This window comes from Ascidiella aspersa, chromosome 9 (assembly GCF_963924565.1).
Source record: "Ascidiella aspersa chromosome 9, kaAscAspe10.2, whole genome shotgun sequence".
NCBI lineage: Eukaryota > Metazoa > Chordata > Ascidiacea > Phlebobranchia > Ascidiidae > Ascidiella > Ascidiella aspersa.
Window position 1 is genome coordinate 22,932,577 of NC_139455.1, and position 119,155 is coordinate 23,051,731.

A 119,155-nucleotide genomic window follows, 5' to 3' on the forward strand; every position below is an offset into this window, starting at 1 on the left:
TTTCAAGTGTTCTGATTTGCAGTTAGGGATGGATAGCTAATAGTGCCTTATTGCATAGCATCGTTGTCGCATTGCGTTGCAAATAAACTTGATGTAGAAGGCTATGGAATACGGTACTTAGTTAAGAGAAATACTACAGCTCAAGATTTATTTTTTATTTATAGGTTAAAGGTTTTCATAAGGTATTTTTGACTTTGATAGTTGTGCGTGGTTTGCCGTTTTGCGATATCTTTGTATGTTTTATTATATGCGATGGCTAAGCAATAAACAGAATGAAAAAAACTTGGCAAAGCACTTGGTTAAGTGTTATCCTTTGATTTGCAAGAATTTTATATTTAAATGAAATCCAAAATATGTTAAATCTTTGGGATTTCGCTGTAATACGCCGTGGAGTGAAATTCGCATAAGTTAAGTTGTCTTCTTTGGAAAATAGTTTAGTAAAAGAGTTATTCAACTTATGTGATTAGGACAAATGTCAAAACAATCAATCGAAAAGGCAGTAGGGTTTCTATTAAGTTGTGTGAAATCTCGATTTAATCCAGACAAATCGGCGTTTAAGTATCTAACGGGTTCATTGAAAGGTTGGAAAGACTTGGGGGCGTTGCGCTGGTCCTGGATCGATAAGTTGACTTCAACTGTAGCATCAGTGTTTGGCACTTCTTGATTGAGTCTGTTCTCCTCTATTGCTTTGTTATCTCGAAAAAAAAAAGTTTATCTCGACGCACAAATTTGCCATTTTTAGCATCTGTACGTTGTATTGCGTTTGAACTAGAATGTGCCTTACATTTAGATACCGATCATGTTCGGCGTGTTTTTCTCTATAATTTTACTTATGTTGAGCGTACGTGACACACTTGTCTTAAAAAAGAAAAACATTACAATAGTTGTTGTGGTTTGGTTATTCTTATGCTGTTCATTTCATTTAACAAAAATACTAAAAAAAATAAAATAAAATTTAAGCTAATTTTTTAACACTTAAATAGAAATTTTGATATTTTTCCTGAGAAATAATAATTTTTTGCAACATTTCAGATAAAGTTTATAAGGTCAATTTTTCAATTTAAATAAATTTTTATAAAACGACGCAATATAGGATTTCAATAGCACACCGAAGAACTTGTATTTAACATTGGTTAATGTGATTTAATTAGTATTAGTTGTCCTCATTTTATTTATAGACGAAACTCGCATAAAAAAATTGTGTATCATCGTTAAAAAAACCTTAACAGTTTGTTTTGTCAAGAGTAAGCCCAAAAAATATGACTAACACTAGATTTAGACCACCAATATGGTTTGCTTAAATTAAATTAAATTAATTTTATTTTGAACGTGTTAACCAAGTCATTTAATTGCACAAGTTTCCTCTTATCAATTACACGCCAAACTATGCTTCTTTACACTTAATTTTTTCGACTAAATATAACCGTTAAACGAGATATCTCAAACTAAAGTATTCGAATTGCATTCAAATCTTGATTTGCCCAATTTCTTGAAACGCAATATATCGCTCCACCTTTGGTCAGCCCCAGGTTTAGGGGTTAGGGGGCACCGGCGAAAGGGGTTTAAAACTTCAAAGTCCTTTGCCGAGGTTTGCGCGTTCAACAGCGTGACGCTAATGCTCGGGATTGGTAAACAAAGCGCCTTATAAAGTTAAAGGCCCGTGCGAAGCTATTTGGTCCTATAAGATTGACAGACAGCTACTGGTTTAGAATTCTCTGACATTCGGCAAATGTTTGAAAGTTTCTTCTATCAAATTAGGTTTTCACGATTTGTAATTACACCTAAAGGGAAGGCGAGTTAAGTTGTCAACTATGTTGTTGATGTTAAACAATGAAACGTTTAGGAAAAACAAGCGCGAAAAAGCAATGCTGTGTGTGCAATTTAAATAATTTTCATGATCACGTTTATCGAGTAATTGACTTTTGTCTTCTGCATTTTCTAAATACAGAGATTCCTAACTTTTTTTTGTCCTGTATGTGACAAAATAATCGGAAAAGATCCTCTATAGGCTAGTATTTCTAGACTTTTTAGTCTGTGAGCATTTCCAGTTGAACAAAGCCTTTCGCGACGCAGATTGGATATAACAAGCAGAACATTTTTTTTTCTTTTTTTTTTTTCGATTGACGGTCAAAGATCACAGAGTATTTGCAGTCAAATATCACAAAAGTGGTTAACTCGACTGCCAAATCTTCTTCAGGATAAACTGCAATGTTGTAAACAAGTCATTTTGAAATGAAGTCATTTGTAAAATAACTTTCCCAGTCAAGTCATTATTTTAAGTCAATTCCAACCAGTTCTTTAGTCATAAAAATTAAACGTTTAACTACTAAAATTGGTAAACTTTTCGATCATGAGCAATAAAAATGACAGAAACGCAACATATAGTGAGCAAATTGTTTTATGTAGAAAAAGTAAGATACATAACCAAATTTTATAAAAAAATCTTACAAAAAATACTTTGTTTTAACCCAAAACATTCAAGTGAAGTCATTTGCATAAAATATTTAATTTAAGTCAAGTCATTTGTCCAAAAGATTTAAGTTAAGTCAAGTTTTACAAAACAGTGATTTAAGTGCACTTAAGTCAAGTCATTGACTCAGACAATACAACGCTGCTAAACAGCAGGTGTCCTCCTGTTTATATAGTCACAAGCTGCTACTTCGCACGAATTTAGGGGTCCTCAATCACGAATAAAGACCCTTTTGTCGCCGCCCCCTAATCCGGTGCCAAGTTAAATAGGATTATGACATCACAAGGGTTGGCGCGTTCACGCGTGCTCGGAGATTTGGCGGAAGAGTTGGCGGGAAAGCGAAGAAAATCGATTCGCGCCGCTTTAAATAGATCGCGACGCAAAGAAAATCGACTGTGACGCAATATACGTAATTGCGTAACTTCTTGAATCGAAGGCTGCCGATAAACAGAATCTACCAAGTTTAAATTTAAGGTGTACAGAGTTTAGATTAGAGTATAAACGGAAAACATATTTTTACAAAAACTATACCCTGTTTATTTTATAAACAAGGCCTAAAAAGTAGACTATGTTTTTTTCTTCTTTTTTTTGAGATTGTAATTTACTATGTTTACGAATTATCCAACAAAGGTAAACTTGATAATGAATTTTAAAGCCAAAAAGGTCGAGCTACACGTACTGTTGCAAAATGTGCTGGTATATTCGACTTTTACCTATACTATAACGATCTACAAGCCTGTGTTAAAAGTGACGTGTTGAAATAATCTTAGTCGCAGTATAGCAAAATTAGCGATAAAAAACTGTTGTTGACCACTGCTTTCACGGACAAAACATAGGAATAGTCGATTACTATAATTGAAACCATATTACCACGCTAAATAACAACAGCGTCTCACGCATAATCGCAACCCATACCAGTCCCTGAAGCATTGCGCCAAATCGGTGAATAAGAGAGAGTCGTATAGTGCTGAACAAAAAGATCGAAGTAAGGCATATGGCCGATCGAGACGTTGCATCGAATGCAGTAAAACGCTCGCGACCGAGAGATACAATTCAATGGGCGACGGGCATTCATCGGTGAACTGCATACAATGCTTGATTAAGACGCTATCCCAAAAATTGATTCCCAACCTCTCTCGTTTACTACTTTCGCCCCCCAGGGAGTAAGGGAAGGCACCTAATAATGGGATAGCCTTGATTGTAGTTGAGATGTAAGCCTGCTGTTGTTGCACTATCTTACCGAAGGCTTCGGTATTTCGGATTCGATGTCAGTTTGTTACGACGATCTAAGTGTTTATGCCGCAGTGATTCTTAAACTGTGTAGACCAGATTTGAGACATGTCAAGTGTGCCGTTTAACTTTTTCGTAATTTTGTAACATAACCTATTTCGTTATTCCAAATATCCATGTCGGAAGCATAAGAGATTTAAATGCACACTTTATGCATTAGATAAGTGGTTATAATTTGGTCTCCACCTATTTTTAGCTGCGTATAGTACAGAGGATTGTTGATGTTGATTTATATTGGATTGTAGAAATGTTACGCATTTTATTTTTTTTTTATTTTCACTGTTCCGCAGTTTGAAAAAGTTTGCGGACCACTGAAGTCAGTGTAATGCCAGTTTAAGCTTTCGCAGTTGCGTTTAATCTTGTATATTTTTCCGACAGATATTTAATATTTAGACGAATAGCTCATACCCACCGCAAGCAGATTTTGCGTTCGCAATTTGAAGTCTTGGTTCTGGTTTTAAATTGGAAAAGACTAGAGTCAAAGCAGTAGTTTAGCTTATATGTGTTCAAAGAATGCTTCGGTAAACTAAATATACCCAAGATAATTATTTAGGGTTTTTTTTTTAAATCATTATTTTTATGTTAAAACCTAAAAAAATGTGAACGGATATTGTTTCACTGTTTCAATCCTCTTTTGCATTGGCTTAGAAAAATCGTTGTCCTTAGAAAATCGTTGTACCGATCGGGTTAACTTTTATGTTCGAAACAAACGGTTCGGCGAAAACCCGTTCTCTCCCTTTGCAAGCGAAAAACAGCCAATACGGCCGCCATATTTGAGCATTCGCCGGTGCTTTTTTTGCCCACTAAGCTGCAGTCGTTGTTTAAAGTCGTCGGTGCCAGTGACACGAACTGTTTACGCCAGTTAAACGGATTACAATTCGTAAGCTGTCTAATCGGAAAGTCGAGTTGTGCGCCTTTTTAACTGCGCGGTTCAGAAGTGTAAGTGTGCTGTGGTGAAACCTGGAGCTACGTTTTCCGCCTTATTCGGCGTTTTGACTTGGGCGAGGAATATATCAGGTTTTAGAAAGTTTCTAAAGTTGCGTTTGTCTAGTTTTTTTATTAAAGTTTGTTTTGGGGCGTTTAGACTAATTCTGATTGCAATTCAATTTTTGTTTTTGTCGTAGCTTGTGTTTTCTTGTGAGTTTGTTAATATTTTTAGATTATTGAAACTACTTTTCTGCCTTGGCCTACTAGTTAATTTAAATGTATTTTAGAAAAATACTATTGCAATATTTCTTTCCAGTTTAGCATATGTACACCATGTGATTTGTACAACGAATTCTAACAGCCAGGTACAAAGAAGCATACAGTTATCTTTAGATTCTTTTTTTTGCAAACTGTCGGTTTATACTTTCCGACTATAAACTTATTTTCTGTAATTACAATAATATTTAGATTTGAAAATTTGTTGATCTCTCGTTAACGTAGCTTTGTCGCACCAAGACCTCCACAGTGTGTAACTTGGTGAAAAGATTGAAATGCTCTGTAAATAATTTTTATAGCCTGGTCTGTATTGCATTTTTTCAGTTGCAACAAATTTAAAACCAATAAATCTGTTGAAAATTTTAAAGTCAAGCTGTGAAGTTGACACATTTATTCTCAATTCGCAATGCCAAACAATCACAAATTTAAAAAAGTTACAAAAAAGTATTTTTCCTTTATGATGTTTTACATGTTTATGCCTCAGTAGATCGCCTATTTCTTTGCTAATCGATCAGATCACTAGGACTAAGTGAGTTCGAGTCTTACCGCAAAATACTTTACTGGCATTACCGAGTATACTTAAAGTTGCAAAGGCAGACTAAATTAGGTTTTGGTGTTTCTATTATCCGATAAACGAAGACTTCTCTAAACTAAATCTAAATACGGCGGTCGCGGGATAAGCTGCAACTGTATAACGTTTTCTGCAGAAATAACCGCCACATTGGTTACGCCCAAGAAGTAGAGGTTTAGATGGCACGACATTTGAGGTTAGGCAAATCGACGGGATAGTCGTTGTTATTAATGTGTCTGACATGCCTAATCATAGGCGAGGAAAACGTGAGAATTACACCTAATTGGAAATAACCTTTGCTGGTAAACCCATTCTGATACCTTTCCCATGAAAAAATGTGAATGAGTGCTGTTCAGGAACTGTAACAGAAAAACATAGGATAAAGAAGTACAAAGTTAAAAGGAAAATATATGTGACAGATAATCACCTGTATTAGTTCCAAAACGTGTAGCTATTTACTAAATGGTGAGATTTCGTGTCCAAATATGATTTACTAAGTTGTAATGAATTGTTGTAAAACGCATCGATTTAACATCAATCCGTTATTTTAAACTTATTTTTAAATTTTTTTAGACTTCTTTTCCTTAACTTTTCTTTATGTGTATGTGTGTGCTTTTGGCATGAGTTAGGTATTGCAGAAACGTTTGTAAACAGATAAGTGTCAATTTTATTAAGTATTGTGGCTTTAGTATTTGTTATGAAACTCCCATGCAATATTTCTACAAAAAACACTAGTTCATTATGAAACGAAACATATATTGACACCTATCATAAATCATAAAGTCATAAAACAACCTTTTAACCGGAAGAAACTTTAGTTATGCAACGAATTAAGGAGATTTTCTATTTAATATCTGGGCGCGTTCTCACGTTTTTACCTTTCTCTGGCAAACGTGTTAAATCAAGACAAGAGGTGCAGCAACAATTTTCATAACTTTTTATTTATTTTTATTTACAATTTGTAACATCTATCAATAATTGTTAAAAACTATAAAAAAGAATGATAGTGTTTTTTTTAATGTGAATAGGGGTGATTTACTCGGCTAGCTTTAAAAATATTCTTTTGCAAAGTTTCTCAATCACCAATTATATTGTTTGTTTTTTAATTTTTACATTGCGATTTGAGGCTGCTGTAAACGTAATCGCAGTAAATTTCAAATAAAAAGCGACCAGATTTACTCTAGTGAACAATGGGCGATAAAAATAGCAATTTAATCGGTTTTAATCATTTTATACACCCGCGGCAGCATAAGAAAAGGTCGCGCAAAAACGCCATAAGACAATGGTGCTCTTTACGACACCAAGCGGCCAATTGACTTGTCTATCGCTACCCGGTCCCGGGGGAATCACCTAAATATCGGTGACGTTTTGCCGATTGCAATCCACATTTAATCGCCGGTACAGGGCGAAAAGGGCCGTTGGGATGCGATGCGACCGATATTTCACTTGGGATATATCCCAAGCAATATCTCACATGTTTTCCGGGTGACAGCATGAGTTATTAGGCCATCACTTCCCTTGTTCATGCCTTGTGACTCAATATGCAGGTATTGGCATCTGTGAGATTACTTTGAGTTGTTGGACAGCATAGAAATGTTAATCCGAAATTGTGATTTCTACTTGAACGTTTGGTTCAATATTTAACTCAATCACCTTTTAGAAACACCTTTAAGTTAGTTTGATTCTCATTATACCACAAACTGATAGTCAATTTTCGAAATTTTAAAAGATATTAAACGAAAAAAGGAAAAAATTCATTTACTTTTATTTATTTACAAAGCAGTTTTTTTGTTCTTCATATATTTCTGTTTGGCTAACACTGCTAGGCTATCTTCAAACAATGGCGCAACCCACCTAAAAGTGCCCGGGTAGTTTAACTAAACAAAACCTCTGTAACACAAATGCTTCCAGTCTAGTGTCTAACAATATATATTTTTATCGCAATCTTTCGTTTAGGGAACTAAGTATGATTAACGTGATTTAATCCAGTGGAGTTAAACAAAACGAAATTTGGGTCTTACGCAATAGTTAAAGGTTGTAGAAAAATGTTTTTTTCACGTAGAAGAGAGTTTAGCGTCAAAAATGCTCTTAAATTGTAAAGTTTAAAATTATTGATAACTACATAACTGCGAAAAAGCTAAAATTTTTGAAATTAAGTGGATAGGTAACGTAGGTGGTATAAATTTCACGACAAAAAATTATCGTTTTTAATTTTCGTTACCGATCTCTTGGCCTCTTTGAAAAGCCAGTAGTCCTTCAATTATTTCTCTAACGCTTTAAATTCTTTATTCTTATCACCCGCCATTAATTCTTTATCACCCGCCATTTATCAAAAGTAGCCCTGGAACCCGGCACGGGGTAACGGGACTTTCCCACAGGGCTTGGGCTTTTAACTGCCCGGTGAATTTGACCCCTCTCGTGTCCATTGTTTGCATAGGGTCACCTCTAAATACCCCCTTACCCCCTAAAACCGCCGGGTAATGCGCCCCCTGCAGCGCTAATGGATTATTTCGGGACGCCTGTCATTGTACGTCACATGTTTAGACAGGCGTGACGAGATGCGAGAGGCGAAGCGTGACCAACTCTAGGTCACGTGTGCCTCGGTTGAAACACATACTGAAAGCGACCAATGCACTAATTGTTCTATGTAAAAATAAATATACAAATACAATTAAAAATCATTGCGATGCAGCTGGTTTATTTAGATTTTATGACTGTTTGACCTTTTAAGACTAAGTAGTAAAACTTATAACGCATGTCTAATTTATTTATAATTAAAAAAAAGAAAAAAAGTAAGAAATTTGAAATGAATTTGCTGAGATGTAATAAAACGTAAAAATCCGCATAAACTTTAATGAGGTAAACGTTATATTTACCGAACCTGAGTAAGTTTGTTTCATAAAAAAGATATTTTCTACAAATAAAACCCTTGAAACGCAATTGGCTTCTTGACACTTGTACAATTTTTTTTGTCACTCTAATCACGGACGAAGCAGCACTTTGCTTTTAATGTCCGATACGGTAGTAACTATATTTAGCAAACACTTGTCACTCAGAGCGACAATCACCCATCGAAATAATCTGTTTTTAATCGAAACTCGAGCAAGTGGATCTTGGTTTACAAAGCACCAACCGCTTCACGCACGATGATTTTAAACAATCCGGCCAGTTGTAATGAGTGCATTGCTTACGGTTGACGCATGTGAACATGCATTGGCCGCGTGCAATGATCTGCCTAATCTTGAGCGGTGACTTGACCAGTCTTGCAAAGAAGTCATTGGCCACCGTCTTAAGTCCCAGTCAAGTCTTTTGTAAAATTACTCAAGTCTTAGTCAGGTCATTTGTAGAATAACTTGAATCCGAGTAAAGTTTTTTTTGAAAAAATAAACAAGTCGTAATCTATAGTTACCCAAGTCAAGTCACTATTGAATCAAGTCAACTCCAATTCAAGTCATTGATGAAAAGATAAAACGTTAAACTGCTAAAATGGGAAGCAGTCGGATTACGAGCAATAACTCACCTAAAAATAACAAAAACCTGACATATAGCAAGCAATTGTTTTTCTTGCAAAAAGAAAGATAAATAACCAAATTTAAATATAAATTATAAATGACTACACTCAATTTCACCCCAATTCATTTGATTTAACGACAAGTCCAAGTCAACACATTTGTCCAAAAGACTTATGTTCAAAATTTGTTATTTATGTTCAGTTGTATTTCATCATCTGTAAGGTGAATAAATGAGTTGCAAGGCAATCATAAAACACAAAATGCTTCTAAAATCAAAAACGCGTTTAAAACAAAGTGTATCTGTTTGCCAAAATTGGTGCCCTTGCCGGAGACTTACTTATTACGAAAAATGTATTTCGTCATTGCTTGTCTTGCGTCACAACCGTTTGGTACAAAAAAGTGTGAGAATGTTATTTCCCACGGAAGGAACTGTCACATCAATCATGTTTTTTTTAATTCCTTTGGGCAAAATTGTTGTCACGACCTTTACTTATACACTTGTGTCGCAGTATACTCAGTTGAAACCAAGGACCTTGTGGCGGTTTTGACTTGAGGTGCGAACTCCAAGAAGCGTAAAGATTTTTAAGTTTTTTGTAAGATTGGCCTGGCCGAAGCATATGAACCACGTTTGACTCTCAAAGCACCAATTTTGTTTTATAGCAATTAATCACAAACCGCTGATATTGGTTTATTATTTATTTTACTGTAGCGTGAAAATGAATTGCAAAGCCAAAAAGGTCAAGTAGATCGACATCATCTTATAATATTTCGATACGAGCTTGTATCACATGAACTGAAAATGATACAAGTTCGTATCAAAACGTCCTAATCATGATGATGTCGATCTACTTTTAGTTGGTTCAAACGTTCTTTCCGTTTGATCTAGTGTTGTTTCCCATAATCCTGTTACTTTTACCAGTGGAATTCATCTTTTAATAGTGTCACGTATATAGTTAGCAGGTGTTTTAAATAACGGCGAAAACGACTATACTACCGAAGATTATTTGCTCAGCATTGAGTTAAAAAACAGTTAAAGACCTAATAAAAAATAATAAAAACGTTAACGTTCAAAATGATACCTACTTCTGTATGGGCTGTGATATTTTCATTACGTCTTACTTCAACCTCCAACCATTATGCTCCAAAGTTAAAGACCTACTTAGCGAACTGCGTGTTTACCGCAATTCTGCTGCACTTTTAGCTTATATCGGCATTGTGCAAACTGACAGGGCCGCATAGCAAGGGTCTTGCGTTGGAGCATTAGGTTTTAGAGTGTTGTGGCATCACGATCTCTTCTGCGCCGAGTGTAGGGTTACACTTGTGCAGCCGAACACATTCGAAAGCCCGCACTGACATTTGGTCACCTTTCGCCACCTACTTGTTGTATACTAGCAAGTGGAGGACCTGACAGCAGTTGAAAAAATCCGCAAAATTTAATAACGTCTCTGTGGTGTCAAATATATGTGCGCATTTTTTCAGTAAAACGCACTTTATTTACATGCATATATTTTAGCGTAAATTGAATAGAAGCAAAAATTCTTTTTTTAATTTTTTCTTTTTTAACCCTTTTAATTTTTGTTAAATCGTATTTTACGCTTATCATTTTAAAGAAGCTAGTTAAGTGGATAAAATCAAAACATATTCGAACTTTTTTAAATTCTTGTTATGGGGTTTTTTTTAGTTATGCCTACTTATCATAAAAATTCTTCTTCAGCGAATTACTTTTTTAGCGACTTTTAACCTAAATTTACTGTTAAAGCACCAATCAATTTTCTTTTTCACAAAACCGTTCCATTCACCCTGAACGCTTTTCAAACATGTTATTGAAAACAATTATAAAAAATAACTCGCTAAAGTTTTCACCATCCATTTTTACTTTTCAACATTTCTGTTTTAATCGCTCTCAACGCTTTTATCGCCCCAAACGCTCAGAAAACCGTCTTCCAAACAGGAAACGGCCACTTTTTCGTCGTGACTTCTGTTTGCGCTTTTTTCTGAGCTGTTGGTTCAGGTTTGTGGCGAGCAAGTGAGCGCATTCCTGTCAGAAGCGTGCTGCTTTGATTTTTTCTACCGACCGAGCTTCGAACGTCGTCTGTCTGGCCTATGCCGCTGTGTTTTCAAAGCTTTTATGGATCAACGTGTGGGCCGCAGTGCGCCTAGGTGTGATTGCAGCATGAGTAGTTTGGAGTTTAGAAAAGTTTTGAGCAATTGTAAAAATATTGAAAAATATGAAAATTTTAGGTTCAATATAATATATTTTGTGTTACAAAGTATTACAATTTCTGACGAATGATTTTATTTTATTATTATCGCGAACATATTTAAGTTTTATCTTTTAGCATATAACTTTTTTATGTTTGACGTTATTAAGGATTTTTAGGTGTTTTTCACGTTTACAATATCGCTTTTTCGCTACCCCGCAATACAAATTGATTTACGCTTGTTATGACAGATTAGCGTAGTGTTTCTTGAACTATAGGTCGCGGCCTAAAATTGCGTCGCCTTTTGATTTGGTTGGGTGGCCGACTGGAGTGGTTGACATGGTCAGGTACATTGAAACTGGTTTTAAGCAAGATTTCTCGACAATTTGACAAAAATTGTGGAAGCAATACAAATACATGGATTCTGTTAATTTAATTCGAACTTATTAATGGCAATGTCCTTTTTTTGTTTGCCTATACAAAACGTTTAGTGAAGAGATTTAAGTGGAAAACGCGTTGCTGTTATATTTACACTGATAAATTGGGTCGCCGCGTAAAAGTTTAAAAACACTGCATTAACATAAGGAGAAATCAGAGCACAATTAATGAAATGAAGCCTGTTGGTCAAGTTATTTGAGAGGATAAGCGGGCTGGGCAAGTCTGTTTCCAGAAGACTTTAGATACTGTACACAGTTTGATTAAATTAAGATGAGATTTAGTAGACACAACAACTTTAGATTTTGAGGATTTGGTCTTTTTTGCCACAATCATGGATAGGTGCTTTGTGTTACAATATTTGACGCCGACTTTTGTTTTTCACAAGGGTGTTCAAAATCTTCCGCTAAATATAACGTCACTAAATGCCCGCCGAAAATATGAATTGATATGTGGAGCAGTATATTTTACTTTTGGTATTAAATACTTTCTTAATGGACTAATCGATTTCGTTTTAACGAATAACGTTCCTTATCATATAACTATAAACCTTCCTATTAATAACATAACAAACTTTGTTTTTATTTGCTAAGGTATTTTGCTGAACTACTATGAACTAAGAGTCCCAAATTTGACGCATCAAACGAAATATACAGTTTATTTTAAGGGAACATTTATAGTTATTTAGGGGGACTGGGCACCCGAAGTTGTTGCTAGGGGTGATCGGATCACCTTTAGTGATCGGAAACTCGACGTCCATGGTTACAATTGTAATGTTGGAATAAACCCCAAACCCAACGCAAATGTCGGCCGCCATGATTCAAGTCCACAGTTACAATGACACAGCGCTACCCGTCACGCACAAACGCGTCACAATGCAGCGATTATGACTCAGCGCAAGTTTCCGCAACCCAATATTGTCGCACTTGTGCCGCGACGATCGAACAAGTGTGAAAATAAGGCCACTCACTTGTTTGTTGTACTGTCACAACGATTCAACACGTTTCCCCCGCCCTTGGCGCAACAATGGGACCCCTAAGGGGGCTCGGAAGCCTGTGAGGGGGTGAGGGGCCCCATGGGGTGTCGGGTGGTTGTACCCGTGAGACACACATAGCTTCTTGGCCCCAGTTCAAGACCCCGTTTTTAACCCCATATTGGGTGAAGGCTAGACCTAAATATAACCCGTGCTGGGGAAATATTGCGTGTATAGGGATAAGAAGGGCTTGAAATGAAAATACTAACTATTCGGGTACGTTTTTCTCTTTGTTTCCTTAGAAATAAATTCCCAAGTGTTATTTTCGGTTTTAAACACGTTTCTAGGTAGGTCCGAATACCTGCAAATTAATGGCCTTTGTTCCTGTTTGATTTTTTTCCGAAATAATTGTTTTTTTATATTAATAGACTTGATATCACTATATTTATCCGCCCAAAGATGCGTTAACGTTTGCAAATGCTTAATACTAGTTTCTGTTTATGTTTTTATCGAAAAAATTAATCCCCAAACGAACATGTTTAACTTCTGTTTCTACAAAGTTAAAATAATGTTTGGCAACCATTTAGATTCTTTCATTAAACGTTAGTCTTAAGAACTGTGCCGTTGATTGCATTTAAAAATTTCACCTGTGAACCCCGACTTCATTCCTTAAAGCAAAGAATGGACTTAACCGAGTACTTTTTAAACACCAATATGCCTCGAGAAATTATCTCTCGAATCTTTTGTGTAATTTTGGAAACTAATTTATTTTGGCATTCAGGTAATAATATAGTAGCATACGTGACTGAACACACACTATACATCCATACTATAGCAGATGTTATCATGGGGTTTATCTATTCTCCATACGTCTGTATTAAGGTCAATTGACAGGTTATGATATTAACGATTTGTGGGAACTGTGTCGCAAATATTTTTTGACTTTTCCTTTTCCTAGCAAACGAATAAAGTTTAAGAACCACTGACGTAACCGAACCAATGACCCACTCACGAATCGCACATACAAGCAATTCGCTCCGAACCATTGCTATTGGGCAATTTGTTGTTATTACAAACCCCTCATTAACACGATACCCGATCAACGTCCCACACACGCAGAACAACAGGGGTCAGCACGATGACGTGTTCAAGGTCAAATCGGCATGCAAGGTCTAGGACGCTCCCAAGGTCAATGACGTGCGCATCTTTCTGGGTCATTTTTGTGCAGATTGACCTCGAAATGTTTGGGGTCCACCGGGGGTCGTTACGCTAAGGATATGGCTTGGGTACGCACAACACGACATTTATAGAATATAAGTTCTGATAAATAGTAATTTACGATCTTTTTCTGCGTTTAATTATCGTATTTTGTTTATCTCATATAAAATTTGATGTATCTAAAGACCTAACAACTGGTTTAAAAGCTCCCCCCCTAAAAATGCGTTTTTAGTGGTTGAGTCTAAAATTATTTATTAAATTAACATGTTGACCCAATTTTGAAACGGAACTTTTTGGTCGCGTTGTACTTTTAACTTATAAACAGTCTGATTTACCTCAACTGAAATATCTTATTGCTATCTACATTTGCAGAATGTTAGAATAGCTAACATTCATTTTGCGACTATTGTTGGTTGTTGTTTTTTTATTCTCTTATCAATTTTTCAGTGCTTACAATCATTTCAAATTCATTATTTGGGCTTAACTGTTTTATACCAGTGTAAGCAATAGAAATTGTCAAACATTTTAAACCGTAAAATTTCTCCAACATTTTTTTTACAAATTACAGCGGCGTTGAATCAAGAATGGCGAATGTCCGACTGTTTAGGTTTAATTTATCTCGACAGAGATTAACGCAAAAGCGACAAGTTTGTAAGGCGACACTTTCTGCATGGAAAGGCCCACGATTGCGGAAATGTCCTGCCAAGGTTCTTCGTCGTAAATTGGCGATCAATCAATCGGTAACGACTAAAAACTGGACAAACTGTAATGGAGTGTGAAAACGTTATTTTTTGCGATTAGTCGGGAAATGGCTCGAATGGTGTCCCGACGGATTGGGTAGCAAGACAAATATTAAACCCATTTTTTTGACGTTTGTATCACGCTGCCACCCTTGAAGAGTCTAAAGTGGGGTTTATCTCCGAAAAATTAACAGCATTTTACCAAAATCGAGTAAGAAAAGTCGCGATAGAGAAATGTTCAATGAAATGGCAAATTTTGATCATTACTTTGTTTAATAATATCAGAGTCTTACTTTGGTTGAAGGTTTATAGTGCAGAAAAAAGCATTCTGACTGTAAAACGGAACATTTACCAGTGAGAGGAGGTCAAACTCTAGTGCCGGTCGATATGTCTTATGTGTCTCTTTTATAGTTAACTATAGTAATAGTAATGTTCATCGAACTTGTATTGAGACTACTCATTTTGCGTCATGGCTTGTGTTTGTGGTTTTTCTAGCAATCAGACATTTACAAAAATTAAAATAATAACATTCATATTTATGATATTTATGAATAATATTATTCAGTCATATTCGGCCTTAAAATTCAGGCTTGCCAAAGTGACTATAACATACGACGATACCTACGTGTTTCTGCTCTAGGTTATCGCCACTTATCGTTAACTATAGTTAAAAGGGCGCAAAAAAGAAAAAAATCTACGAATTTCGCCTTTCTCGCCGGTAGGCATGCAATCAGGCCCGCGCAAAAGACTTCAGTTATACAGCTCGCGTGCAAATGCTAGCATGTGAATAGAGCAGTGGTAACCGGGCACTGAGGCCACTTCAACTTTCTCCAGTCCGTGTCCAACCAAACCACGCTCTTCGATCGCTGCTCAACGCATAACCACCGAGAAAGGAATTTTATCAGGGGGGCAAATTTTTTTACCCCTATTTTGGATTTTTATCTTATCTAAAAAATCAGGTCCTTTTCTATTTTTTTTTTTGAAAAATCCACTAAAATTCAAACCGGTGGATATTTTCCATAGAATGGCATACTTGGTTAATTTTTTTTAATGTTTTATTCTAAACATACCTTACTGATGTAGACTAGCCCCGAACCATAACCTCACATCACCCGTTTGAAGTATATTTTATAAGTTTACCAAAGGTCAAATTGAAAATAGTTGATCAAACTTAATAAAATAAACTGGTTAAAAAGGTTAAATATTTTATCCTAACTAAAATTTGTGCGAGTACAGTTTCGGATGCTGTAAAAATGCACTCAAGCACTATCGAAACATTAACAAAACCACGTCACTGCAATTGCTATCGATTCGTTCCTAACTTAGTCTCCTAATCGTCGTTTATTTGCGCCTTATTCGATTTAGCGTTAAGGTCTTTGGGCCTATTTGGCAGCAGAGGTAGGATTTAAGTGGGGACAATTGTCGCTTATTAGATTACAAGTGGGCTCCATTGTTCGTCACAATCTAAGCCATTGTTTGTCTTTGTCTACCGGGGTGGCCCGCCATGCAACGGCCAAGTTCCAACAGCGACCGGGTTTAAATGTCCCGGGGAAGTGTTAACCTGTTGTGACATCACAAACGACGCTTCCGTGTTTTTGCATTGTTTAAATGTTGTCGGCTTTTCTTGCTCTTACAATCGAGTATATCTTGAATTCAAGGGGAATTTTTGGGTGAAATAGCTTCCAAATAGAATAACTTTAATTCTAAAAAAGTGACAACCTTTTTCAAACGAATGGTGGCGATAATTTAAAAGTGGAAAAGTAACGATTTATATTTGGGATACCAATTGTGCCATTTTTTTAAATGTTGTCATTCTCTGTTTGTTTTATTCAATTTTTTTATTCATTATTTTTGCCTTTATAGTTTTCAAATTACCTCCAAACCTTGAAAAATTATCGAATGAAGCTAAAAGTGGTTATACCACTGCCAAAAAGTGTACACTTGCTGTATTTCTTGCAATTTAAAATTATGCACCAGATTTCATGTGAAATCATGTTTGCGTGACGACCATTATGCCTCTGCTTTCTTTTCGCTTCCAAGGTAATCCGATGCTCCTTTCGTTCCGCTCGTTTCATTCCAACTTCTTCAAGGTCGTATAAGTTGGCGTCAAGGTCACACTTCGTGTTCTGCCTTAGCTACCTTGTATGAGTAAGACAAGTTAAAGAAGTAACGGCTTAGGCGAACCGTAACTCAGCAAACTGCATGACGGCAAACTCGCAAACGGTTTGCCGCGTTATAGCTGTTGTGGTACACTTCTGAACGTGTTGCGGCTCCCACTGAGCTGGTTTTTTAGTGTAGATTGATTTTACTTTAGAACTCTGGTGTTTTTCTGACATTTTACGTTTGACAATTGTAGAGATCAGACTAGGTGCCAGCCAAAAAAGGGATTTTATTGCCTTATTAGCTCTGTTATAGTTTGTTTTGGCTGTTGTATTTTAGTGAAGACAGTTAAAATTAAGGTCGTTGTCATTTGTTGTGTCATTATATTTAACAAGAAACCAGAAATTTCGTTTAACGATAGTATTTAGGAGAGTAATTAAAATAATGTGTTGCTTTGTACATTTCTTGAGATAGTGAAACTCCATACCCGAATGCTTCCAGGGAAGTTTGCAGATAGCAGTGTTGTAGTGACTCTAGTCAATGCCTTGACTTGAATAACTTGTCTTTAGTGCACTTAAGTCACTGTTTTCAAATGACTTGACTTGACTTAATTGTTTTAGGCAAAATGAGTTTTTTAATTGAAAACTGGGTTATTTTTCTCAATTTGCGTTTTCGTTTTTTTTTTTCAGTTAAGGTATTGCTCATAATCGGACAAGTTTACCAATTGTTAGTTTTACGTTAAATTTCCATGACAAGGACTTGACTTGGAATTAACTTGTCCTTATCATGACTTGACTTTGCTTAAGTTGTTTTACAAAACACTTGACTTCGACTTTTTTTACAAAAACACTTTGACTTTAGTTTTTTCAGAATGACTTGTTTGCATCACTGGTAGGTGATAATCACAGCTTTTTAGGTTGTCTTAAGGACCGTGGTCTTCAAAAATAAAGCCCATCTCAATAACCACAGCAAAGAATTAGCATCTATAGTCATTGTAAGCGTTTCGTCGCGCTTTTAAATCTCAGAATTCGAAGTCGAATCTTGAACTAGGCAAAAAATCGTCTCGATGTCAAAAGTAATACAAAGGCCATGAGAAAGGTACAGCGGTGTCACCAAGGTTAGGTGCTCGCTGGATGTCCATGGCACCTTGGGTCAAATAACTTTGCCCGGAAATGTTGTTAAGCGAGGCACTGCAGCTTGGGGCTTAAACACCCGCGTCCCCCTTCCTGTCTAGTCTCTACACACTCGCTGCGTGGGATACGCTCCAGTAGTAAGTGGAGAAATGCAAGGTAAATTAAAACGGGGAAATATCGCCCCGACAACGGTATGGATGGCATTTTAGGTGGTTTAATTTAATTATTTTTTTTTGTAAAATAGTGACCAAAATTTTGCGACTTTTGTATAATTTTTTAACATTTTTTCTAAATGAATTTCGGCTAAAACGGTAAAGTATCTTCCAAAAAACGGTATGGATACCATTTTAGGTGGTTTAATTTAATTATTTTTTTTTGTAAAAATAATGACCAAAATTTTGCGACTTATATTCCTTCTAAAGATTTTTTGAAAATGCTATTTAAATCGGGAAAATATCGCCCTGAAAACGGCAGGTATAGCATTTTAGGTATTTAACATTTTTTTTGGTAAAAATTGTGACCAAAAATGTACGTCCTTCGTATTCTTTTTCAACATTGTTTTACTTGTTTTTCGAACAATTAGCTGCTCAACACAAACAATATAATTTCCACTTCTAGTTGCGCGACTGTTACCTTTTCTTTAAGTTATAAAACAGATAGCAGTCGTTGCATTTGATAAATCGCTTCTGTGTGGTCTTGTGTCGTTATAAACACGCTCTTTGCTCCCCACACACGTACCCGGGGTTTCCAGTGTACCCAGGGGGTGCAAAGGTCCCGCGATGTACCCCCGAAAACAGTTGCAGGCTTTCTACCGCTTTTGTGCGGCACTGCAAGTTGATTTGTTTATCTGTGTGCATATGTGGAAAGTAAAAGCCACCCACGCGTGTAGGAATGCGTCTGTGAGGTCACAGTGGCCCTCTGTCCGGTCACACTGGGTTGCGAAACCCGGCCCTAAGCTTAACGGTCTGTGTTTAAGTTGCCAGTCCGTTTCCCAGGCGATATTTTATCCGAGCAACGGACAAGGGCAGTTGCAGTTCTACTGCTCCGGAAATGCTACATACTTTTCTCCCGTTTTTTGCCTTTTCCGTTTTCCTCTCAGACAGTGAAGTCCGTTAATTTTCTTGTAATTTGATACTAAGGATGCACTGTTTACGATATTATTACCCTTTTTCGTCGTTGGTTGCATTTTTGAGAATTTCTGTCAAGTGTGTTGTTAATTTTTAGTTACTCTTCTATTTTATACTTCCTCAGAAACTGATTTTAAAATGAAACTATTACTATAAATTAAACTGTGAATATATAATCATGGGACCTATTACTACAAGCTGTCTCCTATTGCTCGCAATTACACATGTATCGCCAACGTTGATAACGTTATCAGAAGAACAGAATGCTGGTATGTAATTTTATTTTACATATTTTGCTTATTATTTCCACATCATAAAATTAAAAAAAATAAACGACAATATTATGATGACGTTTGCTAAACGCTGTGATGTTCACATTTGTCCAACCTTCTCTAAAACATTTGAACCACAACTTTAAAACAATGCCTTGTCAGCGAATTATGACGTAAAAATCCTCTACTGTTGAAAGGCACTACAATAGTTTAAGTTGTTCTTGCAACCTCCTGAAATCTAACGTTTGAACCACAACTTTAAAACAATGCGTTTGTCAACAAATTATGACGTAACAATCTACTGTTTAAAGGTACTACAATAGTCGACCTTCCCGAAATCCTGGAATCGCCCATGTCTAAGAACTCGGGGGCGAAATTCAAGATCCTCATGCAAGAACTGAAGACCCCATCTAGGCGGCCCCCGCCCCCGGGGACCAAGTTTATAGGGGTTTCCCCCATGGGTGTGGTCAAGCAGCTTTACAAGTGGGACAGAGAGGCGTTGTGCGGGAAATCCCCTGATTGCCTTATCGAAAGCAAAGTAAGCCTATTATTTTCCAATCGGGTTATCGAATACTTTTTTTTTTCTAAAACTGATACCCGCTTTTTTGCGAAACTTTTCGGGTATAAGTATCAGGAAAACTGCTTAAAAATGCATGTGTAATGACTATACTACTTCGGTCAAACTGGTAAATTGATTAAATTTGTCAATGGTAATGATTTTCATGGCATAAGCCAAAATTTGCTGTCGCCTTTGGAAGACTATTTATTTGCGATTTTAAATGTAATATTTTTTCCAGCAATTTCCCTTTCGTCGTACAAAACTTAAAATAATTACATTTTTGAGGGGAATTTATATTTTTTAAATGATGTTGTTTGTCGAATAAAATAGCTTTTTATTTGTCTGTCTCATATTAAAAAAGATGATACAAGCCCCAAAGATGATACAAGCATGATGTCGATCTACTTGACCTTTTTTAGCTTAGAAATTCATTATCAAGCTACATTACAGAATACAAATCCGTGCATAGTATATCCAAAACATTTTTTTATCGATTTCACTTAGATCGTTATGATTCCCGAAAAATCTGTTCTCCGCTGGGTGACGCTGCGCATCCGCATTAATGACGTCAACGACCATGACCCACAATTCCCTTCGCCGGTCGTTGACCTTGAGATTTCCGAGACCGACAAGGTCGGTCACGTGACTAACCTGGACCGCTTCCAAGCAACCGACAAAGATCTGGGTGAGTGACGTCATAATCACATTTGTGACGCAATGGCCCTGATTTTTTTTGAATGTATTTTATGATAATATATGCGGGGTTGAAGTTTTGCTGTCGCCAATGCGGCGGCGCTGTTTTGCATTAGGTCACCTTATATACAGGTCAAAAGTTAGCTTACAGTTATTCCACAGCTTTGGCTTGGAAGAAGAGGTAGCATTCAATGGCCACCACGCTCACCTGACCTGACACCAATGTATTTTTTTATTTTTTGGGGGGTGTAATGAACAATATATTTATGTATCAGTACAAATGTACAAATATTTTCTGTATCAGATCAAAATCGATTAGGCTTTTTCTTTTGTTTAACGTTGTTTTCTACACTCACAGGAAACAACTCGCTTCTGACATACAGCCTTGAACCTCCGAGTAAATTTTTCAAACTTGTTCACACGGTATTGAGTTCGGGGCTCTCCCATCTGGAACTGGAACTAATCAAACAACTAGGTATAGTTACTTCCTCTACTACTGCCTTATCGACAATGAATTCAAGCATTCGTTGAGTTTATAAACTGGAATTTAATGTATATGATTTCGGTATGTTAGGAAATTTTGTATAAACCTTACTTTCAAAATTATAAAATTACATATGGACCTATAAACAAATTTGTATATGAACTTTACCAACAAAATTACATATGAACCTATAAACAAATTTGTATATGAATTTACCAACAAAATTACATATGAACTTTACCAACAAAATTTAATATAAACCTTTTGTATATAAACTTTACAGAATTATTCAATCGATACCGGGTTATGCATCGTAGGAGAAACAAAACCAATACCTAAAACCGATCGAAAACACATTAAAGGATAACAGAGCAAACAAAATCGGATTAAACAATACCTAAAACTAAAATTAAAGACAGTGTTGGGCTAAACATACCTATGCCTTAAAACATCACTAGAACACTACAAATATTTGCAATACGTGTGTGCTCTGCAAACCGACCAAGTGTTTACCTTCTGTTCACCGAACAACCTGTTATTTTGGGCTGCTATATAAATACTCGTTAACAAATATCCCCTGGACAATTATTCAGATTACGAGTCGATCCGAGTCCATCGCATCAACCTGGTCGCCAGTGACAATGGCGCCCCTGTGCGGTCGTCTAGTATCCAACTTCTTGTCCACGTGGTGGACGCGAACGACAATGAGCCGGTCTTCGAAAAGGAGGTAAAGTATTCTGCGCGAATCGATAATACTAATTACAGCTAAGGCTAATTCAACTTGAGCCAAATCGAAAAAGAAATAAAAATAATAAAATAATAATTAAGATAAATTAACAACGCAAAATTTGTTGGTCAAAAATGTAAGTTTAAAACTTCTATAAAACTCTAAAATAACTGAAAAAATAAACTAAAAAATACACAGCACAATATTCTAGGAAAGCTAGCAATTCAAGTCCGACACTAACAATAGATCTTAAAGGTATTAATATATTTTGCCAGCAAAGGCATTGTCAGAATATCTTAATTCGATTCATGAATTTTTTTTAATAGTGTCTGACCTAAATTGCTAGCTTTGCTAGAATTTTCTGCAGGTACTTATCAGGAATTAAGGTCGACATTCATTTCGGCCAGGTTCAAGGTGATTTCCAATATCACTTATTCATTGTAATAAAAAAATGAAAATATTCATATAGATCTTGACGCTTTTCGTCTTTACTTCATATTTTGGCGGTTTGCGAGCTTACACCGACCCTTGTGACGTCACAAATATTTTCACCGCATGACGTCACGATCCAGGTTTATGACGTCACGCTGAAGGAGGACACGGAGCCGGGAAGCGTTATCGAGCGAGTGGTGGCCACCGACCTGGAGAGCGAGTTCATTCGCTACTCGGTGAAAAGCAGCAGCGGTGACGTCATCAACGGTGACGTCAGCAACAAAAAACGCTGGCCGATCGCGGTCGACGAGAAAAGCGGTTTCGTGACGCTCCGTGAGAAGCTGGATCGTGAGCGGCACGACGGGTGAGTGAATCATTTCATTAGATGTGATCAAGTAAGCGGTTCATGATTCAGTTTGTGAAACGTTGCTTGGTTTCGTGAAGAATGCATCATGAATGACAGAATGGGTAGGTGTCATGTGATTCGGTGTAAGCTTGTGAGCGGTTCATGATCCAGTTTGAAATAGTTCTTGGTTTTGTGAAATGCATGTAATTAGCGGTTTCGTGACGTTCCGTGAGAAGCTGGATCGTGGGCGGCACGACGGGTGAATGCACCAAGTGATTCGATGTGAGCTAGTGAGCGTGTCATGATTCAGTTTGTGAAACTGTTTTCGGTTTAGTGTAAAAATGCATCATGAGTGACAGAATGGGTAGGTACATCATGTGATTCGATGTGAGAGGGCTATAGTGAGCAGTCAATGAGTTTATGAAGCTTTTTATTACTTTTAGTTGTTTTTAGTGTTATGGTGGTTCTTAAAAAGCGTACATTTTGAATCAGGGGTGGGCAAATATTTTTGATGGAGGGTCACATGCTGGATTAGTGGTAAAGTTCTCTGATAAGGAGCAATAACTCGACTAAAAAATAACACGAAACGCAACATATAACAAACTTATTGTTTTACATTCGCAAATTGAGATAAAAGACCCAATTTTACAAAAATAATTCTTAAAGAAAACTCTTCATTCAAATCAAGTCATTTGTCCAAAAGACTTTCTCCAAGTTAAGTCAGTTGTTTAAAAGACTTAAGTCATTTGAAAACAGTAACTTAAGTGCACTTTAGTCGAGTCGTTTAATAAAGTTGTTACAACACTGGCGCAACCCACGACTAAAGGCCCAAATCGGATGTTATCGAGAACGTGTTCGTTGCCATCCATTCTTACGTCACAATGTTTCTCATCCAGACTTCGCGTTCTCATCGAAGCGGAAGACGGCGATCCTGAGAAGCCCCGGAGTTCCAAGTGCGTCCTCATCCTCCACGTGGAAGACGTGAACGACAACGCTCCTGAAATCAACATCAACTTCATCACAGAGAGCCGGAACGACACTGGTGAGCGTTGGTGCTCGTCATAATGGAGCATTGATGACGCAACAGAGCGATGCGTGGTTTAAATTTTTCCGTCTTAATTAAGAGAAGGCTGTAATAGCTAGAGCAGAGTGTAGTAATTAGTTAGCACGGAGATTACAAAACAGGGTTGATAAAGTTTTTTTTTATCTCAAATGTCTTTGAAAAACCCTTTGTTTGGATAAAAGCCTTTTAATGGTCTTTGAATTTGGTTTGTGGCAACTTAAGTTGTGTTTAGAAAGTGCAGCAGTAGAACATTTTTTAAGGATTTATTATTGTGTGGAGTTGACCGTAACAGTGTTTCGTTTATGAACTACTATCTTAATTTTTCGGAGAATTACAGAGTGATGCGTGGTTTGAATTTTTTCACAATGTCCCAATACTCAAATATACCAGCTATGTAGTAGAAGGTATAGTAATTTGGTATAGTAATTTATTATCAAGGAGATAGTACGAACAGGGTTGCCACTAATTCTTCATATCGTAAATGTCTTTAAAAAAATAATTATTTTTTCCACTCAAATGCATAAATGTTGTGACGAGCTATAGAGCAGAGTGTGGTAATTTATTAGCAAGGAAATTACGAACCGGGTTGCCACTAAGTCTTTGAATCTTAAGTGTTTCTGAAAAATAGTTTTTAAATTTAGTTTATGACAACGTGTTTAGATTTTAGAAAAGTGCCGTTGTAAAACATTTTTTCAAGGATTTGTTGTTGTGTTGGCCATGACAGTGTTTCGTTTTTGAAATATTATTGAAAAACGCCAGGCAATCAAATTCCAACCTGCAAGTATAAATCACTAAGAAATCCCTACTAGCGACCTTTAATATTTTAAGAAACTCTTTGTGCTGTTCGGTTAAATCTGTAAACGGTGGCCGTGTAATACATATTATTCTAAAACAGGTTTTGAATAAGACAAATACGGCTATCAACCAAGATTGATTCTGTGCCTTTGATTCTCTTTTCGTTCAGTTATTTTTTTACATTCGTCAATAACCTCATTTATTGATCCAATCCAGCTTACGTCAGTGAAGATGCCCCAGTGTCCACCTACCTGGCCCACGTGAGCGCACTGGACCGTGACGAGGGAAAGTACGGTGACGTCACAATGACTGTGGAAACCATTGTGCCGGCGACTAAAGGGGGGCAGAACATGACGGGTTAGAACTATTATCATGCATACCATATTGTATATTTGTATAGTTTTTTACTTTTTAGTATATGTACGGACTCCAGCTATAAGACCGAAATTAGAACAACATCGGCGTTGGAATAAACACAGTTCGGAATAACACCAAAATAAGACTAATGCCCAAAGAATTAACCGCCAATAAACCGGTTTCAAAACAGCTTTAACGACGTCGTACAAAGTCAAACTATGGCGCTTAATCGTCGTAACTAAAACAGCTGATGCACAACAGGTGTCCCCCAATCGTCTCATATCCTCTCCCTACACTTTTCGGCGTTATTTTTTAACGTTTTTTTTTCTGGTGCAGAAATCGGTTACTTCTCCATTAACGACGCCAATCTTCTTTCCACTGATGTACCCTTCGATCGGGAAAAAAGGGACCTCTATGACGTCATTATCACTGCTTGTGACGGAGGCATACCCGCAAAGTACGTCATTATGTCCAAATATATATTTAATATTTATGCTGTAGCGACCGTTCCTATATAACTCCTAGATAGTACAGTACAAAATTTACCTTACTCAATTGATTTAATTTGTTGAAAAATGCAGTCGGTTGTTAAGGCAGTATACGTTGTTCGATTAGCTTTTTTAAAGATTTTGCCTAAATTTTTTTTTAAAGATAGAACATCACCGTTATATGATCAATATCGGTGCCGAAACGATTAGCTATAGAAAGTTGAGATGAATTTTGATTGTGTGTCAGGTAGCATTGTTCAGCTTGTCTGTATAATTAAAACTACATGTTCAAAGAAATAAAAATGTCTGTTTTATTTCAAATGCGTCAGGTTTATATTATGTCATCTTAAAAAAACGCAAACTAACCTAAAAATGAGGCCAAATATGACGTTAAATAAGTTAAAGTAGTGTTATGCGTCAATTGTATTTGAGCGGTGTCTACTAATTAGATAACTAAGTCAACTGGCAGAATTTTTCGTTCGCAGTTTGCTGTGTTATCACTTGTTACGTCATTTTACTGACTGCATCGTCATTTATTTGGTTTTGAGATCTTAAAACAGTTGGTTTGAGTTTATCTTAGCGTACATCTTGATTTATATTGTGTTATGTTTTTAGATACTGATGCTTTTAGTAGCGAAATATATTTAATAAATAGCATTAAAACGGATTTTTTTAAACCATAAAGGTTAAAGGTTGTGGTAAGACGTAGTAAGAATATCAAAGTCCATACAGAAGAAGGCAGCATTAAGAACATTATTCATTTTCAATATAGTGAGAAGGTACTGACAGAGGTATTGGAAAGGTTCAAAATGTTACCTACTTCTGTATGGACTTTGATATTCCTAAGCTAATTTTCGGTTTACTAAGTTCTGTGCTTAGTTTGAACTAAGTCAACTGCAAATGTAATTTTTCAATTAAACCCCTTATTTCCCCTCGGCAACATTTTTTTTATAATTAACCAATCGCGCACAGTAAACAAAAATGTTCTTTATTTATCCGCCAGATGTGCTTAATTGTACCCCAAAACGGCTAAAAATGATGTCAAATAAGTTAAACTATTAGTAAAATGAGTAAATATGGCTATGCATTTAAGGAAACTGTACTAACCACTTACCTAAGTCGACTGAATAGGTAATGTTTTAATTAAACCTCTTATTTTTCCTTAACGAAATTTATAATTATTAATCAATCGCCCAGCAAACAAACTGTTCTTATTCATCCGCCAGGTGTTCATCCGCGCATATCGCGGTCGTGATCCTGGACGTGAACGAATATCCTCCAATCTTCCAGCATCCGGACGTTTCACTCCGACTCAGCGAAGAGACGGAGGTGGGATCTGTAATCGCTGTAGCGAAAGCGACCGACAGGGATTCGACCAACTTGCCCGCTTGGCGCCAAAACGGGGTACGTGGCGCGCTGTGATTGGCTGAAATAAGTACTTTGTTTTATTGGCGGGAACAACCGATGAGAAAAGGTTGAGAAGGGCTTAGGAACTAAAAATGCTGTATAAAATAACATGTGGGTAAAGTGAGCGGATTGTAAACTGCAATTGGGTTCTCGGTTCACGTAACACTAAGTTTTTGCACGTTTTTAAAACTATTCGGCGAAAAAATAGAAAATCCGGTTTTCTATTTTTACCTGATAAAGCACGCTTGTGCGAAAGCTTGTCAAGAAACCAAAACGACTTGTATTTATATATCTCCACTGATTGCCTACATACACTACCAGTACTTCATATTTACCAAATTATATGCTCGTCAGAAATCAGTTGATTGCTCGTCAGAAGAAAATCATCAAATCTATAAAGATAATTTTTTTTTCTATTTTGACCTGACGAAGCACGATTGTGAGAAAGCTTGTCGTAAATCCAATACAATTTGTCCTTATATATAGTGCCACCTAAATACCCCATAGAACTAGACAAATACAGCCATTTACAAAAATTAAGATCACTCAATAATTCCAGGATAAAGTGATTGAGGAATCGTTGAACGGAGAGGTCTACTACAGCTTGAGTCTCTCCACCATCCAGGATCCGTCCAACCTGCAACCTCCGATCATGGTGGACCCGACATCCGGAAAGATTACGCTCATTCGACATCTCGACTATGAGGAGCGAAGCAAATGGGAGGTGAGACCGCGACTCTTGAAAAACATAATTTTTTTTCATAACTGCAAAACTTTTATACAAGGTTTAAGAATGTATGTTTTATATTGCTTGTTTGGTTAATTTTAAGTGATTGAAATTCAGTTTTTATCCGACATTTTTTGATAAAAAAAGTTAAAAGATACCTTTTGACTTTTTAATTTTTTTAATTTAACTTTTTAATTTTTTTTTAAATTTAAAATAATTCCAGTATTTCACCAAAAGTGGTTACCACAAGTTTTAAGAAATTATGTTTTGTATTGTTTTTTGGATAATTTTAGGTGATTCAAATTTATGATTTACCGGAAATCTTTTGTTTGTCTTTTTTACTTTGTGAACTTAAAACAACTGCAATCGGTTGTTTGCGCGACATTTTTCAAGTTAAACATTCAAAAAGACACCTTTTTGCTTTTTTTGGTTGATTTAAAAAAAATATATTTTAAACCAACATTTTATTTTGAGCATTTTAGAAGAGTTTGGTAATTTTTGAATCACCTGACGATTGTTAACTGTTTTGTTAGAGGTTAAATCAGTATGTATACCATTTTACAAGGGTTTACTTAAAAAAAAGTATAATTGCTTCCAATGTTAATCTTTTCTGAAGTGCCTAACATAAGAATTAAACGTTTTAAATAAAACTTTTTAAAAGATTAATATTAAGAAAATAAAGGGGTTTATTACAATTTTACCCTAAATGTATCGTTGAGCGTACTAAGTGGGCCTGGATTGTTTTTAATCTCGCTATTTTTTTTATTAAAAAAAAAAAAATTGTTTTCAGTTCACGATTTTTGCTCGCGACGGTGGCCACCCAACGTCGCTAGAGAGCCGTCGCAAGCTGACGATTGTTGTAAGTGACGTCAACGACAACCCCCCGATTTTCTCGAGCCCCCCTCACGACAACACCACCATTTACGCGAGCATGATCAAACTGGCGGAAGACGGCTTATTCTATCAACTCAAGGTGAGGTCAAATGAAACGAAGTTCATTCTTTTTTACTATTTTTTACCAGTTTTTGTAATTGTACAATCCCAAATCTGCGGTGAATATCCTCGAAACCACGGTTTAATGTAAGACTTACTTTTTGGGAATGATTTTATGGCCACTTCTTTTTGTAATATTTTAATAAAATTGGCTTAACAAGTTAGTGGGTTTTATCCAATACTTACCTTAACTTGGTCAAAAGATTCGTAGGCATATAATTAGACGAAGTGAATTTCCTAACTATTTTAAAAATAAAATATGGTACATCCATCTTTAATATTTCGCGGCACATTTTTAACAGAACAACAATAGAGTAATTTTACAAATCGCCCTTTACACACGAGAAACTATATGTTGATGTCTTATTTATCAACTTTTGAAATAGAAGTGCGTATTCAAGTTTGAGATGTATGGCTATAGTTGCAATTCAAATAACTTATGCAACTATGCCGAAGTTTAACTTTGATTTCTGTTTTAGTTTTTTTAACATTATTCTTGATTTATTACTTATATCGAATTTAAGGTTAAACTATAAGTACAGAAACTCAGTAAACCGAAAATCAGTTTGTTTGGATATTATATGATAAATATATTTCGCTATTAAAAGCATCATCGGTATCTGAATTCGAATGAATCAATTTAATCTTTATTACAATAATTGATGTAAAACCAGAATCTTTTGTTTTTCACCATTCGGATTAAGGCAAATTCTGTTAATCGAAACGAAAATTCTAATTATATCGTATTTATTAAATACGCATAATTTTTTTGGAATCCTTGACATCTCAGTTAAATATCCTATTTATTTAAAAAGCAGAATTATTTTGTTTTGCCACTTTTTCACCCAACGACATTTATCCTACCGAGCAGGGCCTCGACTTTGACCGTCAGGACACAACCACGGGTCTCAAGTACTTCATCAAGGTCATTTCCAAGGACGGAAGTCGCACGCGACACCAGCGCTCATCCGATCTGTTTCGCCTAGATCCAAGCAGCGGAGAGTTACGTCTACGAGTCCGTGACGTCACGAAACGAAGCGACATTCTCGGATTGTACAAAACGACGATTAAGGTAAAATACTGAATTTTACAGTTTTGCTGAGTAACTATTTTTTTATGTTATTATTGTGATGTTATCTTTGTCATAGGTGTTTATTAATTAAAAAAAAATAATGTTAAAATCATTGGTTTTCAAAGTGGTACTGCACAATATATAGCTTTCGCGAAGGAAACTATGTATATTATACAGAAATTAACCTAAAATATAATCAACTAAATCAATCAAGTGCTCCTTCGCTAAACTTTTCTTTAAATATTGTTTTATTTCTGCTTCAAAATAGTTTTATGATGATCTTTATTTTTTCACCTGCTTTCTATAATAAAAGGGTTCGAGGATCGCCTTAAAAAAACGAAAAGGGGTCCGCAACGCAAAAATGTATTTTAAAAACAAACAAAAAAAACACAGGTTTAAACGAGAAACAAAAATTGGAACTGAATAACAAGCCGTATAGCACAATTTTGTTATTCGTTTTTCGTTGTATTCTCATTTAGGATTAGCGCAAATTATATTTTACATACAAACTCCATTTTTTTTCAAAACTTAATAAATTTTCCAGAAGGAAAGCCGTTAAAAACAAGTGTGAAAAGTCGATTAAATAAATAAATGTTTACAGATTTATCTAAATCTTCCCATCATTTCAACTGCTTGTTAATTAACTAACGCCCAGGATCTTTCAGATCGTGATTTTAACTACAGATCGACCGATATATATTTTTTTTGAACCGATATCGACAGCAGATTTTTTACATTTTTTTAACCATACCGATTTTTTATAAATCTATGGTCAAAATTTAACTTTAATGAAAAAATAAAATCCAAATATAGTACTAACACAATTATTCACCCTTTCAATTTTCCCTTTACTTCCCATTCCAGGTTTCAGACAGCGGCATACCACCCATGACGTCATCCCTCACCATGTACATTGACGTCATCGACACCCTACCGCCGGTCCAGCCCCGTGTGAGCCGGGGTTCCGAAAAGGCCCCGGCCCAAGGTTCCACGACCCTCCTGCTCGCGGTAATTCTAGGTGGCGCCGCCGTCCTAATAATCCTGTGCGTCGTGGTGGTGACCCTGCTGGTACGGAGGAAGAAAAAGAAGAGGGCAGGAAAAGTGGTCGTCAAGGTTGGATGCTGTAATTTTTTTTTTTGAGCAAACGTTTATTAAAATACAATTAGTAAACTTAGCATAAAATAAAAATTTTCAAAATTTTTATTTATAAGGCATGTTTACTAATTGTAATCTAATAAAGGGCAAAAATACTTCGGGGAATTACATTTACTTTGTTTTAGCCAACTGTTTTTGACGTAGTCATACAACACTGGAAATTCAGAGACTGGTGGTGTCTCTTTATTGTGCCGAAATATATTTCTCTTGAGAACTTAAAGGTGTCTGACTTTGATTAGGACAGAAAAGCCTAAAGAATGTTAATAAAAAGTTACTTGGCATTTCTAGGAAGTCGAAGCGAAGAAGTCGGACGATGAAGAGAACGTGTCCCTGAAGACCCGGATTAGCAGCAAATCGTCTCCCCCAGTTTCCCCAGCTGCGACTCGAAGGGATTCGAGGGTCAATGATTTATGGTAAGTTGTTTTGCAAGCCGCCGTTTTGCTTTTATTTACCTTTAAGTGCATGGGTTCTTAAACTGGGATTCGTGGACTCCTTTGAGGTCCGTCAACTAGTTTTTTTAGATTTTATACTAGATATCAGCTTAAATCATCGTATTCGGCGGAGATATAGGGTGACATCGCTACAGACGTTACACCAGAATAAAAAAAACTTTTTAAGAAAGCTAACGTTTTTAACGTTTTCTTCTTTTAAAAAACTCATTTTTAAAATAAAATAGTTTTATAGCTAAAGGTAACCGATTGTTGTATGACATTGCATTTGCGTGTGGAATCGTTTTTTTTCCTACTTTTTTCCCTACCTTACGTTACAAAGATAATAAAAACATAGCGCTAGCTTATATCCAAACAAAAAGCACCAGTATTGTAATATTATAAGTCAATGCACTTGTGTTGGCCGGTTTCAAATGACTTGACTTTTTGTCATATATACCTTGGGATAAAGGTGTTTCCATTAATTTTTTTTTCATTAAAATTCGATTATTTAGTTCAATGTAAAACAATTTGCTTCCAATATGTGGCGTTGTGATTTTTTTAGTTGAGTTATTGCTAGTGATTACAATTTTAATAGTTTAACGTTTTATTTTTGGACAATGACTTGGCATAAAGTTGACTTGCTGTAATAATGACTTGACTGCGACTTGACTTGCGCAACTGACGACTTGGACTTATTTTGCAATGCACTGACCGGAACTTAATAATTTTTCAAATGACTTGACTGGGACTAGAGCCATTATAAAATTACTTGTTTAAAACACTAATAAGCACTATAAAGAAACCCAATACCAACCTTTTTTCCACCCACCATAGTGTACACACGGTCAACCGATCAGCGTCCGACCGTCGTCGTAGAGCAAGTGCACACGCCTCCATCGATCAAAACTGTCAGGTTTGCGACGCACCAAACAGTCCAGGCTCCATGCAGCGGTTTATCAACCAGCAACAGGCAAACTACGCAAGTCAGCAGGTGCGACTATATGCTTGAATTACTACAACTCTATGTTTGTTTGTGAAATCAGGGAGACACATTTGACAGATCTACAGAGCATATTGGTCTGGTCTTATGATTTAACATAAATGTACTTTACTAACAAAAATTTTATTAAATGGGTTAAATAGATATTTGTCTATTTAGACCTTTTTTCTAATTTTTGATTTGTTATACACTCACATTTTCTGGTTTTCTTACTATACTAATCCTAGCACATTTGCTTAACTTGTGGTGTCTGTGTTTAAAATGTCGTCAGTACAATATTGAGGTTTGACCAGCATTTGTGACTCTTGTTTTTTCTCGTTAGAATCCATTACTGCCTCATGGAAGACGACAGAGCTCACCAGAGAAAATAACAACAGGTAATTCATCTTTGTATCTTTGTGGCGTTGTTCATTTCCAACAAAGGCTGACAAGGGGTTTTACTTTATAGGAGAGGTGGCGGGATGCAAACCTACAAAATTAGAATCCCTTTTTACACAGCTTAACATCGTATAACTCGACCTGTAGGATGTATCAGCAACATGACTCCCTAACCTCTCTTGACTGAGTTGAAATTAGCACATTTTACAATATCGCAGTCAGGCAAATTAACGTCGTTTTTAGGCCGGTCAAGAGTAACAATACTCGTTTCTCGGTAGAGTCTGAAGTACAACGACTCGTAACTCGACCGTGTTAAAATTTAGGTAACTCGGTACTCAAACAACAGCAGTTTCAAAAAAAGAGTCACACACCTTGTTCCATAACCGAATGAATATTAATCATGTAACAGATTTTGAAAATAAAACAACTCGTTACTCGAGCGATTTAAATGTAACGTAACTCGTTGCTCGGCGAAAAGCTAACCTTACTCGTTTCACGCAGAGCGTCTTTACTCATCCTCAGCTTTCCCGGTGACCTACCAGCGACGACCCTCGACCTTTGACCCTGCCAGCATGGGGGAGCAGTGCACCGACATGTGCAAGATGTACGGCCACAGCGACACCTGCTGGATGCCCAGTAATGGAGGTGAACTGTTGGGCGCCATCTTTGTTTTTTTTTCGCGAACACTTTAAGCTTAAAAACAGTCTAACTAAATGATCGTATTTTTCGTCATTCGCATAACATTAAAATAGAAGAGTTTGTAGCATAAAGTTTGTAAAAAGTTTCCTAACTACTTAAATTCAGGCAATATAGTCAAAAAACATTTGAATCTAAACGCGGACATTCGATTATGGGAAATAACTTAACTTAAAAACAAAAAACATATGGCAAGCAAATTGTTTTATGTGCAAAAACTTAGATAAGTAACTCAATTTCATAAAAAAAATTCTTAACGAATACGCTTCGTATTACCCCAAGTTATTTGTGCAAAATACTTAAGTTAAGTCAAATCATTTGCCGAAAACACTTTAGCCAAGTCAAGTCATTTATTCCAAAGACTTCAGTCAAGTCAGCTCATTGGAAAACAGTGACTTAAGTGCACTTAAGTTAAGTCATTTACTTAGTATCGGACGAGTGCACTTGGCATCGGGTCGCATCAATACCTAGTTTCCATTACCACTTAACCAACAACATAACTATATACTTCAGACATAATAACGTCAGAACCGGCAAGTCCCACGGAACCCAAGTGGCCCGGAAAGTACGCCCCCAAGCGGAAGGACAGCGGGTGCTCAGTGGACACGAATTCGTCGGCGGTGAGCTACTACAAAATGTCACGTGAGCGCAATAACCGCCACACGGTGTCGCATCCCGACCCTCAACTTCCCGATGTGGTCGCCAGGGGGCGCCACGTCACCAGCAGTGACGTATCGTCGCTGATGTCATCAACTAACTCGTCAGGTTTGTTACCTTTGCAAAGTAAAAATGACACCTCCACGAATCAAATGAAAAATCTGATAGACAAATGGACGTTGCGTTTGTCAGTATAGTTAATTAGGTTAAGCAACACCTAACCGGATTATAGAAATATTTGATGTGCTGTTTTTTCACAGTAGATTCATTTACTGTGTTGTTTGTCTATTAATTTTATACTATATAGCCTATAATAAACTTTTTTTCCGCGGACCCCTAATTTTTTTTTTGGCTTCGCGTGGACCACAGTAGACAAGACATTTTCAAAGATGACGTCACAATACAAATAGACTTTTGAAATCTGCTTATTTCGGTCCAAAAGGGTAAAAGTGAAATGGAATCTAAATACATTCAGTGCAAAACCGTTTTCTTTTTCATTGAACTCTCATCTTTGAAAAATCGATTACCTTTTGAATATACACTAATATTTCACTTAGGCCTTCATGGACCCCCTAAACTAGTTCATGGACCCCCAAGGGGTGCAAGGACCCCAGTTTAAGAACCCTTGCCATAAGTCCTTTGTTCGGCCATAAACATATTTAAGTCGATTAGGCAGTTTCTTAAGGTTAAAATAAACTAATGTTTAAACAAGGTTGAGAAAAGCCTTGAAACACAAATTTTCAGGTGTTTTAAAATAAATGTAATCTATTAAGGTATAGGTATGTAAAAAAGGAACAAAATATACAAAAAAAAACATAATAAACATGTATCTGAAGCGCTTCCATTTTAAAGTAAGCCAAACCGACAAGGAGCAAAATAGTTATTTAAATGAAGTTTTTTATGTAGTTAAGCGACCATGGTTTAATTCCATTCCAATAAAATTAAAGTAACAAAAAAATCTACACGGCTGCATTTTAATGTTGAGGTGTTTTTGCAATAATTTTTCTGTCACAGTGCATTTTTATAACATTGTAACCCCTATTCTTCCCTCTTTAGGTGCGTCATCGGGGAGGGTGACGTCACGATTCTCCTCTTTTCACCACCAGAGGTCGCCGGAGCGCAGAGGCGTGAAAAAGTCGAACAGCGATTCCGGTTATGACGTCAGCAGCTTTCCACCTGGCCGTGACGTCACTTCGCCTTCGACAGAATGCTGACTCAGTAGTCTTTAAACGGATACGTGTCAGAATGCTGACTCAGCAGTTTTGAACCGATTCGTGTTGGAAACTTACTTCGAATAGTTGGGTTTGGTGACGTTTCTCTGTATGTCATGATTGCATAGCAGGAAATTTTAACAATGAAACTTTATGAAATTACCAATACATTTTTCAGCAATACTTTTATTTAATAGGTCAATGGAGACCAGTGTCTCCTTACCTTTTTGTTTGGTTTCCACTGAGAAAAATCTGAATTTCACTTATTCCTTTTTCCAATCACAAGTGTTTTTTAAACTTGGTGGTAGTCTGTATTTAATAAATGAACAAATAACAAAAGAAAGACCGAATGATTTGCACTCAAGTAATCCCATAAAAATTAAAAAAAAACTATTGTTCGCACAAGTAGCGTATATCATACTATTGTCAAAACTCTGAAAAAGGAATATATTTATTTGAGTAATCTCTATGAAATTATGTAGACAGGTTAAGAACACGGCTAGATGTCTTCTTTCATAAATGTTGGAATGACGACATTTCTTACACTAGTTCTTTTTTCGGCTTTGGTTTCGTAGCAAATGCGTTTTTAATTTTCGTTTTCACAACGAGACTGATTGTCAAGTTTTTACTTTTAGTCACTGCCATTTATTTCCAAACATGTCACGTAGAAATGACGTCACTGTGTGTAGGTTGGTATCTCAGCAGTTCCAATGCGTTTTCACGTTCCAAATACTTCGTTGGTTCCATTTCTTCTTTGTTCTTTCGGTTGTTTGTTCTTAGTTGCCAGTTTTTGCACCGCCATGTAACAAATCGGCTGTCAGAGTTTGAATTTAGCATTTTGGCAAAGTTTCTATAATTTCCCATATTTTTGTTGACCTCGAAAGAAAATTTACTTTAACGTCCAACCTTTGGCGCATTTGTGTTTATATTTTTGCTTTTTATATAGAAAAGTGACATTCTTTTTTTAATTCAGCGTTATTTGTTGCTGTGTTGTCAGTATTCTTTCCACTTTAAAAGCCATCCGTCCAAATAGCTTTTTCTTCGCTTTTAATTTTGTATTTTTTCGTTATGTTTTTTTGCGTTTGCGCTTTTTCTTCCACGAAGATTTCATTTAATTACGGGAAAACCCCAAAAAACATGTTATTTTCGTTTTCTCTTTTTTTTCTTTTTTCTTTTAACTTTATTCGTTTGGGCAATTGGCAAATCACCAAAGCCAGCCATAATTAATGCTTCTATATTTTGTTTTTGATGGAAAAGCAAGATAAATGTCTGCTAATGTGGATCCGGTGTGCCAAACAGCTGCATTTGTACGCAACATCGCGCTGGCGAGAAAGCTATAGCGTTCTTTTTCGTGTTTCGTTCAGTTTGGTTGCAAAAAAATCTATTTACCGCAGTTTGTCTGATTTGTTTTCAGCACAAGAAATGCATCAGGTTTCTTATATTAAAGTTTACCATTTCAAACCAAATAAACGTAAATTTTATTGCGATTCGCGCGATTAAGAATTAACTTATGTATTTTTATGTTGTCCCACTGATGTGTAATCGAAAAATGGGGAATTGCTTTTAGCATGGTTATTATTTAATAAAAGGGGGGGCGCGGTGGAAAAAAGGTTAAAAACTCCTTTCTTAGATCAGAGGCGACGCGCGCATGGAAACAGTCGAATTGGGAATTATTCGTAGCATTGAACTCTCAAAAATGAAAGTTTTTCCAACTTAATCTATATAGTTTTCCGCTGATGTGTTCCGTCTTTATGATAAACATATAAAAACACGAGTGCAGGAAATGTTGGCATATTTATTTGTGTCTGAACAACGCGCGTCTCCTTGTAAATAAAAATGTTCGACAACTTAAACCAAACAAATCACTCAGGTATGCTTAGGTCCGAACCTCATTAAGAATTATTATAATAAAATGCTTAGAAGCCACACGATTTTATAACAAAATTGTTTATGTAAATTTATTACGCCCCGTCAAGAACTTCCTCAGCTTGGTTTGGCACGCGTCTAGCAAAAGGTTCCTGTGGCGTACAGCAAAGAGAAAAAATAACCAAATTAATTTTCCAAACATGTAAATTGACTAATTTCAGGTTGTAAATACAAACTTTAATTGAGCGTTAAAGAGTTACTTTTTATTAAATTAGTTAACTAACTAGTTTCTGACAATTTTTCTTTTCTTAAAGTTTATTTAGTATAAGATCATTACCCTGTAGTATCGGACGAGTAGCCTACCGATACAACCAATTATAATCAGGTATCGGCTTCAAACCGATATTATAAGACACCTCTTTAATTTAAAAAGAGCCAAACCGAAACTGAACCGAATATTTTAAAATACCTGAACCTTAACCTCGAAACTATCAAAAAAGCGGTTCACTCCAGCATGACGTCACAAGTTTGTTTTGCAGAGTCGAGTTATACCATGTTTGAAATTTTATAATAAAATGAATATTTATTAAATAAACCATTGCTTTTTAATTTTTTTAGAAATTTTAGTAATGAGCTTTTGCCACACACTTTACTTTTAGATAAAGCTACTCGTATTTCGGAAATTTAATAAATTATCTTTCTCTATATGCGCAAAAAAAATCTTTAGAAAGGTCGTAATAGATAGGATTAATTGAAACGCTCTTTTGCCTAAAATTTCGGTAAGCGTGCGTGTAAAAAAAAATTATTGTAAATATTTTAGCGATTTTTAAGGTAAAAAAGCATTTAAATATGTGAAATTGTGTTGTAAACTTTTTAAACATTGCTTGGGTTACGTGGCTAAGGAGTTCTGTGTGCAAAGTTGCGACACTGGTCTAAAATCTTATCACATTTTTGGGCGCTGGGTTAGAATCCTACAACTAATCAGTTGTCAAAATTAAAATTGTAAGAAAGGAATATTATAATAATACTTGACTTGCCGAAACCAAAACACTCGCAACCCAAACAATGTTAGAAATATAAACCTCCGGACAAAAATGTGGTAGGGTTCTGTAGAACAGCGCCAAAATATGCAGTTTGAAATTTTGTTGAAAATTAGCATTTAATTCAAAGTTTTACAGAGAAACATGTTAACAAGCAAGAAAATTTTACAGATAATGTTATAGTTTTTATTAACCTGGTGAAGTCATTTAATACTTTAAAATCTATAGTTTTATCTGACTGTACAACTTGCTTTTTCAGATCACCAAGTGCCAAGATGTCTGCTGATCTGCAATGGATGATTGTTCGCAACAATTCTTGTTTCCTCATGAAAAGAAACAAGAAGCAATTCACCAGGGAACCGAACAACCTTAAGAACAAAAACAGCTTCAGGTTTGCCATTTTATATATTTTAGTGTTTAAATTTCTGTTTTTAATTTTTCGCAGGAGCTGAATTTAATAAAAAAATTAATTTGTTGTTGCAGTCGTTCGACAAACCAATGCTGAAATAATTAGCTAGATTATTAGATTTTTTACAAATTATGACAGCATCAACCTTTACAAAGAATTAAACAATTGCTTGTCTGTAGTTTCATGCGCGACTCTGATATTTTTTGGCGACTCATTTAGCAGATGAGTTATATATTTTTTTGGCGCTGGTCTAGAATCCTACCACAACGTTGAAATGATTATTAAGCAATGCATAATATGTGGGTTAGGGTGTCGGTTAGTGTTTGGGTGTGGGTAGGTCAAGTAATATTGTTTAACACTATTACTGGACTCACCCAAACCCAAACGCTAACCGGCACCCTAACCCAAATAATGTTCGTTGTGGTAGGATTCTAGACGAGCGCCATTTTTTTTATTAAATGATTTGTTAACCTGGTTTCCTAACTGTGATGTAACGTTCCACTCTGACTTTTTGAAACCAAACCTAAAAAATGGCCATTACTATGGTTTTGACCGTTTGTTAAAACCCCATATAACCTATCATTTATTTATGAACTGTTGCCGCACATATTATTGGTGACCATGTTTTTAAATATTCTATGTTGTAATCTTTTTAACAGATTGCCTTTTTGAATTGCACAATAATACACAACACATTTTTCCACTTTTTGCAATTCAAAGTCTAAAACAACTGAATTTTAAATGCTCACAGGGTGAAAATTTCCCCACCTCTGTTTTATAGCATAATTGCAGATGTTATGAAAGTAAAAAATAAAATAGTGTAAACAGTGTTTAGAACATTTTTCTTAGGGAGACAATCATACTTTTTACTTGTATCTTGTTTTATGGTTTTGTTGTCCAAAAAAAAGTTTTAGCAATCTAAAGACGATTTTTCTGTTAAACTCTCACTTATTTCCCTAGATTCAATGGTTTAATTCACCAAAAAACTGTTGGAGTTGAACCAGCTGAGAATGGAAAGGGTGTCGTCCTCATAACCAAGAAATCAAAAAGTAAGTTGAAATATTCAAAGCTTAACTTATAATTTACAAAATTGTACTGTGAAAGTGATACAATCACAGTGCGGTAATTATTGCATTGTAAATCATGTCTGCATTCCACAACTTGGAATGGGACTACCGAAGATTTACGCCAAAATTTGTAAGGCTTTAAATTCTTTGTCTGCAACATATACCAGAAAATTGGTCAAAAAGTAATATGTATTATTGTAAAATCACCATGCTGTGTGAAAGCCTTGCCTAATTTTGTCATTTTTTGTAAGCACTTCTTTTACGTCAATTGCAACATAAAATCGATCTTTGTTAAGTTGATTTATAGCAAATAAGTTTTTAATCCGGGACATCAGTTGCTCAGCCTCAAAACATCTTTTTGGAACCAAAATTACCAAACCTTTCCAATCAATATTTACTAAGCAACATTTAAAATAGTAAAGAGCTAGTAATTTGTTTTATTTTATTACTACTAGCATAAAATAATGAAACATGAACACACATGTGTGTTTACAACTGAAATCTAGCCCTTCTGAAGCTGCTTTTTGACCAACGATTACGGCTTACATATGTATGGTTGTTTCTCGACTCGTTCCCTTCTGAGCGTGCATGGCTCAGTTGGTAGAGCGACGGTCCCGGCTTGACCGGAGGACGTGAGTTCGAACCTCACTGCAGGCTAGTTGTTTTTCTAGTCTGCCCTGCTTGCATTATTGATCGACAGATTCGGTTAGAGTCTGCAATGGCTTTCGGTATACTGGAATAAAAGTAAGAGCCATGCTAAGTTTGTCAAAATTTTACTAAATTTAAACGCTGGCGAATTTCTAAAACTGTCACATGTATGTTATTAACTTAAAAGGTATTTCATTTCTATTCTATTTAAACCCAAGTTACATTAAAAGTATTTTAGAAGTTGATTTTTTTTAATAATTTGTTGTAGTGCAAATCTTTCTTGGACTTTAAACTTACCAAACGAACTAGTTTTATAAAAATAAAGTTCATGCTGCTGAAAACGGCCTAGTCATCCCCCAAGGAGAAGAGGTTCTTATGTGAAAAACCCTGCTATAAGAGTCATTGGTTGTAATTTTCACTCAAGTCACTGTTTGTATAGACTTGACTTGACCCAAGTCGTTTCCCTAAAAAGTCTATTCGACAATTGACTGGACTTTGACTTAAGACAGGAAAACTATGGACTACAGGCCAAACACAGCCCACCGCCACCGGGTCAATTAATTCGACATGCAGTATATTTTATTACTAAAGATAAAGAACAGTTAAAACGTTGTTGAATGCAATTTAAAACCAATGTTAATGGAACTTTAAACTGTATGATGATTTAGTAAGGCGAAAGATATCATAACCTTTATAATATTAACCTCTTTGAGTGCAAGCCACTACAGTTGTTATTGGCTAATTGCATAGGTATTTATATTTCCTTTGTATGACAATAATTAAGGTAATAAAGTTTGAAAAAATACAGGCCTTACAGTTATCCAGCACTTAGATGAAAAGTTTGATGACCCCTGACTCGGGTTTAAATTGAATATTTTATTTAGTAATTTTTATTTGGGTTTTTATTTCAATTTGTTGGAAATATGTTGAATTTTTTTTATTTTTATTAGAGTTATTGCTCAAAGACAAGTTTATTAATTCAATGACTTGACATACTTAGTTGACCTGTACACTTGTTATTATTTGAAAAACTTCAATTTGAGTAACTTTAGATATAACTTGATTGGGATTTAAGTCTAAAACAATCTTGACTTGTTTTAGCCGGAAGAAAACCAGGAAAGTCCCTGAACAAGGTGACCTTGAACCGTGGTGCGCGCCGAACCCTCAGCTCGATCAGCAAGACTATCCGCAAGAATCGATACAGGAAGGACCTTAAGATGGCCGCCATTCGACGTGCAAGCGCCATCCTTCGCAGTCAAAAAATTGCCGCTGCTAAATAAGCAACAATAAAAATTGACTGCGTATTTGTTGTCCAACCGTTCGTGTTTGTATATCGTAAGACTGTTGAACCATGAGGATACTGTATACAACGTGTAGCAGCCTACTATATACTGAAGGGAGAAGCAGGCTAGTTCAAATATGAAAGATTTTGTGGAAAAAACAGATAATTAATTAAGCTAAAGTGATTCTCTACCCTTTTTATCTCGTGGATCCCTTTGAGCTGCTATTCGAAAGTCAATACCCCTAAAAAAACAGCTCCCGTAAATTGTCAATACGATTTGATAACATATACTCTTCATTTTTAGACGTTATTTTAATACCAAATTATTCGTAGTCTTATTTCCTGAGTTATATTCTGGTGAAAACAATATAATTATGCTGTGGTAGTAAATAACCGAGCACACGAAGCGCATTCTCACTTAATAATAATAAGGAAGGGTACAGTTTTGTTTCGAAAAAGTCTGTTAGTTGGACTCTGCTCATAGCTTGCATGAAAATTTCACTCCAACTAAAACGTGCCTCTTTGGTGAATTTACAAATTTCCCCAAAAAACTTTTTAGGCGGGAATTCTACCCAGGGAGTCGAACCGGAACTTTATGAACCGGTTTGGGGTCAATTTTTTCCGAGCCGTAACCGAACCTGAACCGGTTTTTATAAGTTTTAAGGAGCCGGAACTGAACCGAATAATTTGAAAGTACCTGAACCTTAACCGAACCCGAACCTGTAAATAAAAGCGGTTCGCTCCTGCATGACGTCACAAATTCCATTTTACAGAGTCAAGTTACGCCATGCTCGAAATTTTATGAAGCAAATATGAATATTGAATGAAAAAATCGTTGATTTTTTATTTTTTAGATATTTCAATATTGAGTTGCTGTTTTTTAAATAGTCACGTAACCTAGATTAAATGACTTAACAATTCAAAGATTATTCCCTACATTTATCGACCCACATTTTGAGATTTAACGCAAATTATATTGTATCTGAACCGGAACTTTATGACCCGGTTTTGAAATAGCGATGGTCGAACCGGAGCGGAACCGGAACTTTTAAATTCCTGCGAACCGAAACCGAACCGGATTCCGAAAAAATCCTTGAACCCGAACCGAACCTGAACCGGAAAAGTCAAACGGTTCGACTCCATGATTATTTCTACCCCGGTTGACCTCAGCTGTAAAGCACTGAAGTGATACAGATCAAAATGAGACTGATAAGCAATTAATGACCGGTGCGTACGTTCATAGAGAAAAACAGTAAACTAAAATTATTACTTTCATTGTAACGTCTTTGAAATATTTAAATTTATGGTAGGGTACCAGTGCTAAAACGAAATATCACGTGTTTACGGTTTGTTTACTATCTTTGAACTTTAACCTTTACCGGTAACCAATAAAGCCAGAATTTAGTTCAAAGTACGACCAAATACTGCCTGAATCATGGATGAATTTCGTAGCAGAATAAACAAGTTTATCGCCAACCCTCACGTAAGGTACGGCAGTTCATTCCTCACCTTCATTTTTTTAAGTTGGGTTGGTCTAACCGAATTCGCACGGGTCCGTTACGACTATAAAAAGATTCGCGGCAACGCTGACAAAATAGACGAAAACATCAAGGAATGGGGCTTGAATCGAAAACCGCGGCAATCTCTGGAGGAAATCTACGTGGAAACGGTGGAAAAAGAGAATTTGGACGAATGGTTCAACGTTAGGGGACCGAGGCCTGACGAAAACTCGAAGACAATGCAAGAGGAACAGAGACGGGATCGATTTAAGTCTTGACTTTTTTGGTTCAAGCTTTGCACTGGAAACGAAAAAAACGCAGTGCTTTTGCAACGGCAGAGTGCCGTCTGACTTGGAGAGACTTTATGTGTGGACTTGTATTTTAGTGCAAGTTGATCGGTACAATCCCACAGTCGGTCTGCATTCTGTAGCAGATGCACACCTGAGATTTTTTTTATTTGTGTGCACACTTGAATTAGTAATTTCGGCGCTGGTCTATAATCCTACCACAATGCACCTTATTATTCGGGTTAGGGTGTGGGTTAGCGTTTGGGTAGGTCAGGTATTATTATTAAATATAAATATAATAATACTTGACCCACCCACACCCAAATGCTAACCAGCACCCTTACCCAAATATTGTGCATTGATTTATATTTGTATAAACACTGTGGTAGGATTCTAGACCAGCACCGTAATTCCCAAACACAAGGTGTGCATAAAACCTTGATTGCACACCTGCACAGCTCAAAATTTGGTGTTGCACACCCAACATCTCGGCGTTAAAGGCCATGAAATGCTGACAGGGGTACAAGTGTGTATATGGCAAGATTATTTGCCAAGCATGTAATAATGTTAGGGATGTAAGTAGCTTCTAAACACTTAACATTACAACTTACGTGTACCTGGTTTAAATATAATGTAAACTTAACTTTGGCTGGTTAAGGTGCTCGACTGCAAGTCCTTTCATATTCCAAACATTGGCCCTGGTCTAGGATTCAACACTTTTTTTATACGATCATAACGAGTTGTCTAAAATGAAGTTACAAAAAACATATAAATATATGGGACAATAAATATAATAATAAAACTTGACCCACCCGGAACCCAAACGCTAACTCGCACCCTAACCTAACTTGCACACTAACACAAATTATGTTGGCAATATAAACATCTGGACGAAAACGTGGTGGAATTCTAGACCAGCATCCAAAAATCCTGTCATCACTATATCTGCTGTAAGCTTAATTTGTCAATAATATGTAGATGAAATATGTTGATGTTTTTCTGTTTGCACATTAAAGGAGTCTGTCCTACTTTTTAGCAAAGATCTTTTCCACTTGAACAAAGAGAAAAATAGTAGTTTTGTTTAACAGCATGAACTTTTATTTAAAAAATGTGGGCTAATTGATTTACCTGTTTTGGAATTGTTACATGCCTATCTCGTTCAGTACAACTCACTATGGTTTATTATTTCTTCTTGTTTAGAGTGTACCTTCTTAATTTTTTTTTCCTAAAAAATGACCTGAATTTTCTAAACACAATGGATTTGCCAAAGATGTACATACTTTTCACTGGTGCCACAAGGTAAAACAACATATACTTAAAACTCATCAATATATATTTAAACTGATTTAAATATATTACTTTATATAATATATATGAATAGATCTATTTCCGAAATTTAGAAGATATGTAAATTTTTGTAGTTACCAATTTTGTTAGCACTTTTTTCAACTAATTAATTTGTATTGCAGTGGAATTGGTGAAGCATTGATTAAATCAAAGTTCGATGAACTGTCCAAAAAATGTAGGCTGCATTATATCGTCACTTGCAGAAACAAGAAAAAGGGGGAAAAGTTAAAATCTTGGCTTGCTGTCAATCAACCGTTAGTTGAAGTTACTCTTGTTCAAATGGACGTCAGTCTGGTTAAATCTGTCAAAGACGCTTGCAAAAAGATGTTAAACTTGTAAGTAGAATGAAAATTGATGAATTTTATGTTCCAATAGTTAATTTAATATTTTATCAATATGTTTTTAAAAATGTTATAAAAGTAACCAAATTATTTTGCTTTGACAGATTTCCTCACATAGATTGCATGTTTCTTAATGCTGGTATAATGCCAGTTGCAAGTCTGAACTGGGGATATATCAAAGGTCATTTCTTTTCATGGTAATTATTTATATTATGCTGTACATCAGGGGTCAGCAACCTTTTTCTAGTCGCGGGCTAAAACCAAACTCAGAAAGATCTCTGCGGGCCGTACAAAATGATAACTAAGAAATGTGTTATTTTCACGTTAAAACAACTGTGAATCAGCCGGACTTCGGATCGTAACAACATTTAAGAAGGCTGTAGCGCGCTAACATTTACAGTTAATGTAGCTCAGTGTTGGCACTCCTGGTGAGCGAAGTGAGCACGATATTTTTGGTATAGCGGCATTTCAAAAAAAATTTGTTACAATATTTTGAATACATTTTCCGTGACGCACTTGGCTGCCTTCCACGGTGCAACGGTAAAGAAGCGCTGATCTAGGTGAAAAGACAACATTAAAACGTAAACAAACTGGACGTAGAATGATGTTGCGCGGAGCGCGGAAAAATTTTTGCATTTACATAGTTAAAATAGTCAAAAAGTATGTTAAACGGACTTGTGTCTAAATTGTCAAAGAGGCGGCGGGCCGGATGAATTACATCAGCGGGCCGAATCCGGCCCGTGGGCCATAGGTTGCTGATCCCTGTTGTACATCAATGTCTAGAAATAGCTCTATTGCTGAATGCTGATATTTTTTTTTGATTTTGTTAATTAAATATAAAACTAAAAATGTTCTAAAAGTAAAAAAAGACCAAACTAAAAATGTTGATAATTCTTGCATAGTGTGAGTAATATAATGGAAAAGAAAACAGAATTCATTTGAAATGGAAGTGGCTATTTGACCGTATCACTCTTTTTAAGCGTGCTCTAATACATGATTATATCTATTGATTTGAGTCGATTTAAATTAGTTGTTAGCCGGGTAAATAGACTCAGGAGGAGCCTAACTGGATCACTTTTTCACGCTTGCACCCAATAGTGATTATATACCAGGTCAATTTGGACTACTCTGGGTGTCTGGGTGAATAGCATTCTTCTTTAATTAAATAGTAATGAACAACTTTAGTTCCAAAGTTTTTCATCACTGTTTAAGGGAATTTATTGAAGCGCTGCGAACTGGAAACAAAATGTTTACAACCATGAATCTTAACACCGATGAGGGAATTAAATCTATTTTTGCAACCAACATACTTGGACATTATATTCTTGTAAGTAAAAAACTGTTTTGCAGGCTGTTTTTTATTTAATATCTGGTTAGTTTTCAAAAAAATTATTTAAAAAAATATGTCTGATAAGACATTCATTTTAGTTTCAATGTTGAGTGTTTTTTGACATTTTATATTTTGTTCTTAAAATTAAGGTTCAAGATTTAGAAGAACTTCTTGCAAAGGCAGAAAATTCCAAAATAATTTGGACAACATCCACTAATGCTTCAAGAAAGGGATTTAATCCATTGGATGTTACTTGTGCAAACGGGTAATTAGAGAGAAAACTAGCAAATTTGCAGATTTAAATGTCAACTATCACATATTATATTTATAAAAATTAGTAAAACATGTTTGTGCATCATTTTTTTTATTTGTTAAGTTGTTTTATTCAATTTTCTCTTTTAAAGGGTTGAGCCATACTCTAGTTCAAAATATATTTTGAATGCCACAAGTATGGAGCTGAACAGACGATTGAATGACAAACATATTTACAGGTAACTCCAGTTTTTCATTAACTTGTGGTGAAAATTTTCTGTCATTACTAATTGGTTTAGTTATGTTTTGATTAGAGTTTATCATTGTTTAGTGTTAAAATAAATCCAAGGTGAAATTCACCAATGGTATATAAAATATTTAACATTTTAAACAAAGTCTTGACGCAACAACCTACTTTTCCGAAACAATGTAAGCATTATAAAAACTACTTTTTTCAGTAAATTATAGGGGCGATTTCTTCATTTTTTAACCGTTTAGAACAGTGATTCCTAAACTGTATGCCGTGGCACACTAGTGTGCCTCAAGAGATTGTCAAGTGTGCTGCGAAACTCTTTGTAATTTAGGAAAAAAGGGCATTTGTATTACCAATAGGCATACACATGCAAACATTTTAGACTTTTAATACGCACTATTCATTACAAATTAATAATTTTGAGACATTTACATACAGTTTGTTGTGTGTTAGGAGCGATTGTAAGATTACTCTATTGTTGCTCGTTTAAAGGTGTGTCCAGCTAAATAGTTAACAATATTTTAGTGTGCCGCGAGCCAAAAAAGTTTGGAAACCACTGGTTTAGAACGCATTGAATAAATTCTGATAATCAAGTTCCGTGGCAGAATTCACAACAAGAATTCATGCTGCCATTGATAATATAAGTTGATTTCTTTTGTTTATTTGCAGTCATCTTGCTGACCCTGGAACAGTTCTCACCAACATTACTTTTGATATTCTTCCTGTTTTTCTTTGGTATTTGCTCATGCCTGTTATGTTTTTGGTGAGTATATACACCATAGGAATGTCAAATAACACTAGATTGTTGGCAATGGTATACGTCTGATTCTAAAGCGGTATCTGTGCTTATCATATACCAAATTCATACGTGCAATCAGATTCATCCATGGTTTACACATTTTATCTTGAAAAGAAAATTTTGAAATCAAGTAACTTGACTTCTTAACCCAAAGCAAATTTTGGCCAAAGAACTTGAACATATCATATGTGTCATGTTAGACGTTAATAAAGTTATTTAGTATTGAATAGGATTGTCATACTTTTTATTCAAAGTAAGCAGTATCAGTATTGGAATAAAAAACATGTTTAGGACGTGCCTATTATAGGTTTAATGTAACAACTAAGATGAAATAATTGATAAAGTTGTTTTCTCGACCCTATGAATAAAAATATTGTACCAAAGTTAGTAAGTGACAAATAGAGGCAAAACAAGTGAATTTATGCCTTTGATTTTTGTTTGTTTTATTTTCAGTTGCGATTTGCTCTGCCCGAACTGACGATCACCCCTCAAAATGCTTGCTCGTCAATGAAGTGGCTTCTAAACAGTGACCCCCGAAGTTTAAAACCCAATGCGAAATACTGCAGCAGAACAACTGTCATTAACTCTGTCTACGTCCAAGAAGATATGATGGATATTACATGGAAAGAATCGGCAATGGTCTTTGACCTTTTAGAAAAAACTGCAACAGATTTGGTTAAAAATAGAGGTCTAATTTAGCAAATAAACTCCTGGTTAAACTATATTGTTTTAAATTGGCTAAATGTGCAGAAATTCAAAAAGCTACCTGTTGTTTTAGGTACCTTCTACCTCATTAAACGTTGTTTTTTTTGTGTTAAACAACTGCATTGACACACCTTAAAGCATTCATCATTATCACAAACTATAACCAGCTTCGTTATTGAGATTGTTGCTTGGTTATGTATTTGGAAATATAATGTGATTATCTGGTAATTTTTTAGCAGGAACTAGCACCCACATAATACCTGTTGTGTGGTCATTTCCCGAATGTAACAAACAAAGTGCAATATAAAAGAGGCGTGTATTTGGGCTTTGTATATGCTGATGACTGTTATGCTATTTTCGCCATGTCGGTTGCTAGACTTTATTTGTCAAAAACTGCCATAGAACATGGCAGACATTATGGCACTGTGCTACTTGCTTGTACTTTTATAAAAATAAATAAAGTGATTTTTTTTAATTAATTTATTTTAATTGAAGTCTTGTCTGGTTTTTAACAAAGTCCAAATATTTTTTATGTGCTTAACTGTAAATTATACATGTTTTTATTGACATTCTGTTTGTTATAACCTACCACTCATATGTTTTATTTGTCAAATTTTGTTGCAAGACTTAATAAAAGTGCAAATTGAATTAAAAAAAAAACTGTTTACATTTTGCTGAACTGAATTCTCATATAACCTGATTCAGAATACAAGACTCACTTGCAGCTGTTAAAATAAGGATGACATATTGTTCTAAAACAAAATTTATAAATTGCATAAAAGCGCAGTGGATAAACAAACTCCTTGTATATACAGAAATCATCACCACAGACTAATAATTTACTGGTTTTTACATAAATTTACACCATTGTTTTGACTGCCCACACCAAACAAACACAAAATCTGCAAAGATATACTGTTTTATCATAACTATAGGGATATATAATTTTGGATTACATACATACATACATACATACATACATTGATTCAAATTAGCAGATAAAAATAGTCAAAGAGACCAGACTTACAATGTCTTCTCTACAGTATTTAACATAACACAATAGAATATCAAAACACCATTAAATGGAGATATCTGTTTATCAATATTTTTTCAAATGTGATTTCTTTTCACTGTAACAATTACAGTGGCTGATGCGAATATGTGTTAAAAGATTTAACTTTGCTGAAATAGAGTGGAGGAAATTGCTCGCCCAGATTGAATTTTGATTCTACCTTTCTATCACTGCCAGCAAAAAGGCTGCAGCACGAATAACTCAACCACGACAAACGGTTGAACCTTTTTCTCGGAGAGGACGAGACCTCAAGACTCAAGTAGTACTTTGTTTCAGTGGGTGTGTAATTGATGTCTTGAGCCCGGCGCCGCCTTTGCTTTCCAAGACTGGCAGTACTCGGTACGTTTTCAGGTTTTTCTGTCAGAACGGCAGTAACAGTCGCAAAGCTTGACTTCTCCTGGCTGTTTGTGGTCAGCTGGTATCGTCCCACTCGAAATTTATACTGTGATGCATTTTCCCAGGTTAACTTTGATGCAACCTGAAGTGGCTCTTCTGCAGTTGTGTAGAAGAGCATCTGGCCATTGCTGAAGAATCTCATGTATCTGTGCAACAAGTGGAGTGATAAGAGGCTTGCAGAATGTTGTCTGGTGACAAGCATTTTAAGCCCAAATTTGTCATTAAAGTTTAATGCTATTACCGCCTTACGAATATAAACCTTGCCATGTTTACGCGTTAAGTGCTTGATTTCCTAAAAATGGACAAAAACACATTACTACCGGATAGAAGTTTACAAATCAGCATTTACCTATATATATGCTCCCTGTATTTTAAGTCACCAGCATTCTGGTATATTGAGTGATAATATTTTAAATATAATGCTGTGTTATGAAAACTGGAATGCTAAAGTTGTATGTTAACCCTCAAGCGAAATATGTAAAATTAGCTAGAGTACTTCACTCAAATGCACTCTTAATTAACCTAGTTTAAAACCTTTTTTCCTTATTAAAAAAATCAGATTTCACATACAAGAATGAGTACCTGAAATATTCCACACACTGAAATGGTATGCAGCTCATCTGTTCTCCTGGGCGAAAGTATGTGGCCTTGCTGATATAAACTCCATCCAGACGTACTTGGGGCCGTTTGATGTACATTTGTCGCCACGATTTGTAAAGCTTTCGGTTGGCATACTGTCCCCATACTTTGAGACAGGCGGCTTGCCAGAGGGATTGATCCTTGGAAATGACGTAGAACTTTCGACAAACGTGAGACAAGGCTTCTACGGACTTTAGATCGAGATCAGACGATGCCACCCAGCGAAAGATCAGGTTCAGCATGTCATCTGGAAGATCAAGGATGTTTAAACCGGTTGTGATCACACTTGTTGACGCTTCTTCTGGCGCATCGGATTTTATTGAAAGGGAGGTAAATCGGCTCAAAAGGTCTTCATCTTCAGATGGATTTTCCTCTGTATTTATAGGAGCCTCAGAATAATCCGCCACTTCTGTAAGATGCTGCTCTATATCTGGGTCAAGGTGAATGGCTGAGCGGTAGCACTTCACTGCATCGGGAAGATGGCCGAGTTTCTCATGCTCAATTCCCTCCTGGAACAGTTTCCGCGCTTTTTGTGTGTTTTCCATTTCAATGTTTTCTTCGCAGCTTGTGCTGTCCGCATTCGGAGATTGGCGACCTGCAACTTCATTTCGCCACGTTTGGCGAAAGTTCTCCAGTTCAGCTTCGACTTCAAAAGTACCGTCTTCCTCAAACTCTGCAAAGTTGTTTGCCATACTTATTAGCTTTATGTTTTAGCTGTGACGGCCTCGTTTTTTTGTATCCTTACTGAAACCCTTATAATACGTAGAGATCACGGTCGGAAAACCTCCAAACAACTTTGAATGAAACCACAGAACTTTCCATTTGAGTGATGTCAAGGATTTCAATATTTGTCACCAGCTTCATAGTCTAATCAATATCTAAAAGAATCTAGTTTAAAAAAAAGTAAGATTTAAATTTAGAACTGCTAACATAAATCACCTTTAATGTCTAGTAGGTTTAACCAACTATGAATAGGGTCAGGGTACATAATGAATGCATGGTACGGGTTAGCGTTTGGGTTAGGGTGGGTCAAGTATTAATGAAACATCCTTTGCATATAGTTTATACGTGCAAAAGTGAAGGAGCGCCAAATTATTTTTACTATTAAAACTCCTACACTTGCTGCCTTGCATCGAATTTGTAGCGTCATAAGTTATAACTAGTGGATAGTTTGGAATTTAACCAGCTTGCTTCAAATTTTGCAAAACTACATTTACTGAATATAGCTTTTTATTAACCTAGTAAGTTGATTTTACATACTGTAACAGGTCGCGCTGTGCTTTAGTTTAAGCTGTTCTTCTGTTTTGACGTAATTATACGAAGTTTGCACTGAACTAGAGTATATTGGACTGTATTGCTCATAGCTGCAACGTATTAACAGGTAACACGACACGCACCCATTGCACTCATTTAGTCACTCACGCTAAAATATGTCACAGCAAAGGTCCGTTTACACTACAGCTGCACTGAGCTGAGCAAAGCGTAATTTACATTTAAATTCTATTGTGGCGAGCGCTTCAAGCTTTGCTAAACTCAAGCCCCGTGTAGCAGCTGCAAGCTGCAGCTAGCTTCAAGTTACGCTTTGGAGCGATTTTCACGCTTTGCTAAACTCAAGCCCAGTGCAGCTATAGAAAAACGCAACGTTTGGAGCGATTTTCACGCCCAGCTTGGCCCAGCGTAGCTGTAGTAAAAACAATTTCACGCCCAGCGCAGCTCAGTGCAGCTGTAGTGTAAACGGGCTTTAAATGTTTGCAATATTACGTCACGCAGCAAAGATCGTGTCATCGATCTGATAGGTACATTTTGGGTGAGTTATGGTGTCGGTTGGTGTTTTCTTGTGGTAGGATTCTAGATCGTAGGTCAGTGCTCAGCCAATTCTAGCCATAATTGTGTTTTTAAGGTTATCATATGAGAGAAAATTTATTTTCGGGACACATCTTGTTTTTCCTCGTATTTTTTTAAGGTCTAAAAGTCGGACTTTTTGATTCTTTGAATGCACTAATTGTCGTAGACCTTTTTGCTTAGAACTGCACTAATTTCTTACGGATCGGGTGCTTTTTTGGTTTGCTATGGTTTGCTTGGTATGTTTCAGGCCGATGGGGACAAAAACCAATAATGTGACGTCATCGTTATAGTTCGCTGTAGCTATCGACTCCCATCTAGCGGTTGAAAAACTTTAATACAGAATTCGTCCATATTCGATTGCTTTGTTAAACTCGCGAAGCGACTTGGCACCATGCTGCGTGTTTTATTGTCAATGGGGAAATAAAATAAACCGCGCGTGCGACTTGCTTTTTAGAAAAGGCCTTCCTTACTATAAAAACTTATTGCTCTTACAACACAACATATTTTACCGCCGCAAATTTTGCACGTCACTGTTAGCACCTGTTTCGCATGTTACTCCAATCAAGCATATCAACACCAGGCCTAAACAAAAATTGTACAAGGGCCGCAGCACGCAAAATTCTAAAAGTTGTATGCATTTTTAGCGACGATGTTACAAACCTACGTCATAACGTGGCCTCATAGAAAAATAAATGCCGTTATTTAGTTTAAATTGGCCAAATATTCTTTTTAAAAGGTGGCGTATTAGGCACATAAAAGAGTTTTGCATATTGCTCGAAACAACAGATTTAAAGCCGGTTTTAACCGTGATTGCTCGGACAAAGCCATGGTAAAAATTTACCGAGTAAAAGTTGACAAAAGTATAGCAAACCATATGCGTTAAACCATTTTAAGAAAATGATTCTATCTGCTTTTGAAACATGTCACCTGGCCCAAGTTTAACAACATGGCCGTATAGGCATTATCTACATAATTTATGTTAAACATATTTGTTGATCATTTCCCAAATACCTCGCCGTATTTGAATTGTGATGTAAAGAGGCAAAACCATGTAATAAAGTTTCACCCATCATAGAACGCAGGAAAGCATTGCTAGAAGCTTCATTTATATGACGTTTGTGAACTAGATTGAAACATTATTTAAAGAAGCTTGAAAGTGTTCTTGAAGATAAGCAATTATGCGTCAAGTGCCGGTTTTTCACAGTCTCTGAGAATGGGATTTTTGTTTTGAAGCTGTAAAAATACAAATAGATAAATTATTTTGAGTGCAAAAAGATTCTACAATTAATTTTGCTTAGTCTTTACCTCACTACCATATAACATGCAATACCGAATTATGAGCAAAACATATTTCAACTAGATTTACATTTGATTTTCACAAATAATGTCATTAAAATCGGAAATTATTTTAATCCAAATACTTACAATACTTACTTAAACATACTTACCACCACCACAAACAAAAGGTCGCAACATTTACCTGTTATACTTACTTACTACTGGACCTACGATCTCAAACACAAGGCTACTCCTGTGCCCTGGTGTCGATGCGCCAATTGCCTGCGACGGCTGGAACCTGATTTACCGTTTGTGCGCCCCTTCTGCGAGATTCCCATAACAGGCAGCCTCTGTCGGGTTGACAAAGGTAGTCTGGAGTGGGTGCGGTTCTTGCAAATTGGTTCATAAACCCGTTACCTTGTGCCTAATTTGCTTATTATTGTTGGTTTCATTTAGTTTATTTGCGTTTCTTTCACATGTGGTGGCAGTGGCCATTTTTAGATGTTTAATTAATCGATTTAAGTAATTAACGAACAACAAAAACGTGCGCCCCTTTATTATTTCTTGTCTAATTATCAAAATTGTCATAACGCATCCTTACCAAAAACATCCTGTTGTATATTTATCAAATATTTTATGATTTGTCACTTTTTTTTACGCCTTTTACCAAACACTCGCTGTCATTATGAGAACAAAGCATTCGGCTGTTTCACACATGATAAATGTTATATCGTGACGCATATCCTTTCCTTATATTGTACTAAAAAGTATGACCTTAAAAATCGCCGCGTTGAGAATTGGCACATTAGCCGCATCTCAAAACAATGATTGAAATTGTGTTTACAGTTAGAAGCCGCTTTTCGTGTACTAATATGGACAGATTCTAACTTCCTTGTAGGAGATAAGTTGAGAGAGAGAGAGAGAGAGAGAGAGAGAGAGAAAGAGAGATAGAGGCTTTTACAGCTTTGACTGAAGACAGCAAAAATTGACTGTTCATGTATCTGAACTAAAGGAAAGAATTGGACCTGAATGGCCTCACGAAGACAGGCCATCTCAAATCTTGTAGGAGTGTGGTCGATTCATCTTGGCAATTATATAAATGAAGACTCATTTATCAGACCCACCCCCTCACACATACGTTTATTTCGCCCATATTCGTTTTCATTTATTATGATGCGAATAAACAACATACACCATTTAAAAATATACCTTCTGCCATGCGAATTCAGGTACTACTCCGTGGCGGCACCTGCTCCCCACTGGAGACAGGTTGTCAAGAGAACTGGGCACAGATCACCACAAACCTTGTTCTAATACTTCCGGCCTCTTCTTGGCCAATGGGAAGAATCGCACCAAAACGCTTATTTTTACTTACATTATGTCAGTTAAGTTTAGCAATTGTGGGAAAAAACTAAAAAAAACATATTTTACGTACTTAGTTTAAAAACAATCTGTCTTGGTCTGAATTTGTCTGATGGTTTACTTTAAATCAATCGCAATTTACAAACGCATTGAAAAAAATAATACTTGAATGTATTATTGTTACACTTTCGACCAACAAACGAAAGTTTTCACACAGCGTTTATAAGTTTAATTTAACAATTAGCATTTACATTGCAACCAGCTAATTACACCCTACTTGTGGATTTTGGACGCAGCAAAACTGCTCCCGTTACGAGAGCTTCACTGGGTGGTAGTGTATTTAGTGACTTTTTTAAGTGCTTACTGCTATTTGTTGCTTAGTTGCTTCAAGTTTAGCGGTCTGAAACTTTCTGCTGCTTGCTGCTTAGTTGCTTAAAGTTTGGCTGTTAACTACGCGTAGGAAATCTGACATTATCAGAATACATAAAAAATACTGAATGAAATTAACCGCTGTTAAGTATTAAAAGTGATTACCCGGGAATTCCCCACGGGGAAATCCCCCGGGATTTTTTTTCAAAAATTCGAAAAATGAAAAAAAAACGAAAAAACTTTAAAGTCGATTTTTAGCTTTATTTTAAGTGCTAGGGGGTTGAAACTTTACCATGTTGTTTCTACGCCCAAGGCGCATCTACAGGCCAAGTTTCACCCGAATCGGAGAAAGAAGTTTTGAAAAATGCCAAAAATCGCGTTTTTTTGGATATTTTTTACAAAAAATGCCCATTTTCTCGCGAATTATAAAGTTTTGAACTATATGAATGTCACCATTGGATTTATATTGTCCTAACGCATCTTTTGTGAAAATTTCAGCCAAATCGGTGCTGGTCGAGAAAAAATTGAAAAAAATCGCTGGTATATGAGCGTCGAAATTCGCCAATTTTGCCGATTTAGCCTAATTGCTATAATAGATAATACTAATGATGTGAATTGCGCTCTACTAAATAGTCAAGCGTTATACAAATTTCGTACCTTAACCTATTTGTAATAGTTCTGACCTATTATTTACAAGTCCGTTTGTTTCAAGAAATTGATTTTTTTTAAATCCAACTGCAGATTAACTGTGTATATTCACCAGAAGCCTGTTAACCAACAATCTTCAGAATCCACAAACGCTACTGTTTTTGAAAAAAAGACTTCAGAATGAATAAATGATAATTTGCAGTTGCTCCAAATGCGTTTGGGCAATCTGACAATATATCAGCTCGCTAAAAAGAATTTGTTAATATAAAATTTTTGTTTTTTTTATATTTATTATATATTTTTTAATTTAAGTTCAATTTTTTTCGACCATCGTAGTTTTTTAGTAGAGTTTTTTTTTGTCGAGTTGTTATTAGTAGACACGATGTTTGTGCAGTATTGGGGTCTGCTAACAAAAGAGTGGGGGGTACAAACATCCAGAAAAAGAAGCTGGATTTTGAAAAAAAAAAAACGTTTTCTCTGTCCACGGTTGCGCGAAATACGAACCTTTCTTTTTCACAACAACAAAACGCAAACAACTTTGATCACACTTACCTTATGAGTATTAGCCTTCCAAGTGCTATAATATCGCTCGCAAGAAGTGCCATCCAACCTCTAAGTTACCTAACCTGCTAGATCGGACCAGCACTTCTAACCTAAGGCTCGACGATTTAGCATAAACGTCAAGCAACACTCGGCAGATCTTTAAGAAGACATTTCCAAACCTTAAATTTCGTTTTAAGTAATCCTCGATTAAACTTTCGTTTGTTGGTTTTCCACGATGAGGTTAGTGTTTCAGAAAGAGAAACAGGCAGTGCGAATTCAAAGTTGTTTATTTCGTTTCTGTTGTTTTTCGCATTTATATTTTTGCAGAAGCCGCTTTCACAGTTTGAAGTAAATGAAGTAAGTTGACTAAAATGTTAAAACACATTCTTTTAATTTTATGTTTTGAAGTGTACAATGTAATGAGTCGTATAACTTTCGTTTCGTTATTGATTAATGTGTCGTATTATAACTTATTTTCAGCTTTCCTTTTTTGTTTCAACTAACAATAACCGCCTTTCGGACAAACCTCATCTTTTTTTTGTTGGTAAGAAAAGAAATGAATTACATTAAATTAGAAAAATTAAACGAAAACCTCACCAGCTGCGATCTCGTCTGAGGATGAGAATAAAAATTCAAGTTTTCGTCGTCAAGTAATCTGCGTTTAAACTTTAGTTTGTTGGTGGGTTCTCGTTAAAATGTCGATTTAAAAATATTATTATAATAATTACATTTTGACAATAGATTGGTTGAAATAAATTAGCACTGAAGTTTCGAATTTTCACGTAAGCGACAACGCAAAGTTTGTTTTTTTTAGTTTTTTTTTGTTAGTTTTAATGTCGAGAACAATTATATTGGTAAAAAACAAAAATGTGAACGCCACAATTCCACGATAAATCAGTGCTTTATTGGCTATGTTATGGTTTCTTTCTGGGTTTGTGGGGGTTTGGTCTTCTTTCTTTATTTTATGTCAGTTAAGTTCAGCAATAGTGGAGAAAAACTAATAAAATAAACTTAATTTATATTTTACGTACTTAGTTAGTTTAAAAAAATCTGATTTGCAACAAACTTGAAGTAACTGAATGTTCAGATTTGTTTGTAACTATCTTGGCCTGAATTTGTCAGATGGTTTACTTTAAATCAATCGCAATTTACAAACGCATTGAAAAAAAATTTAAACAGAGATTATTTTAATGTATTATTGTTACACTTTCGACCAACAAACGAAAGTTTTATCACAGAGTTTATAAATTTAATTTAACTATTAGCATTAACATTATAATCAGCTAATTACACCCGACTTGTGGCTTTTTGGGCGCAGCAAATTGCTCCCGTTAGGAGAGCTTCACTGGCTGGGAGTTGGGATTGTATTTAGTAACTGTGATAAGTTCTTACTGCTACTTGTTGCTTCGTTGCTTCAAGTTTAGCGGTCTGATACTTGTAGCTTAGTTGCTTGAAGTTTGGCTGTGTGAACTACGCGTAGGAAATCTGACATTGTCATAAGTAATGAATTCTGAATGAAATTAACCGCTGATAAGTATTAAAAATAATTACCCGGGAATTCCCCCGGGGAAATCCCCCGGGATTTTTTCAAAAATTGATAAAAATGAAAAAAAAACGAAAAAACTTTAAAGTCGGTTTTTAGCTTTATTTTAAGTGCTAGGGGGTTGAAACTTTACCATGTTGTTTCTACGCCCAAGGCGCATCTACAGACCAAGTTTCACCCGAATTGGAGAAGGTCGATTTTTGAAAAATGCCAAAAATCCTGTTTTTTTCGGATATTTTTTACAAAAAATGTCCATTTTCTTGCGAATTATAAAGTTTTGAACTATATGAATGTCACCATTGGATTTATATTGTACTAACGCATCTTTTGTGAAAATTTCAGCCAAATCAGAGCAGGTCGAAAAAAAATTGAAAAAAATCGCTGGTATGTGAGCGTCGAAATTCGCCAATTTTGCCGATTTAGCCTAATTGCTATAGTAGATAATACTAATGATGTGAATTGCGCTATACTAAATAGTCAAGCGTTATATCAAACAGACAAATCCCGTACCTTAAACCTACTTGTAATAGTTCTGACCTGTTATTTACAAGTCCGTTTGTTTCAAGAAATTGTTTTTTTTTAAATCCAACTGCAGATGAACTCTGTATATTCACCAGTATATTCACCAGAAGCCTGTTAACCACCAATCTTCAGAATCCACAAACGCTACTGTTTTTGAAAAAATGACTTCAGAATGAATAAATGTTAATTTGCAGTTACTCCAAGTGCGTTTGGGCAATCTGACAATATATCAGCTCGCTAAAAAGAATTTGTTAATATAAATTGTTTTTTTTTTTTATGTTCATTTATATATTTTTTAATTTAAGTTCAATTTTTTTCGACCATTGTAGTTTTCTAACTTTGTTTAGTATAGAGTTTTTTTTGTTGAGTTGTTATTAGTAGACACGATGTTTGTAGTATTGGGGTCTACCAAAAAATGACTGACTTCGACCAGAAAATGAAGCTGGATTTTGAAAAAAAACAACCGTTGTGGATTGCTTCACGTTCTGATGTAAACACCAACGAACCTTTCTTTCTTTTCCACAACTAACCTTTGGTCACACTTATCCTACCCCCCTTATGAGTAGCCTTCCTCCAAGTGGTGAATAATATCGCTCGTAAGTGCCATCCAACCTCTAAGTTACCTAACCTGCTAGATCGGACGAGCACTTCTAACCCAAGTTCTAAGGCTCGACGATTTAGCATAAACGTCAAGCAACACTCGGCAGATCTTCAAGAAGACATTACAAAACCTTAAATTTTGTTTTAAGTAATCCTCTATTAAACTTTCGTTTGTTGGTTGGAGACGAAGAGCTTAGTTTCTCAGTAAGAGAACCAGACAGTGAGAATTCAAAGTTGTTTATTTCGTTTCTATTGTTTTCCGCATTTATATTTTTGCAGAAGGCACTTTTACTGTTTGAAGTAAATGAAGTTAGTTGACTAAAAAGTTAAAACACATTCTTTTAATTTCACTTTTTGAAGTCTACTAATAGCATCCTTTTCGTTATTAATTAATGGGTCGTATAATAACTTATTTTTAACGTTTCAATTGACTTTTTTTTTTTTTTTTTTTTTCAATTGACAATATTCGCGCCTCATTGGCTATGATACAAATAAAAATTAGTTTTCGTTGTCAAGTAATCTGCGTTTAAACTTTAGTTTGTTGGTTGGTTCTCGTTAAAATGTCGATTTAAAAATATTGTTATTATAATTACATTTTGACAATTAAGATTGGTTAAAATAAATTAGCACTGAAGTTTCAACTTTTCACGTAAGCAATAATGCAAGGTGAGTTCTATGTCGAGAACAAGTATACTGGAATAAACATGAATGCGAAGAAACGCTACAACTCTACGATAAATCAGTGCTTTATTGCCAATGTTATAGTTTATTTCTGGGTTTGTGGGGGTTTGGTCTTCTTTCTTTGGACTATTGGCTTTTTTTTCATCTTTTGCATATCTTCGGCTAGTTTGGATTGCAGAATTTTTTCTTTGCTTTCTTAAATGAAACTTATTATTTCATGCACTGAGTGGAATTATATATTTTTTTAGTTAACTTAGTTTAAGGAAAAGAAATTACAGCGAAATTCCAAACAGTTAGTTACAACGAAAAGTAAGAGTGAGAGCGCCACGAATAAAAAAATTGTTTTTGTATTACTTTTTGGTTTTTGGATTTGTGGGTCTTTCGTTTCTCTTTATGTGAGTTTCTTTTTTTTTCTGTTTTTTTTTTCTTTTTTATATCTTTTTTTTTTGTTTTGTGTAGTTTCCTCGATGTTTGAACGAGTCTGTCGAACCGCCTATGTTGGGCGTGGCTCTTTCGAATCCAAAGCTACAATGCAAGTAAAAATTTAACACCTTAAGATTATACTTTCGTTTGTTGGTGCATTCGCTACGCATAATTTAATATAGAATTTAGAGCTTTTTTTCACGCATTTTCTACATTGCTGCTACAAATATTACGCCACCAGGGTTAACCTTAAACGAGCTAAAGATGAAACATATATAAAAACGTTTGTTTTTCATCAATTTGGAATCGAGCTCTCTTCGTTTAGATTAATGCGTCTTTATTCTCCTATAGCGTTTGTTTTTAATCGGTTCAGCTCGAAAAACTTTTTGTTTAAGTAAAGTAAGATACAGAATCGGACTTCTGTTAAATAAAAATTATATTTAGCTTTAACGGCATTTTCAGGACAACAATTCGAATGAATCAAAAATAACTAATTTTTTTATTTAAATAGAAAAATTAAATAATTAACTATTTGTCAACCATAGTTCGTAGGGTCAGACTTTGTTCAAAAGAAAACATATTTCGACTCAAACAGCCTCTTCTATTCGTCAAATCGTATCGATTAAAAATTAAACAATATTAAACTGAATGAAAAAACAGTTTTTCTTGTAAATTAGTTAACCATTTATTAACCAAAATTCTCTCAGGACCCAAAATAAACGGCATCTTCAGTAACTCGAATAAAAATAAAATTTGTTTGCCAGGATCGGTCGGTCTTGGAACCCCCAAGAACTGTGAATATTCGTTCAGGGACCATATCGTTCTCAACCGGGTCCCCTCCACGTTCGTGTGCAGAGACAATGGAGTCAACTTCAGGACTGGATGCAACTTGTAAAGGTGGAATATAGCATATGGTGTTGTTGTTTTCTAACTATAAAAGAAAGTAAATGTAAAATAAATGTAAAGGTGTAGTGTCGTATTCTTCCCATTGACCAAAAAGTAGGTCGGGAATTCCTGCGGTGTCAGTAATGTTCGAGCCCAGTACTCAGGACAACCATTCTTCCAAAGGGAGATGGTGCAGCCACTTGGAGGTAGGGCTAAAGTTAAACTGCGCATCGGCAGAAGCTTAACATTTTTGCCTTTTTGTTTATGGTGTCAGCAGGGTTTTCTAAGGTTTTGGTTTGGGTGACCGCAGTTTTTAAGAAAGGTCTTAGGAGTTTGAAAATCCTACGACTCATATTGGTTAAACCTCTGGTAGCAAAAGTAGAAGTTTTAGGGGCTTGTAATAAAAAGGTTTTTAAAATATAGGAATCCGAAATACTTTTACATTTAAATAGTCCAGGAACAGAACACAGATATTTTTGAACGATATTAAAGCAACAATAATACCAAGAAAATCGTTGTATTCTTGAAATGTTTTTGCCTTTAGTGTTTTACGAGTTCCATTTCAACTTCGGAAATCATTTTTGTGAGGTTAAAGCGTGCATCACTTGTTTGCAAGTCCTATAGTAAGGTCTTGCAAGAGATTTGTTTCAAAACTAGGCCACAAGTTTACCCAATACCTGTACAATGCCTTGGTTTTAAGCATTGGTTTAACTAAATCCTGTAATGTTTTTTAGGCAGCTCATTAAACATTACCTTGGGATAGATCAATCAAATATGGGCTACCTATCCATACAGTAACAAAGCTGGTATGGCCGAGCCCTAGCGGACCACTCTGTACTGCACAATAGTTTTCTGCGTATCCAAGTCGAAATTATTTTAGCATTTTTTAACAAACAATCAAATAGACAAATATATGAACGCAAGTTCGCAACAGTAGAGTTTTGATATAGATTTAGATTCAGATTTAGTTTATTTTGTGGATTTTTACAAACATTGAAAAACAAAATAACATAAAGAATAACTCAAGGACAGCGAAAGGACCGTTCGGTCATCGAGTCGAGCTGCCCATGGAACAAATTTCTAATTCAAAATGTAGGCTACCCCGAATAACCTTGTTGAAGATTTATGTCGAAATGCTTAGACTGTGGCCACAAATGCCTGTAATGCTTTTCAAAGCACGACACCTGATCGGATTACAATGACAATGTGCAGAGGTATTCGTGCAGCTTAATGTTTCACGTTAAATTACTTCCGTTCTAACGATGCGTAAGCGCCAAGCGGGTTTGTTAATATTGCAGCTTGCTAGTCAATGTGCAAAACCTATGCACGGAAAAATGCTTGTAGGGCGTCGCATTAGGCGATCAAGATGCATTATCGTTTTATTTGTTAAAACAAAAGCAGTTTGGATGCAAACCAGATCATGCTAATTACAATAAAAACAAAAAATTAAAACTGTATGGAAATTTGTAGCGCTTGGAAAGCAGGTAATTATAAGCCCCGAAACAATTTTGCACAGCTTTTCGGAAAAGACGGGGATCCGATGAAAAGCCAACATGTCACCATCGAACGAGAATCGCATTTTTAAAAACTTTTTACAAAACAAAATATCTTGCAAACAAAATTATCTCCCTTTCCTAAAATTACCTCCCTTTTTGAAGGTTTCTTAACCAGGGGTGCACCCCCAATGGGTACAAGAACTGTTCCAATTGGGGTGTGGGATGCTGAATCAGACACAGAAAATGTAATTCTGTAATTTATTTATTTGCTCAATTAAATGTAGCCTAAAACTAACTCACATTATTATGCTGTTGTGTTATCAGTTTCTTGTACAAAAATAAATTTATAATGGTCTTGTTGTTTAAGCAATTCTAGAAGCAGATGCAAGAATCGGTTGGTGATTTAAAAGGGGTGCAACAAGGAAAAGGGTTAAGGACCACTGGCCTAAAGGAAAAGCTACATAATTTCGAACCCTGCTGCCTTCTGTTCATTTCCGCTCGATGATTATTCGCTTCAATTTGCAATCTTACTGCGGCATTTCAGGAAGTCGGTGGAGCGTCGTCGATCGTTCGACAGAGGCGTCTAGGCGAATGGTTTTTAAATCTGATTTAGCTCCAACGAGACTATAGTTACCTGTAAATCTGGAATGCTTTCGTAGGTTTTTTAATTCTGTTATATAGGCGTTTATTTCTTTGCTAAAAAACTGTACGCCATCTACACTTTTTGTAAAAAAAGTCGAAGATATGTGAAATGCCTGATAAAAAAGAATTTGTTTTATACTTAGCATTTTGGTATTGTGATAAAGTTGTTGAATATCTTCAAGAGTTGAGCTTAGACGCACGATATAGGACGATAAACATGGACATGATTTACTATATTTTATGGTATTCTTTCTATTTCAGAAAATTATTGGAAAAAAATACAGGCTTTATATCTGACCTGATATTTTGTTTGATGCACCATGAAATTTCTCGTTGTTCTGATGCTTTCTTCGTACGTAGGAGCACAATTTTGTGAGTTTACTTCTTAAATATCTACCAGTGTTAAAACAAATACGAATTAAACAGTAATGTGATTTGAAACCAACTGAAAATACCAGAAATTGACTTTACAAAAAGGCACAAAAGTGGTCGGCAAACTGTGTGAGTTGTTTTATGCACCCTTCAAAATACTACACTTTATTAAATCGTTTAAATTTGAGCCCAAAGCACTATGTATACTAAGCCATGTTGCGCCGTGTGACTTATAAACGCTAGAAAGGTATACTTAGTATTAAATATTAACTTTTGGCACAACACGCAAGAGTTTTTTTAAGATTAAGAGTGACGTAACTGGACTGAACGGAGGTTTGAGCTGGACTTCATCTCCATCATTTGTGAACTAAAACTCTTCCGTTTGGTACCCCAACAAATAAAATTATCGGGATTATTTATTGGCCTTAATCCGCTGTACATATATACTGGACAAACCTATTCCATAGCCTAAAAGTTAGAAATTCGTATGATATGTAATGTATGCTAACAAACGAAAACATAATGCCATGAAACATAAAATAAAAAAAGTTTTTTTTGCCTATTTTAGCTACGTACATATAAGTTAAGTAGGAAAAAAAACTTTTTGATGTCATCCCTCAAAAAAATGTGACTGCCTCCCCTAGAGGCAATTGTCACAAAAGCGTAGAAATAATAAATATAACTTAATACCTTGCTCAGTGTCTACACAACTGGATGGTGCCTACCTCACCTGGGCTGTGGCTCGTTCGTACTGCTTGGAAAGACGGAGGGATCTTTGCAGGCACGAGGAGTTCTGTTCAGGCAACACACTGACGGTGATGGATCCAGTCAGCGGCGACCACTGGGTCCCAGTCCTGTAAGCTTAATTGTCAGACGTACCACGTTTTAGATTTCCCCACCCGATCTGTTAGAAATCAGTGCATTTCTAAGCAAAAAGGTCTTCGACAATCAGGGCATCCAATGGCAGAAAAGTCTAGACTTTTAGACCTTGAGGTCGTGGCAATGCACTGATTTGGACCTTTAGGTAAACTCCCGGCGAAGATAAATTAAAAATATTCATTAAAAGTTCAGAAAAGATAACAAAAAGTATGAGATAGGATTAATAACACTTGACCTACCTAAACCCTAACGCTAACCCGAATCCTAACCCAAATAATGTGCGTTATTTTAATAATTCTTTAGCCCAAACTCGGAAAGGGCATAAGATGGTTTCTCGTCCGTTGTATTTAAGATTATTCCGTCACAAATGGAGGTATTGGGGCCTGAAGCGTTATAATTATTAAATTATCGCACATTATTTGGGTTAGGGCGCTGGTTAGCGTTTGGGTTTGATTGGGTCAAGTATTGTTAAATAAACTTAATCTTCTTATGCACATTTGTTAATGCAAATTAGTGCATTGTCCAAGACCTCAAAGTCTAAAAGTCGGACTTTTTGATCCTTTGAATGCACTGATTGTCGTAGACCTTTTTGCTTAGACCTGACTGGATAGGGACTACTTTTTGCAGTTTAGCTATCGTACACATACCAAGTACTCGTGTTGTAATGGCTTAAGTCAATGACTTGACATAACATATGGGAGAGAATCACTTGTCATGACTTGGACTTGAGTCGTTTACCAAATGATTTGACGTAGTTGCGTTATTTCAACTATTATAATGTAACAAAAATAATAACTTTCTTAATGTCATTTTTTCATTTTTTTGCGAAATATCGCTTAGCACGAAATGTAAGAGAAATTACGTGATTGGACCAGGACTCGCTCTTGGTAGTAACTTGACTTGAAGTCATTTTTAAACGACATTTCTACAACATTGCCAAATACCGCTTTAAAGGTCTTTAGTCACACCACATATTAATAACACAGTTTTCTATATAAGTATACATACAATTATTCATCGAATTTTACATTTACAAATGAATTTTACCCTAGCGATGAATACAACGACTGGACCGAAATTGGAACCGTTTCCGGTGGATCACGAGTGTGTCAAAGGCATAATGAAAATTTTGGTGTCCCTACATGGGGCTTGACTATCGGAGTCTGCACACCATTTAACACAGCTCCCGACAACTGTCCCTTAAAGTCTTATGTCTTCTGCTGCCCCAGTGATAATCCAGTTTAGTACTAGTACTAATCACTAAAACATAATCACTAAAACAGGGGTGCCCTTTTCCATTTTTGTGCGGCCCTTTACATTCTTCCAGCAATTTGTCCCTAAACAGGGCCATTTGAGTGTGCACCATGTTGGACATTTTGCTCTTTTAGTGTTCTGTTTGAAGTGCAATGTAACCCATAGGCTACACCGCTACACTAATGCAGTTGAACTCGAATGGGAAGCATCTATAACAAAACAATCTTTGTTCATAAAATTTTACTTGAGCAAGTTGTTACGACAAAGAATTGTTTTGCAATAATTACACTTGTCTGGCACGGTTATGATGTAACAGACTTTTGCCACGCATATTGACTGAGAAGTAGGCGTCATTGGAATTGTAGGAAAAGTTAGTTCCGAATTCACAAGCATGTGTGTCTGCTATGGTATGTCATATTCGCTGGTACTTTTTTCTAGTAAAAGCTGAAAATATGAATTAGTGTTTATTTGATGTGCGGGCCTCTTATTAGGCATTACATTCCCTAACTGGCCCTGTTAAAAAGGTTTCCCACCCCTGCATTAAAATGACGGCTTACGCTATTTTTGAAGCTTCTGATAAACCTCGTTTGACCATATTGGATTAATTGTTACGATTTGCGACACTTAGAAAATAACTTTCCTCCACTTAATTCGCTTACCATTACTTGACTGTTTGTCAATTACTTGACTGTTTGTCAATTACTTTTTGTCTTGCTTTGTTTCAAAGGAGGTTCATATTATTCTAACTTTGTACAATTTATAATATTTGATGTTTAGTTCTGTCGTTTGTTTGGCTAAATATTTTTAGAAGAAAATTGCCTATTTTTTACATTTTTATATGTATTTGTTTTATTCGTTAACTTGCTGCTCGTTAACCTAGACTTGACTTGGATTAAACACATTAGAAAATAAGTTGTATAACTTTACACTGTGACATTTTGAGTCCAGGACTAGTAAATTTTGTAGTCTTGGTAACTGCATTACAAAACTATAGGTTATGGATATTGAGCTCAGTCACGTCTTAAATAAAGTAAATGTTATATCGAGGACATCCTGCATATTAACTTGAATGCACGGTTAGTGACAAACTGATAGCACCAATGTTAGAAGTCACCGTAACGGCCCGGAACGCCGTACCAGTAAAAAATATTTTATCCCGCTATTTACTTAAATGCATTTAAACTTTGTAAGATAAACCAAAGTTTCCGAAGGGACTATTTTAGTCGTCCAGTTATAATATAAGTTTATGACGTTCTTTGTAAAAAGTTTCGTACCTTTCCGTAAAAATATGATTAGGCCTATACTTTTACCTCTGAGTCCCATACACTGCAAGTTAGTACATTATCTTCCAATATTTTTTTTTAAATATATGTTATTGTTATTATTATAACTGTTATATGTATTTTTTTTAACGATTTATTAAGTTGTAAACATCAGGATTTTATTTTAACACATGTTATTACAAAACGTTATTTAGTAGGCTACTACTTTTCACTGCAAAAAATCATAAGCGTTTACCAAAAGCTTTAACAGAGTATTTTAAATGTTTCCCGAAAACTCCAAAACTTGTTTTGTTTTCAGCGACCACATTAGGGCCCTACCCCTACAATATCTATCATTTCATACTGGATCCCAACTTCATAACTTGGTCGATAGTGGAAAGCTTCTGTCAGGCTCAGCAGCGTGAACTGTGCTACTCCCACAAGATTTGCCCGATATCTGAACCCTTGATTACTGGCGTCGTGTATGGTGACAGGTGGACTCCAATAAGGTAAAATCTTGACGTTGCGTGGGTGTTTTGCTTTGCATTCATTGCAAATCGCATTCTCTTCCGTTTTCCGGATTCGAAAAGCTTTAATTTGACATAAAAATCACAACGGTTATTTACTCGAAAATACTTGACAATTGGACTTAAGTTATTTCACGAATAACTTGACTGGGACAAGTCAATTTAAAATGATTTGTTTACGACACTGCAAAACCAGTGATGATATGAGAAATATCTAAAAGTTTAAGGTTTTGTGTCACTTAACGTTCGTAATATGCTACGTACGGATGTGCATGAGATTACTTGAGAAATAACTTCTATCCAACATTTTCGCAGGGATACGAACGCAAACGGCTACAATGACTGGATGGAAGTGGGGCAGGATGATAACGGACGTGCGGCTCGGGTGTGTTTCAGACACACCGACCATTATGGTAACCCAGACTGGGGGGATGCGCCAGGGTGTCCCAGGTTTACCGACGACGGCATATGCAGGCTCAAGCGTCACGTTTACTGCTGCTCGGAGAAGCTTCCAGAACGTCCGATGTGCTGGTAGAAGCACGCTAGTGGGCGTGCTGGAGAGTGGACGTTTGCGAACCGAAAACCAACAAAAACATTAGGACAGTTTAGCTATAGGTTTATCTGTTTTGTGTGTGTAAGAATCTCCAAAGATAATTTCATGAGCATTCCTAAATGTATCTGTACAAAGAAAATCCTGCGAATCCTACGTAGCACCTTGGTTTTCTAAATTCCTTTTTTATTCGGAACACGTATTGTGTGTAAAACTTTGCCTTTTAAAAAAATATGTCGTTTTATCTGAAGATGATAGAAGTTTGTATGGAAACGTCCTAATATCAAGATAATGTCGATCTACTCGACCTTTTTGGCTTTGCAATTAATTATAAAGCTAAATTAAGGATCCGTGCGTATTGTACCCAAGTATGTCGTTAAAGATTATTATTACACGCGAAGATTTAAGTGTTTCGATTTAAGGCAGACGCTTAAAAATCGTTTCCTTCTTTCTACTGGTGACTGTTTGCTGTATTTATAAAGTGGCACAAAAGTTTAATGTGCAGTGTGCACTTGTTCAACTAAAAAACTTGTGAATTCGTTTTATTCATTTGCTATATAGGCTTATACCCTGACGATGGTGACTATATTTTGATCATTTTGTGTGGGCAAGACCAGGGCTGCGGAGTCACAGTCGTACTCCTTGTTTTGCTAGAGTCGGACTCGAGTAAGACCACGTAAAACTACCCGAGTCCCGAGTTCGACAATCGCATGCGCAGCATCAAATTTTGAAACTGCCAACTGTGAATTGTAAGGGAGAAATAGTATATTGTGGAAAAATTTCCAACCATGTTTTGCGAGTGGATGAATAAATATGACACCCCTTTAAGTGGATTGCTGAATATCAGCCTAACCTAAGTTACGTAAATTGGCGCAATACATGCTGTAGAGTCAGAGCCGGACTTGGGACTCGACAAAATTTTATATTAGGCCGAAGTCGGACTTGGATTATTTTTAACTGATTTCGCAGCCCTGGTATCGACTGAACGTTAATGTCAACAGAGAAAATAAACCCAAACAAAGTGTTCACGTCTCGTTGATCTTGTATTACACAGGTTACCATAAATAATACAAAAGCACCAGTCAAGGAAATTTTGCCATTACACAGTGGGTACATAGTGGAGTGGTAAGTCACAATGAAGTATAAAGGGATATATAAACATGAGCGTGTCGGTATTATGCAGGTAAAACAGGGGTTCTTCCTTATTACCGCGGACCCCTAAAATTTTGGTTTGCTTCGCGTTGACCAAAGTAGGCGAGACATTTTAAAAATGACGTCACAATACAAATAGACTTTAGAAATATGCTGATTTCGGTCCAAAAAATATGAAAGTGAAATAGAGTCTAAATACATGGAGTTCTAAAATCTTTGATTTTTAATTAAACTCTTTCCTTTGATCGATTACTTCATAAATATGCACCAATATTTCCATTAGGCTTCACGGACCCCCTAAAACTAGTACACGGGCCCCTAAGGGGTCCATGGACACAAGTTTAAGAACCCCTGAGTCACAAATGATATAACAATTAGTTTGGTTAGAACACAACTGTAGCACAGCTTTACCTTTTCGCACTGGCATTTGGGCAATATCGCACAATTTAAGAAACGAATAAAATTTCAAAGGAACAGCACCCAGAACAGGAATCAGCAGAATACTAGAAGCAAAGGATTGAACGTAAAAATGATCGCTAAAATCAGATAATAGCGGCAATCACAAAGCTACCATAAGTTTGGCGATATTTTTTTGTCACCAAAAAAAAACTTTGGTGACAAATAAAAAGAAAAATGCAATAAAATTCAGTAAAACAGGCCGTGGAAATACAAAGAACGACACACAATGATGTAACATTGAAAAACACGCAGGAAACAGAATAAAATGTAGAGCCTAAAATTAGTGGGAAGTTGATAAAAACACAAGGTAGACCATATTATGGAAAGCAAAATTTCGATTTAATTTCGATTTAATTTCTATCGCGCAAGAACGACGGTTGAATACTAAAGTGGGGAAAAATTACAGCCACAGTTAAATTCAGTGGTTCCCAACCTTTTTTATGGCCTTAAAAAAAATTAAAAAAAATAGTTTACCGCACCCCTGCTAATTTGAAACACTACACATCTACTGTACACAAGGCAGAACAACAATCTGAAATTGTTTAACTCCAATCGTACATCAAAATTGTATTAAGAAGCTCCCCAACAGAGCAAAAATTGGAATACGAAAGTGTAGGTAGTTGAAATATGTCTCGACACCCTTGAGCGGCACCCCGGTTGGGAACCACTGCTTTAATTCATACTTCCAATAATTAAGCAAAGAAAGGACATTTTCTGTTGTTTTTTGTTTTTTTAAGGGCACTCAATACACATCCATACCCTAAGTTGAACAGAGGGCGTCGTTTGTAAGGGTTTAAAAAAACGGTGGGCGGGGTTTATACGAGTAATTTCTTCGTGACACTTGTTAAGATTGAAAAAAGTAAAAACAAAGGGCATTGTTACAAACAAAGACGCACGGTGAAGTTATGAGGAAATAAAACAACTTTGCCAAGAAACACACAACAAAACGGAATAGGCGCCGGAATTGAAAAAGAGCAGAATATCCGAATTTGATGCACAACAAAGTTAGCATTTTTGGGCGTTATATGGGTTAACCGAAATAAGGCAGTGGAACAATATGGATTTTTAAAAGCGGCTCGGAGTCGAAATAACATATGAGTTTTTAGGGATTTTTAAACAATTTTTTACACTGTGGACATTTACAGTTAAATAACACGTATAGTGATAACAGATAAACAATCTACCAGGTAGAAACATGTACACATCCATGCACAGACATACACGATTACGCATATGCGAATAGACACATGCTCGCCTATAGGAATGTCCGATACTTAACCTTTTATTCCGATATTCGATATTTAGGAGAAAAAATGTTGCGATCGGCAGCGATACCACCCTAGTATCGGACGAGTACCGATACTACAACTTAGCATCGGTATATAGCTAACCACAATTACATAGATAAGCACGAAACTACGCCTAATTTTTGACTAAATTTTGTATTTTTAGAGGCTATTCAAGGGGACACCAAACTCCGGACTAAAGTTTTTTGCTTTTCTGGTCAGCGGCATATTGCCCTAAATAAGCCAAAATATAATCATCCATCAGCGAAAATGTTTGTCTAAAGCAAACTAAATTTTAAATAAGTTGTTAAACTAAACAACTTTTGTGTGTTTTTTTCAATATAACAATCAAGTTAAACAACATCGACAAAATATCGACCTTCAGGCTCACTTATAATTTTCCGTCCTTTGTGAAAAAAACGTTTGGTGCCCCTGGGACAGTTGTTGCCATTTTATGGCGTACCCAAATAGAAAAAGTTTCGCTACTTAGCTTAGGGCATCGGCTACGACCCGACATTATCGGACATTACAAGTAACAACCCATTAAACCTAGTTTGTGGTAAAAAACGGTTTGCAATTTAAAATACTCAGAAACATAACGGCGGGAGGTGGAAGTTAGACGCAAAACGAGACTAGTAACAACCCATAAAGCCTACTTTTGATCGCATTCCGAAGCATTGGTGCTCTGATAGCGACCAGTCAGTGGTACAAAGTAGCTCTTATTGTGCTTAAGAGCGACTAGTGAATTAGCGTTTATCCTCGCCAATACGTCACAATGCTGCTTCTTTTGTTGCTGACGCGATCTGGCGCTTTTGCTGAGACGTTCGCAGACCCTCTTCGAGGTGATCTGGGGCACGAAGCGCCGGGGGTCGTGGGTGATTAGGAAGTGTTCCAGGGTGTCCCAGCCCCCACCAACACGAACCATAACGTGTCGACCGTGAAGCATCTGCGGGAAGATGATTGATCACAACGTTATGCAGCCTCGTTTTTTCTCTATCTTTTGCACTCGCGCTGTACGACTTAAGTCTTTTGCACGAACCTGATTGCATGCTTACCGAGAAAAGCGAAACTAGGAGATTATTTTTTGCCTATGAACTATAGATGAATATATTGTTGCTGCCAGGCGTTGTTCTAATTGTTGAACTGTTCTTGCGGCAATATTTTTTAAATTAACGTTTCGACCACCTATTCTGGCAATTTTCCTCAGGGCAATAGACTTGTTTTTTCGCCTTGATCGTGAAGCATCTGCGGGGAAGGTTATTTTTGCACATAAAACAATTTAGTTTCAATATGATGCGTTAATGCTGTTTTTTTTATGAAGTCTAATAAAAAGCTTTATCTATTTTGACCTGATGAAGCAAGGTTGTGCGAAAGCTTGCCGAGAATTCAATTCAATTTTCCGTTACAATGGCCCACCTGATCACCCCATTTAACATTTAACAAATCTTCCATATAATTCAACAAATCAATAAGCTTTGTTAAACTAAGAAAATTTTTTTGATCCCAAAGTTTTAGCTGCAGCCTCTTTTTTTCGCATTTTTTGCTTATCGGATGTTTGTGCTGTTTTCCTCGAATCATTTTTTTTTTTTATATATATATATATACTTTTTTGGCCATAGTTGCAATAATATTGCCTAAACTTTGATAGTTTAATAAAATATTTCCGGTGGAACAATTTTACAATTAAAACAATGCCTGGCAGCAACAGTATATAAAAGTTTTAGCGCTTGAATAATTTTTCAGTTACGCATAGTAGGATTCGCTCGTGGAATGGATTGTTGGTTGTAATCCTGCACAGCTTGAAATTAAAAAAACTCAACGGCACTTTTCGATAAGCTGAACAGAATATTCATATTGCACTGCTTAAAATATTAATGATTGCATTTGAACATTGATTTACCATTAGTGCCTTAAAAATATTTGGTTTAACATTTATTGTTTTCTTACCAATTTGACTGTGTAGCATCTTGGGAAGGGAATTGATCACAAGTTTAATTGCTCGGTTAAACAATAAACATGGTTATTCTGACTAGGCAATTGATTACAAAAGCAACAATTTTTAAATTAAAAAAATATTTTAGTTTTTGATTATCATGGTTCAATGTAATTTGGTTAAATTAGGTCGTTTGGGTAAACAAAAACATATTTTTGGATTGCAATTTCATGTTCTGCAGAAAATCTGATGAGCACATTTGCCTTGGTAGCAAAGTAAAGACCGCTATAGCAGTTAAGAAAACTATTATGTGGCCAGTGTTCGAATATGAAATTGTACTATTTCGTCTGACGTTCACAGCAGAAAGAAAAAAAAACAAGTTTAATCGTAAATTGAAGTATATTTTAAAATCAACATGTATTTTTTACCCTGATGAAGACAACTTTTCCATTAATCTTGTAGCGCCCTTCTCCAATCCTTTCAATGGTTATTTGTCCTTCAAACGGAGCACCGTCTGTTATCACATGAACAGCATCGTCCAACTCTAAAGCCTACATTGAAAAAAAAACACAGGTTTATGTTGTATTCTTGTCATGAGCGGCTTTGGGGAGGTTTCTTAAAAATAAATTAAAAGAAATAGACAAAAATTAGACTCAGCAGTCAAATCTATGCCAACTTTTCCTAGAAACAGTTTTAAAGCCCTGTTTGTGAAAAATCGATATTATATTCAGCAAAGTAAAAATCAATACCTATTTGACAAACCATTAGCAACGTTTCGGCCGTCTAATTGATGTAAATGCAACAGTTGGAATACTAAAACTTATGTAAAGAAAAAACTTGACCTTTTTCCTTTTCTTTGGTGAAGATGGAATACTAACACTTGGCGAAGAATAAAGTAAGAAATCCTCTTTCTCAATTTCTTCCTCAAGTGAAATAATGTCTGGTGCGCTAAGTCCACATCTAAATAAAATAGTATTATTGACTGCCATTCAAATTATTGTATTCACCACACTCAAAATACATTATAAATATACAATGCTGAATTACCTGTAAGCTTTTCTTGCAACCTCAAGCAAGCAAAGCACAACGTTTCTTGGTTCTTTTTGTAAAACTAAAAAAAATGAAAAGCACAATTTTATTTAAAGTCCTGTATTTGAAACTGAATGTCTTTTGTACTATCATAGGGAACAAAAAGTGCCTAAACATAATTGTTCAAGGGAGTGACAGACAATAAATGGCCTTTCATTAGATGTAGATCAATATAAAAAACAAATCTAACAAAAGATTCAAAACAAATGCAATAAATTTAATCAGGGACAACTTTCAACTTCCAAAAAATGAATAAAATTATTTTTTAAAGTTAAGCTATGGTTTATTTAACTTATTTACCTGCATGAATTTTAATTAAAAAAAATTGCAAAAGTTTAATAACAAGCTCAGTGTAAATATTTTAAAATTAGTGCAATTAAACACTGTGTTATACAGACCTAATCCCTCAGATTCAAACAGACAGGAATTATCCACACCAAGCAGCTGACACCAGTTTATGAAGTTTGCAGCATTATCTCGAGCTAAAAACGATCCAGGTTGAGCATTGGCTCTATAAACCGGAGGCTTGGGAATCGTGTTGTACTTTGCTTTAAAACAAAACATAAAAAACATGTGAAATTATTGATCTTTACATGTTTACTTTACAGACACTATAAGTATATCTTACAATTACATTTTAAAAAGGTATTGTTTACAAGTCACACTAAATTTGAAATAAAAGCACAGCAACACTTTATAAACTGTTGGATATTTAATTAAAAAATTAGTATTTTTTTTATGAAAAAAAAATATATAGCAAGAATGTATAGCATCAAAGACCATACAGAAGTAGGTTGGTATCATTTTAAACAATTTGAATAACTCTATATTTTTTTTCAACATCGAGCTTTGAATATTTCTTATGTCTTACTACAACCATTATGCCGTGATAAGAAAATATTTTTGCATCTATTAAAAAAACAGCTGACTCATCCAAAAGTGTATATGCGGTTTTCAGTTTGATGTTGGTGCATCGATAATAATTTGGATTGGTTATTTAAATGTATCGCTCTTTTAAGCTTGCATCAATACATTTTTTTTATTGATTGAGTTCAAAATAACTTTGTTAGTCGGGTAAATAACTTCAGGAGGTGCATCTAGGCTGTTTGACTAGATCGCTCTTTTACCTACACCCGTTAGTGTTGATTTAAACTTAGGTGTCGGGTTGGACAGCCTCTTAAAAAATTTAAAGAATATATACCTGTTCGCACTGTTTGTGAGGTTGCAGGTCTTCGGCCCCTCAAAGCACTAACAGATTTGCTCGAGCTGTGGGCAGAAGCGGGTCGGCGATGCGTTACATTAGGGCTCGAGTTTGCGATGAACTGATGAAATAGTGACGACGCAAGTTCACATAGAACTGAACCAGTTTGCAGCTGCTCGAAAAAGTTATCCGATGAGATGTTTCTACCTAATGAGCAAAGAGATATCGCCATTAAAATGCAGTGTTGTAAACAAGTCATTTTAAAATTTATGTGTAAAGATTTGGATAAACAGCACAATTTCATAAAAAAATACCCGAGAAAATACTTCCTTTCAACCTTGGTCATTTGTAAACAATGACTTAAGTGCACCTAAGTCAATCCATTGACTTTAGCCATTACAAAACTGTTAAAATAATTCTAAATCACCAATTAGAACGCTGTTATATGCTTAATTTTATGTTTTATTTCAGCATTATCTAATACTCAGAATAACACTGATGCCGTGACAGTGTGAATTATGCATGTTTCCTACAATAGTTTAACAAGTTAAACATGGGGTTGCAAAGCTCAAAATATTGTAAATTGATACTATTTTAGAGTAACATACAAACTAAAAATCCTAAAATCCTCATTTTTGTCATTCCATTTCACTGTCATAATTATTAATAAATTTTGATCTAATGTTGTTAAAATTACACTAGTGGCAATTTTTTTTAATTCTTAAATTACCTAAAACTTTTGTTAACCACTTGGCAACATCCTCTATCAACGGCACTAATGCCTTTGCTTGGTGAGCCAAAATTTCCTCTTTGAACAGCTTTGAATCGTCATCGCAGTTATTTTCACTTTGCGTGAAATTCGAATTCACGTCGCTGTTTAGATCCGACATTGTTCATCCAACATGGAAACAAATACTATTCTTTCATGCGGCCATATTTGTTGAGCAACTAACTCTATTTTGGGGAAGTTTACCCTAGAAATTCCACTATAAAAACGTTTATGTGTTCACACGTTTTGTTGTCAAGGGATTTAACAAGAGAGTGTATTTGTATAGAACGCACTCAACTGTGACAATCTCAGTCGACCGCCAAACATAGAATACTAAAAAACATTGTTTCGAGCCAAGATTTTTAGGGTTTTTCACATTTTTTAAAATACTTATTGTTCTGAGACAGAGTGTCCAGTTTTTTTTTTATTGGACTAAAATTAATAAACAGTGTTTTATTGATTCCTTTTGAATACTTGATTCTGAGTCAAATGTTGTCTTTGTAGCGAAAATTAGAAAACTCAAAGCTGTGATTACTTTAATAAAAACTTTAATTTGTTCAAATATATTTAAAATTTGATCGCGGACCACTTCATAAGGCTTTGTGGGTCGCAGGTGAAGCAGCCTTTGTTCTTACAAAAACTTCTGTTACTCTTTGCAGTTTGCTAGGAGCCTACTTTATCAACACACTGCGGCAGCTTTTCAACAGGTAAAAGAAATTGGATTATTTCGAAGAATCATATCAAGAAAATTTATTTGCAAATAGATAAGTTCGAGACAAGAAGTCTTTCGTCTTCTAAACAGCATAATGCGTATAAAGTCAAAACACAAAATAAGCTCAAAGCAAAATAACCGTCAAAACAAAATTGAAGAAAACTTTCTCCAACCGTAGAAAACACATTTAAGACTTTTTTCGCAATTAACGCTTGCTATAAAACGACGTGCAAATCTATTGACACTGCCGACAAACAGAACTGTAACAAAAAACTGAAATCGAATAAACAAAAAGCAGTAGGTTAATTTATAAGTCTAAAATTGCAATATGGTCTGTTTGGTGTTGTTCGTTTGTTGATGCTAATCAAAATGTAAGGTTATAATCAAAACACTTACAGGAATTTTAATTCGGTATATGCAAACAATAAGTGCTTTGATAACGTTCCAGCTGGCAGATGGGAACAAACCTACTGGACATGAATACAGTGTCGATTAGAGGGCGGAACAAATTGAAATGATTCAGTGGCTAAGGCGGCTCGTGTCTCAAAATGCGTCAATAATAAAGTGTAACCCTTCGCGCGATACGAATAGCGACATGAAACAAGGCAAACAACAACCGATAAGCTATCGTGTAATTGTGTGATTAACTAAGCTCAACAGAGTTGTAATGACTTAAGTCAGTAAACTGTTATTGTTCAACGACTTGACTTTGGTCCATTTTAGTCACTGTTTTCAAATGACCTGACTTGGACCTAAGTGGTTCACGCAAATAAATTGAATTCAATTGATTTAATTGAGTATAATTTAGTTAAAATAGGTCATTCAAGTCAACGATTAAATGTGGAAAACGGTAACTGCTATTAGTATCGTTTTAAGTACCGGTATACAACATATTACTCGGAATAGAACGTTTTTTGTATGACTAACAAATTTATTTCGAATTACAATGACGTGATTTGAATTTGACTTGTTGTAGAAATGGCTTGGATATGGGACTAGACTTGCTATTTGTTAAAAAATGACTTGACCTGGACTTGAGTTATTTTTCAAATGACTTAATTTTGATTTAAGTCATTTCAAAAAGCTTGTTTACAACATTGGAGCTCTATGCACTTTGGACCCGTATTTTGTGCGATTGAGCAAGAAATAATAGTTATGCAACGAACCCTGAGGCAATGGACGCGATGTAAAAGGGAAATGAGTGTCGCTAAAACCGCTTTTTAGCAGAAACGCAGTCAGCAAAGGCGTAAATCCGAATAATAAAAAGCAAATAAAACGTAAAACAACAACAACAATATTTGGCAGAACTTCAACGTATGTATGAAGCGCGCTGTAGTACAATATGCTTTTACCTAACTGACTGGCCAAATTGAGTTTTGGCACTTCGTTTAATGTGTGCGTTCCATAGGACACAAGAGAACTATTCATCAATAAGACAGGCATGAAACAGTTATATCATTGATTCTTGAGGTTATTAGTGTGGGCTGTGGTGGATTTTGATAACCGGTATCCCTTTTTAATTATGTTAAAGGAAAAACTCATCAATTGATAAGTAACAACACTATAAGATGACATAAAAAAGGCTAAAACTTTTTCTTTGGTATTTAAAACATAGCATCCTATTCCCCCCAATGAATTGACAAATTATTTCTTTCGGGTTTAATCTTTGCTTATCACTGTCAACAAAGAGCATCGTTTTTATGTCAATCCTACCCAACCCATTGACAAACTTTTACTTTGGGGAACCCATAGGCTGTTTTAGAATTCAGCGACATGTTCTTGCGACATATCTTCTCAAACAGGGTTCGGGGTCACCATTCTGCCGTTTTCCGGCCACGCTTCGTTACGTATTTCATCTCCGTTATGCTTGATTGATTCCCGGGACGATATGTCCGACGAACCGGAACCAGGAGTGCGGTGGTGGTGATTGTTGCCATTGGCGACCTGCGATAGAAATAGATGACGTCACTGCTGTAGTTTGAGACTTGAGTTTAAACAACAATCTGCTGTTAAAATTTCATGTGTTGCAGCCAGTTGTTTTTCTTTTTAAACAATAGAGTTTGAATTGCTCGATACAAATATTGGATGAAAAAATGGCGAAAATACAATAGAAAAGTACGAAATACAACTGATGACGTTTCAATCTACAAATTGATAGTTAATTAGAAAAATGCATTGATGTATATCTTTTTAATAGCAAAGTAAACCAGATGTTGGAAAATAGATAAACAGTGCTATCAAGCATAACTTTCAGTTGCGCCCAGCGTTTATGTATCCAACAAATGTTTTACTTTAAAAGTGTCGAATTTGCCAACAATATTTTTAAATACTTTGATATCGAAACACTACATTAAGCGAGTCTGTTATGGATTTTTACAGGACATAATCAGGTTCCATTTTAAAAAATTTAAACAGAAAAAAGAGACAGTATATCACAATTTCTGTAACTTTCATTTCTGTAACAAATTGGCCGCACTTCTGTCGTAAGACCTATATTTGTACTTAAATGCTTATGAATTTGTAATTCTTGTTGCAGATTTTACACTCCCAAAATAGTACAACAAATATTGTTAGACGTACGATGAATATCAGATCCTATAAAACACTTAAATATTCTACGTCAAACTACAACCTCGCTCCAGCGATTATTCTGCAAAAAATGTTGTGCGTTTTAAAACATACAAGTAAAAGTTGGTCACTTATGTTAAACAAACTCTATGGAGAACTTACCGGTTGATTGACAATGCCCACTCTTCGATTCCTATCCCAGCTCGGCTTAAATGCGAAAACCCATGCAAGGGCGGCTGACACCACAAACGACATCAGGACAATTGGCAAAACGATGGCCAGGGCCAGTTGTCTTCTCAGCTGATGGCTTCGGTCTTCAGTAAGTTTATCGCTTGGAAGGTTGCTCGAGGTGACTTCAGCGGTTTGGCTTGACTGGAAGGCGGTGGAATAATCTGAAGCACAAGCAACGCTTAAGGCTGGTTTTGCTCGGCTAAAGGGCGTGGGGAGATTCGGTGTCACTTGGAACCGTTGCAGCACAAACAAGCATTGTCCGGGATGCGTAAACTACGTCACTTCAACGGCTCTAAAGTTGCATCCTCGTTTTTCGCATTGTTCGGTTATCGGTTGTTTATCGCACCCCGTGGTTTAGAACATGGTCCATTGTGTTTTTCTTTGTTGTTTGTCTAGTATGCTGTATATCTGCTGTATATTTTTTGTTAGCCTATATTGCCATTATACTGCCCTGAAAAAGATAGGCCGAATTGGTGGTCAAAACGTTGGTACTTTAATAAAATTTAGCCTGACGAACAGTTTTACAATTATTTACTAGTTGTTTATGTGAACCCTCGAATGTGTCGCTTAGTATCTTACCAAATTTAGTGGAATACATTCAACGCAACACGTGTTTTGAGTAGATAATGAAACTGCCATCTTTCTCTCTATATTTAGAACATTACGTAGAATTAGGCAGATTTTTATAATCCATGAAAAGTAATTCTCGGCCGTTTTAGGACCTTTCAATTAACCGTATGTTGAACTTCTCAGATTACGGCTTGTAATTAGTGCGTAAACAATGCTACAGTGACATACAAATGCTAATTCTAAGAAACAATAAAGATTTAAATAGACAAATAATTGATACTGTAATTATTTCTATTCAGGGTACAAAAAATACGCCTCATATATCATTGAACCAAAACCTTCAACCTTAATTGTCATATAACTCCTTAATAAAAATAAACATTATATTAAAAAACAACAACCATTATATCAACCTGATAATGGTGGCGATGGTTCTACCACGCTGGTTGGTGGTTGTCGATTCGTAGTGGTGTCTTCTGGTGGTTTTGAGACCGATACTGGTCTTCGCGTGGTGGTTTCGATTTTGGTTGGGATTGTGTTTAGTTGACTTGCGACTGGATTGTTTGCGACAGTTTCTGCTTTATTAGTTGTCGAGTGTACTTGATTGATAGTATCCGGTTGGTTTGTGGGTATTTGTGGCTGATTTGATGTTTCTAGATTGCTTGGTTTAGTTCCTGGTATGCTTGTTTCATGTTCATCCTGTGCTGTGATGAAAGCTACGTGGCTCCCAGTTGTCCGAATTGTAGACGAGGTTGGTTGGCTCGTGGAAGTTTCTGAACGTTTTGTGGTGGATGACGAGAGAACCAATGTGGAACTGAATTCAACCACTGGCGTAGATATCCTCAAAGTGGCTGACGTTTTTTCTAACCGGGCGCTAACAACCTCAGTTGAGGCTGCAAAAGTGGTTTTCGGACTGCTGGTTGTATCAGAAAGGCTTGTAGAAACAGTGGGATAAGAGAGGGCATTTCCATCTGTCGGGTTTGTGTTGGTATAAGTCGGCCTTCCACTAACTCCACCCTCAACTAAAAACGAGTCCAAGGCGAAAATACTCACTTCCGTTGGGAACGTGAATGGCTCAGTTCGGGTTGTTGGGTACACAGTGGGTGGCTGGGTTGAACGAGGGGCTGAATTACTGTCGTTTTGAGGGGTGAGAAATCGGCTGTTGTTGTTTCCTTGCGCGAACATCTGGAGAGCCGCTGGGTTGATATGGGGGAAGAACTTCTGGAGAGCCGAGTGGTTGACATAGGGAAGGTGCGGATTGAGAACATGGAAACTTCCGGGTGCGTCAACGCCACTTCCGGTTATGACGTCATCTCGCTCCTCTTCGGGAATCGAGACGCGGGAAATTGGAATTGGGTCAAATCGCCTTCCGTTATTACCGCCTAAACAGAAGAAAATCTCCGTAATGTGGATGCGGGAATGCTTTAGTATAAAACTATTTTGTAGATTATTAAAAATAGTCATTAATCAAGTTTTAGTAGATAAGCATTATCTTAATTAAGAGGTTTTGATACGAACTTGTATCATCTTCAGGTATAAACCACTTGATATAAGTGATGTTTTGACTTACTTCTTAGTCACATTAATTGAAGCTGATACCATTGCGCATCGAAAAGTCTTAATCAAGATGATGTCGATATACTCGACCTTTTTGATTTTGCAATTTATGGTAATTTATATCAAAATATTATCATTTTTTAAAAAACGCGGTACATTAACTACTCTTCAGATAACTAATTATTATGCACCATACATGATGTACAGACTGTCAGATGATATACAACGACGAATAACACCTAATGAAAGTATGTATCTCGGCTAAAATAATCCACCAGTCAATGAATTCAATGACCTTGATACAGTCTGAGAAGGTATATGTAATTTACTCGTCTGTTAATCTTTATAATTTAGTATGTATCGTTCTTAGTTTAATTTTTATACTCAGTGCCAGTACAGTTAAAAGCGCGACACTAACCCTCTTCTAGATCAAATTGCCGTTTAACAACTCTATGCGTTCCGACGTCATAATCGGAAATGCGCAAGCTCGAACCCTTGATGAACGGATTGATGGACTTGAGGTCTGAAATTCATAAAACACACAAAAATAGGTAAATGCTCTAAAATATAGATACAAATATGCCTGTGAAATATTCATATTGTACAATGTACAGTCCATCTTGTAAATACTTTTTAGATTTCCAATTTTAGTTTTGTGTTAAGTTTTCCTCGTCCTTTAAAAAAGTTTGCATTTTTTACAGGTAAATTAAATTTCGCTGAGTAACATTTGTAAACACTTCTGTTTCACAACAGACACCCTTAGATGCCGTCGTTTCTCAAAGTGAAGTTTTAGCAACTCTTGCCAAATATGAACGACGCAATAAAACAACCTGTTCAAAGAGTCAAAGACTGTTCGACAACCTAAAATTACCGGTCGGTAATAAACCCAAGACTCAAATTTGTCAAACACCCAATTTATCATTCATATAGCACTAGATTTAGCGCTCTGGCCAAGCCAACTTTGAAAAAGGTGGCGCAAGAAATAAGAGAGTGTTGATACCTTGCTTATCTCGGCAAACGATCACTGCATATCGCTATCGTCCACTGATGGGTGAGATTTATCGGTATCAAATGTTATGCCTGGCGGCCAATTGCATCGAAATGAAATAAGCTTATGCTTTTTGCGACAACAACGAGCTCGTTTAGCGCTAACATCTGATTGCAAAACTTTCCAGCTTGACCCAAAAAAGATTATTCATTAAGAGCGCCAACAACTTTCCAAAAAAGGTAAAAATGAAATAAGTTTTTCGACTAGTCAAAAAGCTAGATTAAACCCTTGATTAAATCAATAAAAAGCATTTAAATCTAGTAATATTAAGCCTTAGTTAGAGCTGTGTAAAATAATATTTCCTTACCAACAGAAATTACAAACTTGGGTCCGCATAAAGCATAAAGGAGCATCAATAATGTTTCTTGTGACAAAAAATTGCAAATTTTGTCAGCATTTGTATTAAAAGCGCCAATACCTTAACTGACGTTAGTATAACTATACCAGTAGTTCCTAACCGGGTGCTTGACTGCTGTTTTAACACTCAAGGATGCCGAGTAATAATTAATTCTTGCGGATTCCGATTTTTATCTTTTGGTGAGCTTTTTGTTACATTTTTTCGTATGCGATTGAGTCGCAACAAATTGAAGTACTTTTGTACTTCTTGTACAGTTGGAATGTGTACTGTTTTTTTGTTTTTTGTTGTGGGGGGGGGGGTAATCGCAAGGGTCAGCCAAGCCGAAGTGCAATGGAAGGCCTCGCCTTGGGCCAACCGCCTCCATGGTCACGGTTAAAGACCCCCGTCAGGTAAGTATGCGAAATGTGTACTGTTTCAAATTAGCTTATTACGACATCGCAGTTAACCAGCTAGCGGAATTGCTAGAAAGGCTGCCGCGAAATATTTACATTTTATGAAGGTTGCCGTAAGCCAAAAAAGGTTGGAACCACTGCTCTATAGATACGCCCATGTACCAATAGATACACATCAACATATATACTCCTGTCCCTCAAAACGTTCGACTTGGGCAGTTCTTCAGTTACACTGCGCCCATTTAATCTCACAGCGACGAATTGCGGCTTTAAAGTTGTCATTTAATCGCCGTGACGTCAATTTGCGACCGGGAAGAGTCAAGGTCGCCTGAAGGTGACATGCCTGAGAGAAGGATTTCCGCCAAATAAGCGGTTGTTGAAACTGCGTGAAAAGTTTAAGGGATATTTCTGGCGAAATTGGTAGGGGTACGAATATTTCTGTTGCTGAATACATTCTCACGTTTATCAGTGCGTCTGTTATTTTAGACTTTAATTTTAACGTAAATGTTGGACGAAAATAGATAAATCTTTTTTTTTTTCGGAATACGTAAAATTATAAATTAAGGTGACATAAAATCGATTTTAAATTAACATGTTCTGGCAATATAAGAAAAATACTATGCGCATTTTTATTTGTCGAATAAATTCCTACAAATTCTCTAAACAATATGTTTTGCCTCATTGATCAATGAACTTTGAATAGATCTTGAATTTATTTTAAAAATATATTTTAAACATGTGTACACTAAGTACAAGTCTGTTATGTAGCTTGATAATGAACATTAACTATAGATACAAGTTCGTATCAAAACGTCTTAATCAAGATGATGTCGATCTACTCGACCTTTTTCGTTTTCCAATTTATTATAAAGCTATTTTAAACATATTTTAGTACTCCAAAACTGGTTGTTTTAGGCCATTTTATGCAAATAAGCACAATGAAAAAGGCAGATACCTAATCGTTTACGCGCCCCTCGACATGTATAGCTGCTGGAATTGAGCCGGGCACGATTCAGTTGCTCTAACTGGCTTACAAAGTGTTTATGTCAATTTGGGCGAGTGTGGCGCAAAACCGAGCCAGTCTGAGTGGTCGTGGTCGCCTATCGACAACAAAGCCTCCATTTTGCGTCAAATTATGGTCAAGACGTGCGCCAATTGCTTTCCTTCAGCAATTTTCTTCAAGACTTTAAGGCCTAGGGGCTCCGAAGACGCTCTACGGCTGTTTTATTTACAGATTGCGGCTTCTGATAAAACTTTGCAAGCGCGTTGGATGTCATGGCAACACAAGTTGGCAGTTTAACCTCGGAGCAGTCCTCGCGGTGGTCGTCACGTGGGATTTTCCCGCCTCTGGGCTGGCCACAAAGCGGTTTTACACACGGCTCCCTTGCAATCGAACGCCATTATTGGTCTCTGATCCGATGTGATTGTCGTCAGTTTGGACGTGAACCACCACGACCGACGACGTTTCGGACGTCATAAAGTGTGGTTTTAACCTTCTAAATCGACAATATTGGGCCGAATGTATCGTAAACGAGTTAAGCACTCGAAGACGAAACTAAAGTAGAGGCTATTTTTTACCGTTTTAAAGAATGCCACATGCCCATAAAAAAACAAATTTATTTTTGGATTTGTTAATTTAGGTGGTATATAGGTGATGACATCAATGTCACAATAACGCTTGCCCAGCAGATAACACTCCTAAACTTTTAAATAAGGCCCAACAGTAATTAAAAATTAGGAAAAATTTATGCATCAAAACAGTTGAAAAGCAGATAACACTCCTAAACTTTTAAATATGGCCCAATACTAATTAAAAATTAGGAAAAATTTATGCATAAAAACAGTTTGAAAAGATGAAACCATTCGAAAGAAAACTGACTTGGCTAACTGGTATACCCATACTTTATAACAGGGTTTATTAACTTCAAAAATACAGTTAAAATCCATTAATAGATTACTCAAGAGCAGAAATGTACGCAAAAGCAGACATTTTTGGGGGGCCTTTGCCGATTTATTATTCTGACTCTAAGAGTTTGTTGTTTATGTGCAGCTATTTAATTTGAGCAATGTTCGGAAACAGAATAAGTTGTCAGCTGATAATACGGCCGCATGGGGTTTGCGTGGGCTGGCAAATTGACGATGGCCTGGCGTTCAGGAACGAAGCCTGGCCGAATCATGAACGTTGAATTCACCGACCGTCCTATTTGCTATAAACAGCGTGAATCACCCGAACAACCAACGCCCTAAACATGACAACCGCCACTCTGTTTTGCTTTCAATCTTTTTAAGCTTAATTGAAAATAAGTTCGAAAGAAAGATTGGAGATTTGTAAAGAATCCTAACTCTTCATCAAACACAATTTCCAATCCTCAAAACAAACTACAAAATAATCAGTGGGAATATCAAAGCCCATACAGAAGTAGGTATCACTTTGAACGTGTGTCAAATAACTCTTTATTAATGTTCAATGAATGGTTATATATATGGGCAGCTATAGCTTAACGTAGAAAAATATGAAATACAGAGAGTAGGAATCTTTTTGAACGTTTCAAATAACTTGATGTTGAAAATGAATAAAGAGTTATTCGAAACGTCCAAAATGATACCTACTTCTGTATGGGCTTTGATATTCTTACTACGTCTTACTTCAACCTTCAACCATTATGCTTCGAAATAATTAGAGGTTTCTGAAATTCGAAGTTCGCCCCGTAAAGCGATGGAGAAAATCAACTCTGCACGGAAACAGTCGTAAATAAAAATAAACAGCCGTTGGAGGCACGCGTTCAACTTTCGGTAGACAAACAAACAAACAACAATTAGGCAAACGAAATCCGAACAACGTTCAACAAAGTGATTTTACTGTTATTTTCGACAGCCATTACTCGCAGTTTGGATTGGCGGCTTACTGTAAAATTTAGAGGCCAAAAACGCCTAAGAAGTGGTTATATAACTCAAATAAAATACGGCCTAAGGCGCTAATTGTTTACACGTTCACTTTTATGGCTAATAGTTATGCTTTGTTTTACCAAATTTCAAAATTATAATTTTTTAAGTTTTGACTTGCCGATTTATAACCGATTTATAGGTTTTTGTTTTTTTAGCAGTAACTCAAAAACAATAACACAAAATAAAACATATAGCAAGCCAATTGTTTTTTGTGCAAAACATAAGATAAATAACCAAATTTTATATTGGAAAATGCTTAACGCAAACAGTTCATTCCAACCCAAGCCATTTAAGTCAATTCGAGTCACTTTGTCCAAAAGACACAAGTCAAGTCAAGTCATTTTACAACAGTGACTTAAGTGCACTTAATTGACTTTTAGTCATTATTGTACTGCCTGCTCGAGTTTAGATTGTTACTTTTCCTCCACGTTTTACCAAAAAGCAGCATGTAGAAGAATTTTACTCAAAAACAGAAAAAAACTGCGCTGTAGTCTAAAAAGAGATCCGGCCCATTTGGCGCAGTGGCCAAGAAAAATGGCCCGCTTGTAAGCCGCCGTCAATCGGATTAGTGGACTTAGTGGACGAAGGTATTTTCCTTGTCATGGTTTGCCATCAGTAAGAACCGAAAAACGCCGGACAGCTTTCGGATATGGAGCAGATAAGGTGGATAGCTGTCTTGGGCAAACGCTTGATAAATTGACTGCATTTTTTCTGTATTTTATACTTGGGCTAAGTGTTTTTGTAAACAAGTTATTGTGAAATTGGGTTCTTTATCTTATTTTCTTGCTATATCTTCCCTTTTGCGAAATTTTTTAGTTGAGTTACTGCTCATAATCGTAATAGTTTACCGATTTTAATGGGTTAACGTTCAATTTTTATAACAAGGACTTGAAATTGACTTGCTCTATTGATGACTAGGACTTGACTTGTTATTGATTCAAAATGACTTGACGTGCACTTAAGTTCCTTTAAAAAATGACTTGACTTGGTCCTAAGATTTTTCCAATGACTTGATTGGGACTTAATTTTAAAACGGCTTGCTTGACCACTGGGGAAGAAGCAGCAATACTTGATGCGGCCAGAAGCGGCAGTGGCCCGCTGTCCAACACACCTCAAGCATATTGGGCAGATTACAAGTGACTTTGCGAGCCAAACAGACTCGTGTGACTCTTGAACTCACGCCAACTCAGCTGCTGCTGGATTAAACTGTTTGGGCTGCTTCGACTTACACGAACTGAACTGGGTTGGTCGCAAAAAGAATAACGGTCAATTGCCGCAGCAAAAAGTACCCCGTAGATCAGCTGTCATTTCTTATGGTAGTAGGTGTAGCTTTTGCACCATGCTTATATAGTGGTGATTGTAACGACTAAAAAAAAGTTCTAAAAAACGCTATGTTTACATATTTCAAAAGCGAGGAGTTATATTTGTAGGATTCGGCTAAATTCTAGAAGTATTTTGTAGTCTGACTTATTGGCAAAAACATTCCTTGAAAATTGAGATATTAGTAGTTGGAAATGCGTTTTATCCTAAAATCCCATGTTTAGGCCGAACACAAGCTTACAGTGTCAGTAGCTCGACATTATACAGTATTTTTCAGCCATTGACGTACGCTGGAAAATTTCGAGAAAAAATTGAATTCTTTAAGTTTAATAAAATATATCAATGAATGGCCATAATTATTACAGAAAAAAGCAAAAAAGGTTGGGAATTAAGAAAATTCTAATCAACCTTAAAAAAAGTAATCAAATTAATTAAAGATCGTGGTTAAGCCAAAAAATCGCGTAATCTGCTTAAATTCTGAATGATTTGATTCGAAACACAGACTTCCAGCACAGTAAGTCATCGATATTTTGGCATCACATAAATTCCAAGGCCTAAACTGCCACAACAATTTTAAGTAAAGCGACTTTGCCGTGTTTTATATTTCACGGCCACCTTATGTATCAATTAACTGTTCCATGCAAATATCAAGTTAAACTGTCTTTATAAATTGCCGCATTTGTCTAATTCTATATAGGGTAATCAAGTGGCACTATAAAGAGACAAATTGTATTAAATTCTAGACAAGCTTTCACACAACTAGGCTTTTTCTTCTTTGATCTTATAAAGCACGGTTGTGCGTAAGCTTGTCGAGAATAAAATACAATTTGTCTTTTTATAGTGCCACCTGATAACCCTAAGTTAAACTGTGTATGTAATCGCCTGCTGTATACTGCTGAATATTGTTATTTCTACTGAAATTAAAATAAAATCGTAACAAAACAAATTCACTCACTTTGTCCTGAGAAGGAAATTCCAATCAAAAGCAAACAACAAAGAACTGGGACCAAAAGCGAGAGCTTAAGGGTTCGAATCCAGGTCTTGACTAGTGGTTTATTCCTCTGTATTAGGCTTGTCCGTATCAGGTGTTGGGACATTTTACATCGTCGCTTTGTCAGGATTTCTTGAACATGAAGCAGGTCTATTTTTTTAGACACGGGCGCACTTGGAGTTACACGTAAAGAAGATAGGTTCCGTATTCAACTACAGGTGTCTTAAATACTTTAATGATATGCCTTAAGATGTTGTAGAACTGCCCTGTTGAGAAATAAAAAGCAAAACTTTTGCCAGTTAAAATCGTTAAAGATTTACAGCGTTAATACTGTCTTAGTTTCTTTGGACGTTTTTTCCTAATTAATTAAATAATCGCCTGAAAAGAACTAAAAAGGCAAACCTGCGCAAGCCGAACTCATATTTACTGAATTTTGTCAAATGGATTACTGCGTAAGGCCTAGGTAACAAGAACAGTTTTATTTAAGTCTCGTAACAAAAACTTAATCAACCGAATGAACAATAAAACTCTCTTTCGACTTATAAAATTGTGACGTACTGCTTTTAAACTGTTTAAAACATTATTTTCTCTCACCTTGATGTAAAAATAAGGTCTAAGCCGTACCACGCGTTTTGGATGAGCTATATTTCAAAGGTAATTCTCGGATACACTCTGATATATTTTTGTTTAGGATAAAATTCACGCTAAGTAGTCTTTTTTAATCGGCCTACTCGTTCTGGCAAAGAGTAGACCACAAGAAACTATAACACCAAGTCTTAATCTCACAAACCATGTTGTTAACGATCAAAAAGCTTATAAACAAAGAGGTTTTTAAAATGCAACTGTTCTACATGCAAATTTAAAAAAATCAACCTCCACATAGCGACAACCATTTCGTTTGAGCAAATGTACTTGAACAACGTCAGACAAAGCTTGTTAAAAAGCCAGTAAAAGGCGATAACAAAAACAATTGAATTCGTCTTACTAACTGTCTTGAGTTCAAACACACAAACTGGCAACCAATTCGCCGTCTAACGTTTATCGCGAGCTGTTAAATTATCTCTTAAATCCTACTGAAAACTCACTGCATTAGAAGGCTAAAAATAACTGGACAAAGAAACGTGACGTGGTTAATGGTTGCAGTTCAGCTTGGTTCAAAGCCTCAAAGCTCCTTTATAAACTAAACCTCAACCTCAACCTCAGTAAAAGCTGCTATTACAAGCCGCCAGCCTCACCTTAAGCGAAACCAACTTGTCTTTCAGATGCCAGAGCACGACAGACTATAGGTGCGCTGAAGGTGCAAGTGGCTCACTGGGAGTGTTCCTTGTAACGGGCGGGTACCGCGACACTTGGACATCCGCAAAAGCGAACGACGCTAGTGCTTTGCCTCAGAAAAACGCCTCGACATTTCGCCTGGAGCTACATCGCGCCAAACTTCGCGCGTTTTACGACGTCCGACCGTCTTCTTTTTTTGTCTTTTACCCGAGCCTCGACAAAATACGACCGCAAAAACCGCCACTGTTGCTGGACTTGACAGTGACTCGAGACGTGTACGTTTTAAAGCGGTATTCTAATTTTCCCATTTTGTTTTTGACCGCATAGCGAAACAAAAAGGTCCAGGGCTAAACATGTACTCGGAAAAACGCCAGGTTTCTGTTTTTCCAATACTTTTGGCTTTCATTTAAATATTTAATGCAATTATTATTATGTTTTTTACCCTTTTGCTTTTTTTTCTTATCAATTTAAACACACTAGGCTTCCATTTTATCGAGCACTATTTCGATCTATTTTATCCTTAAAACAAATCAAAATGACGCGATAACAGGTCGTATTTAAAAGACGTCTGATTTGACGGCGACAAAAATAAGTCTCAAAGATAGAAAAGGCACGACCTTGGTCACTATTTTAAGTAGCAAAGCCAAATAACAAAGGGCTGTAAAATGGAGATGGCTACTTATAAGGCGGTATTCTAAGCTAGCCCATAATACGTGGGCGACTAGGCGTACACACCCACGACAATACACACTGTCTAATGCTGATCCTTTGCAAATGCGGAACCCAGAAATCCAGCTAACCAGACATTGGACTTAAAATGACCCTTTGCTAAAACTAGGTACAACCGATTTACCTGGTCATCTTTGTACAACAATGTTTTGCGAAGGAAATCGTTGAGACATTTTATATATTTTAACTATTTAATGCCAATTTGACACCTTGCTTTAAAACAAAGCTTTCAGGGGAATAAAAATGCATTAGTCAAATTACAATATTTTGCGTTTACTCGCTTTTGCACTTAAGCCCTAAAGAGTTTAAATGAAAAAAAAAAGAATAGCATCCTAACGCTTTAGGCAATGAAACAACCCGTCATCGACACATTGTTATACTCAACAGTTGCACTTGGCTTTCCATTAGCGTCTGCCGGACATTCGTCATCATCTGAAAATAGAATGTTACGCCTTTTTATGAAAAAAACAACAACTCGTTTTCGATAATACGTTGAATACGAATTATCGTTATAATAAACAGTTGCACTTGGCTTCCCCATTAGCGGCTGTCTCACTATCGTCATCATCTCAAAATAGAATGTTACGCCTTTTTACGAGAAAAAAACAACTCGTTTTCGATAATTTTCGATAATACGTTGAATACGATTTTCCTGAATAGATATTAGCTTTTTGCAAAAGTTTACATTTTTCTTACAAAGATTCGCCTTTTGCAAACTAAAGTGAGGTTCTCAAGACACAATTACCACTGTACTTACCATATAGGCATGTTTTGCTTCGCTATAGGTATTTGATTTATAATAAAAAGGCCTGGATAATTTAAACTGTCCCGGGAGCAAATTGCACTAAAGGTATTTTTGCATCAAACACGGATGAGTTCACGGGAAATCTACTGCTCAGCCTATGTTACGTCATATGCGGCCGTTTCTTATTTATCCGATGCAGACTGGCAAAGTTTCCCCCACGTATATTGCGAGATAAGAGCTGAGTTTATCAGCGCCTCTTGGGTTTATGTTATGACCAAAAACAAACGCCAAAAAGATTGTATATTTCACTCAAAATAAAATCTGAATAAGCTGATCTTATCGTTGGCAAGGAAGCTAGAAGGTTTGGAGCATCATGGCTGGAGGTTGTAGTAAGACGTATAGTAAGAATATCAAATCCAATACAGAATAATTTTGTCGGTGACGGCATTACAACTGACAAATTAAAAAAAAACATTTTATCATTAGATACTTCATTTCCATATTCCGGTGCTTCAAACTTAATCAATAAACTGTTAACTCATTTTTATCATATTGAACTAAAAAAAATCATTAAGGCACAAAACGGATCATCCTATAAAAAATGCCTCGACATCATAACTTTGAACCTTACGTATGGCAGCCTTACAATCTCAATTATCAAACTATAAATTCAATGATGTCGGCTAAAATGCTACTGATATAAGCAAAAAAGGATCATTATGAATCGAAGTTTTAACATTGGCAGCAAAAGCGCCCAATCGCCTCTGCGAAGGATCCTTGATGCGAAGAGCGCCAATTACAGCGTCAGGCTTTGAAGGCATTTGCGCGGCCGGCAATTACAAATGGCCGGGAGGGTGCGCCTGGCTAATTACTCGGGCAGGTGCCCGAAACGCCTGTTTCTCCCAATTGGTGGCGGCGTCGGTCTCATGAGAAGTAGATTCTCGGCACAGGCGTACAATCTTATATCCCAGTGTTGTAAACAAGTCATTTATTTAATATGACCTAAGTTCAAGTCATGTAGTTTGTAAAATAACTTTGGTCCAAGTCAAGTCTTTTTGAATAAATAACAAATCCCAGTCAAGTCATAAATAGAGAAAGTCAACTTTAAGTCACGTTCTTAAACTATTAGAATTTTTAAGCTCGTACGATTTTGAACAATGACTCAACCCAAGTCATATATCCAAAAGACTCAAGTCAAGTCAAGTGGGCTTTTTTCGGCCGTGGAACTTATTAGCACGTAATAAAAATAAAAAGGGCGTACAATCGTACCGAACCGCAATACGTCTGTAGCCTACACGCCAACGCCCGAGTTAAACGGGCCAGTCTTTAAACGTATATCTGTCGCTTCATATTAGGTATGATATTATTTTATTTGGAACATTAATAAAATACAAAAATTGACGACAAATTGTTATCCATCTAAAAAGGTGCTATCTATCTTTTATGTCTGGCGAAAAACACGCAATAAGTCTGGTCTGTCGCCTTCACGCCATCGCCCGTAGGTGCAAATGAGAAACGTGCAGCCGCGCTGGGAAAGAAAATGCCGCGTACGACAATAATGGCCGGTTGTTGAACGGTGTAACAAATTGTCGAGTCGACGACAAAAGTGCGACTAACAACACGCCAGCTGGCCAACTTTGCGCACGAATTACACATCAGAGGTGGTAATTTCCAACGATAAACGTCCTGTAAGAAAACAGGACAACTCACTAATCCGACACCTAATTTAAACCCTATAGATCGAAAAAAACATAAAAATATTTCAAATAAACGAAGAAAACTTTACTATTTTTAGCAGAAAATAGTTTCATCAACCTTTTTTTTATAAGCTGCTTTCGCCAAACAACTTTATAGTTGTTATAACCTAATATTATTTGATAAATTTGTGTTTCAAGATAAAAACGCTGGTTGGATGGCAAATCCAGGATAATATTCCCATGTTAATTTGGTATCGATCGGCACCGATACCACCCCAGTATCGGACGAGTACCGATACCACCCTAGTATCGGACGAGTACCGATACCACCCCAGTATCGGACGAGTATCGTTGCAGGGATGTCCGATACTTAATATAATAATCCGATACCGGTACACGATATTTTGGACAAAAAGTATCGCGGACTGATTCGATACCAAATGACGTCATTAATATGCTCAAGCAAGCCAAAAATTGAAATCAAATGGTTTAAATATCATGTTTTCAGCTTAATATGCCAACATTTTCTTTTAGTTGCCATTAGTTGTATTATGTAATAAAAATATTTTTGTTTATTTGATAAATTTGTGTTTCAAGATAAAAATCGCTGGTTGGATCGTAAATCGAACCTGATATTCCTATATGAATTTACTATCGGATCGGCACCGATACCACCCCTGTGTTCGGATGAGTATCGATACTATCACTTGGCATCGGGTATCGGCTCCGATCCGATACTATCGGACATTCCTACTTTGTGCATTGGTATTTACAACCTACAATCTATAAGTCAAGCAATGATCCGAGTACTGGCATAATTGCGCGATATACGTTTTACTGTGAAACCTAGCATCTGGAAAAACACCCGAGTCCAAGTTGTTATTATAGCCGTCAGCGGTTTGCCAATATGCCAAAACACTTTCTTCGGTGTGGGGAATGTCCGATACTCCGATACCGATATTTTAGAAAAAAAGTACCGCAATCCGATACCAATGACGTCATAACTATGCTTAAACAAGCAAAAAATTGTAATCAAATCGTTTAAATACTACGCTGACCAGGTTAATAAGCCGTAATTTCCTTTAGTGTTATTAGGTTAACTACCTCTATAGTTGTTAACCTAATATTATTTGATAAAGTTGTGTTTCAAGATGAAAATCGTTGGCTGGATCGCAAATCCATGCAGGTATTCCTTTATTAATTTGGCATCAGATCTCAAACCAACGATCCGAGTGCTGGTTAAGCATAATTGCGCGATTTGCGATTCACTGTGAAGACTATAGCATCTGGAAAAACACCCGAGTCCAAGTTGTTATTAGCCGTCAGCGGTTTGCCAATGTGCCAAAACACTTCCTTCGGTGCATTCTAGTTTTTTACAATCTAAACTCTACAGCAAACAAGTTTATCTGCTTCTGGAAACCAGAGGTGCAATTATCCCGAGCATAATCGGGAAACCGTCCATGCCGCGCCTTCTATTTATATCGCCCGACCCTGGCAATTTGGCTCCGGATTGGCAACTCTCGTAATTGCAGTTCCGTACCACCAGGGTCACGACGGTCGTACGAAACGTGTAACGTTTCACTACGTTTCTGTTGAAAACCTAAATAATGGACCTTGAGTTGCTTATAGGTTTTATAGGTGTGCTTGTAGCCTATCGCCGATGTAATCTTCGGGTTGCTTGACAAATGTATGTACACAAATAAAACGCCTTTTAATATGGCTTTAATTGAAAATTATGAAACAAAAACTCGAATTTTCCGATTCACGACCAATAATTGTCACGACCCTAAACCATTAAAAACACAAAGAATGATCCTTGAGTTGCTTATTGGTGTGTTCGTATCGCCGATGTAATCTTCGGCCTTCTTGTCAAATTTATCTAAACAAATAAAACGCCTCTTAATATGGCTTTAATTGAAAATCCCGAAAGAGAACTTTCGAGTTTTCCGATTCAAGACCAATTATAACTGTCACGACCTAATTGTTATTCATTGGCGCTGAATAAAACGTGCGCAAAGCTAAAGAGAGCTAACGGACAGGGATTTAAAAAAATCGCAAAATAATCTTTTATCGCCTCGAAATGATCAGGGTTTGGCCGAACTAGGATCAGTTGCACGACTGGGAGATTTATCGCTTACAACGTAGTAGTTTCAGCACAACACACCGCAAATGTCGACACGGGCTGGGTTGGCCAGGTTAACAAGGCCGCCGACCACACGAAAAACATATTTTGTCCGATGTTGTGAGGTGCCGTGGATTTCGAGGGCGTATTTTAAACTAAACATATCAACAATGGTGGAAATTATTGCGAAACGCGGTGCTATTCCATCTCTTTCAATCTTTCTGTAGATTGGGTATCTAATGAGTAGTTAAAATAAACTTGTGGGTGTTATATTGATGGTAAAAGTGCCATTTTTGCATTTATGTAGGCGTTTTGTGTATTTTCTACCAAAATGTTGTAAACAAGTGTTGTTTTGTTACTTCAAACGATTTGGTCGAATTTTAAATAGACAATATCGACGTAAAATGTACTTTCGTCAACAACATGGCCGATCACGAGCCGAGACCGAGTACAAAATGATTGTACTCGTTTCAAGAAAGAGTACAAAATAGCCGAACACGTGCTGAGTCTTAGTACAAAAAAACATACTATTCCAAGTGCGAAATGCCTTTCTCGTTTCTATAAGAAGTAGAAAATGACCATATTTATTTCGAGTTCGAGTGCAAAAACGTTTATTTTACTTGTGTCCAATTTTCTTTACTTCTGTCGAATGCGATATACAGACCACTTCATTCCTTCTATTGGGTTCAACACTGTCAGCCACAGAAGCAGCAATATTCTGCGTGCAGCGAAATCCCAAGAAGCACAGTTCTTAAGACAACGCAGAGATTTGTTCGTACGACGGCTGCAGACATCACCTTCGGGGTTTAGCAAGGCGTCTGAGGTGTTTACGAGTCAACAGAGGCTACACGAAATATGACCAGACGAAGCGCGCTTCGACCGTCCAACGATTGTTGGCTAAACAACCGAGTCGAGCTCCTGCTTGGCGTGCTTTGCATGAACAGACGACTTGCGTGCGCTCGTAAACGACAGTTACTGGAACTAGGACTGGATTAGCCATTATGCAAAATAAGCACGTTCTTAGGGCATCAAGGGAAGGGAACACCACAAAAAAAATTAATGGTACCTCAGTGTTTTATGAAATAATTCGAGTTGGTCAGACCTCAATAGTGGCCTGGTTGAAATAAAATTTTGCTTAATCAAGGACTGGATTAGCCATTATGCAAAATAAGCACGCGCTTATAGGTCGCCAAGGGGAAGGGGGGACCACAGACGTTTTCTCAGCCGAATTTTCAATGCTTCAGTGGTTAATGAAATCATTCGAGTTGGTCAGACGACCCAGACTTCATTGGTGCCATGGTTGAAATATTTTTTCGCCTAAACAGGGGGTGGATTAAACATTTTTTGAACCTGGTCTGGATTAGCCTATAAGAAAAATTTGCACGTGCTTAGGGCACCATAGGAATTCCCATAGCCGAATTTTTAAGGTGCTTCAGTGTATAATGAAACAATTCGAGTTGGTCCGACGACTTCGACCTTAATAGTGGCCCGGTTAAACTATTTTTTTTGATATTTTTTTTCTACAAATATTATCTTAAACCTCTCTATTATATAGGTAATATCCTGTGTGGCTTATTGTGTTTATAGTTTAAATGACACCTCTAGTAGGGCGACAAAGTCTTAAGTGCTTAGGGCCCCTGAAAGGATGTTTCGGCCCTGACTGGAACACAACGCTGTCAAGCCTAATTGGAAATCCTTATTACTGTTTGTTGACGGTAATCGCTCAGCCAAACTACAGGCCAAACTGCGGAGGGTTGGATTTTTGTTGCAACTCGCGAACGAAAAAAATTGTGTTTGCGTTTTGTTTAAGGTCAGACGGTGCGTTCTCCGAAAAGCCTTTTAGCCAAATTTTTGCCAAATGTCGAAAAACCGTTTGCACTGTTTTTATGTCTGACTAATACAGCATCTCTGTCATAGCAAAACTTCATAGCTAACATATTAAAGTAGCAAAGTTAAACATTTTATTTTTATTATTTTCGTGATTAAGGAATATAGTTTGCGCTAACGTTATAATTTTGTTTTTGATCAATATTTTTAATTGCAGAACAGATTAAAACAAACAGTTTAGAAAACTTGGCATGTTTGAGTCAATAAGTTATGCAGTTATTGAACATTGCAAATTGCATCGTAATTAAGTAACTCCAGGTACAGCAGGCTAACGTTACCTGTCAAAACTAAATCTGTTTGAGGAAAATGTGGGAACGAACAATGTAAATTCGCGGCCTGTGGTCTTGGAAGTTTCAAACTCTTCACCCCTTTATGTAACGCAAAGAAGATAATCCTGGAAAGCATCAATAAACACATGGAGTCTAGGCCTAAGAGATTTTCCGTTAATCGCCCAAGGTTTTTCTCAAAAGAGGTTTAAAAGGTTTGGAAGTTCGGAAATTCCCGCGTTCTTGCTATTGCCTTAATTGCTTCCCGAAGCACTCGGACCTGGTGAACACAAACATGCGATTAATTCAGGGTGGGAGATATTTATTGCCCTGCTGAAAAGTTTAAAGAGGCTTAAAGATTTCGAACGCCACTATAAACAGAGTTGCTCGATGCTTTTATGTCAATATGGCGTTACTTAAGCTTGGAATATACTTAACGTTGAGATTTATTTTCCAATAATTTATAGCGTCAGTTCCGGAGCTGACAAACATTGGAAGACTAAAAAGTAAACTCACCCAAGAATTAAAGTATACCATTAAACCAATAAACTATAAATAACATTGGGATTCTTGATTTGATATCAATAAAAAATACTTACACATAACCGTTTTTACTCATCGCCTGTTAACAAAATCGAACAAAAATCTGCCACCAGCAAAATGCAGTAATTTGAAATATTTAGTATATTCGTGTATTGGTGCAGGTAAGTTACACAAAGTAACAAAAAAATACAGCTGGCTTAAAAAAACGTCTTTATTTCGGCTTCTGTATCAATAAAAAGCAAACAAGATTTTTGTGGTTTACAGATCGTTGACAAATAAACGACCAATGTTTTCTTTGAGAAATTGCTATTATTAGCAAGTTTGCTATTTTGCCTTCGCTACGTCTACAGTTTAAAGTTTCTCCCATATTCACAGTGTTGTAAACAAGTCATTTTGAAATGACTTAAGTCCAAGTCAAGCCATTTGAAAAATAACTTAAGTCCCAGTCAAGTCTTTTGCAAAAATAACAAGTCAAGTCCCAGTCCAAGTCATCTGTTGCCCAAGTCAAGTCCCAGTCAAGTCATTATGAGAGCAAGTCAATTTCAAGTCATGTCATTGACATAAAAGTAAATTGTTAAACCATTAAAATTGGTAAACTCGTCCGATTATTAGCAACAATTTAACTAAAAAAATAAAACAAACGCAATATACAGCAATTAAAGTGTTTAATGTGCAAAACTTGAGATAAATTTTAATGAAAAACACTTAATTTACTCCTAAGTTATTTGCCAAAATGACTTAAGTCCAAGTCAAGTCATTTGAACAAAAGACTTAAGTCAAGTCAAGTCATTTTGGTCAAAGGATTTAAGTCAAGTCAAGTCATTTCAAAAGTGACTTAAGTCATTACAACACTGTATATTCAGGATCATCGCCAAAACATGCCAACAGGCGTCTTGGCTAAACGTCTAGTCAACATGTAAACCTGTCATTTGCAATGAAGACGTTTAGCCACTGTGGTAAATAAACTACCGGCCTCTCATGAGTACCTTCCACAACATAGACATGTCAGTTCGTGTAACTTCTATGCCACAATATGGTGCACGACCTCTCCGCGGTCGCTCGATCTCAAGTAGAATTTGCGTAACGGCCGCAATCTTGCTAGCATCAAATCACTTTGCAGCAAAGAAGAAAAAAACATGGAATTTTTTTATCCTTGTAGGCCTTTGCGGTTTGAAAATCAGGAGGAGTGGCCACGACTAACTGTGAGAAAATTTGAGAAATATTTGATTGCATAATGCTTGCTTGAGAGAAAACATTTATTTAACATCAATCTTGTAATTAATGAACATAATATTTAAAGGTTGCAATTCATCAACATAATATTTAAGATATTCTAAAGGGGACTAAATTACTTAATCGCATAACGACTTTTTGATCACTTTCTGTTTTTAATTTATACATATCTAACAAATGCAGTGTAGAAAATTTGCGCTATGTAGGTTTGCTTACTAAAAACCTAACGATCAAAATCTATTTCTTACATTTAAAAACAACACTTGTCGATTTTGTTGCTTTACCACTAATGCTTTTGCTGCAAGTTCAGCACATGTTACCTAAAAACCATCTTGAAAAAATATTTTCCAACATTTTTGGAAATAAAACGAACAACGGCACATTTCATCGACTTTAAAGATTCAGCTGCTTTCCAATAAGCGTGCAGTCATTCGGGTAATTGGTGGGATAATCGCGTTTATCGTAAACAAACACCTGTCTTAACCCCCTGGGCCCAGCCCACACACTCTAGATGTAATACAAGATAAACTAACGTCTGACAGAGAAGTCACGGTAAGCCGACCGCTGTTGGGATACCGCCACGTCATCTTTTGCTTTGTAAGGCAGTGCTCTTCAAGCTTTGTTGATTTGGTGAACCCTTAAAGTTGTTGTAACGAACTCATGCACCCTGATTGCTTAAAAGGTAAACTGAGGTAAAAAGCATATTAATATCATCATGTCAATTAAACCGAGCGGAGCTGCCGAAGTTTCACACACTGTTGGTGAGAGTTCGATTATGGCTGCAGGCTGCTTGCAAGTACCGTAGTACTGCATATCTGAAAACAGCATTTAAACAAACTTGAAAAAAGAGCAGAGACTATTTTAATGACTGTTTTATCATCAAAAATGTCAAATATTAATGGCTAATTAAAAGTTTGTGATGCACCCTTGTATACCTTTTTGCACTGGTGCAGCCCATGCATATTCTGGTTCACCCCAGGGTTCACCGTGCACACCGGTTGAAGAGCACTGGCCTAAGGATTAATTTGGTGATTAGTACGATACTTATCATTTTATTCCAATACCGATACCCGATATTTTGTTCCGGGGTGCCGTGACACCCTGGGGGGCATTTCTAGATACCCGATATTTTGGGCATATGATTGAAATTCCTACATTAATTTGGTATCGGATCGGCACCGATGACCCCAAGTATCGGGCGAGTAGCGATACTACCACTTTGCATCGGGTATCGGCGCCGATCCGATTTTATCGGACATCCTTAGTTGTGATTTATGATGTTATGTCACGTCATTCGACTTTCGATAAGAATCACGTGATTGCAATGTGGCTCCCATTTTGTTTGTAGTTTTGCCAAATGTCGTTGTTCCATTAAACATGTAGAATTACAATGGATGTTACAAGAATTCGATGGTTTTTTATGTTTTATTTATTTTATTCCATTTATCCTATGATGTCTCTGACTAATACTAATATGCTTTGTTTAATCAGATATACTGACGATGGTTTTGCCTGCGATATATATATATATACAGTGTTTTTTTTAAGGTGTTTTGGGGGACCGAACTATATCTTTTAAGACATTTTATTATAGCGTCCGACCTGAATTGCTAGAAAATTCGTCTGAATTATAGTGGTTTCAGAGTCAGCTTCAGCGATCGTATTTGCGCAAGTTCAGCAGGAAGTACTTGACCGAGCTAACTTTTAAGGTAAATAATGCTAAAGCAACGAAAAGGCATATTAAGAAAATAATATTGGAGGTGCATTTACAAACTCCCGAAAAAAGTTCACAATTAATTTTCAAATCGCCAGGACCTTCCTAGATAACTGACTTATATTAAAGAAAAAAAAATTTTTCTGCCATTAAATAATAAACGAAAACTAATAACGGTCAAAATATCATCTACGTTTCTTTAATGACAGCGTGAAAAAAGCTTTCTAGTCCAACTGCAAATCACATTGCGGGCGCCGCCTAGCGGGCAATCTAACCGGATTAATCAAGCACAAGGTGTCGCTCGCCAGTGAAGACCAATGTAGTGTAATTACAATTTACAAACGACCATCACTTTAACACACTAATAAAGCTAAATAAGCATAAAATTCATTATCTTCTGGGAAAGATATGTTTAAATCAGGGCTGCCCAATCTGTGGGTCATGCAAAAGTGTTTTAGGGGTGACGAGTAGGCCTACATTAACTGCATTTCAACAAGTGTGTGCTGAAAGACAGACATATAAAAGCATTTTGTTTATCGCTGTAAAACTCAAAGGGTGACGAAAGAGAATAAAATTAAGAGCTCCCGGAATAAAAATTCTGAAAACCCTGGTTAAACCATGCTGAAAAGCTTTCTGCTGAACTCCTGTAGTTCATAAAAAAATGCAGCATTGGTTAACTATTTAGGTTCTTAGTATTCGTGGGAATTCGAATTTGGAAATCGTCCAAAAACCTTGAATTACCAAGCCAGGAAATAACACTTAAAACGACGCATCAGCAAAGTTTCACATAAAATTAGCATATAATTAAATATTTGACCCACTTGAGCATTTTGTAACGATTAAGGTCGTGTTTGTGACACGCGCGATAAAAAGGTGCGATAAAAAAGGTCCGCCATCCCTGCTATAGTATCTCCACAAATACATTGTCAACGACAAATATGACAGGAATATAGCAAGAAAAATAAAATACCATATATAAAAATCTTTTTGCACTGACGACAAGTTTATCAGCCATGTTCTGATGACACTATAAGATGTATGAAATAGTTGCATTTGGTTCCGGTTGCTTAGAAATGCGAACTGTTTCAGTACTTTCCGCTTTTATGGGTTACGATTTCGTAAGCCGTATTTGCATTAGTGTGTATATAGGTGTAAATGCGTATAGATTATGTTTGTGCTGACATGTACATGTATAAGCACCAGAGCCCAGAGGTAAAAGTAAGCCCGAACGGTCCCGTAAGCGTTTCGGGGAAATAATTCTAGGGTTTGCCGTATTGATAAAAAAATGTTCTTTTCTCATCTGGCCATTCCGCCAACTCCTTTAATCTAATGTAACTAAATGGCAGTTTTATATTTGAGCACGAAATTGTACAATAACCGCACATTTCCTTAGGTTATTTGTTTCAGACGTGTCGTAATGGCTTTCCTTTGTGACGTCATTTTTGAAATATTTTTATGCGTTCCGGAAAGATTTTTTTGTCCTTCACCCCTGGTGAACACTGTGCATGTACATGTGTGCGTATAAGAGGAGCACGTACGGTCGTGTACACCTGTGACCTGATGAGCCGCCACGAACTACAGTGGTGTCATCTGTGGCTCGTTGCAGTTGTTTCTGCTTTGTGTTCATGCTTGGTTGGTGTTTATGTGTGCGTGTGTGTAGTACGGCAAATCTCTAGTCGTTTCAGTGGCTAAGGTGTCACGGAAATATGGTAAACACAAAAATAACAAGAAATGTTGAATGCTTAAATAACGCCAGGGCCCCATCGATGGTCGGATGGCTGGTGGTGCAGGGACTTTGATCTTGACGTTGTCTGCTGCCTGTGATTGGTCGCCCTGTTGCCGGGGGCAACCTGGGTCCCGTTTGAACCTGGGAATAAACGGACGTAAGTTTGATTTTAAATACGATCCGAAATAATGTCAGCAAATCAGGGATGCGGGGTCGGACTCGACTCAATACCGTCGGTATTTTTGCTGGAGTCGGACTCGGCACTCGATTAAGACTCGATAACACTAGCCTAGTCCCGAGTCCGACAAGCGCATTGGCAGCACCAAATTTCGCAACTGATAATTAAGGAAGCAAACTGTGAATTGTAAAAAGGTAGTGTGGTGTAATATTCTCCAACCATGTATTGTGGGTGTATGAAGTGTATGACAACCCTATGAGTGGATTACTTAATATTCACCCTATTTTAGTTACGCAAATGGGTGAAATACAGGCTATAGTTGGAACGGGTCTCGGGACTCGACACAATCGCACATTTACCTTATTGAACAATAACATATTCAATAATTTCACTTGTTTAACTAAATCAAACGCTAGATATGCCTCGTAAATTGTTCCAATTACAAATTGAAGGAAAACAATTTACTGTATTAAAGCGATAAGTCTTTTACTTAAAATACCAACTTGGGAAAAAAAATGTAAAAGTTCCTTTACCTCGATTTGGTTGAGGTTTGGTCACGTGGGAAGCCATAGGACTGATTCTCGTGCTGTGGTTTGCTGAAACAATAAAAGCGAATGTAATCGGTTATGCGTAATCGAACCCGCAACCTAAGGAATTTTGTGGCAACCAAATCCCGCATTATTTTTTGTTACTTCATTTGCAGAACGAAGGGCATTGGAACACATTAGTCTACCCAATCATGTTTTGCTGGCAAAATTGTTATCTTTTCAAACAGTTTTCAATTGGCCGATCAAATTCGCACAAAAAAAGAAAAACAAAATTAAATTAAAAACGTATAGTGGATTTAACAGCTGTGTGAACCGTTTTTTAGATTTGGGTAAATCAAAATGCACCCAATGGGGGCCGAACGTTAAGACTTAAGCATTCGATATCGGAAAGATCTTTTTATTGCATTTTTTAGAATTCTAGCTAAGTAATCAATTCGTCAAACGCGGCATCCAGATACGAAGAGTTTAATCTGGTAAGCAGTGTTGTGCACAAGTCATTTTGAGCTGACTTAAGTCTATGTCAAATTTGCAAAATAGCTTATGTCCAAGTCAATTCATTTGTAAAATAATGGAAGCCCAAGTAAAGTCTTTTTTAATAAATAACAAGTCAATTCCAAGTTAAGTGCTTGTCATAAAAAGTAATCGTTAAATTGGTTACGTTGTCCGATTATGAGTAATAATTAAACTATAAATACCAAAAACGAACATGCGGCAAGCAAGATGAATTATGTGCAAATATATTTAGGAAAAAATAACCCAAATTTATAAAAACAATGCCTAAAAACACTTCATTTCAACCCAAGGCGTTTGTCAAAAATACTTAAGTCAAGGCATCTTGCCCAAACAACTTTAGTGAAGTCAAGTCATTTGAAAACAATGACTTAAGTTCAAGTCAATTCATTGAAGTCAACTTGTCATTACAGCAATACTGACAAGGGCAACAACAACCGATATACCATATAGAAATATATTCGAATATTGAAGCTTCTCCAAGTCTCTCTCTGTGTTCCATTATCTCTAGAGCAGGGGTTCTTAAACTGGGATCCATGAATCCCTTGGGAGTCCGTAAATTAGTTTTAGGCGTCCATGAATGCCTAATTTAAATATTAGTGTATATTAAAAAAGTAATCCGTAATAAGAATATCAAAGCCCATACAGAAGTAGGTATCATTTTGGACGTTTCGAATAACTCTTTATTCATTTTCAAATGATTGTTGAAAATGAATAAAGAGTTATTCGAAACGTTCAAAATGATACCTACTTCTGTATGGGCTTTGATATTCTTATTACGTCTTACTACAACCTCCAACCATTATGCTCCAAAAAAGTAATCATTTTTTTAAAGAAAGCAGTTTGGTTAAAAAGAAGATGGTTTTGCACTTACTTTATTTAGACTACATTACACTTTCACATTTTTCAAACCGTAATCTACAGATTTATAAAGTTTATTTGTATTGTGACGCCAGTTTATGACAAATTTTTTTTGAAAATGTTTGCCTATCGTGGTCCATACAACATCAAAAAAAATTTAGGGGTCCGCGGTAAAAATAGTTTAAGAACCCCCTGCTCTAGAGGGCTACGAACTTTCCCAGCTGAAGAATCTCGAAGGTAGCGAACCTGATAAGTTGGTGGTTCTTGTCGATGGCCTCGAGTAATTGGAAGGCCGACCTCCGATGTAACTCCTGTTGTTCGAACCGTGGAGCTGGTTGTAGCTTGGAGGTTGCGATGGCCTGGTAGAAGCAATTAAGGCTTAATTCATGTGTAAATAAAAAGAAACCGCTCGGTCGGCCACATATACCAAGACTTAAAAACAAATTCAAGAAAAAGAAGAGATTTGCAAGAGATAATTAGTTGGAAGTAAAGGCGACGTGCATTTTATTCCGGTAAAAATAGGTTTATGCGTTTGTGCGCGATTTTGATTACTTATAGGTATATGTTCGCTTAGTATGCTTTTAACAACAAAATCTTGGCCTCCACCAGAACACATAACGCCGACGATAAAACATTTTTTAATGAGCTGCTGACGCCATTTAAAGTCCTACAACTTGTATTTACAAATATGCATTTCGCTCGATAAACTGATTACGCCATTTACTTGGCGAATTGCATATTTTATAATATTAGTTTAGAAACTTGCTGGCTGATTTTTCTTCAAAACGGCGCGTTTCTCAACATTTGTATACGTTTGTACGAATGTGTGTATGAGGGTCGTGCATTTTAGTTTCATGGCAGTAAACAACGCCACCAAAATAAATCTTGCATGGGAACCAAAAATACCTTATTATTTAGGTTCTTATGTAAAAAGTTGAACCAAACGAAATCAGAGTATCTAGTGTCCAGCTTACATCTGCATGTAGGGTCGCTGCTGAAGTCGCTTTTCAGAAATCACTTTCACGTCTGTTTGCCGTTCCGCTCGCCCTAGGGAATTCCCCTGCATGTTGGCAGGAACTGGAATGACAAGAGTATAGTTCAATATATCAAAAAAACAGCTCCTCAACTGTAATATTTACCATCGTTTCGGCAAATCATGCAAGTCCCCTTCATCAGGGTGAAAGTAATGTTCACTGTTTGTTTGTTATAAGTATAATATAGCTATAGTCCGGTTTGCACATTGCCAAATTACTCTGTCGTATGATATAAGTACAGGTCGTATACTCGACCAAACTCTTTCGGGATTTTTTGATTCCAAGTTCTAACTTATTTACTTTATTGTGAGGCACAAGTGTCCAGTTTAACAGAGAGCAAACATCTCAAATAAAAAAACTTGACGTAAATAGACGGCTAACTTCAATAAATACTGGGACATCACCCTATTGTTTCCTTGCATGACTTGGATTCAAAACTCTATAGTTGTAATTATGGATTTTAGATACTTGAAATTTTATTCCGATATCGATACCCGATATTTTGGACAAAAAGTATCGCGATCCGATCCGATAACTTTTAAACTATGCTAAAAAAAGGTCATATAGATCAGTGGTCCCCAACCTATGGGTCCCGACCCAATGTGGGGTCGCCCCAACCTTTTTATTGTGTCGCCATTACTTACCTTTTTCATTTCGCTCGTGGTTTAAACGCGTATATTAAAAATGCCAAAACAAATTAAAAAACGTTTCGTTTTATTCTTAAATTTAAATCCAGTGTTAAGTTTAACTTTTTATTTTGGTGCACAATGCACTTGTGTAGTCACAGTTCTCTGGACTTGTGGTAATTTAAGCATAAAATCAATCGCTTGTGTTGTATAGTCCAAGTATTACTTATGTGAAAACAAACTGGGGTCGCGTGTATGAACGCTAATTTAAGTTTATTTTAATCGGGGCCGGGTAATAAAAAGGTTGGATTTAAACGTTTGACGGCAAGTTTTTTTACGGTAATAGGCCTTGAAGTAAAAAGTTTACTAAAGTAAAGTTGTTAACCTACTATTTAAGGCATTTAATTTTAAGAAAAGAAAGCTGCATTTAAATGTAAATCATGGGTGAAATTCCTGTATAAATTTGGGTTTGAATCGGCACCGATCCTACCCTAGTATCGAATGAGTACCGATACTGATAGTTCGCATGATATTATCAGACTTCCCTATAGCTGTTATCTCTATTCTCGGCATTGCTTGACGAAAACAAACAGTCGAACACAGCCACTTACGTTTTTTGTCCTTGTCTTTGTTGAAGCATCCGCACTTTCCTCCCTGTACACAACAACCGATCACGCAAGCCAGCATCACAACTCCAACTATGGGGAGTACGATCGGGAGCACCGTTGCGTCTAAGACATAAATGTGGTTTGTTAGTTATAGCCTCGCAATACTATTTATGAAAAAGGAGGGAGGGTAAAGCTTTTCGAGTCGGGTCAGTAACAGTGCATGTCACAATTGTGATAAATACCATATTTTTTTAGGCCTTATCCCTTTTTTACCAGGCCATTATCCCGCCCATCATCCATTTTGCTTGGTAAAGCCCTACTCTGGCCTCTAAATAAACAAGGTTAGCTTTCGGTCAGACCTGGGCAAACTATAGGTTCGCTGGGCAGACAATGCAATCCACCCGGACCTTACGTTCTATAAAAACATTTTAAATAGAAGTAAGCCTTAACGCTTTTTTTCATTAAATTGGAAATATTTTATTGAATAAACTACACTTGTGTGTCATCCTCAATCATTCCTATTCCTATCAAATCCGAGCTAATATATTTATAGCTGTCCTTTACTAACGAAGCACACTTTATATTATCAGTATTTCACGACAACTTTTCAATTTTTTTTAATAAAAAAATGCCCCCCCCCCCTACTGTACTCGCAAAACAGAAAAAAACATATCGCGTAACTCAACTGGGTTAGGTTGGATCGGTTTGTTCAGCGATCGGCAATTTTCTTGCGGCCCAATTTGCCAAACCATCGCCTGCCCTCATTGAAGATTGCGGCCTGCCCATGCAATCCTATATACTTAACTATACGATAACGTGTCGTTTATATAGGGTTGAGGAATTTTTTCATAAGATGATACATTATAGACCAGTAAAACAGGCTGATGCAGGTAAATATCATTGTTGTCATAAAGAATATCTGCTCAAGGCTTGTAACTCTGTTATCCGTTATTTTTTGTATATCATATTCTACTGATGAAGATGAGTTTTATAACTTTGTTTTCGGGATGAATTTGCACCAAAAAGAAGTAGCACACACCTCAAAATCAAAAGCAATTTAAATCAATTAAACCAAAATATGTTTAAATTAGACTTATTTGAATGCCAATACACCTAAACGAAATCCAATCCATCTTCAAGGGATTTAAGATTTGTTTCCATCTCAAAATCGTGATTGCACATAAGGTTATCCGCTAAAGCCGGAGTAACCAGAGCCAGAAATAAAGCTGTTTATCGCGCATCGTCTGCAACCGAGAGCATATAACTGCTTAAAGCCCACTTTGAAGAAACGGTGATACAATCTACAATGAGTTGAACTGCGGCCATGATTAAGTATTAGAGTGCAACCGACCTTTGCTGTGCTCCTATGGTACTTTTTATTTTCAAGGTTTATGTTTTAGGAATAATTATTTTGTAAAAAAACAAAAAAACGAAGGGTTTGTCACATTCAAAAGAACAGCGAAATAACAGTTTACTTAGTGCTTTAAAATGGCCAATTTTAACCTCCCTGTGGTCCCTGTGATTTAAAAACTGCAAAATATAGAAATATCAAGCAGTAATTCTCTTTAAAGTGTAAAATAGTTTCTTTCGATTGTGTAAATCTTGACGTCGAAATACAACACATTATGATATTTTTTGTGTTTTTTAACTGTTGTGTATGCACCATTTTAGTGGACAATTGGGATATAAACGTTAAATTGTTTTTGTCTTTTCTTCTTGCGACAAAATACAAGCTTTCAACGCAATAATAGTCTTGGTGATGTACACAGGCAAGTCAATGGCAAACTAAATATATAAAAAAGAAGATATCTTCTCGCCCTTACACGTAAATGACGACAATTAAATGGAACAGGAAAGTCTAAAGAATGTTCACATCAAGTCTATTTTATTTTTGTAGTCATAACTGCTGCAAACTGATTCTGGAAATTTTTTTAGTCGTTATCACTTTTCCTGGAGTTAGCTATTGGGTATTAGTTAGCACCAGGGAAGTCGAACAACATACCATAGGAGTCGCCATCCGACGCCAAGCAATATCGGATCTCGTCTGATAGTCAATACTAGATGTGTATCAGACCGGTGCTGAAGAGATACCAGATTATTTTGTGCATTTCGCAGAGGTTTGTGATCTAACTCACTGCTTCCACTTTAAAGGCAACGTTTTTGAATAATTAATTAGATCCTAATCGTTTCCGGTGCTACCGCTCATTCTAGCTTAACTTACAACCTCAAAAACAATGCGTTTGTAGGTTTCAATTTTATACATATTCTTTGTTTGACGACGGTATCATATCAGGTTCGGTTTTGGAACAAAACACGGAATATTGGACATTTTGACCAGGTCATCATTGTACGGTGTTGTAAACTAGTCATTTTAGAATGAATCAAGTCCCAGTCAAATTATTTGTTAAATAACCTTCGTAAAAGTCAAGTCTTTTTGAATGAATAACAAGTCATCATAATTAGAACAAGTCAATTATTCAACTAAATACTAACAAAAACGCAACATATAGTAAGCAAATTATTTTATGTGCAAAAATTGAGATAAATAACCCATACAAAAATGCTTAATGAAAACATTTGATTCTAATCAAAGCATTTGTCCGAAAGACATAAGTCAAGTCAATTTCAGTTTGACCAAAAGACAAGTTATTTCAAAACAATGAGTTAAGTGACTAGTCAATCCATAGATTTAACTCATTACAACCCTGTCATAGTGCAAGTGTAATGCCGCGATTGCGAACCATAGACACTGTGGTCTAACTCTATATACACCAGTGATAAACTTCATTATACAGCGTAATATTACATAACGGCTTTTCTGGGCCATTTAATTGAAGGTTTGGGGCCTTTTCGAAAACGAGTTGGTTGTTCGGGTTGAAAATAGTCGGGTTATATCGACCTTTGGCGTCTATTTTGTGACTGATGTCTTTCAGTTTTCGAAACAGCCAAGGGGTTACCTTATTTCCTCTACAAAAGTGCCCGTGAGTGACCTTAACACGGGCCATGCTGTAAAAACAGCCTACAGCAACGTATGCTGTATCATATTGCGAAACTAAATATCTTAACAACGTTTTTCTTTTCGATTCGACCGGTAATAGGCCTATTTGTAAAACCACTGAGACGGTTGTAATTTTCGGAGGATTACACGAAAATAAGAAGTAAAATGGCTGCCATTTAAACATGTGGGAAGGCATTTTTTATATAGACTACAAAAAAACGGATATTTTGTGAAGCTTACACTGTAGTGAAAAAAAAATAAATTAACGACTAAGAATTGGAGAATTAATAACCGAGTACCGGTACTCGGTTAATGCCATGTTAATTCATATTAACATTCAAGGTTCAAAAATTCGCCTCAACCCGTAGCAACACACCATAATGAAATAGACATTACAAAAAAATAACGAAAAAACAGAGCTGATTTGGACAACTTGAAAAATTAACTCGTCGAAAGAGTAACCTACTTCAGACAACTTTTTTCTCCGTTAGGGATTTTTAAAATCTCCCCAGAGAGGCATCACGGGCCCGAAATAACGGGAAATCATTACCGCTGCCGCGTAATCCGCATAAAGGGCGGAAGGTGTGCTTCTAAATCCCAGATCACACATCCACGAGCAAAGTAAAGGCTATTAGCGACGGTGGGCGTTTCCACTCTGATTGCTCGTAAACTGCTTATCGTGTTGTACGTTTGTCAACTGTCTGAATCGGCGACAAGGTGCGTTTAAATAGGTTCCATTCGTTGAGCGAATTAAGAGACCCAGAATGCCAATTTTAATGAAATATATTTCTCTCTAGAAAACTTATGGGAAGCAACTATATTTTTAAAAATAACTGCATTGCATGGCTTAAAAATAACTGCATGGCTTATGGGAAGCGGCTATGTTTTTCAAAACTAAATGCATTGCAATGAAGATTAACGGATTTTATAAATTTCTCGTTTCACGAATTAAGATACCTAGAATGTCATTTTTTAATAAAATATATTTCTGCCCAAAAAACTTATAAGTAGCGACTATCTGAAATGACTGCATTGCATGGGTTTCAATTACCAAGGATGACCGGATTTTATATATTGTCGGTTCCTCGTAATTTAATTGCATTATGGGTAGGTAATTTTTGTTATATTTAAATAATATACCGTATTTTTTAAATGTATTCGATTCCTTGCCTGATAATTGCACTAAAAAAACATAAATAGGGACAAGAAGTTTCGAATATTAGGACATTTTTTCGGGAACACACAATAAGACCTAATAACCAAAAATACCTAAAGCAGAAAAATTCATAAAACCATAGTATTCAGACCAGCGACATAATACAGTCAAATACGCAGTAATATCCCGTACAGCATAAGATAAAAATCGTCTGAATAAGACCTAAATCTGTCGGAATAAGGCCTAAATTCATCAGCATAAAGCCTAAATTCGTCGGAATTAGTCCTAAATTCATCGGAATAAGGCCTAAATTCATCGGAAGAAGACCTAAATGGCCATAATAACGCCAGAACCTGTGGGTAGAGGGTATGGGACGATCGGGGGCCATCGGTCTGGCATCGGCCGTTTTGGTGCCAAGGTTTGGACGCCATAGTCTGACCGGCGCCGTCAGGGCGTCGCTGTTTTGGCAACGGATTTTCGGTCCTGTTTGGGGTTATTGGTGGGTAATGGGTGGGGTTAGAAAATGGATTAGTGTTGAAATTATTTGGGGAGTTAGAGATGTACAGGGGTGGGGTGTGGGGTTAGTTAAAGGGTTGTTTAGGCCTGATTCTGACCTTTTAGGTCTTATTCCGACGGATTTATGACTTATTCCGATTTAGACGGTAGCAATACCATTAGGTATTAGTTCTATTTTGGCCTTATTCCGAATTGTGTTTTATTCTGACGTTGGTGTTGTTCTTATCTCGGTCTTATGGCTGGAGTCTATTTTTTCCTAAGATAAAATTGGTTGGGCAGAATAATATCGATCCTGCAAACGATAATACACTTGACATTGAGTATCGTCTCCGATCCAACATTATCGGACGTATCAACTTACCATCCTCCACGCTGTAGTTATCGTCCCATGCTTGAGCCGTTTCTAAACAAAACGAGAGAATACCTCCGATCCTGGCGTACCGGATTAATTGTTCCGGGGTCGACATGACAAAATATGCTCGGTGTTTGACTATGTTGTCGTAAATATTGTGAATTATCTTCTTACCTACAGCAACCTGCATACGTACGTTTAGAGAAAAAGTTAAAATATCGTAATACACAATAAGTCTAATAAGCAATACAGGCAATTCAATTTTTCAAATACGAAGTTTGCCTCAAGATTTGACATGCTTACATCAAACTAATAAACATACTGGTTCTTGTAAAAAAAAAGTCAAAAAACAATTCCGCAAAATACAGCGGTGCCAGAAATAATTCTTTCGTATTTATACCTATTATCAGCGTATTATCTGATGTTTTTTTCAAAGCAAAAAAAACACTTAAAAGATACGTTCCACCACAACAAAATTTAAAATATAATTTATCGAAAAGCGCAAAATCAGACATAATATCGAACCTAATTTACGTCTCCTCTTAAAAGGTTTTCCGCTGTCTTAAAAAAACTCTAACTCTAACTCTAACTCTAACTCTAACTCTAACTCTAACTCTAACTCTAACTCTAACTCTAACTCTAACTCTAACTCTAACTCTAACTCTAACTCTAACTCTAACTCTAACTCTAACTCTAACTCTAACTCTAACTCTAACTCTAACTCTAACTCTAACTCTAACTCTAACTCTAACTCTAACTCTAACTCTAACTCTAACTCTAACTCTAACTCTAACTCTAACTCTAACTCTAACTCTAACTCTAACTCTAACTCTAACCCAACTCCAACTCCAACTCCAACTCCAACTCCAACTCCAACTCCAACTCCAACTCCAACTCCAACTCTAACTCTAACTCTAACTCTAACAAAATGTGCGCACATTTCTAAAGGCAGTTTAAAATGTGCGCACATTTAAAAAAAACACCGTGCACATTTTTAAAAGCATGTTAAAATGTGACACATTTTTTGCACATTTTTGCGCACATTGTGCAAAACAACGCCACGTCCCCTTTTGCCAGACGAGTCGGTCTCAAAGGCCTCCGCCCGCTCCGATCAGCTGTGCAAAGTGAAGGCTTGCAACAGGCATCGGGAGTGACACAATCTTGACAATCGGCGCAAAGGGGGAGCAGAAAAAAACCTGTTTCCACAACAGCGAAATTATTGACGGGCCGTTGCGCCCAGGGCCATGCAGCGTGACGTCACTATACTGCTGTTTCTGCTTCTGCTGCTTTGTTAATTCCAATGCAATCGGCGCTTTTGGGTGGAGGCGCGGCGGCGAAAATTGGCGTGTTTACGAAAAAGCTGAACGCCGCCTCAATTTGGTCGCTCATTTAGGAATTCCGGTCGGTGTCGGATAATTTAAAGCCAGAGGCCTGTGAGACCGAACTATAGGGAGATTCGCTTGCCTAGTTATGAATGGAAACACAAACCCGGAAAGTTAAAAATTTAACCATATTCCTTATAGTTTATTCGGGTTGAAATAGATTTTATATATTTTTTTCTATAAATTCGTAAATATACTCACCCCTAACCAAAAAAAACATGGCTTCTCAAACTTATACAAATATGGTTCCCCAAACTGATAAGGGTTTTCATTTTCTGTCTTACGGACAATTCAACGCTTGTTGTGCGTTCCGCGAGCAAAAACAAATGATAGAAAAATTACGACAAATTCACTGTCAGAAAAATTTAAAGTACGCTGAGAGAATTGGTCTGAAAATGGCAAGTACGTGGTTTGACGCGTTTAGCATCCATAAGGCGTAACCATTTCTTAACGGCCTTGTAGCCAGCGAGAAATGTTTGCAAGTTGTGAGTTCAAAACCTCTTGATTGTAACTGAAACATACATATTACACACACTGTGTATTCTGTGATGAAGCCCTTCTGGAGTTGCACTGGTCAACGATAACTTATCCACATATAGTACACAATATGCCTATGGAGAGGCGTACCGAAATCAGTCAGCATTTTTGGTGTGTTGTGCAGTTTCAGCAATCAGAAGCTCACGAACGCCGTTTACACTTTGTATTTACGCGCCTTCCCTTGCAAATGTTCCTGAATTAAACGCAACCCCGGGGCATGTTGCTTGGCACACTTCAACAAATTAGGCGCGCTTTACAAACTGAACTGGGACAACGTTATGTTCGATTGTTTAGGAGAAACTCAAATGGAACTAAGGAATTCGTTCGAAGACTCCCTATAAATGATGCAGTTGTTTGATAAGTGTTTTCGGCATTACAGTTCGCTTTTTCTAAACCCCACTTACTTACTATTTATATTCACACGTTACCTTTTTGCGGCGACCTTGGTGATCTAATTCTGTTTGGATCCTAATAAAATATAAGAAATTACTATTATTAAGCTCAAATCGAATTTATAGTAGACACGTATTTTTCAAATTATGTATATATCTTTCTCAGAATCAATCTTTATACCCACGTCACATACATGTATAAACAACAATAGCTTTGTTGCAAAGGTTTTTTTTAGATCGGGTAAGTAATTTCTTCGAGATTTGAAAAAACAGGGGGAGAATTATTTGCAATTTTGCTTATTATGATACCAGAGCAAACCACGATAAACATCGAACATGGGTGCCACAACCTATTCATCTTTTCTGCGGGTGTGTTGGGGTAATCCAAATCGATTGTAAACCACTGTAACCTTGCAAACTTCCAATTTAATTTTGTTTTTGTAAATTTTTGTGGTCGGCGATAAAATTTCTGCAGCCAAATCAAACTGCGACATATTTTGTGTCGCGGCTTTAAAGCGACACTTGTGTAACACACACTGTCTTAAGTGAGAAACAATGTCTTGCAGCAATTTTCGTTTTGAACTAATTACTAAACAAACCTGTATTTAAATTCGACAATTTATTTCGTGATTCTTTTAGTTGCTCTACTCTCTACTGTCTCGAACCCTAGAACGCAAAACCTTTATTCTGAATTATCTTTGAAACTGTAGCCTGTATAGCCTGCCGCGAAAGGTCTGCAAAACCAATTTTTTTGTTATAAAACCTTTGCTTTTAACCGTTCTTACCGTATATAGACGTCATTGGGTCATTCGTAAGTCTCCAGCCAATCTGCATCTTGTACGAGGTATTACCATGCGCTACGTGATATGCGCTTAGGTGAAGAAGCGAATAGTTTAATCGCTCCAAAACTCCCGTATCCTGCGTAGTTGAGCTTGCAAAATGCAATAAACTTGTCGAAACAGGGCCTAACGATGATCCCACACTTCTAAGTTTACGCGTATTGGATTTTGAAAATCTTGAATTTCAGTAGGGCAGTCCGCCGTGAAGGTTTAATGTCAGTTTTTTTTATTACGTCGTGGTCCTGAGAAAATCTCCCCTAGGCAATAAAGCAAAAAGAACGATTTAATTTGCCCTTTGGATAAAAATCTTTAAACTTAACAAACATGAAACACTTTTCCAGTATAAATAAAACGCATACATAGATTTTCATATACGTAGTTAAAAGTTGAAATCTTGTTCGAAAGTAAAAATTTTTTCCATATCTTTATCAGGTAAAGGTCATTCCTTTAAAACATGGCTCCGACTCATGATCTTATTGTTAGCATTTACGCTGACAAAATTAAGGGTAGCCTATATGTGTCGGTCATAGAATTATTATGAAAAAGCATTTGCAAGTTGCTAACCTTGATGAATGTTTCGAACAAACCCTATGAATATCAAATCCCATTCAGAAAGAAGTAGAATTTTAAACATTTCGATTTTGAAAATGAATAAAGAGTTATTCGAAACGTTTACAATGATATCGACTTTTGTAAAAGTTTTGATATTCTTACTACATCTAACTACAATCTCCAACCATTATGCTCCGAAGTTATGCAATTAAGTATTTAATATTTGTTATAACTTGAGCGGGAATTACTAAAACCGGAATTGGCCAGGTGTCGAATCCGGCACTACACAGTGGTTGTTTTATGACCTGTCGCATGGGATGTTAAGTGGCGGCAATTTATCAGCATTTGTGCGGCAGATAACAGCCGACGCCCGTAATTCGTGTGGGCAGTCCACCGCAGAATGTCGCAGTATATCAGCTTGTTAAAATGCAATTTTAACCGATTCAACCTGGGCGGCATTCGACACAGTAAGATGCCAAATCACCTATGCCTGTCCCTTGTTTCTGGACGAAGGGGATTAAATTAGGGGTGAGAGTAGAATCATTTTCTCACTGAACGCTGAAAGTTTTACTTAATGCAACGATGACAATGTTTAATACCAAAACGCATGAAAATTTTGATGTTATACTTACGCTTTAAAAAAAAGTTTAACGAATACTAACGTGGGGCAATGCTGAGCAAGTTTTTAACAATAAACTAACTTTGTAAAGATAACGCATACAGTCGATTTGGCGTGACATTTTAATACGAAATTCAATTATATTGTATAGGGTAGATCAGTGATTCTCAACCTTTTGTGGCTTACGGCACCCCTAAAAAAAACAAAAAAAAAATAGATTTTTGGCACCCAGAATGGAATTTTCGTGTCTGGAATGGAACTGGAAATCAACTCAAAACATGTAGAAAAATGTCGTCTGATATAATGGTCTCTAATCGTACACAAATAGAGTATCAAGATGCTTACCAATTAAGCAAAAATCAGATTCTTGAAAAATCAAAATTTCTCGACGCCTTTGAGCGTTAGAAATGACGCATCAAGGCGCCGCGGCACCCGGGTTGAGAACCACTGGGGTAGATGATATTCCTGACAAAATATATGTTCAGCAACTTTTTATTCGGCCGCTTGTCAAACGTATCGGAATCGAGTAACGAATCGCCAAAAATGTCTGGTGTCACCATGAAAAGAAATAGACGAGGAATGCATTGTGTTCATCGCTTTTCCTTATCTTGCCTTATAGAGCAAAAAAGCTCGAGTTTTGTCCGGTGTCTAACAACTCCACACTGCCATTTAGCGGCCACAGGAAATAGTCTTGTGGCAGTACCAGAAAATGAAAATGCGTTTCTTGTGTGCCAAACCGATTAACCCCGCACTGCCATCTAACGGAAATAGATTTATGCCCCTCAATAAGCTTTCATAATGCTCTTTTGACGGGCATTGGACTTTGAATCCGGTAAGTATATATTTCAAATCAGGGTTCCCTTAATACCAACAGTCCAGCACGTATCTTTATCTTGAAGCAATTTCTAAAAATGTAATATTTTTTTTTATTTTTTTTAGAATTATCAGAAATTATTTGATAAAAATCGCCTATTTTCTTCTTTAAAAGGAATTTTACAGTTTTTAAGCATGGCACCATGTATTCGGATGATGTTTCGGTCAGGGAGCGGTTGACTTTGATGACCTAACGGTCTTTCGCTGCTCCCTGGGAATTTACTTCCCTAACAATAAACATATCAACTTCTCCGGTCGGCGGGCCAGATATGGCCAAATGAAGTACTTGGCGGGCCGGATTAAGTACTGTCAAAGCTTGCATATTTTGTCGCATAATAGCGACTAACGTTGTACTCGTTAAACACGGCAACACTTTTTGGCCGACTTAAAGAATAAACTAAGTACAACTTTATAAACCGAAAATCGGTTTGTTTAGATGTTATGAGATAAATAAATACACGTTAGGTAAACATTTGTCAAAATTATTTCAAGTCAAAAACAATTAAAAATGCACATAAATCGTTTACAAAATTAAAAAAAAACTATTATTAGCTTTTTTATAATTGACGTTAAGTTAAAATGTTATTAAAAAAAGTGTTTTTTGAGTTATATTCAACGAAATTTTAACTGTGTTATATATACGCGAGCTTCCAAAATTAACCACCCTGTCCAAGTTTATCGCATTAGGCTCAGCTTTGCCGGCCCTGATCTATACCATACGAATTATTGCTTTTGGAGGCGAATAGTTTTAACAGCAGAAACCACCTCGGAGCCACACCAGGGCATTTCGTCGTTGTTAGTCCATTTATAAGAGGGTCCTAAATCATAAAAAATGACATGGAAAACTACTTTTAATGCACCGCTTTGCAAAAAAGGTTCGCACAATATTGGCAGTCCTTTCAATAAAGCTTTATTAATGTTCTATTTTGTAATAATTTTGTGTTTTGTTTTTAGTTCGGGTTTTTTCTTTATTTTAGTTCACACTGTTTGTAAATGTGATGTCTAAAATTGTTCATTCTACATTCTAATGTCTGAACTATTTGTTTTTAAACTAGATTGACAACACTGACTATGTTGTTGAATAATATTCATATTATTCCAAAGAAGGGCTGTTTTGTATTTTTGCTGATTATATTCCACACATATGTTGTTTGTATGCATATTATTTCTAGGTATGTGTTAATCGAATAATAGATCAATGTGAATTACAAACGTTTGTACTTGTTTGAACATATGACAGAAACGTCACTTACCTTGTAACAGAATCTTTAGACCGAATTTTTAAAAGTAATAATAATTTGTTTCATACTCCGCAAACAATATCTTTAGGCTGTATAAAATGTTTCTTTTGCAAGTCCTAGATTTTAGTTTCTGATCCCACTACATTTATCCAAATGGTTAATGCTCTTTTACCATTTAACAATTCATTTTACTCATCTCCGAGGCTATATTGCAGAACTTAGTCCTAGATTTTGATCCCATTAGATTTATTCCAAACTCTTACATCAGTTTCGATGCTGTTTTGTTTTAAAAAATCGCTTTGAAAGACCTGAGCAGCTATAGATTTCACTGTAACACCCATCTTCCTCTACTACCAACAACCAGATCATAAAATTTTCATCAATAATTCCATATTAAACGCAATAACAGCACGGTTAACAACTTGCACCATTTACAAATACAACGAAATATACAAGCAAGAAAAGAATCGACAAAAGGCGAGCACGGTAGCAACAACATAAAAGCATTCGGCAGGAGTTGGGGCGTCTTTGGTGGCTGGTTGAGAAAACGTCTCCGTGGAAAATCTTGGTAGATGACGTCACGATAGTACTCCCGCCATCTTTCAGTTGCTGGTTTTGTCGTAACGTCACAAATGGTTACGTCATCCAAAAGTAGGCTCCATGCTCGGATGTTCATGAAAAACAAAAATAAAGATTAGAAATGTCGCTATAAATATCCGGGCTTTTGGTACAGCGGCCTAAACCTTAACCCTATCCTTAAACCCTAACCCTAGTTCCCAAACGGAGGGAGGGAATTTTAACTTTTAACCTGCGGAAGAAGTGGTTAGAATTACCTGTTCAAACCTGAAAAATATAAAAAGTCACCTGCAAAACAAAACATTAACCTGAAAAAAGTAATGGTTAGAACCTGGGAAGAAAAAATGTTAGACCTGCGAAAAAGGGGGAAAGTGTTACAAACCCTAACCCTAACCCTATAAAAACATGG

General features: G+C 36.4%; 8 protein-coding genes across 9 annotated transcripts; 4 read left to right on the plus strand and 4 right to left on the minus strand.

The window, feature by feature from the left end:
- Positions 1-19,106: 19,106 nt before the first annotated feature.
- On the plus strand, positions 19,107-36,302 carry LOC146133660 (protocadherin beta-15-like). Of its 2 annotated transcripts, none has more exons than XM_083396939.1 (20): positions 19,107-19,242; positions 19,557-19,783; positions 20,309-20,489; positions 20,856-20,972; positions 21,575-21,708; positions 22,281-22,504; positions 23,383-23,528; positions 24,561-24,701; positions 25,038-25,158; positions 26,416-26,593; positions 27,156-27,320; positions 28,114-28,296; positions 29,188-29,388; positions 30,253-30,501; positions 30,832-30,956; positions 31,809-31,965; positions 32,297-32,351; positions 32,854-32,997; positions 33,562-33,813; positions 34,762-36,302. In XM_083396939.1, the coding sequence occupies exons 1-20, from the start codon at positions 19,152-19,154 to the stop codon at positions 34,917-34,919; spliced, it is 3,249 nt and encodes a 1,082-aa protein (XP_083253065.1). In that variant the 5' UTR covers positions 19,107-19,151; the 3' UTR covers positions 34,920-36,302. The 2 variants fall into 2 exon arrangements, with proteins under 2 accessions (XP_083253065.1, XP_083253066.1); XM_083396940.1 differs by having other exon boundaries at positions 33,577-33,813.
- A 1,752-nt stretch (positions 36,303-38,054) lies between these two features.
- On the plus strand, positions 38,055-41,257 carry LOC146133661 (large ribosomal subunit protein eL28-like). Its single transcript, XM_083396519.1, has 3 exons — positions 38,055-38,213; positions 39,192-39,280; positions 41,048-41,257. Exons 1-3 carry the CDS (start codon positions 38,098-38,100, stop codon positions 41,224-41,226), a joined length of 384 nt encoding a protein of 127 aa, XP_083252645.1. The 5' UTR covers positions 38,055-38,097; the 3' UTR covers positions 41,227-41,257.
- A 1,406-nt stretch (positions 41,258-42,663) lies between these two features.
- Positions 42,664-43,005, plus strand: LOC146133662 (cytochrome c oxidase assembly protein COX16 homolog, mitochondrial-like). Its single transcript, XM_083397820.1, has one exon. The coding sequence runs from the start codon at positions 42,664-42,666 to the stop codon at positions 43,003-43,005; it is 342 nt and encodes a 113-aa protein (XP_083253946.1).
- A 1,213-nt stretch (positions 43,006-44,218) lies between these two features.
- LOC146133663 (3-keto-steroid reductase/17-beta-hydroxysteroid dehydrogenase 7-like) lies at positions 44,219-48,638 on the plus strand. Its single transcript, XM_083397318.1, has 8 exons — positions 44,219-44,313; positions 44,484-44,696; positions 44,807-44,899; positions 45,915-46,029; positions 46,182-46,297; positions 46,437-46,523; positions 47,207-47,300; positions 47,790-48,638. Exons 1-8 carry the CDS (start codon positions 44,270-44,272, stop codon positions 48,033-48,035), a joined length of 1,008 nt encoding a protein of 335 aa, XP_083253444.1. The 5' UTR covers positions 44,219-44,269; the 3' UTR covers positions 48,036-48,638.
- A 192-nt stretch (positions 48,639-48,830) lies between these two features.
- On the minus strand, positions 48,831-51,030 carry LOC146133664 (F-box only protein 9-like). The gene is made up of 2 exons (XM_083396518.1): positions 50,092-51,030; positions 48,831-49,655 (listed from the first exon to the last, which is right to left on the minus strand). Exons 1-2 carry the CDS (start codon positions 50,838-50,840, stop codon positions 49,181-49,183), a joined length of 1,224 nt encoding a protein of 407 aa, XP_083252644.1. The 5' UTR covers positions 50,841-51,030; the 3' UTR covers positions 48,831-49,180.
- Positions 51,031-71,334: 20,304 nt separating this feature from the next.
- On the minus strand, positions 71,335-75,956 carry LOC146133665 (growth arrest-specific protein 2-like). The gene is made up of 7 exons (XM_083397407.1): positions 75,680-75,956; positions 74,950-75,156; positions 74,147-74,296; positions 73,707-73,770; positions 73,502-73,619; positions 73,088-73,210; positions 71,335-71,672 (listed from the first exon to the last, which is right to left on the minus strand). Exons 1-7 carry the CDS (start codon positions 75,837-75,839, stop codon positions 71,379-71,381), a joined length of 1,116 nt encoding a protein of 371 aa, XP_083253533.1. The 5' UTR covers positions 75,840-75,956; the 3' UTR covers positions 71,335-71,378.
- A 497-nt stretch (positions 75,957-76,453) lies between these two features.
- LOC146133666 (uncharacterized) lies at positions 76,454-88,612 on the minus strand. The gene is made up of 5 exons (XM_083397413.1): positions 88,376-88,612; positions 81,775-81,879; positions 80,213-81,181; positions 79,161-79,390; positions 76,454-78,374 (listed from the first exon to the last, which is right to left on the minus strand). Exons 1-5 carry the CDS (start codon positions 88,515-88,517, stop codon positions 78,225-78,227), a joined length of 1,596 nt encoding a protein of 531 aa, XP_083253539.1. The 5' UTR covers positions 88,518-88,612; the 3' UTR covers positions 76,454-78,224.
- A 16,038-nt stretch (positions 88,613-104,650) lies between these two features.
- On the minus strand, positions 104,651-111,872 carry LOC146133667 (uncharacterized). The gene is made up of 4 exons (XM_083397821.1): positions 111,745-111,872; positions 106,717-106,836; positions 105,420-105,522; positions 104,651-104,804 (listed from the first exon to the last, which is right to left on the minus strand). Exons 1-4 carry the CDS (start codon positions 111,848-111,850, stop codon positions 104,651-104,653), a joined length of 483 nt encoding a protein of 160 aa, XP_083253947.1. The 5' UTR covers positions 111,851-111,872.
- Positions 111,873-119,155: the final 7,283 nt, after the last annotated feature.

Coding starts and splice junctions, on each gene's coding strand:
- LOC146133665 (XM_083397407.1), bottom strand. CDS start 75,839: ATGTCGGATCTAAACAGCGACGTGAATTCGAATTTCACGCAAAGTGAA. Junction 74,297..74,949: donor CTCACAAACAGTGCGAACAG/GTATATATTCTT, acceptor TTTGTTTTAAAG/CAAAGTACAACACGATTCCC. Junction 71,673..73,087: donor GAAAAGTTGTCTTCATCAGG/GTAAAAAATACA, acceptor ATCTTCCCGCAG/ATGCTTCACGGTCGACACGT.
- LOC146133666 (XM_083397413.1), bottom strand. CDS start 88,517: ATGTCCCAACACCTGATACGGACAAGCCTAATACAGAGGAATAAACCA. Junction 81,182..81,774: donor GCAATTTGATCTAGAAGAGG/GTTAGTGTCGCG, acceptor TCTTCTGTTTAG/GCGGTAATAACGGAAGGCGA. Junction 79,391..80,212: donor ACCATCGCCACCATTATCAG/GTTGATATAATG, acceptor CTTGTGCTTCAG/ATTATTCCACCGCCTTCCAG.
- LOC146133660 (XM_083396939.1), top strand. CDS start 19,152: ATGGGACCTATTACTACAAGCTGTCTCCTATTGCTCGCAATTACACAT. Junction 24,702..25,037: donor AGGGGGGCAGAACATGACGG/GTTAGAACTATT, acceptor TTTCTGGTGCAG/AAATCGGTTACTTCTCCATT. Junction 30,957..31,808: donor TCGAGGGTCAATGATTTATG/GTAAGTTGTTTT, acceptor CACCCACCATAG/TGTACACACGGTCAACCGAT.
- LOC146133664 (XM_083396518.1), bottom strand. CDS start 50,840: ATGGCAAACAACTTTGCAGAGTTTGAGGAAGACGGTACTTTTGAAGTC. Junction 49,656..50,091: donor CAGTGTGTGGAATATTTCAG/GTACTCATTCTT, acceptor CTTGTTGCACAG/ATACATGAGATTCTTCAGCA.
- LOC146133663 (XM_083397318.1), top strand. CDS start 44,270: ATGGATTTGCCAAAGATGTACATACTTTTCACTGGTGCCACAAG. Junction 46,524..47,206: donor AATGACAAACATATTTACAG/GTAACTCCAGTT, acceptor GTTTATTTGCAG/TCATCTTGCTGACCCTGGAA. Junction 47,301..47,789: donor TCATGCCTGTTATGTTTTTG/GTGAGTATATAC, acceptor TTTTATTTTCAG/TTGCGATTTGCTCTGCCCGA.
- LOC146133662 (XM_083397820.1), top strand. CDS start 42,664: ATGGATGAATTTCGTAGCAGAATAAACAAGTTTATCGCCAACCCTCAC.
- LOC146133667 (XM_083397821.1), bottom strand. CDS start 111,850: ATGTCGACCCCGGAACAATTAATCCGGTACGCCAGGATCGGAGGTATT. Junction 106,837..111,744: donor TAACTACAGCGTGGAGGATG/GTAAGTTGATAC, acceptor TTTATGTCTTAG/ACGCAACGGTGCTCCCGATC. Junction 105,523..106,716: donor CAAAGACAAGGACAAAAAAC/GTAAGTGGCTGT, acceptor TTGTCATTCCAG/TTCCTGCCAACATGCAGGGG.
- LOC146133661 (XM_083396519.1), top strand. CDS start 38,098: ATGTCTGCTGATCTGCAATGGATGATTGTTCGCAACAATTCTTGTTTC. Junction 38,214..39,191: donor AAGAACAAAAACAGCTTCAG/GTTTGCCATTTT, acceptor TTATTTCCCTAG/ATTCAATGGTTTAATTCACC. Junction 39,281..41,047: donor CATAACCAAGAAATCAAAAA/GTAAGTTGAAAT, acceptor GACTTGTTTTAG/CCGGAAGAAAACCAGGAAAG.